Here is a 144,179-nt window from a genome sequence, read left to right on the forward strand (position 1 = left end):
GCTATACAATAAAGTACGCCCTGCTCGCCGCAGCTATGAGCATGCAGGGCAGGCACAAATGAAGGAGGCAGGGACTGGGGGCGGGGCCCACTGGAGGATTCTCCGGTGTCCCGGTGCCCCAGTCCAACGGTGTCTGCCAGCCTCTTTCTGCCAATCAAACTGTGTTGTTTAATATCAAAAAAAGAAAAAAGGATGAAGCGCACTCACCGGTAATGAATCCAAGTCTTTATTCCAAGTCTTTATTCGGACATAATTTAATGTGCTGCAGGGAGGGTGGTGAACACTCGGACGACAGCTGTTTCGTGCTTAATGCACTTCAACAGGTCCTATGACGGGAGGAAGGGAGGTGGGTCTTTTTACGTGTGAGATCTCAGTGACCCCTCCTTCTTTCTCACACGTCACTAACGGAAAACATGTGAAATAACAAGTGCAAAAATACATATAAAAAGATTAAAATCCATAGCACAATATAACCAAATATTTACAGATATTAAACATTTAAACTTATTACAAAAAAACGGACATATCAATTTTTTCGTTGAAACCAAGTGGACCTGACGCGTCCGCGCGCAGAATCCACTTGGCTTCTTGTCTCAGCAAGATACGATGAAGGTCTCCTCCCTGCTGGGGTAAGGAAACTTTTTCTAAACCTGCAAAACATAATACTTGTGAATTCCCTGCATGTTCTTCTTTTATATGTTTAATAAGGCGGGGTACCCCCTTACCCGTGCGTATTGAGTTAAAGTGTTCTCTAATACGCACGAATAATGGGCGAATTGTTTTCCCCACATAAAAGAATCCACATGGACAAAACATGACATAAACAACATGCGTAGTTCTACATGAAATAAACGAACGCACGGTGTGAACTATCGGACCTACTTTGATAATTTTACCTGTCAAGTGGAAACTGCAAAAATTGCAGTGTCCACACTTGTAGTTCCCATTAGGAATTCCAGACTCTAACCAATTATTGTGTGGGGATGTAATCCTATTACGTACCAGACAATCCCTAATGTTCTTACTACGGCGGCAAGCGAACAAAGGACCTCTTCCTGCTATCTGTCTTAAATCAGAATCTTGACCCAGAATCTGCCAGTTTTTTCTAATCGCGGTTCTTATTTGTCTGTCCATTGGACCAAATTTAAAACAAAAAACAAACTTTTTCTGTTCTTTTTCTTTTTTCTTTTTATGAACAGTAGTCTCTGTTGCTTTTTTTAAGGCTTCATTAAGAACCATTTGGGGATAGCCTCTCTTTTCGAACCTGCGATATAATTCCTCAGATTGTTTTTGAAAACCTGTCTCGCTATTATTTATTCTTTTGACCCTTAAAAACTGGCTATATGGTAAAGCCAGTTTTGTGTATGAAGGGTGAGCACTGTCAAAATGTAAAAGGGAGTTTGATGCAAATGGTTTTCGATAAACTTCAGTTTTTAATCCCTCTGGGCCAACCTTCAGACCTACATCCAAAAAGATCAATTCAGCTCCCCCGAAATTAGAAGTGAATTTCATGTTCATGTTATTCGATTGCCCCAAATATTCCACAAATTGTGTAAAGGACGTATGGTCACCATCCCATACCATGAACATATCCACAAAACGTACGTAAAATTTGATGTAACCTAAATATGGGTTACTGGAGGAGTAAATGTAACGTTTCTCAAATACAGACAGATAGAGGTTAGCCAGGGTACATGCGACTGGTGTACCCATGGCAGTACCCTCTATCTGTCTGTACCATGTGTTATCAAACTGAAATGCATTATTTTTCAAAATGAATGTTAAACCCTCCAGTATAAAAGAAATTGTACCTTTTTCTGTAGGGGTGTAGTACAACACCTCTTTTATACACTCTATACCTAGGTCTTGTGGAATCCTGGTATATAAGCTCTCAATATCTATTGAGGCAAGGGAAAAACTCTCCTGCCAGTCAAATCCTTTTAGGGTTTCCAGAAAATCATTCGTGTCTCTTATAAAAGAAGGGACATCTTTCAATAACGGGCGTAGAAGCCAGTCCGTGTAAGCAGACAAGGGTTCCGTAACAGAACCTACCCCGGACACAATAGGGCGTCCGGGGGGCTCTGTTAGGGATTTGTGCAACTTCGGAATATGATACCAGTGAGGCTTCCTAGGAAATTCTGGATATCATTTTTCCGCTTGTTTTTTGGACAAAATGCCCTTCTCAACGTAACCTCTTAATAAGGAACGTCATGACGTTTGGATCTTAAATGTAGGATCTCCTTTTAAAGCCTCATATGTATCAATATCCGATAATTGTCTTTTTGCCACCCTTGTCTGCTCCACGGACCACCACGTCCACACATTCCCGTATTTCTCTTAATGCTTTGGTTTCAGCAGGTTTTACATTTTTAGGTGATTTTTCATATAACAGAGCCTCCACATCTTTTCAGACCTGAGCCTCAAAGATATCAACTGGATTTCCTGGGGATACTGTAGGAACATATGTGGATTTGACCCCCCTCATAAATGGTGCTAAAGGTGTAGCACCCTTTACCGGCATCCGTGAAGAATTATCTGTAAGACTCATAAGTAGTTCTACATCTTTTTGTATATCGTCTACATCATCTTTTAATAACATAAAGCCCAAGGGACCTGCTTCACAAGGTTTTTCACCTGGATGATAGACTGGTCTATCTTGTTGTGTTGTTTTAGCACGTGTAGCTACCGCAAACGATTTAACTAGATGTATTTTATGTATTTTAGGTTTTAAAACCTGCTGAAACCAAAGCATTAAGAGAAATACGGGAACGTGTGGACGTGGTGGTCCGTGGAGCAGACAAGGGTGGTAATATTGTGTTACTTACAAGGGATTATTATATGAAAGAGGCAAAAAGACAATTATCGGATATTGATACATATGAGGCTTTAAAAGGAGATCCTACATTTAAGACCCAAACCTCATTACGTTCCTTATTAAGAGGTTACGTTGAGAAGGGCATTTTGTCCAAAAAACAAGCGGAAAAATTATTTCCAGAATTTCCTAGGAAGCCTCACTGGTATCATATTCCGAAGTTGCACAAATCCCTAACAGAGCCCCCCGGACGCCCTATTGTGTCCGGGGTAGGTTCTGTTACGGAACCCTTGTCTGCTTACACGGACTGGCTTCTACGCCCGTTATTGAAAGATGTCCCTTCTTTTATAAGAGACACTAATGATTTTCTGGAAACCCTAAAAGGATTTGACTGGCAGGAGAGTTTTTCCCTTGCCTCAATAGATATTGAGAGCTTATATACCAGGATTCCACAAGACCTAGGTATAGCGTGTATAAAAGAGGTGTTGAACTACACCCCTACAGAAAAAGGTACAATTTCTTTTATACTGGAGGGCAGAGGCGTAGCTAGGGTTTCAACTTAGGGGGGGCGAAACATCTGAGTGGGCCCCTAACCAGCTAACCCTGATTACAGCTACGGTTGCGCACTCTTATTGTGAAATATAGGGGAACCTCAGAATATGACCCTACTGTTATTGAAAATAAATCTATATACAAAAACGAACATTGACGTTACCGCCATATTGGACCATATGCACAATAATAATGTCCCCTAAGTTCCCCCATGTACTGCTCCATTATACACAGTATCGTGAGCTTAAAGTTTCCCTATACACAGTCTAAGGCCCCCACAGCTCCCCTATACACAGTATGATGATTCTATAACTCCCCGATACACCGTATGATGTTCCCACTGCTCCCCTCTACACAGTATGATACCACTGCTCCCCTATAGATAGTATGAGCCCAATGCTCCCCTATACACAGTATAATGCTGACAGAACTCCACTATAGAAAGTATAATGCCCCCCAGAGCTCCCCTATATACAGTGTAATGGGCCAACAGCTCCCATATGCACAATATGCCTTCACAGTTCCCTATACACAGTATGATGGACCCGCAGCTCCCTTATATACAGTATGATGGGCTCGCAGCTCCCTTATACACAGTATGATGGGCCCATAGCTCCCTTATTCACAGTATGATGGACCCGCAGCTCCCTTATATACAGTATGATGGGCCCGCAGCTCCCTTATACACTGTATGATGGGCCCGCAGCTCCCTTATACACAGTATGATGGGCCCGCAGCTCCCTTATACACAGTATGATGGGCTCGCAGCTCCCGTATACACAGTATGATGGGCCCGCAGCTTCCTTATACACAGTATGATGGGCCCGCAGCTCCCTTATACACAGTATGATGGGCTCGCAGCTCCCTTATACACAGTATGATGGGCCCGCAGCTCCCTTATACACAGTATGATGGGCCCGCAGCTCCCTTATACACAGTATGATGGGCCCGCAGCTCCCTTATACACAGTATGATGGGCCCATAGCTCCCTTATACACAGTATGATGGGCACATTATGATGGGCCCGCAGCTCCCTTATACACAGTATGATGGGCCCGCAGCTCCCTTATACACAGTATGATGGGCTCGCAGCTTCCTTATACACAGTATGATGGGCCCGCAGCTCCCTTATACACAGTATGATGGACCCGCAGCTCCCATATACACAGTATGATGGACCCGCAGCTCCCTTATATACAGTATGATGGGCCCGCAGCTCCCTTATACACTGTATGATGGGCCCGCAGCTCCCTTATACACAGTATGATGGGCCCGCAGCTCCCTTATACACAGTATGATGGGCTCGCAGCTCCCGTATACACAGTATGATGGGCCCGCAGCTTCCTTATACACAGTATGATGGGCCCGCAGCTCCCTTATACACAGTATGATGGGCTCGCAGCTCCCTTATACACAGTATGATGGGCCCGCAGCTCCCTTATACACAGTATGATGGGCCCACAGCTCCCTTATACACAGTATGATGGACCCGCAGCTCCCTTATACACAGTATGATGGGCCCGCAGCTCCCTTATACGCAGTATGATGGACTCACAGCTCCCTGTCATGATTTGGATGCCCCGGTCATTTACTCATCCTCCGGCGTATTCACTATTTTGTGGCACTGCTGCAGTGCCGCTGCTCAAACTTGTGAGCGCAGCTTCTGACAGGCCAGACGTTATAAGCTATGTCACAGGCGCTCAATGTAAGAATATGAGGCTATGTGCACTTGTTGCGGATTCGTGTGCGGATTTACGGCGGATTTCCTGCGTTTTTTGTGCTTTTTTCACCTGCGTTTTACCACCTGCGGATTCCTATACAGGAGCAGGTGCAAAACGCTGCAGAATCCGCACAAAATTGACATGCTGTGGAAAATACAACGCATCGTTTCCGCGCTATATTTTCTGCACCATGGGCACTGCGGATTTGGTTTTCCATAGGTTTACATGGCACTGTAAACCAGATGGAAAACTGATGCGAATCCGCAGGGGCCAATCTGCACCGTGTGCACACAGCCTGACAGTGAGAAAGAGGCCAGAACGAGGCTCCCATAGACTCACATTGATTAGTGACCTCTGCGCTGCTCCATGAAACACTGGAGCCTCGGACAGGCCACAAACTGCAGGAGACAGAGCCGAGCGGAGACAAAAACAGATGAAAACGCCAGAAGGTGAGTATCAGACAGGGGCAGGGGACGGGGAATTTCAGCACCGCTCCAGCAATGAAATAAAAAATAATGCTGCAGTGGTGCTGTAAATGTGATGCAGCTCTTGGTTACTGTATGGGGGCTCCTTATACTAATACTCATAAAAGACCCAGGTGGTACGTATCAAAAGCCCCCAACCCCCCCATCTCCAGCCTCCCCAGACAGCAAATATTACATGATGGAGCACATATAATATCATAACTAAACATTATAATATTCATCCCCCAGTGACCTGTCCCCCCTCCCCCACTTCAGCCCCAATACCCCCATCATCTCACATCCACCCCCCAGTACCCTGTCCCACCTCCAGCCCCCACAATACCCCCATCATCTCACATCCACCCCCCAGTACCCTGTCCCACCTCCAGCCCCCACAATACCCCCATCAGCTCACATCCACCCCCTCAGCGCCCTGTCCCACCTCCAGCCCCCACAATACCCCCATCAGCTCACATCCACCCCCTCAGCGCCCTGTCCCACCTCAGCCACCTTCTGCCCTCACAGCACCCCCAGGGTCTCACATTCACCCCCCAGTACCCTGTCCCACCTCCAGCCCCCACAATACCCCCATCAGCTCACATCCACCCCCTCAGCGCCCTGTCCCACCTCAGCCACCTTCTGCCCTCACAGCACCCCCAGGGTCTCACATTCACCCCCCAGTACCCTGTCCCCCCCTCACTCACTTTCAGCCCCCACAATACCCCAACGGTCTCACAGTGATATACCTCAATTTAATAAACCTAATAAGCTCCATCCCCACTGACTGGTAAAGTTTGCACTGCAGGCAGGACCAGGAAGTGTAAGTGAAATGCAAGGTGGGCACTAGGACCCAGCGTGCCTGAGCCAATCCCAGCGTGCACAGAGTGAAGAAAACTGCAGCTGGGAAAAGCTTCATTATCAGGTCAGAGGGGCGAAACCATTCACTGCAGGGGGGAGACTGCAGCCGGCCACTGTGATAATAGCGTGCAGAGTCGCCATCAGACGAGAGCAGACATTACACTGCTCTGCTCCTATGCGGTGTTCTGCCTCCTCACAGAAGTGGCCCTGGCTGCCAGTGGGCCCCTTCATGTGACAGGGCCCGGGGCGACGGCCCCCTCTGCCCCCCCAGTAGCTACGCTACTGCTGGAGGGTTTAACATTCATTTTGAAAAATAATGCATTTCAGTTTGATAACACATGGTACAGACAGATAGAGGGTACTGCCATGGGTACACCAGTCACATGTACCCTGGCTAACCTCTATCTGTCTGTATTTGAGAAACGTTACATTTACTCCTCCAGTAACCCATATTTAGGTTACATCAAATTTTACGTACGTTTTGTGGATATGTTCATGGTATGGGATGGTGACCATACGTCCTTTACACAATTTGTGGAATATTTGGGGCAATCGAATAACATGAACATGAAATTCACTTCTAATTTCGGGGGAGCTGAATTGATCTTTTTGGATGTAGGTCTGAAGGTTGGCCCAGAGGGATTAAAAACTGAAGTTTATCGAAAACCATTTGCATCAAACTCCCTTTTACATTTTGACAGTGCTCACCCTTCATACACAAAACTGGCTTTACCATATAGCCAGTTTTTAAGGGTCAAAAGAATAAATAATAGCGAGACAGGTTTTCAAAAACAATCTGAGGAATTATATCGCAGGTTCGAAAAGAGAGGCTATCCCCAAATGGTTCTTAATGAAGCCTTAAAAAAAGCAACAGAGACTACTGTTCATAAAAAGAAAAAAGAAAAAGAACAGAAAAAGTTTGTTTTTTGTTTTAAATTTGGTCCAATGGACAGACAAATAAGAACCGCGATTAGAAAAAACTGGCAGATTCTGGGTGAAGATTCTGATTTAAGAGAGATAGCAGGAAGAGGTCCTTTGTTCGCTTGCCGCCGTAGTAAGAACATTAGGGATTGTCTGGTACGTAATAGGATTACATCCCCACACAATAATTGGTTAGAGTCTGGAATTCCTAATGGGAACTACAAGTGTGGACACTGCAATTTTTGCAGTTTCCACTTGACAGGTAAAATTATCAAAGTAGGTCCGATAGTTCACACCGTGCATTCGTTTATTTCATGTAGAACTACGCATGTTGTTTATGTCATGTTTTGTCCATGTGGATTCTTTTATGTGGGGAAAACAATTCGCCCATTATTCGTGCGTATTAGAGAACACTTTAACTCAATACGCACGGGTAAGGGGGTACCCCGCCTTATTAAACATATAAAAGAAGAACATGCAGGGAATTCACAAGTATTATGTTTTGCAGGTTTAGAAAAAGTTTCCTTACCCCAGCAGGGAGGAGACCTTCATCGTATCTTGCTGAGACAAGAAGCCAAGTGGATTCTGCGCGCGGACGCGTCAGGTCCACTTGGTTTCAATGAAAAAATTGATATGTCCGTTTTTTTGTAATAAGTTTAAATGTTTAATATCTGTAAATATTTGGTTATATTGTGCTATGGATTTTAATCTTTTTATATGTATTTTTGCACTTGCTATTTCACATGTTTTCCGTTAGTGATGTGTGAGAAAGAAGGAGGGGTCACTGAGATCTCACACGTAAAAAGACCCACCTCCCTTCCTCCCGTCATAGGACCTGTTGAAGTGCATTAAGCACGAAACAGCTGTCGTCCGAGTGTTCACCACCCTCCCTGCAGCACATTAAATTATGTCCGAATAAAGACTTGGAATAAAGACTTGGATTCATTACCGGTGAGTGCGCTTCATCCTTTTTTCTTTTTTTGATATTATTCATGGACTATTATACAGCAGCACCCCGGTAAAGTTATTCCATTTTTTAGGCTAAAAAGCGGCAATAGGCAATATAATAGGGAGACTGAAGGGTCTAACTTACAACAGCAGTGCGGAGGTGTTTTTTCTTCTTTCAAACTGTGTTGTTGTGTATTACAGTGGCCCTGATTTTTCACTGCATTCTCCCACACATAAAGAGGGACATTTCTATTGCCAGTGTTTTTATCTGCGTCACTCCTGTTAGTGCCATATCTGCCAGCCTCTTTCTGCCAATCAAACAGTCTACTGTAATATAGTGGGCCTGATTTTTCACTGCATTCTCCCACACACAAAGAGGGACATTTCTATTGCCAGTGTTTTTATCTGCGTCACTCCTGTTAGTGCCATATCTGCCAGCCTCTTTCTGCCAATCAAACTGTCTAGTGTAATACAGTGGGCCTCATTTTTCACTGCATTCTCCCACACATAAAATAGGGAGATTTACATTCCAAACAAGTTCACGCACACCTTGTACCTGGTTTTACAGGACCACATAACGGTTGTTAGTTTGGTAACATTTTTCCAAGAATGAGGAAGTCTGTTGGAAGAGGTCGTGGCCGTGGGCGGTCATTGGCAGATGGTAATGATGGTAGTGGGGGTGGTCGTGGAGCATCAGGTGGTCGTGGGAAAAGCAGTATAGCCCCTAAGTCTCGAGTTGTTGAGCCAGCGTCCTCGTCTGGCTACACAAGGCCTCGAAGGCTCCCTTTTCTGGGAGTAGGAAAACCGCTTTTGAAGCCGGAGCAGCAGGAACAAGTATTGGCTTTCATTGCTGACTCTGCCTCTAGCTCTTTCGCCTCTGCAGCGCCCCAGAGTCCTGGTCGTTGCAGTACTGATGCTCCGCCGCTAAGGGGGGCTATGGTACGTCTGATGGCACTGAAGGAGTTCTTCTGACCAGGTATCACAGACACCAATACATTTCACAGTCTGGCCTCCAGGGGGAGCTAAGGGCACTATGCATTAGGCCACTCCTCACAGTCTGGTAAAACTGGGGGTTGGATAGGAAGTGAGATCAGAAAGCTGACTGGGTTGGAACCAGGCAACACCTTGTGGCAGAGGGTGTTGTAGGGGGAAGATTCAGAGGGGTCCCTGTCAGGGGTGGGATCCTGACAGAGGCCTAGCAACCAGAGAGAACGTTACAGGACCGCGCCTGCACTTGATCGCGGCAGTACCCTAAGAAAGGACAAGAAGTGAGGTATATTGTGCTGAGTGAGAAACGAGATCAACGCAACAAGGAGAAATACCAGTAGGAGTCGTGCTGTAAGATCGAGGCAACATCCTACTGAGGCGCGTAGCCGGTGGCCGGAACGCCGAGGAAGTATCAGGCTCCAAGCAATACTTCAAACCTACGGCAGGACAGTCAGCTATAGGTGGGCTGTCTCACACCAATCACCTATGAAGACATGGGGGGCATACTAGGAGAAGGGCGACACTAGGGTCCAGGAAGAGCTCTGAGCCTACCCGTGATACGGGTGCGTCCTAGCCATATCATCTGGGGGACGAAGAAGAACATCATAATACAGTTGTGAGGAAACACGAGAAACAGACACAACAGTTGTGGGGACTATCCCGTAAGCACAGCAGGGGAGGACCGCAACACACAAGCGCTAGAAGGTAGGCACAGATTTCCACCTGCAAAGGGAACTCTGGAAGTGCCATCGGACCGGCCGGACTTGCGCAGCCTGGTTAACCGTATTCCGGACTGAGGACCCTGAAGCCTTCAGTAAAGAGGTAAAGAGACTGCAACCTGGTGTCCTCGTTATTTACTGCGACCGGCACTGCACCGCACTACCACCATCATCCACATCTATTATTGGGCGCCCCTCAGCAGGGTCACGGACCGGGTCTAGCCACCATGACAATCCCAGAGCAGAGACTCAGAGGCCCGGTACCGGGTACCCCTCGGCCCTGCGGCAGTGGGGGCGCTGCAAACGAACAGGATCTACTTAAGCCTGAAGAATCAGGTCATGTGTGCCTTGGAACTGTGATTTATTATACTTGGACTGTGACTTTTTGCAAAGACTGTGGATTGCCATTTGCCGCCAAAACCAGCCGCCATTACAGAGCTGAGGAGAGCGCAGGAGAAGAAGAAGAGGGGCGTGGAAGTGGGTGTAAACCAGCTGAAGAGCGCAAAAGACGATGGCCGCCCAGTCTAAACATTTTTGCATCCTGAGGATGTGTCCGTCAACAGCCGAAGTCCGCCTTCTCATTCTCTTTGGAGGGTGGAGACCATGGAGACGGGGCCGCCCACGAAAGAGACCGCGGGAAGAAGACACTGGAGAGGAAGTAAAGATGGCGACACCAGGAGCACAGCGTGGGGACGACCCGACCCAGCATGAGGCTGCACCAACCGACACAGCCCCAGATGCACCATCGTTGCAGGGACTGGCCCTTACAGAGTTACCAATGGGCAGACCCAACTGGCCGCCGTCTGAGGAGTGTATGGCCGCAGTCAAGGCCCGGCAGATAGCACGTCGCCTTGAGGCCGACTCTCACGTGATTGCTCGACTGGGTCAGCCTACGGAGGTCCGCCTAACTCCGGTGTCCCCCGCTTCCTCCATCCCGGCCACGGCAGAGTGTGAGCTGCAGGCACAGGGCCTGAGGATCCTGCCGGAAGCAGAACACCTGCAGTGCCTGATGACAGCCTGGCGGAACAGACCCCAGCCTGCAGCCCAGGTCGATCTGACGAGCGTCGAAGAGACTCCGCTGTCACACTGGGGTGTAGTGGTGTCCTTCAACTCCCGGAAAGGAAGGGGAGTTATTCAAGAGATCGGGGAGCCACTACGGGTCCGTGTTGATCGAGAAGAAGTGGAGCCCTGCGGGGGAAGGTACGATTGCGACCTGGAGCCTGGCGATGCAGTGACCTATACCCGGTGGAGGAGGGAAACTGGCGAAACTGGCTGGATAGCTCGAGGCGTCCAACGGTGCGTCGCACTCCAGGCTGCTGCCGGAACATCGGAGGACGAGCCTCCTGCAGGGAAGGTGCCGGAGCCCGTCCCCGCGGAACCCCAGGGTATCCAGGCCCACCGTGTGGCTACGGGTCGTGCCCACCCACGAGCGAGGAGGGTGTCCCGACGAGGAATCCTGTCGTTGCTGAATCCAGGACCGGTCCTTGTCATGCCACCGCGACCCGTCGGCCTGGTGAGGCCCGGAAGGAGACCGCCCCCTGCGCAGCCAGAAACTGAGTAAGCAAGAATGCTTCATTGAATGTAGATAGTTAACTGTTTGTTTCCCTGCTCTTGCTGCTATGACCCGATCAGGGTTAACTCTTAAAGGGATCCCTTTGTTTACCCGGGATCCCTTCTTCTGTTTTTTGTTTTTGTTTCCTGTTTTATCATTATTGAAAGAACTGCTGGATCATGAACACTGCATGATTACAAACTTCTTGTAAATAGTTTGCACCTTCTTAAAGGTGCCCTCTACTGGTTTCACAAAAGAAAGGACTCTTTGCGAAGACACTGGTCTTGGAACCAGCACCGGAGTCCTTACTGCGAACAGACTTGCAGCTTGAGAGGTTGCACTACCTCATAGAGACTTGGTCCCCTCTTAAAGGGAATGTTCACATATTGCACTTATGAACAGTATTGCCTTAAGATGGTTAAATGGCAATAATGTCTTGAGAGAAGAAGTTAAATGTAGCTAACTAGTTGATTGTGAGAAATGTTTAATGATGTTGATAGAAGAATGAGGACAGAAAGTGAACCCGTACGGGGTTAGTCAGTGAGTCCTCCTAGGAGCCATATAGAGATGGCTCGGTAATCCTGAACTGAAAGATGGATGATAAGTTCTATACCGTGTATAGTAGCAGAAAGGCAGTAGGCCCGGGCAGAAAGGGGCGGTCCTGTAACAGAAAGGAGAGGCAGTAGGCCTGGAGCAGATAGGACAGGCGGTCCTGCAGATGTAAAGATGGAAAATGAAGAAAAAGTTGATTAGCCTTATAATGTTCTATAAGAAGGTCTTTAGTGGATTCAACGAGTACGTCCTTAAAGGCAAAGTTAAATTATTGTTCAAAAAATTTTGCACTTAGTAGAATACCCGGTTGGGTAAGAAAAGTTATTTATAGTATGTTATTTAAAATATTTAACCATGTTTGTAACGTTCAAGTGTCCTCACCTCCCATAAAGGGAATCTCTGTTAAAAAGTTTACTTGTACTTGCATTTTCAAAATTGTATGTCTTTTTGCTGACATGTATTGTTGATTTCTTCCCAGTCCAGGAGTACTGGATTTAACCGGGGGGGAGTGCAGCGCCCCAGAGTCCTGGTCGTTGCAGTACTGATGCTCCGCCGCTAAGGGGGGCTATGGTACGTCTGATGGCACTGAAGGAGTTCTTCTGACTAGGTATCACAGACACCAATACATTTCACAGTCTGGCCTCCAGGGGGAGCTAAGGGCACTATGCATTAGGCCACTCCTCACAGTCTGGTAAAACTGGGGGTTGGATAGGAAGTGAGATCAGAAAGCTGACTGGGTTGGAACCAGGCAACACCTTGTGGCAGAGGGTGTTGTAGGGGGAAGATTCAGAGGGGTCCCTGTCAGGGGTGGGATCCTGACAGAGGCCTAGCAACCAGAGAGAACATTACGGGACCGCGCCTGCACTTGATCACAGCGCTACCCTAAGAAAGGACAAGAAGCGAGGTATATTGTGCTGAGTGAGAAACGAGATCAACGCAACAAGGAGAAATACCAGTAGGAGTCATGCTGTAAGATCGAGGCAACATCCTACTGAGGCGCGTAGCCGGTGGCCAGAACGCCGAGGAAGTATAAGGCTCCAAGCAATACTTCAAACCTATGGCAGGACAGTCAGCTATAGGCGGGCTGTCTCACACCAATCACCTATGAAGACATGGGGGGCATACTAGGAGAAGGGCGACACTAGGGTCCAGGAAGAGCTCCGAGCCTACCCGTCATACGGGTGTGTCCTAGCCATATCATCTGGGGGACGAAGAAGAACATCATAATACAGTTGTGAGGGAACACGAGAAACAGACACAACAGTTGTGGGGACTATCCCGTAAGCACAGCAGGGGAGGACCGCAACACACAAGCGCTAGAAGGTAGGCACAGATTTCCACCTGCAAAGGGAACTCTGGAGGTGCCATCGGACCGGCCGGACTTGCGCAGCCTGGTTAACCATATTCCGGACTGAGGACCCTGAAGCCTTCAGTAAAGAGGTAAAGAGACTGCGACCTGGTGTCCTCGTTATTTACTGCGACCGGCACTGCACCGCACTACCACCATCATCCACATCTATTATTGGGCGCCCCTCAGCAGGGTCACGGACCGGGTCTAGCCACCGTGACAATCCCAGAGCAGAGACTCAGAGGCCCGGTACCGGGTACCCCTCGGCCCTGCGGCAGTGGGGGCGCTGCACCTCCTCCTCGGAAAGTGCCAAATGTGAGAGCAGTGCGTCGTCAGTGGATGCTCCCGGTCAGGAACAAGTCGCTTCCTTGTGTCCTTCACCCAGAACAACAGTGAAGGATGTGTCAGGCGACACAACTGGTTACTCCATGGAGCTCTTTACACATACCGTGCCTGGGTTAGAAAGGGAAATTGTTAACAGGCCATGCCCATTACAAAATGAATCGGACATGGAGTGCACAGATGCACAGCCACAGCCAGATTATTATGCTGTTCCTTTGACTCAGATCAGAACATTGCCCTCGCAGTGTACTGATCCAGAATCTGACCCCGATGAGACTATGGAGCCCCGTCACGAACGCTATAGCACCGGCTTACACGGTGACCCAGAGGAAGGTGCACAGAACATAGAAGAGGAGGTCATAGATGACCCAGTTGTTGACCCCGATTGGCAGCCATTGGGGGAACAGGGTGCAGGCCGCAGTAGCTCTGAAGCGGAGGAGGAGGAGCCGCAGCAGGCATCAACATCGCAACAGGTTCCATCTGGCAGGCCCGTATCTGGCCAAAAACGTGTGGCAAAAAGAAAACCAGTTGTAGGACAGCGTGGCCATCAGGTTAAAGTAGCCAGAATGTTAAAAATTTAAATACAAGTTGCATGCATAGACATTTAAACACCAGCACTTGCAAGCCTGGACAAACTACCAAACGTCCCTTAACATTGTAGCACCCTCTCACAATGAAGCTAGTCAGCAACGCGACATCCCTTCCCTCACTGTAAGCCCACCGTTTACCACACCACCTGCAGGTAATGTTGCGGTTTCATCACAAGGCCAAAGCAGTCAGGGAATCACCAGGTTCGTGGTCGGAAAAACTGTATGTAGGGCACCATCAAGAATACCATCACCAACCCTCTCTCAGTCACCCATGTCCACCTGCACCCCCGCTAGTTCCACCGTATGCAGCTCTCCAGTCCAGCTCACCCTACATGAGACTCTCGTTAGGAAAAGGAAGTACTCATCCTCGCATCCGCGTACACAGGGTTTGAACGCCCACATTGCTAGACTAATCTCCTTAGAGATGATGCCCTACCGGTTAGTTGAAACCGAAGCTTTCAAAGCCCTGATGGACTACGCTGTACCACGCTACGAGCTACCCAGTCGACACGTCTTTTCGAGAAAAGCCATCCCAGCCCTCCACCAGCATGTAAAAGACCGCATTGTCCATGCGCTCAGGCAATCTGTGAGTAGAAAGGTGCACCTGACAACAGATGCATGGACCAGTAGGCATGGCCAGGGGCGTTACGTCTCCATCACGGCACACTGGGTTAATGTGGTGGATGCAGGGTCCACAGGGGACAGTAATATTGGGACAGTTCTGCCTATCCCACGGTCTAGGAAACAGTTGGCTGTAGGCGTTCGTCCCCCCTCCTCCTCGTCCTCCAGTAGAAGCGAGAGCTCGTCCACAGACCGCAGTCGCACAACCACTCCATCCGCAGCTGCCACTGTTGCACACGAGGTGTCCAAATATGGAACAGCTAGTGGCAAGCGTCAGCAGGCTGTATTGGCAATGAAGTGTTTGGGCGACAACAGACACACCGCGGAAGTTCTGTCCGAGTTCTTGCAGCAAGAAACTCGGTCATGGCTGGGCACTGTTCATCTTGAGGCAGGCAAGGTAGTGAGTGATAACGGAAGGAATTTTATGGCTGCCATTGCCCTTTCACAACTGAAACACATTCCTTGCCTGGCTCACACCTTAAACCTGGTGGTGCAGTGCTTCCTGAAAAGTTATCCGGGGTTACTAGACCTGCTGCTGAAAGTGCGCAGACTTTGCTCTTACATCCGCCGTTCGCCCGTACACTGCAGCCGTATGCAGAACCATCAGCGGTCTTTGAACCTTCCCCAGCATCGCCTAATCATCGACGTTGCAACAAGGTGGAACTCCACACTGCACATGCTTCATAGACTGTGCGAACAGAGGCGTGCTCTTATGTATTTGTGGGAGGATACACATACACGGGCAGGCAGTTGGATGGCAGACATGGAGTTGTCAGCTGTGCAGTGGTCGAAGCTCCAAGACCTGTGTCAAGTCCTTCAGTGTTTTGAGGAATGCACACGGCTGGTTAATGAGAGCCTGGAGGTTGAAGCTCAGACAAGGAAACCTGGAGGAGAACACCAAAGAGGCACCAACAGACAACGCCGTAATAAGCACGAGCCTCCCCCTTAATGCGTCTGCTGATGCAAAGTTTGACGCACATAAAGGAACAGGCGTCTGCAGCCGAGGACGAGGGAAGCCTTGATGACAGTCAGCCATTGTCTGCTCAGGGAAGTCTACAGGACGAGGTGGCGGGTGAAGAGGAGGAGGACGAGGAGGAGGATGGGGATGACTATTTTTTGGATGAGGAAGCTTCTCAGGGGGCAATAGAAACTGCTGGCGGTGCAAGGCCGGGTTCAGGGTTTTTGAGGGAGACAAGTGACGTTGATTTGCCAGAAAGTGCTCCTCAACCCAGCATATGCACTGACTTGACAACTGGAACATTGGCCCACATGGCGGATTATGCCTTGCGTATCCTCAAAAGGGACCCACGCATTATAAAAATGATGACAGATGACGATTACTGGTTGGCCTGCCTCCTTGATCCTCGCTATAAAGGCAAATTGCAAAATATCATGCCACATGAGAACCTCGAACAGATATTGGCAACCAAACAAGCTACTCTTGTAGACCGTTTGATTCAGGCATTCCCAGCACACAGCGCCGGTGATGGTTCTCACCCGAGCTGCAGGGGGCAACAGGGCAGAGGTGTTAGAGGTGCACAGATCAGAAGTGGCGTAGGACAGAGGGGTTTTCTGACCAGGTTGTGGAGTGATTTCGCAATGACCGCAGACACGACAGGTACAGCTGCATCCTTTCAAAGTGACAGGAGACAACATTTGTCCAGTATGGTTACTAACTATTTTTCCTCCATTACCGATGTTCTCCCTCAACCGTCATTCCCCTTTGATTACTGGGCATCCAAAATAGACACCTGGCCTGAATTGGCTGAATATGCATTGCAGGAGCTTGCTTGCCCAGCAGCTAGTGTGCTATCAGAAAGAGTATTCAGTGCTGCTGGTTCAATACTGACCGAAAAAAGGACTCGTCTGACTACCCAAAATGTTGATGATGTAACCTTCATTAAAATGAACCACTCATGGATTTCAAATTATTTTGCCCCACCTTTCCCGGCTGACACCTAGCTTTCCTGTAAAAAAGGTCTTGCTTTTGGACTGGTGTTACTGACTGTTCCAATCTCTTAATTTGCAGCTGCTGTTTGTCCAGCATACGACATGTTTACACCTCCCTAAATGGCCTAACTCCCCCCACGGGGCCGTGGTCTCGCCACTTGTCGCAAGCACCCGTCAGAGTGCCGTTTGTCTGAAGAGGTGGGTGTGCCCACTTTTGGTCGACGGCACTGGCACTGGGTCCCTCATAGTACAATGAAGTGTCTCTGGCGGTGGTGGCGCGCACCCAACGTCAGACACACCGTTGTAACATGAGGAGCCCTGGGCTTGTACCGCCGGCCAGGAGAGAGTGTCCCCCCCTAAGGTCAAACAGTGCTCTACCACTTGCAAAATTATCTGTCGCTGCTCTACCACTGTTTAGTCTATGCGCTGAAATCCTTCCATGCCTGGCACAGACAATAACAATTTGTTGACATGTATGATGCTAGTTAAAATAGTCAGGGGCCCTGTCCTACATTTACACCAGTAAATACTTTGCGCCAAATTACAATGTCTGAAAGTCAGCATAGGAGCACACCCCTGTACCTAAGTATGCCACCCTTTTTTTTTTTTTTTGGTTTTGTTTTTGTTTGGGATACATTAACATCAATTTAGGTTTTGGGACTCGGAGTACTTACTGTGTCAGACACTCCTTCCAATTGTCCTCCGCTGACCACACCAATGCTGCCTGTGTACCCCTGCCACCTAATTGAAGCTGCATAGAGCCTATTTTATTATTTTAGGCCTAGGAATTCTGTCTGCGGTCCCTCCTTCCAATTGTTCTCCGCTAACCACACCAATGCTGCCTGTGTACCCCTGCCACCTAATGGAAGCTGCATAGAGCCTATTTTATTATATTAGGCCTAGGAAGTCTTTGTGCGGTCCCTCCTTCCAATTGTCCTCCACTGACCACACCAATGCTGCCTATGTACCCCTGCCACCTAATGGAAGCTGCATAGAGCCTATTTTATTATTTTAGGCCTAGGAATTCTGTCTGCGGTCCCTCCTTCCAATTGTCCTACGTTGACCACACCAATGCTGCCTGTGTATCCCTGCCACCTAATGGAAGCTGCATAGAGCCTATTTTATTATTTTAGGCCTAGGAATTCTGTCTGCAGTCCCTCCTTCCAATTGTCCTACGTTGACCACACCAATGCTGCCTGTGTACCCCTGCCACCTAATGGAAGCTGCATAGAGCCTATTTTATTATTTTAGGCCTAGGAATTCTGTCTGCGGTCCCTCCTTCCAATTGTCCTACGTTGACCACACCAATGCTGCCTGTGTACCCCTGCCACCTAATGGAAGCTGCATAGAGCCTATTTTATTATTTTAGGCCTAGGAAGTCTATGTGCGGTCCCTCCTTCCAATTGTCCTCCACTGACCACACCAATGCTGCCTGTTTACCCCTGCCACCTAATGGAAGCTGCATAGAGCCTATTTTATTATTTTAGGCCTAGGAATTCTGTCTGCGGTCCCTCCTTCCAATTGTCCTACGTTGACCACACCAATGCTGCCTGTGTACCCCTGCCACCTAATGGAAGCTGCATAGAGCCTATTTTATTATTTTAGGCCTAGGAAGTCTGTCTGCGGTCCCTCCTTACAATTGTCCTCCACTGACCACACCAATGCTGTCTGTGTACCCCTGAAACTAATTTAAAAATGCATAGAGCCAACTTTTTAAGTTAACACATACTACCTTTGTCTGTCTGCGGCACCACTCAATCACACTGTCCTCCACTGAAAAAGCTGAACTTCAACCTTCAGGCTCTCATTAAGTATTTTTTAATGTCACACTGCAGTTGGCCTACTACTTTGGTTGGGTCCTAGTAACGGTGTCTGCCGCTCCTTGGTGTTCTCCTCCTCCTTGCTGTTCTCCTCCAGGTTTCCTTGTCTGAGCTTCAACCTTCAGGCTCTCATTAAGTATTTTTTAATGTCACACTGCAGTTGGCCTACTACTTTGGTTGGGTCCTAGTAACGGTGTCTGCCGCTCCTTGGTGTTCTCCTCCTCTTTGGTGTTCTCCTCCAGGTTTCCTTGTCTGAGCTTCAACCTTCAGGCTCTCATTAAGTATTTTTTAATGTCACACTGCAGTTGGCCTACTACTTTGGTTGGGGCCTACTAACGGTGTGTGCGGCTCCCTGGTGTTGTCCTCCACTGTATAAAGCTGAGCTTCAGTCTTTAGGCTTTCTGCCTATAGTAGCAGATATTAAACTGCATTTGGCCTTCAACTTTGGTTGGGCCCTTCTAACGGTGTGTGCCGCTCCCTGGTGTTGTCCTCCACTGTATAAAGCTGAGCTTCAGTCTTTAGGCTTTCGGCCTATAGTAGCAGATATTAAACTGCATTTGGCCTTCAACTTTGGTTGGGCCCTACTAACGGTGTGTGCCGCTCCCTGGTGTTGTCCTCCACTGTATAAAGCTGAGCTTCAGTCTTTAGGCTTTCGGCCTATAGTAGTAGATATTAAACTGCATTTGGCCTTCAACTTTGGTTGGGCCCTACTAACGGTGTGTGCCGCTCACTGGTGTTGTCCTCCACTGTATAAAGCTGAGCTTCAGTCTTTAGGCTTTCGGCCTATAGTAGCAGATATTAAACTGCATTTGGCCTACTAGTGTGGTTGGGCCCTTAAAACGGTGTCTGCTGCTCCTGGGTTTGCTCCTCCACTGAACAAAGCAATGCTGCCTGTTTAGTCCTGTTACCAATTTTGAACTGCATTTAGCCTACTTTATTCTTTGGCCCTATATCTGTGTTTCCTCCTCATCCTGCCCATTGCCCAGCCACTGCTAGATGAGTCTGCTGGTACATTGACCCAGACCACTACATTCCCCTTGCACGCTACACAGCCACAATCTGACCCTGCTGAAAGTCAGGTTCCCCTTCCCGCATGCTATACCACCTTACACAGGGACAAAGAGGAAGGTGCAGATGAAAGTGCAGGTTCCTTCATCAGGTGGGGGGGGCATACTCGTTGGTGACGTCACAGGCACAGGGCCCCTCAGAGTACGCAGAAGTGTCGCTGCCGGTGGGAGGCGCCCCCGCCGTGCAAACACACCGCCGTACTTTGACGGGCCCTGTGCCAGTGCCAATGCGAACGAGTGGGCCCCCCCTGCTTGCTCAGGATCACAGCATTTTCAAAGTGGAAATACTTACCTCTCACTGCTCCACCGCCGTGACGTAGTCCACATTTCCTGGGCCCACTAAAAACTTGAACCAGCCCTACCCCCCCCCACAACTTTAGCCAAATGACCCCCAATTTCCAATGCCCAACTATTATTATAAAGTTAATTAAGATTGACAAGCTTCAGAAACAAGAATGGATGTTTTTGCCATTAAAATGGGCACTGTAGGTGTTTTCCTGGCCCCCACTCACTGCCGACTATGCTTCCCCATTGACTTGCATTGGGTTTCGTGCTTCAGTCGATCCCCGACTTTTCGCGATAATCGGCCGATTGCACTCAACTCGACTTTTGAGATAGTCGGGTTTCGCAAAACCCGACTCGACTCCAAAAAAGTAAAAGTCGCTCAACCCTAATGGTGACAGATCCGCTATAGTAAGCTTTATGACTATGTCCATAGAAACAGCTAATTTCAATAATTTCAATTACTCTATTTTAAAAAAAGCAGAAATATAACATACATAATGAAATCAGCAAAACTTTATGTACCTAAAATGATTTGGGGTTTTAAAGTAGATACTTATCTTAGGTAAGGGATATGTGACCAAGAAGGAGATTTGCTGACATCGTGAACTTGCAATTTCCCTACTTCTAAGTAATAAATGAAGCTTGTGAGTTATATTTTAATACCTTTCTCTTTCCACTGATTTCTCCTTTCCTTTGAAGTAAGGTACTCTGGCCTTGATTATTCCTTTTGTACTTGTTCTCAACAGGAGTAAATTGGTTAGTGTATTTACTTAAATTGCTTTACAAGTCATCAATTTTAGTACTGTGCCTTTTGTAAGACGCCTTCATTCCAGTCTACATGTTATATCGATGACATGAGCTAAATTCCCTCTGTTCTGCACAAGTTTATTATTGTTATTGTAAGAGGTAATATGATCACTACTCTCTGGGTTAATTGGAAAATGTGCCATAGATGTTGCATTGTTTGATATCACAAGATTGTTTTTAACTACCATTAATTGACCAATAAATTACACGTTCAGCACTTAACAGTCCTGTTATAACAAGTCTCACATTAAATACAGTTCCTTACAGTAACTGAAATGTCTATTGTCTGGCTTGGTATTTGTCATGAGAAATCAATATTTTCACAGAAATACTCATCAAAGATATACACTGACCATAGGAGAGGATGGCCCATGTGCAAGAATTGTGAATGCCCCTTCCTTAAAGAGGATCTTCCGTTTTCATTTTTTTTGTTCTTATCAATTTGAAGTAGGGAAAAAAATAATAAAATTAGAGTTCCTCATTTTCACCTGGTCCATTGATGTTTCTCTGATACTGCTTTGTCTATGCTTACAGGCTCCAGTGGTAATGTCAGGCATGACCACTTTAGCCAATCACAGGGCTCAGCAACCAGTGCCGGCTACCTTGGCATGACTGTTGAGCATATATACTTCTATATTCAACCAAAGGAGCAGACCAGTTCTCTGGTAAACGTCTGGTTTATTTGAATGGATGTGAGCTTGCCCAAGGCGGATGCACCTGTCTGTGATCGTACCCCCTGCTAAATTCATGTTCTGACAGTACACTTGCTGCAGGGCAAGCCAGCACCTCCAAGGCATAATGGGCAAGCTCAGGACATGTGTCCAATTTGGAGACCCAGAAGTTAAATGGGGAAAATCCATCACTCAGTACATGGAGATGTGTGGACACATATGAGTTTGTGACGCCACCTGTGGTACTCGGTGACCCCGTCGCTGCTTAAAGGGGTCCTCTGGGGGTGATGGTAAGGCAGCCAGATAGTATCGCTTCCCACAGGTGAAGCTGGGTCCCCAGGGCTCCTGGTGTGCTGGGCAGGGATGGTGTGATGCCGGAAATAAACGGAGGACACAGGGTTGTAACGTCTTTACCTGGTTTACTTGGTTGTAAGCAGCCTGTCATGTAGTGACTGTCCAAGCATGACACGACCCAACGGGTGGTCAGTCACAAAGCGGCGAGACTCACAAGGGAACACCGGGGACACTTTAGCAACGGTGAGCCCTGCGATAGGGAACAGGGAAATGGACACCTCCTGCACTCTCCTAAGGATGTGCCCTGATCTCCCTGACGTCCCTATACAGGTTTTTTCAACCTGTCGCCGAGCAGGATACCTAAGCCCTGGCTTGCACCTATCCCTATGTAGGGAATTGGCAGGTGAGAGCATTGGTCGTACCACTGCACTAATACAACACAGGGGAAGATAAAGACAACAAAGGGACAAAGAAACAAAAACACCACACTTAGCTTTCTTTGCTGCAATGCACTGCAAAGCAAAGTAAGGCACCAGATAAGAATTCAGCTGAAGAACCACAGTACTTAGCCAGCTCTTTCTCCACCCAGGTTGGTCTCCAAAAGAACCTGTATAACCAACAGTTAGCTGCTGATGCATCAGGTGACCTTAAGAAGGATAGTGGAAGTGGTTACCACCAACATCAGCTGACCCAGTAGCAATGCAGTGCAATAGCACCAGCGGCCACTGGGGGGAAAACTGTATTAACCCCCAAAGACCAGAAAGGAAATAAGGTTTTAATCAAAGGAAAACCAGATCTGACACAGACCCAAACATGGATCGTGACACAGCCACAGTCCAGGGTACCAGCAACAGGTGGTGATGTGGGCCGGCCGGCCTGGAGGCAATGGTGGATCCCTGTTGTGAACTCTATTTCTGGGCTCCCTCTTGTGGTCACAAGTGGTACTGTGTGAGTGCTGTCTTTCTGCAGGTTTGTGACTGGCATCAGCTGTCTCGTTATCTGTGGGCTGGTTTTCTATTTAAGCTCACTTGGACTCTCAGTCTATGCCTGCTGTCAATGTATTCAGTGCTATTCTGATTCCTTCTGACTACCTTGCTCCCAGTCTCTTCAAGAGAAGCTAAGTTTCCGTTTTGTTCATTTTTTGATCATCAGTGTTCTATATGTTTCTTGTCCAGCTTGCTAATATGTGATTTCCCAGCTTGCTGGTAGCTCTGGGGGGCTGAGTTTCTCCCCCCACACCGTTAGTTGGTGTGGGGGTTCTAGATTTCTCAGCGTGGATATTTTGGTAGGGTTTTTTACTGACCGCACAGTTCGCTATCTGTCTTCTGCTATCTAGTATTAGCGGGCCTCATTTGCTGAATCTGTTTTCATTCCTACGTGTGTCTTTTCTCCTTACCTCACCGTTATTATTTGTTGGGGGCTTCCTATATCTTTGGGGTTATTTCTCTTGAGGCAAGTGAGGTCTTGCTTTCTCTATAGGGGTAGTCAGTTTCTCAGGCTGCGTCGAGACATCCAGGATTTTAGGCACGTTCACCGGCTACCTTTAGTGTGTTTGGATAGGATCAGGTTTTGCGGTCAGTCCAGTTACCACCTCCCTAGAGCTCGTGTCTATGTTTAGTTACTTAGCTAGTATTTCCTGTGATCCCCAGCCACTGGGATCATAACAGATCCCTCTCCCAGGTGAGGTCCGTAAGCCTTCCTGCTTGCGCTCGTATGCGAGGTCCTTGCTGCCTGTGGCTTCCTGACAAAGTCCTCTCTCTCCTGTCCTGGGACAGTTACACATATGATGTTCAGTGCGAGCCTTTTTATAGGGTCTCTATCACGACCCGGGCTCTTCGTGTAATGCTGCACCTTCAGGTGTGGGTGCGGGCGAATTACTTAAAGTCCTTTACCCTCCGGTTCTGCTGTGCAACCTAGAGTTCAACACAACCTCGGGCTCCTGATGCCTGGTTCCTGCGCTTCGGCTCAGAGGGTGCCCTGTCACAGTTCCCCTCTAAGCCCTTTCCTTCTCCTTTGCTCCTTTCCTCAGATGCTCACTACATTCCATCCCTTCTGGTTATCTTCCTTTTCTGGAGCTGCAGCTCACACGTGACTGCAGGGCCCCACTCTCTGCTCTCCTCCTCTCTCCTCCACTGTCTCTGAACAACTGTCTTCAACTGACAAACTCCACCTCCAGACCAGAATACTTAAAGCTGGGGAAGCTCCCCTGAATCCGGGTTCAGAGCTCCCCCTTCTGGCCTGGAATCAGAATGTGTTGCATGCAGGTGCTTTACCTGATAAAGGGACTCCTCCTTGCCTCCAAGCATGATATTGCCCTCCCCGAAAGGAAGGCAACATCACTGTAACAACCGGTTACCTGGGGTGTTACACTCTTCCCCATTAACTCCGGTACTCCCAGACTGGGAAAAGAATAACAACAATACAGGTTAAAGATGTAAACATTTTTGGACATGCAGGTCAACAGGTTTAACTGGTCAAAACTTAGGCTTCCCTTTATGGGAGGTACTGTTCTTGAACGTTACAAAACTTATAATTACAAAATTATAGATAGATGAAAAATGCAAACATTTTATTATAAGGTGTCCTGGTGCACCAATAATAACAATGATGCGAAGGACCCGTCATAAACGACCTTGGGCGGGCTACAAGGCATATCATCCAGACCTGGTCTTCAGCCGTGCCAGACGGTTTTTCTTCGGTCTGTAAAACAACTGGGTGAGCAGGGGTTCCACACACGCTGCCGGCACGTGGTAAAACTAATAAGGGGCACCTTAAGAGGTGCTAACTATTTACAAGTGAACGTTCTTAGGTAAGCACTGTTCATTACCCTACTGTGTTTTTAAACTGTAAGAAACATCAAATAAACATAATCAAAACATAATCAACAATATTTTCAAGCAGGTAAATGCCTCCTTATTTTCTTTTCCAGGATAGATCCTGGTGTCCACTGTTTCCTGACTGGTGAAGTTCTTTGGTGTATGTTAGTGATGAGCGAGTGTACACGTTGCTCGGGTTTTCCCGAGCATGCTCGGGTGACTTCCGAGTATTTATGACTGTTCGGAGATTTAGTTTTCATCGCGGCAGCTGAATGATTTACAGCTACTAGCGAGCTTGACTACATGTGGGGATTCCCTAGCAACCAGGCAACCCCCACATGTACTCAGCCTGGGGAATAGCTGTAAATCATTCAGCTGCAGTGATGAAAACTAAGCGTGCTCGGGAAAACATACACTCGCTCATCACTAGTGTATGTCACAATAGGTGACTCCATAGGAAACAGTCCATCAATAGGGGTTTGGGTAGGCTGGTTATGCACTCCACTTTCAGTGGCTACACGGGTATTGGTACATTGTCCTGGGCACCTTTTAACATGTAGGGCATAATATCCCCTTTCACCATGGTGCCGGGTAAAGGTTACTTTGTCTCCTGGGTACAGGTCACGGTCAGGGTGTCCCTTTAAGAGGTGTGACTCCACGTTTCTGCGGTTTACAAACAGTTCTGTAGTTTCACCATGTTCTTTTATGAAACCCCATCCTCTGTCCAGGTTAAAGGTGACAAATGACAACAGTTCCAGGTTTACATTTGCGGGACTGGGCTTTAGCTAACATGCTTCTTTCTTCCATAGCCTCCCATTTAGCTATATGCTCCTTTTCTTCTGCGGCAAGTTTTAGTATTTGTTGTCTACAGTACTCTTCTTTTTCTATCATTTTTACACTATTGGCTGCTGCTTGGGCCTCTACTGGGAATCACATAAGGTCAGTTTTAGGATGCATCCAGCGTATGGTTTCTTTTTGTCTGCACGTTTTCAGGGACGAGGGTTCAAGCACCATCGGGTCAGTAAGTACACCCCCCAGGTCTGTCATGTGGTCCCAGGTTATGGCCATTGCTGCCTGGCCAGGCGTTAGGGCTGGCGGGGGAGCTAAGGGTCCCACCAGGGTTTCCTCAGCTACCGGGGCAGATTGCATACCTGTCTCTCCGGTGCCAGTGTCCTTTTCTGCCACCACTGGGGTCAGGTGCGCTGGTCGCAGGGCCTGGTGCTGCGGCGCTGTCATCTCCTCCAGCAGCGTCTCGCTTTCTGGCTCTGCTGGGGTCAAGGGTGCAGCCTCCAGGTCTTTCATTGATGCCGCCATCTTTTTCAGCAATGCCACTCTTTCTGGCTCCGCCAGGGTTGTGAGCGCTGGTGGTAAGTTTTGTTGCTGTGCGGCCATCATCCTCTGGATCAGGGACTCTTTCCATGCCACTACCGCTGTCATCTGGGTCCGTAGGAGTCGTTGGGCCAGCTCCTCCATCTCCACGCCGAGGAGCTCCGGATCCAAGGTGGTCATCAGGTCTGGGGTTTCTTGTGGCTGACCGAGGACATGCTCTCTGGTGTCGGCAGGTCCTGGCGGCTCTCCACTGCTGTCCACCATAGCTTTTACTGGGTAGCGTGCAGCCATGCTGCGGCCATGCTATCCCGCATCTTCCTCCTTCTTTTCACTTCGTGGGTGGTGTCTGCTCCACCTTCCCGCCATCTCCAGGGACAGATCTGTCCTCCTGACGGACGTGTTTGGTTTGCATTAAAGTCTCTGTAGTGGGCGGATCCAGCTTTCGCGCTGGTTCTTGAACTCCACCCATGGCAACACATCTTCCTCATTCTCTATCCGCCTCGTGGTGCAATAATGGCTGCCATAACACAGTCCAATACAATCCATGGTGCACAGGACCCATTCCAATAGGTCTGTCCATCCTGTTCATGACACCAAGTTGAGTCACCTGCCAGGGCCTGGGGATACTCGGTACTGGGTCTGGTACTTAAAGGGGATGTCACGTGGTTGTGACCCGGTCCATGGCCATGGGCGCCCAAGTAATGGGGATAGTTTTTAAAGGGAGTTGTAAAGCAATAAAAGTTTGTGATGCCACCAGTGGTACTCGGTCAGGGGCGACCAACGCTGCTTAAAGGGGTCCTCTGGGGGTGATGGTACGGCAGCAAGATGGTATCACTTCCCACAGGTGAAGCTGGGTCCCCAGGGCTCCCAGTGTGCTGGGCAGGGATGGTGTGGTGCCGGTAATAAACGGAGGACACAGGGTTGTAACGTCTTTATCTGGTTTACTTGGTTGTAAGCAGCCACAATCCAGGGTACCAGCAACAGGTGGTGATGTGGTCCGGCTGGCCTGGAGGCAATGGTGGATCCCTCTCCCAGGTGAGGTCCGTAAGCCTTCCTGCTCATGCTCATATGCGAGGTCCTTGCCTCCTGTGGTTTTCTGACAAAGTCCTCTCTCTCCTGTCCTGGGACAGTTACCCGTATGATGGGCAGTGCAAGCCTTTTTACAGGGTCTTTATCACAACCCGGGCTCTTCGTGTAATGCTGCACCTTCAGGTGTGGGTGCGGGGAATTACATAAAGTCCTCTGTCCTCCGGTTCTACTGTGCGACCTAGAGTTCAACACAAGTTCCTGCACTTCGGCTCAGAGGGTACCCAGTCACAGTTCCTCTCTAAGCCCTTTCCTTCTCCTTTGCTCCTTTTCCTCAGATGATCACTACATTCCAACCCTTCAGGTTATCTTCCTTTCCTGGAGCTGCAGCTCACACGTGTCTGCACAGTCCCACTCTCTGCTCTCCTCCTCTCTCCTCCACTGTCTCTGAACAACTGTCTTCAACTGACTAGCTCCTCCTCCAGACCAGACTACTTAAAGCTGGGGAAGCTCCTCTGAATCTGGGTTCAGAGCTCCCCCTTCTGGCCTGGATTCAGAATGTGTTGCATGTAGGTGCTTTACCTGATAAAAGGAATCCTTCTTGCCTCCAAACATGATATCGCCCTCCCCAAAAAGAAGGCAACATCACTGTAACCACCAGTTACCTGGGGTGTTACACATACTCTTCCACTTTGTTATTGAAACCCTGCCTCCTGCTGATGCGGACCATTTCAGATGGTGGTGCTGGTTGTTGTGGTGCGCTGAGGAAGGTTTTCCACATTTTGGTCAGGCTAGCCCTCCCTTCTGAAGGTTAGCCTGGCTGAAGCGGGGTTACTCTGCAAAACAGCCTCTGTGAGGGACTTTGCAAAACAGCCTCTGTGGGGGACTCTGAAAAACAGGCTCTGTGTGGGGGACTCTGCAAAACAGCCTTTGTGGGGGATTATCTACTGCAAAACAGCCTCTGTGGAGGGATTATTCAAAACAACCTCTGTGAGGGACTCTGCAAAACAGCCTCTATGGGTGACTCTGTAAAACAGCCTTTGTGGGGGGACTTTTCAAAACAGCCTTGTTGGGGTTACTTTGAAAACAGCCTCTGTGGGTGTACTCTGCAAAACAACCTCTGTGGGTGTTCTCTGCAAAAGAGCCTTGTTGGGGCTACTCTGAAAACAGCCTCTGTGGTGGTGCTGTATACAGGTGGTGTAATACTCTGCACTTTTTTAGGGTGTAAAGAATGAGGAGAGCATAAAATGGGGGATTTGGCCATGGTGTTGCTGGTGGTGGTGTAGCTGCTGCAGGGAGAGAACGTGGTCGATCTGTGCCTGCTACGTGCCCAAATGAAACACCTTCCTTTGGTGCACACATGCAACAGGACGTTCTGCATAATTTCGTAGGTCCGAGTACTGCTGAACAACTGGTGATTCCAGAACAAGTAGTGGTGGTTTTAGATTGGATGGCTGAGAGTGCTTCCAGTTCCTTCTCTTTGTCTTCCACCTGGTTTCACAGTACGTGGTTCCCAGTCACCACTACTTTTCCATGCAGGCCATCCCTGCCCTGCACGAACGTGTTGCTGAGAAAATCAGGTGTGCACTGCGCAACACCATTAGTGGCAAGGTCCACATAACCACTGATAAGTGGACCAGTAAGCACAGCTAGGGATGTTATATCTCCCTAACTGCCCACTGGTTAGATACAGCATATAGACCAAAAAATGTGGTAGTCAGTAATAGTTACTTTTTTAACCAAGCATAGGGATAAAATTATGGAATCACTCAATTCTGATGAAAAAATTATGGAATCATGAAAAACAAACAAAAAAACACTCCAAAACATCACTAGTATTTTGTTGCACCACCTCTGGCTTTTACAACAGCTTGCAGTCTCTGAGGCATGGACTTAATGAGTGTAAACAGTATTCTTCATCAATCTGGCTCCAACTTTCTCTGATTGCTGCTACCAGATCAGCTTTGCAGGTTGGAGCCTTGTCATGGACCATTTTCTTCAACTTCCACCAAAGATTTTCAATTGGATTGAAATCCGGACTATTTGCAGGCCATGACATTGACCTTATGTGTCTTTTTTCAAGGAATGTTTTCACAGTTCTTGCTCTGTGGCAGGATGCATTATCATCTTGAAAAATGATTTCATCATCCCCAAACATCCTTTCAATTGATGAGATAAGAAAAGTGTCCAAAATATCAACATAAACTTGTGCATTTATTGAAGATGTAATGACAGCCATCTCCCCAGTGCCTTTACCTGACATGCAGCCCCATATCATCAATGACTGTGGAAATTCTTTTCAGGCAGTCATCTTTATAAATGTCATTGGAACGGCACCAAACAAAAGTTCCAGCATCATCACCTTGCCCAATGCAGATTCGCGATTCATCACTGAATATGACTTTCGTCCAGTCATTGACAGTCCACGATTGCTTTTCCTTAGTCCATTGTAACCTTGTTTTTTTCTGTTTAGGCTACTTTCACACTAGCGTCGTGCACTGCACGTCGCTATGTGTCGTTTTGTAGAAAAAACGCATCCTGCAAAAGTGCTTGCAGGATGCGTTTTTTCTCCATTGACTTGCATTAGCGACGCAGTGCGACGCATTGCCACACGTCGCAACCGTCGTGCGATGGTTGCATCGTGTTGCGTTGGACCATCGCCACCAAAAAACGTTGCATGTAACGTTTTTCGGTGCGTCGTGTCCAGCATTTCCAACCGCGCATGCACGGCCGGAACTCCGCCCCCTCCTCCCCGCACCTCACAATGGGGCAGCGGATGCGTTGAAAAACAGCATCCGCTGCCCCCGTTGTGCGGCGCTTCCACAGTATACGTCGGTGCGCCGCAACGTCATATTGCGACGTGCAGTGCACGACGCTAATGTGAAAGTAGCCTTAGGTGTTTAGCTTTTCTGTATGTAAATCCCATTTCCTTTAGGCAGTTTCTTACAGTTCGGTCACAGATGTTGACTCCAGTTTCTACCCATTTGTTCCTTATTTGTTTTGTTGTGCATTTCCTGTTTTGGAGTCATATTGCTTTAAGTTTCCGGTCTTCACACTTTGATGTCTTCCTTGGTCTACCAGTATGTTTGCCTTTAACAACCTTCCCATGTTGTTTGTATTTGGTCCAGATTTTAGACACAGCAGACTGTGAACAACCAACATCTTTTGTAACATTGCGTGATGATTTACCCTCTTTTAAGAGTTTGATAATCCTGTCCTTTGTTTCAATTGACATCTCTCGTGTTGGAGCCATGATTCATGTCAGTCCACTTGGTGCAACAGCTCTCCAAGGTGTGATCACTCCTTTTTAGATGCAGACTAACAAGCAGATCTAATTTGATGCAGGTGTTATTTTTGGGTATGAAAATTTACAGGGTGATTCCATAATTTTTTCCTCAGAATTGAGTGAGTCCATAATTTTCCCCTATGCTTGGTTAAAAAAGTAACCATTACTGACTACCAAATTTTTTGTTCTTTATTTCTTTTAGTGTTTCTTAAAGCCAGAAAGTTGCCATTTGAAATGACTTTAGTTTTATGCCATGTCTGTGATCTGCTTTTTTTCTACAAAATTAAACAACTGAAAGAACATCCTCCAAGGCCTGTGATTCCATAATTTTTGCCAGGGGTTGTAGAAACAGAAAGTCTCTTTTCCCTGCAAAAGTCCCTGGCAGGGGGAAGAGAGAAGCAGTTCGGTCAGGAGTTGAAGAGAGGAATGATTCATGCAGGGAAAGAGACTTCCTATTTCTATGTAGAGTAGAGAAAAGAGAAGAATTAGCTGGGTTGAAGGGTAAAACGCATACTTTCCAACTTTTGAAGAAAGAGGGATAAATCATGTGGGGCGCATAGAGCATTGCGGCAAATTTTGGCCCCACCCCTGGCCATACAATAATCCATGCTAATTTACCATTTCTTTCTAACCTGGCAGTGAAAGAAATTCAGGCACTTGAAACTGCAGGGCGTAGACCCAAATCTGGGACTGTCCACTGTATCTGTAACAGTTGGGACTAGAGATGAGCAGATTGATTCACGGTTCTCTGGTCCAGCATCCAGGTCAGTGGTACCTGGCAGCTGGATGGGAGGTCCGCAAATCTCTTACCAACTGGCGTTCCTGGCTTTTGATCCGTCAGTGCTGGCACTACGTCATCAATGCATCATGCTCATCTTTAGTTGGGACCTATAGATTTATTTTTTGTTCATTTATTCATTCACAGTTGTAGCAGCTAAACTTTTTCACCTCCATCTACCTTCACTGTATGACATCTGGATTTTTTATGTCAGTAAGTCCGTGTTCACATGTTGTAAAACTACTGTGTTTTTGTTTTCTGCAGGTGTCCGCACCAAATTAAGCAATAACAATCTTCTCTTATTCTTGCATTGGTTGCTGCATTTCTTTATGCCTTTTCCCCCCATATTTGATGCATTTTAGGGCAGATGTACAGTTGGGTTTTTGAGTGCTTTTTATAGTACAGAAAAACTTTGATTCTGCACTTAAAAAAGTAACTGCGGTATTTACATGTGTTTTTTAGGCTCCACATAGAAACCTCCAGAAGAAAAAAAGCACCAAAACTGCTCAATCCAGCAGTCTGTTTAGTCGAACAGAGGGTGCAATTTTCACAAAATCGCATCCACTTTGCTTGGACAGTTAAACACACCAGAATTTCTGTGCAAAAAAAGCAGAGGGAAAAAATGCAGCATTTCAAAAGATCAAAGATTTTCTGCAGTATTAAAAAAAAGCATTAAAAATGTGGCTTCACATCTGCACCAAAAATGCATCAAATAGGGGGGAGCATGCATTGTTATTGCATCGTGTGGTGTGGACACCTGCAGAAAGCGTGCAGAAAAAAGCAGTAGAAAAATGGAGCATTTGAAGAGCCATAGAAAAAATGTAGCTCTTGTGAACATGGCCTCAGCATTATATTTTTATTACATTTTTTATGGGTTTAATAGAGAAAAAATATCAATAACACCATTTTTTTACACCATTTACCAATTCTCATAAACAGCCTGATCGCTATGTTGTGCGGGTCATTACCATTACAGGGGCAGCAAATATGTTCATGTTATATGCTGATTTGTGATGATTAATATTTTTTAAAAGGCAAAGTAAAAATGATATTTATGTGATTGTTTTTCATTAATTTTTAGTAATTTTAATTAATTTAATTTTTAATAAGAAAAAATAATCTTGTTTATTCTCCCTTTAGAATACAGAGACATACAAATACATTGCTATGTACAGATGTATCTCTATGGGCACAGGTGAAGACCCTAGAGGAGGTGGAAGAGCCAGAAGCAGTGGAGGAACTGTCAGATACAGAGGTTTGTCCCACAAGCCTTGGGGATTCAAAGACTTGTAGAGCTGCCCCTTGACTGCCTGCCCCCACAGCCACCAGAGTCACCCAGTGCCCAGTCAGTGAGATGTAACGCTCATGCCCATGTTTGCTCGTCCAGGTGTCAGTGGTGAAATGCATTCCGGCAGACACAGATTTTTTCAGGGAATGGGTGATGTTGTTGGCGACATGCTGGTGTACAGCAGCTTTTTTAGAGAAGTAATGGCAACTGGGCAACTGGTACTGGGGGACTATGATGGACATCAACTTTCTGAAACCGTCTGAATCCACCAGGTGGAAAGACAGCATTTCCGTGGCCAAAAGAATGGAGATGGCGGAGTTCAAGCTCTTAGCTTTGGCATGTGTAGGAGGAAACATTCTTTTATGTCACCACAACTACGGGACCAGGGGTTTGCTGCTGTGCTGAGAGGGTGAAGTACGGAGAACAGGACAAACTGCTGGACTGTGAGTGAGGTGCAGGCGAAGATATTATGGTGGATTGAGAAAGATGTGTTGTGCTAGGTGACACAAAAGTAGCAGTCCTGTCCACGTCCGTGACAGCTGACGGGCTCGCTCTCACTCACTACGACTGTAGGGGGTAAACAAGTGGAGTTTCTGCTTCCGCAGACCTGTGTGAGAAGACTTGGCATGGTAAAGGAGGAGGAAGAAGCAGCAGATGGGGTTGATGGGATGGCCGGTGGTTGGCGAGGCCTGCTAGTCCGCATTTTAGCGCACTGATATTCCCACACTAAGGCATGTTGATCGCACATGTGCCACTTCAAGCATATAATTGTTAAACTATTGCATTTTTTTGCCTGAACTGAGTTTTATTTTACATATTTGACAGACAACGAGTGTTGGGTCATCCTTTGCGGTTTAAAAAAACCCAGACTCGGCAACCTTTGCCGCCTCTGCAAATTGCATACCCACGACTTGTGCTGGCCACAGCCAGAGTTGGGGCTGAGGATGCAGTGCTTGTCATGGTTGCATCAGTTCGTGCTTGTTTGGAAAGATGCAACGTAATCTCCTCGTGTTCCTCCTCCACCCCTTCTGCTGAGGTACTCAGCTGTGTACCTCTGGGTTCACACCAACTGGGATCTGCAACCTCCCCATCAACCTCTCTGTTTTCACACCCCTCACCCTGAGAGTCACCCTCCTCCTTTTCCTGCCCTGACACCACAATACAGTCTGCTTGCGCCTCTGGTATCTCAGTCTCATCAGGATCATCTCCACCCTTGGTGGTTAACATCTGCTGACAAGGGACTGGACTCTGTTAGGATGCTACTTCATCCAGCCACGGATCCAGCATTAAATAATTTGGGGCATCAGTGCAGATGCTTTCCTCCTCTGGATTATGTGATTTTTTGGAGCAGACCTCTGATGCCCATGGAATAGAATGTGTGAGCAGCTCTGTACAATGGCCTATCTGTGGTTCCCCAGAGTGAGTTGGGAGTTTGGAAATTTTTGACTAGGGGGAAAACAAGGGTGATTGGGGTGCCACCTCTGAGGACTGTACTGTGTGAGATGTTAAAATGAAGGAAGAGGAGGAGCGGTCACTTGATGCAGTGCTTACCATCCACTGTAGCATATGCTCTTTCTGAGCCTCATCTACAAGGCCTACTGCTGTGTGGCTGCCAAAGAAAGGGAGTTGAGTAGCCCGTCCAGTAACAGATGCTATTCTTGGTCTTTGGATAGGACAAGACGGTGTTTGTACAGTTGAGCTTTCATTAACTCCTTTCTGACATCGGACGTACTATCCCGTCGAGGTGGGGTGGGCCCGTGTGACCACCGACGGGATAGTACGTCCAGCGCGATCAGCCACGCTCACGGGGGGGCGCGGCCGAGCGCGGCCAGTTGTCAGCTGACTATCGCAGCTGACATCCGGCACTATGTGCCAGGAGCGGTCGCGGACCGCCCCCGGCACATTAACCCCCGGCACACTGCGATCAAACATGATCGCAGTGTTCCGGCGGTATAGGGAAGCATCGCGCAGGGAGGGGGCTCCCTGCGTGCTTCCCTAAGACCCTCGGAGCAACGCGATGTGATCGCGTTGCTCCGAGCGTCTCTTACCTCCTATCCCTGCAGGCCCCGGATCAAAAATGGCCGCGGAGCTGCATCCGGGTCCTGCAGGGACTACTTCCGGGTCCAGAGCAGGCGCTGGTAAGCCTGCAGCGCTGTAAGTCAGATCACTGATCTGACAGAGTGCTGTACAAACTGTTATTCCCATAAATACATTTCTTTATCTAAATAAAAAAAAAACAATAAAAGTACACATATTTAGTATCGCCGCGTCCGTAACGACCCAACCTATAAAACTATCCCACTAGTTAACCCCTTCAGTGAACACCGTAAGAAAAAAAAAAAAAAAAAAAAAACGAGGCAAAAAACAACGCTTTATTATCATACCGCCGAACAAAAAGTGGAATAACACGCGATCAAAAAGATGGATATAAATAACCATGGTATCGCTGAAAACGACATCTTGTCCCGCAAAAAACGAGCTGCCATACAGCATCATAAGCAAAAAAAGAAAAAAGTTACAGTCCTCAGAATAAAGCGATGCCAAAATAATTATTTTTTCTATAAAATAGCTTTTATCGTATAAAAGCGCCAAAACATAAAAAAATGATATAAATGAGATATCGCTGTAATCGTACTGACCCGAAGAATATAACTGCTTTGTCAATTTTACCAAACGTGGAACGGTATAAACGCCTCCCCCAAAAGAAATTCATGAATTGCTGGTTTTTGGTCATTCTGCCTCACAAAAATCGGAATAAAAAGCGATCAAAAACTGTCATGTGTCCGAAAATGTTACCAATAAAAACGTCAACTCGTCCTGCAAAAAACAAGACCTCACATGACTCTGTGAACCAAAATATGGAAAAATTATAGCTCTCAAAATGTGGAGACGTAAAAACTTTTTTGCTATAAAAAGCATCTTTTAGTGTGTGACAGCTGCCAATCATAAAAATCCGCTATAAAAAACGCTATAAAAGTAAATCAAACCCCCCTTCATCACCCCCTTAGTTAGGGAAAAATAATAAAATAAAAAAAATGTATTTATTTCCATTTTCCCAATAGGGTTAGGGCTAGGGTTAGGGCTAGGGTTAGGGCTAGGGTTAGGGTTAGGCCTACGGTTAGGGCTAGGGTTAGGGCTAGGGTTAGGGTTGGGGGCTAGGGTTGGAGCTAAAGTTAGGGTTAGGGTTGGGGCTAAAGTTAGGGTTAGGGTTGGGGCTAAAGTTAGGGTTAGGGTTTGGATTACATTTATGGTTGGGATTAGGGTTGGGATTAGAGTTAGGGGTGTGTCAGGGTTAGGGTGTGGTTAGGGTTACCATTGGGATTAGGGTAAGGGGTGTGTTTGGATTAGGGTTTCAGGTAGAATTGGGGAGTTTCCACTGTTCAGGCACATCAGGGGCTCTCCAAATGCGACATGGCGTCCGATCTCAATTCCAGCCAATTCTGCATTGAAAAAGTAAAACAGTGCTCCTTCCCTTCCGAGCTCTCCCGTGCGCCCAAACAGGGGTTTACCCAACATATGGGGTATCAGCGTACTCGGGACAAATTGGACAACAACTTTTGGGGTCCAAGTTCTCTTGTGATCGTTGGGAAAATAAAAATTTGGGGGGCTAAAAATCATTTTTGTGGGAAAAAAAAGGATTTTTTTATTTTCACGGCTCTGCGTTGTAAACTGTAGTGAAACACTTGGGGGTTCAAAGTTCTCACAACACATCTAGATAAGTTCCTTGGGAGGTCTAGTTTCCAATATGGGGTCACTTGTGGGGGGTTTCTACTGTTTGGGTACATCACGGGCTCTGCAAATGCAACGTGACACCTGCAGACCAATCCAAGTCTGCATTCCAAATGGCGCTCCTTCCCTTCCGAGCTCTGCCATGCGCCCAAACAGTGGTTCCCCCCACATACGGGGTATCAGCGTACTCAGGACAAATTGGACAACAACTTTTGGGGTCCAATTTCTCCTGTTACCCTTGGGAAAATACAAAACTGGGGGCTAAAAAAATGATTTTTCTGAAAAACAATTTTTTTTTTATTTTCACGGCTCTGCCTTATAAACTGTAGTGAAACACTTGGGATTCAAAGTTCTCACAACACATCTAGATAAGTTCCTTGGGAGGTCTAGTTTCCAATATGGGGTCACTTGTGGGGGGGTTTCTACTGTTTGGGTACATCAGGGGCTCTGCAAATGCAACGTGACGCCTGCAGACCAATCCATCTAAGTCTGCATTCCAAATGGCGCTCCTTCCCTTCCGAGCTCTGCCATGCGCCCAAACAGTGGTTCCCCCCACATATGGGGTATCAGTGTACTCAGGACAAATTGGACAACAACTATTGGGGTCCAATTTATCCTGTTACCCTTGTGAAAATACAAAACTGGGGGCTAAAAAATCATTTTTGTGAAAAAAAAAAAATTTCACTGCTCTGCGTTATAAACTGTAGTGAAACACTTGGGGGTTCAAAGCTCTCAAAACACATCTAGATAAGTTCATTAGGGGGTCTACTTTCCAAAATGGTGTCACTTGTGGGGTTTTTTAATGTTTAGGCACATCAGGGGCTCTCCAAACGCGACATGGTGTCCCATCTCAATTCCAGTCAATTTTGCATTGAAAAGTCAAATGGCGCTCCTTCCCTTCCGAGCTCTGCCATGCGCCCAAACAGTCGTTTATCCCCACATATGGGGTATCAGCGTCCTCAGGACAAATTGCACAACAACTTTTGGGGTCCAGTTTCTTCTCTTACCCTTGGGAAAATAAAAAATTGGGGGTGAAAAGTTCATTTTTGTGAAAAAATATGATTTTTTATTTTTACGGCTCTGCATTATAAACTTCTGTGAAGCACTTGTTGGGTCAAAGTGCTCACCACACATCTAGATAAGTTCCTTAAGGGGTATACTTTCCAAAATGGTGTCACTTGTGGGGGGTTTCAATGTTTAGGCACATCAGGGGCTCTCCAAACGCAACATGGCGTCCTGTTATGATCCTGGTGGTAAGGAACACATGAACTGACCTGATGGGTAAACCAAAAATAAGGACAAGCTCTGGGAATGTGGGAACTTTACTGACCGCAATCCTGATCCTATCAACACACACTATAGGCAGCCGTGGAGCGTTCCTAACTCGGCCTAGATGCCTCGTTCACAGCCTGAGAAACTAGCTACCCCTAGAGAGAAACAAAGCCTCACTTGCCTCAGAGAAATTTTCCCCAAAGTGTAAGCAGCCCCCCACAAATAATAACGGTGAGTTTAAGGGGAAAACACAAACATAGAAATGAAAATAGGTTTTAGCAAATGAGGCCCGCTAATAACTAAATAGTCAGAAGATAGCAAGGAATCTGTGCGGTCAGTATAAAATACTACAAAAGTATCCACGCAGAGAATACAAAAAGACCCCCACACCGAATCACGATGTGAGGGGCGCAACTCCGCACCCCAGAGCTTCCAGCTAGCAATCAAATAGCATATAAGCAAGCTGGACTGAACTCATAACATACTGAGAAACATTTTGAAATAGCAATGAGCAAAAATGGACTAGCATGAACTTAGCTTCTCCACGAGGAGACAGGTCACAAGGGAAGTCCCAGAGAGATCTGAACCAGTACTGAATACAACGACAGCAGGCAACAAGTAAAGGTCCAGATGGAGTTAAATAGGCAGCAGGTCTAGCAGGAAACGAGGCAGCTGGAGTCCAGCTACAGACCAGCCGTAACACTAAAAGCCACCAGAGGGAGCCCATGAACAGAACTCACAAAGTACCACTCATGACCACAGGAGGGAGCCCGAGAACGGAATTCACAACAGCGTCCCATCTTAATTCCAGTCAATTTTGCATTGAAAAGTAAAATGGCGCTCCTTCCCTTCCGAGCTCTGCTATGCGCCCAAACAGTGGTTTACCCCCACATATGGGGTATCAGCGTACTCAGGACAAATTGTACAACAACTTTTGGGGTCAATTTTCTCCTGTTATCCTTGGTAAAATAAAACAAATTGGAGCTGAAATAAATTTTGTGTGAAAAAAAGTTAAATGTTCATTTTTATTTAAACATTCCAAAAATTCCTGTGAAACACCTGAAGGGTTAATAAACTTCTTGAATGTGATTTTCAGCACCTTGAGGGGTGCAGTTTTTAGAATGGTGTCACACTTGGGTATTTTCTATCATATAGACCCCTCAAAATGACTTCAAATGAGATGTGGTCCCTAAAAAAAAATGGTGTTGTAAAAATGAGAAATTTCTGGTCAACTTTTAACCCTTATAACTCCCTAACAAAAAAAAATTTTGGTTCCAAAATTGTGCTGATGTAAAGTAGACATGTGGGAAATGTAAATTATTAAGTATTTTGCGTGACATATCTCTGTGATTTAAGGGCATAAAAATTCAAATTTGGAAAATTGCGAAATTTTCAAAATTCTCGCCAAATTTCCATTTTTTTCACAAATAAACGCAGGTAATATCAAAGAAATTTTACCACTACCATGAAGTACAATATGTCACGAGAAAACAATGTCAGAATCACCGGGATCCGTTGAAGCGTTCCAGAGTTATAACCTCATAAAGGGACAGTGGTCAGAATTGTAAAAATTGGCCTGGTCATTAACGTGCAAACCACCCTTGGGGGTAAAGGGGTTAATATTAACACCTAACCCATGTACACGATGAAAGCCAAGCCTATTCCCCCTTCCACCTTACTTTTGCCCACTCATGTTGTAAGTTGCCTTCCCCTCTTGTTACCTGCTGTTTTGCAACCTTAGGCCGACAGCTGTCAGTCACCAGTCACTAAACGAACAATCAATATTTATTTCTTAGATAGTGTGCCTGAACAACACTGTTATATCTAACGATGTTTAAGTGTAAATCTGGCCTTCTGATTTGCCACTGAAACACAGTTTTATCACAAATGATTTAGAGTAGCTAATCGGGCCTCATGGCTGCAGCCCAATATTAGGCCTAATGATTTTTAATTGGAAATCTGGCCTTCTGATTTGTCACTGAAACACATTTTTATCACAAATGATTTGGAGTAGCTAAAAGGGGCTTCCGGAGACTGCAACACAGTTTTTGCAGATGCTCGAAGATCGATTTCATGCAGGACAGGATTCTATCTAGCTAACTGACAAGTTCACTTGCAGCACTATCAGGAGCGGCTTCTCTGCACTGTGTCACTGCGAAAATGGCACCAGCAAAACAAGATGTCCGCTTTTTATATGGCCAGGGACATGTGACTTTGGCAGCCAATCACAGAAGACTTTGTGTCATGGACATTGTGGATCGTTTCTGGGCCCTGATTGGCTGCTGAAATCAACACACAAAGTTAAGGGGGAAACAAAATAGCACTCCGCTCCTCTAACCTTTCCACACACCCTTCTAACCTCTACATACCCCTTTCCCTTATCAAACACGGCCCCCCGTTCCCACCGCTCATCATACAGCACCACTATCCTAGCCAAAGTCATACAAAAGCATTAGTGGAAAGGCAATGATTTACTGAACTGTGACCAAATTTTGCCGACTTTGAGTAAAAATATGCTACATTTGTGCCAAATTTGAGGTTGGCGAACGTTTTCCAAACACATTTGCTCATTTCTACTTACAAAGAGCTTATCAATAAGGGACAACCCATTTAAGATTCTCTACTGACTGTAAAGGTGAATTTTGTGTTATCTAGATGAATGTAGCATTTCTATAAAAATTGGATCCACAAGACTAATAAATAACAGGAAGCTGAGTTGTTATCTTTTTTATCGTTATCAAAAATTTGAGAGTATAGAAACCTGTCATTCATCGAGAAACAACAAATATTTATGTCTCACAATGTGTGTTCCTCATATAACCAGCAGAGGTCATGATCGCTCTGCAGTTCTAGACACTAGCATAATTGGCAGAAATGCCAACCATATTAATATGTGTTAGCCACCCACTGTATGTCTCTTCTAGTGCCCTGCTTATGAGCAGAACTAAAGCTTAATGCTTGGAAAAGTTGCATTTAAGAAAGCACAGACTGCCACTATATTTTACTGCTGTTTCTATGTGGATGCCTGGCATCAAGGCTACAAAATTAAAGGGCTTGTCCAGGTTTGGGATGAAAGCCTGCGGTCACTTTATGTGACTGCACATGTATAAATCCTCACAGCATGGCACATGACTGCAAGTATGTGATTAGCAACATGCGTTCACGTCCTGACTAGACGTGCTAAGCCTCACTCAATTCACTTGTATTGAGCAAAGACATGCACGACTAGTTGGAATGTGGTCAGAAATATGTACATTGCATACGTCCGGTTTCTTGACCGCCCGGAGAATCCTAACAGTGTGCGGTGCGCACACTATGTGGATTTAGACGTCTGCAGTCAAATTGGCTGCAGATTTTTATCCCAAACCTATCTAAGCCATTTTGAAATAAGCTGATAATCCAGGCCAGTAGCATAGGTGGTGAACATTTCCCATGCAAGAGATGAGATATAAATGTACTGTGTATATATAGACAGTTTCAATTAGTTTTGTGCACGCAGTTGTAGAAAGTTTATCCTCGTTGGTAAAGTATTCACACGTAATGAGCAGATTGGCACCAATCCTGCCTGAGACTTGGCAGATGTACACAGACATGGTAATACTTTGATGAAAAACTGACTATACAGGAGATAAAGCAGCAATACACATAGGATGAAAAGACTGGCAATGCCAACTGTGCAGGTGAGATGTCTGACAATAACGCAGTATGTGTTTCCAGTGGGCGATGGAGAGATATTTTTGCTGTGCAGTTTATGGTACTACCATCTACTCTTACAGAAGAGAAGTATTTAAAGGGGCAGCGTGGGCACATTTTAAACTGCTGAGCAGAGCCACAGCATTAAAATTAATGTAAGACGTTAAACCGGAAAAGTGAAAATGACCTTTTCTGCAAAGGGTTAAAATCGTGGACTAGGACAAATGCTAGTCTGCATTTTGTCAGTGAATGTAGGCACTCTACTCTGATGGCTGCTGTATGACATTCACAGGATACTTATCGGTTTGCCCCTTGTGCCCTTGTCGGCTGCTGATCTGTTACACAGTGATAATGCCTTTAAATGAAGGAGATTTATCACTGAGCACAGAAAGCAGAAGGAGATAAATAGGAGCAGACGGACAAGCAAAAGGCTGGGATGAAGGAGATGCAACAGGTGGGAAGTGGAAGAATAGAAAAAATGGATAAATTATGAGGACCGAATAGAATAGATGGAGGAGCCGTAAGAGCTCCTGTGTCCGCCAGCTAAAGATGAGGCATATGATGCCGCCGTATTTAATCTATAGAAGGATAATGAGGCGTATGTTCTATCGGGAGGAATGTCCATGTGGCATCAGTAGCACAAAGGTGACTGGAGGTTACTTGACGCCAAACACTGGAATCTGAGGGGGTCCATTAGCTCCTTTTGGTCCATAAGAGGAGACCTGCGCTATAAATGGTACATAGGGACTCATACATTTTGTATTTTAACCCAGAACAGAGCTTCAAATTATGTCTCGGCACAGTGCAAATAGAATATGCGGCTGTGCCAATGCCCCGTTACGGTGCCAAGGAGTTGTGCCCGCTGTGCCGAGACACGTTCCAATCCTAAAATCTGGACAGGGATAATGGCACAGGAGCCAATTTATAGTTGGAGACAAAAAATTGAATTGTTCTTTTCCCTGCTGCTCGGATGCAAAGACTAAATAACTATTCATTCTATGTAAGTTATGACATTTCTCATCAGCCCACCCTAATAAAACTGCGGCCCACGTCTATGAACCAAGCGGTGGACAAATGAGAGGCAGCCATGCCTAAATGCTGCCAATCCTATGTGCTATATGATAGAGAATGGCCCAGACAGTGGTGTGCAGCACAGACCAGATGATGCCCTGACAGCAGCGGGCTCAGGGGCTGGGATCCCTCCTGGCCCAAGGGTGACAGTGACAGATGGGCCAAGCAAGCAGAGCAGGGCGGGTGACTTATTGCAGCTGCCAGCCAGTGACACAAACCCATTTGGAGCAGGAAGTGATAAATGTCCCACTCGGTTTAAACACAGGGAAGTAAATTCCTCTCGACAGCCACAGCTTGGCGCATTTAACCCTGGTGTACCAGCCTTTCTCCGAACACTGATGCCCAAGGACTCTGAATGACAACGAGAGTCAGCTCTTGTGTCTAATGCGGGATCTGAGCATACAGGAAGAAGAAAAAAAGGACAAGCTAATTGCACAACTGACGAGGAGTGAGAGAAGGAAAGATTGGAGCGTGTAGGGAGAATGAAGGGTGAATGAAGGGAAGGAAAAAGCAATGACATTATAGAAATCTGAGAGGCGATAAAAGCTCAAGGCGCAAAACAGGAGGAGAGATTCGAAGCACGGAGAGAGGCGAGGGAGGAGAGATGCAGCAATGACACCTTCAATATAAGAGACTCACATCCCGGACCTCAATTAACCCCTGGCCCACACATAGCAATTACTTGGCAATCATGGAGAGAGACATCCCCATCACCATTATAGAAAGACGCTGAAATATACAGAGACATCCTGCTACAATCAACCACCATAAAGAGACCGCTGTACGGTTAGGGAATGCAGGAGAGAAATAATGAAGGGAAGAGTGTGAGTGTTGAGGGAGGAAGAGAGTAGCAGGGTCACCAAGGCCTTCAGGTTTTCTTGGGCTCCGGGCGAAAGAGTCCTAGTGGGCAATTTAAACACATACCTTAATCTATGATGCCCAGATACGGCAGAGAAATATAGGTATAGTACAATGCCAAAGATTTCACTTCTTACATTACATGAGTGATATCTATAGCTCAGAAACCGGACAGTATAGTCCTCTAACCAGTATTATGGGCACCACATGGTGCTCCATACAGAATAATGTGCTACATATATTGCTCCATACAGTATTATGGGCCCCATATAGTGCTCCATACAGAATAATAAGCCCCATATAATGCTCCATACAGAATAATGAGCCCCATATATTGCTCCATATAGTATTATGGGCCCCACATAGTGCTCCATACAAAATAATGAGCCCCATATAATGCTCCATACAGAATAATGTGACCCATATATTGCTCCATACAGTATTATGGGCCCCACATAGTGCTCCTTACAGAATAATGAGCCCCATATATTGCTCCACACAGAATAATGGACCTCATATAATGCTCCATACAGTATAATAAGCCTCATATAATGCTCCAAATAGTATAATGAGCCCCATATAGTGCTCCATACAGAAGAATGGACCTCATATAATGCACCATACAGAATAATGGACCCCATATATAGCTCCATACATAATGAGCCACATATAAGGCTCCATACATAATCGGCCCCATAAAAGGCTCCATAAATAATCGGCCCTATATAATGCTCCATACAGTATATGATGGGCCCCATATAATGCTCCGGTATATAATGGGCCCCATATAATGCTCCAACATATGACAGGCTCCTTATAATGCTCCAGTATATGATGGGCCCCATATGATGCCCCAGTATATGACAGGCCTCATATGATGCTGCAGTATATGATGAGCCCCATATGATGCTCCAGTATACGATGGGCCCCATATGATACTCAAGAACACGATGGGCCCCAAATGATGATTCATATACAATGTGCCCCACATAATGCTCCAGTATATGATGGGCCAAATAATGATGCTCCAGTATAATGGGACCCATATGATGCTCCAGTATATGCTGGACCCCATATATTGCTCCAGTTTATGATGGGATCCATATATAATGGGTGTCATATGATGCTCCAGTGTATGATGGGCCCCATATGATGCTTCATTATACGATGGGCCCCATATGATGCTTCATATATAATGGGCCCCATATAATGCTACAGTATATGATGGGCCAAATATGATGCTTCAGTATAATGGGCCCCATTTGATGCTTCAGTATATGATGGGCCTCATATGATGCTCCAGTTTATAGTGGGCCCCATATGATGCTCCAGCATATGATGGGCTCCATATATAATGGCCCCCATACGATGCTCCAGTATAAGATGGGCCCCATATATAATGGGCACCATATGATGCTCCAATATATGATGGGCCACATATATGCTTCAAACATAAAAAAAAAGAAACACTCACCTCTCCTCGCAGGCCGCTGCTCTGCACCGGACTCCTCAGCGCCGGTGTCTTCTGGTTCGCTGAACTGACTATTCAGTCAGAGCATGCACAGACATGATTTCATCATGCCCTCTGTTCTGAAACCTGAAATGTCAGCGTCAGAAGACGTGGAAGACGTTGCAGCGCAGGAGCGGGGAGAGGTAAGTATTGCATGTACTGGGGCCATAAGGAAGCAGTGGGGGCCCACTTGCAGGGGGCATTGGCACCGGGTCCCCATTGCGTGCCGGTATCCCTGATGGCGAGTGGGCCCCCGCCTGCTCAGGGCCCCGGCACTTGCCTAGGTGCTGACGCCGGCCCTGGTCACAACTTTTTTTTTAGCAATAAAGGAATATGACTGAAGCCCTAGCCAAGCTTACTTTTCTAATAGTGTCTCTGCTGGGAGGAGGAACAGGCAAGCGGCCTTATAGAAAAGCAGACAAACTGCTCCAAACAAGCATAGTAAGTCACTGCTAAATGAGATCTGTCAGTAAGATCAACCCCAAAAAACGCACATATGGATCCTAATAGAATCATAGAATGTTAGAGTTGGAAGGGACCTCCAGGGTCATCATGTCCAACCCTCTGCTCAATGCAGGATTCACTACACCATCTCAAAGAGATGTCTGTCCAGCCTCTGTTTGAAGACTTCCATTGAAGGAGAACTTGCCAACTCTCGTGGCAGCCTGATCCACTCATTGATCACCCTCACTGTAAAAAATATTTTCTGATATCTAATCTGTATCTTCTCCCTTTCAGTTTCATTCCATTGCTTTTCGTGTTTCCATATGCATATGACAGTAATGATGATCCTCTGCCTCCTGAAGTTATTTCCCACCCAGCACCAGCCTCTTTTGCTTGATTGATAGTGTGACACCCCAGGTTCTTGGTTGTCACAGTGGCATTGCTTTCCTCACGGGCAGAGTGATGTCACACTTGGAAGCGAGGAAGGATCTTCTTTATCAGGTAAACAGCCTGTGTGACATTAGGTTCCAAGAAAGGAAATCAGACAGTGAAATTTCAATCCAGCTAAAGATGCTGGTGCTGGGAGCGTAAACAACTTTGGGAGGCAAATAATTGTTAACAGTGCCCTTAACACATAATTTATATATGAATCAAAACATTAATTTCTTGGGAATGCATCAATAAATACAAGGAATAAAGATGTCAATGGATTTAGGGTATTTGCAAACGTTGCGGAAAGGTGTGCAGATTTTTCCGCAGTGATTTTGGTAAATCCGCAGGAAATCCGCATGTAAAATTTCTTAGATATAACTTGTGTTTAATTATGAAAAAACTGAAATTTGGCAAAAATTTAGAACATTTTGCAATTTTCAAACTTTTAATTTTTGTACCCTTAAATCAGAGAGTGGTGTCACACAAAATAGTTAATAAATAACATTTCCCACATGTCAACTTTATATCAGCACAATTTTGGAAACATAATTTTTTTTTGTTAGAACGTTATAAGGATTAAAAGTTTACCAGCGATTTCTCATTTTTCCAACAAAATTTACAAAACCATTTTTTTAGTGACCATCTCACATTGGAAATGAGTTTGAGGGGGTCAATGTAACAGAAAATACCCAAAAGTGACACCATTCTAAAAACTGCACCCCTCAAGGTGCGCAAAACCACATTCAAGAAGTTTATTAACCCTTCAGGTGCTTCACGAGAACTAAAGCAATGTGGAAGAAAAAAATGAACATTTTACTATTTTCACAAAAAAATTTACTTTGGAACCAATTTGGAACCAATCAGGAGAAAATGGATCACAAAATTTGTAGTGTAATTTCTCCTGAGTACGCCGATACCCCGTATGTGGGGGAAAGCCACTGTTTGGGTGCATGGCAGGACTCAGAAGGGAGGGAGCACCATTTGACTTTTTGAACTCAAAATTGGCTGGAATAAATGTGGCACAATGTCGCGTTTGGAGACCCCTTGATGTACCTAAACAGTGGAATCCCCAATTCTAACTCCAACCCTTACCCCAACACACCCCTAATCGCAACCCTAACCAGAACCCTATCCTCAACACACCCCTAACCCTAATCCCAACCCTAACCATAACCCTAACCACAAACCTAACCCTAACACACCACTAACCATAATCCCAACCCTAACCGTAATCCTAACCATAACCACAACACTGACCCTAGCCAAACCCTAACTTTAGCCCCAACCCTAACTTTAGCCCCAACCCTAACCCTAGCTCCAACCCTAATCCTAGGCCAACCCTAGCCCTAGCTTTAGCCCAATCCTAACCCTAGCTTTTGCCCAACCCTAACCCTAGCTTTAGCCCAACCCTAACCCTAGTTTTAGCCCAACCGTAACCCTAACTTTAGCCCAACTCCCTTTGGCCTAACTCACTTTAGCCTAACTCACTTTAGCCCAACTCTAACCCTAATGGAAAAGTGGAAATAAATATATTTTTTTATTTCATTATTTTTACCTAACTAAGGGGGTGATAAAGGGTAGTTTTATTTGCTATTTTTTTTAAATTTTAATCACTGTGATAGGGTCTATCACAGTGATCAAAATGAATGTAATATAATTAATATAATAATAATATAATAATTTCCTATTGTTGCCGGGTGCACTGCAACATCGAAGGTACTGGGGGGGATCGGGGGACCACATTTCTCTCTCCTCTGATGTGCGATCACATCAGAGGAGAGAGAAATTAAATGGGAAATCAGATTTTTTTTTGCGGTTGCCGCTATACCGTTAATAATGGCGATCGCAACACTGGAGTCGGTAAAAACAGACCCAAATCATGTTTTCTGGGGTCTCAGTTATCCTCGGTAGCCGAGACCCCAGGGAAATTCCGACTCTGAAGGGCGCTATACACATATTTCTCAGCGCCGTTAAAAAGCAGTGCTGAGGCATAAGTATCCTTAATTGCTGCCGTTAAAAGGTGTATCAGCGGTCATTAAGGGGATAAAAATTAGAAGCTTTAATTTTTATCAATTTACAAAATGCTAAGTAATTCATGTCAATATTTGGTGTTACCTTACCACCCTTTGCCTTCAAGACAGCATCAAAGCATCAATTCTAGTTACACTTGCAAACAGTTTTTGAAGGAACTCGGCAAGGAGGTTGTTCAGATGCCTCCCTGATGGTATTTAATAATCGATAATTATATTGCCTATATTTCTCAACATTGAGGAAAACAAGAAATGGGTAGTGGTGAGGACCATAAATAATAATAATAATAATAATAATAATAATAATAATTTTATTTATATAGCGCCAACATATTCCGCAGCGCTTTACAAATTATAGAGGGGACTTGTACAGACAATAGACATTACAGCATAACAGAAATCACAGTTCAAAATAGATACAAGAGTAATGAGGGCCCTGCTCGCAAGCTTACAAACTATGAGGAAAAGGGGAGACACGGGAGGTGGATGGTAACAATTGCTTTAGTTATTCAGACCAGCCATAGTGTAAGGCTCGGGTGTTCATGTAAAGCTGCATGAACCAGTTAACTGCCTAAGTATGTAGCAGTACAGACACAGAGGCTATTAACTGCATGAAGTGTATGAGAACATGATGCGAGGAACCTGATTATGTTTTTGTTTTTTTTTTGTTTTTTTTTTGTTTGAATGGGCCACACAGGAATAGTTAGGTTAATGCGTTGAGGCGGTAGGCCAATCTGAACAAATGAGTTTTTAGGCGCACTTAAAACTGTGGGGATTGGGGATTAATCGTATTAACCTAGGTAGTGCATTCCAAAGAGTCGGCGCAGCACGTGTAAAGTCTTGGAGACGGGAGTGGGAGGTTCTGATTATTGAGGATGCTATCCTGAGGTCATTTGCGGAGCGGAGGGCACAGGTAGGTTGGTAGACTGAGACCAGAGAGGAAATGTAGGGTGGTGCTGAGCCATGGAGTGCTTTGTGGATGAGGGTAGTAGTTTTGTACTGGATTCTGGAGTGGATGGGTAGCCAGTGTAATGACTGGTAGAGGCATCGGTGTAACGGTTGGTGAGGAATATGATCCTGGCAGCAGCATTCAGGACAGATTGGAGCGGGGAGAGTTTGGTAAGAGGGAGGCCGATTAGTAGAGAGTTACAATAGTCCAGACGAGAATGACTAAGTGAGACAGTAAGAGTTTTTGCAGAGTCGAAAGTAAGAAAAAGGCAAATTCTAGAAATGTTTTTGAGATACAGATAAGAGCAGCGAGCCAGTGATCGGATGTGGGGGGAGAATGAAATCTCCGAATCAAGTATGACCCCAAGGCAGCGGGCATGTTGCTTTGGAGTAATGGTGGAACCGCACACGGAGATGACAATGTCAGGCAAAGGTAGGTTAATAGAGGGAGAGAACACGAGGAGTTCAGTTTTTGACAGGTTCAGTTTCAGATAGAGGGAGAACATGATGTTAGAAACAGCGGTAAGACAATCACTGGTGTTTTCTAAAAAGGTCGGCGTGATAACAGGAGAAGAAGTGTATAATTGGGTGTCGTCAGCATAGAGATGGTACTGGAAACCAAATCTACTGATTGTTTGTCCAATAGGGGCAGTATACAAAGAGAAGAGGAGGGGGCCTAGGACTGATCCTTGAGGAACCCCAACAGTAAGGGGAAGGTGAGAGGAGGAGGAACCAGCAAAAGATACAGTGAAGGAGCGGTCAGAGAGATAGGAGGAGAACCAGGAGAGAACGGTGTCCTTGAGGCCGATGGAGCGGAGCATAGTGAGGAGGAGCTGATGATCCACAGTGTCGAATGCTGTGGATAGATCCAGGAGAATTAGCATGGAGTAGTGACCATTAGATTTAGCTGTTAGTAGGTCACAGACACAATGGTTGGCCAAGGAAACTTAGTGTAGAAGATGAAAGACACATCAGGCTCACATCCAGTAGCGTAGCTCCCGGGGGGGCAGAGGGGGCGACCACCCAGGGCCCTGCTCTCTGACGGGATCCACCCTGAGCTACGCTACTGTAACTGTATCAGCTAGCACATCACACCGATTCAGTTACATTCTGCGGCAGAGCAGGGAGAATCGATCTCTCGCTATGGGGGCCCGGTGCCAGCAGTGCCCCCGCCCGTCATCGCAGGTTCAGTTGTATCGGCTGTATACCAATACAGCTGACCACAGTGATGAGACAGGGAGCGCTATGCTCCCTCTCCCATCTCCCCCTGTCAGTGTCTGACATCACCGATGCAGACACTGACAGCAGGCACGATGATTTCAGTACTTGGCACCTGCAGTCAGAGATGAACGGGAGCAGGGAGCAGCGCAGGAACCAGGAGGAAGAGAGGTGAGTATTTACTTTGTGAGGCTACATTACACTACAGAGGGTGGCTATGGGGGTGCATTATAGTACAGAGGGTGGCTATGGGGCTGCTTTATACTACAAAGGGTGGCTATGGGGGTGCATTACACTACAGAGGTGCCTATGGGCCTGAATTATATTATAGAGGCTGGCTATGGAGGTGCATTACATTATAGAGGCTGCCTATGGGGGTGCATTACACTACAGAGGGTGCCTATGGGGGTGCATTATACTACAGAGGGTGGCTATAGGGCTGCATTACACTACAGAGGGTGGCTATGGGGGTGAATTATACTACAGAGGGTGCCTATGGGGGTGCATTACACTACAGAGAATGGCTATGGGGGTACATTATGCTACAGAGGGTGCCTATGGGGGTACATTATACTACAAAGGCTGCCTATGGGGGTGCATTACATCATAGAGGCTGTCTATGGGGTGCATTACACTATAGAGGATGCCTATGGGGGCGCATTACACTACAAAGGCTGCCTATGGGGGTGCATTACACTACAGAGGGTGCCTATGGGGGTGCATTACACTATAGAGGCTGCCTATGGGGGTGCATTACACTACAGAGCCTGCCTATGGGGGTGCATTACATTATAGAGGCTCCATATGGGTCTGCATTACGCTATAGAGTCTGCCTATGGGGGGAGTTCATTATACTATAGAGTCTGCTTATTGGGAGTGCATTATACTATATAGAGCCCTATGGGGAGTGAATTATACTTTATACAGAGTCTGCCTATAGGGAGTGCATTATACTATATAGAGACCTATGGGGCATGCATTATACTATATGGAGACCTATGGGGAGTGCATTATACTATATAGAGTCTGCCTATGGGGAATGCATTATACAATACAGAGTCTGCCTATGAGAAGTGCATTATACTATATTGAGGACTATCTGGTGTATTATGCTATATGGAGGCTTTGTAGGGGGCCGTCATACAGTGTGGAAATTAGTGAGGGGGCCATCATACACCATTGGAGCCATGAAACAGTTTGGGGGATATTAAGGGGTCAGTATATATACATTGAGGGGGCATTGTACTGTGTATAAGAGAGCATCATATTGTGTATAGAGGATCTGTACAGGGGGGAGACTCGGGACATTATTAAGTGTAAAGTGGGCACTTATTGTTATAGGGGAACTCAGGTTACTGTGACTGTCAAAGGGGGCACACAGGGCATTATTACTTTCTAGGGGGCAAAATGTGGGCACTGTTTTCTAGGGCACTTGCACCTGGCATTACTATTTTATAGAGGGTTGCTTTAGAATTTAGTAGTCACACAGAACCACACAATAGGTGAAGTATTAGGGACATGTATGGCAGCAGCGACTCAGCATTGGGGTATCAGCAGGATGAGGAGTTTGGGCAGGTTGGAATAGCCCCGTTTCGGACAATGCTGAAAATGTAATATGTGAAATGTGTCTTTCTTGTATTTTCTGTAGCAGAATCGTTGCTGGACAAAGTTGTCATGTCGGTCTGGGACAGATGGAAAAGGCGTGAAAAGTGAACGATTCCATCAGAAAGAACGTCAGCAGTAAATCATTATCTGTAAGTGTGCTGTGATCTCTTATATGTTCCGTAGGACTGGTATTTACCACTGATCACATGGCGGTAATATCAATATTGGTCTTTATATAGAAATTATTTTCAGCAACAGTGTGGTCATCTGCTGAGGTTCTCCACCACTATTAGGGTGCATCACCCAGTTATAATCAAGGTTACCTGGTTAGGGGCCCACACAGAAGTTTCGCCACCCCTGAACCAAAACCCTAGCTATGCCTCTGCTCACATCCCTTTGAAATGCTAAAGCTATGCATCAGATCAAAACTGTCAGCAACCAGTGGGACCAAGATCTATCCATCTATCATTGGAGTCTGCCCAGAACTATTTTTCATTGCGACCAAATACCCTCGACATGTAAAGAAGGCCAAGTGACTCAACTATGTATAAAAACATAGGAAATGGGATGCAGAAAAATGGCAGCAGGTTATCAGGACTGATAAATCAAATTGTAATAATATAACAAAAGGCAGTTTGTTCACCAAAGGGATGTAGTGCGTTACAATAATGGGTGTCTGCAGGCAACAGTGAAGAATGGTGGAGGTTTCTTGCAGGTATGTGGCTACATTTCAGCAAATATAGCTGGAAATTTGACCAAGATTAATGGTGCTCTCAATGCTGAGATATACAAGCAGATACTTTTCCATCATGTAACACCATCAGGGAAGCATCTGATTGACTTCAAATTTATTTTACAGCAGGACAACAACTCCAAACATATAGTCTCTGTCATTAAGATTTTGCATTTTCATAAGTGTAACAGGAGAAGTTGCCCTATATCATTTGTAGTGCAATTTCTCCTGAGTACGTCGATACCTCATATGAGGGAGAAAACTACTGTTTGGGTGCACAGCAGTGTTCGGAAGGGAAGGAGTGTCATTCAATTTTTGAATGTAAAATTTCCTGGAATCATTAGCAGACGCCACATCCCACTTGGAAAGCCCCAGATGTGCCTAAACAGTGAAAAAAACACAAGTAAACCCATTTACATTTCAAGGAATGTATTTAGATATGTGAACACCTTGAACCCCCAGGTGCTTCAAAGAAGTTTATAACGTTAAGCCATGAAAATAAGAAAATCACATTTTCCCCACAAAAATGTTATTTTAGCCCCACATTTTGCATTTTGATAAAGATAAGAGGAGAGTTTACATCATACAATTTGTTGTGCGATTTCACCTTAGTGAGCTGATACCCGATATGAGGGAGAAAACTACTCTTTGGGTGCACGGCAGGGCTTGGAAGGGAAGGAGCGTCATTTGACGTTTTGAATGTAAAATTTGCTGGAATCATTAGCGGATGCCAGGTCCCATTTGGCGAGCCCCTGATGTTCCTAAACAATGGAAACCCCCCACAAGTGGCCCCATTTTGAAAACTAGACCCCTCAAGGAATGTATTTAGATGTGTGGTGAGCACCTTGAACCCCCAGATGCTTCACAGAAGTTTATAATGTTGAGCTGTGCAAATAATAAAATCGCATTTTCCCAACAAAAATGTTATTTTAGCCCCAATTTTTTTATTTTCACATGGGTAACAGGAGAAATTGCACCATACAATTTTTTGTGCAATTTCTCCTGAGTACGCTGATACCCCATATGTGAAGGAATACTACTTTTGAGGCACAGTGCAAAGCTCATAAGGAAAGAGGCGCCATATTGGAGTTCATTTTTTGGACTGATAAATCAAATTGCAAAAATATAACAGAAGGCAGTTTGTTCACCAAAGGGATGTAGTGCGCTACAATAATGGGTGTCTAGGAACCAAACACCTAGAGCAGGGACAACAGTCCCAGAAAAAGGAAACCAGAGCGGGATATATGTATTAATATATATAAATCTTTATTAGTGGTAATGATACATAAAGTTAAAAAGTGCACATGTTGGATAAAATAATTAAAATAATATTTCCAGACAAATATACATAAGCCAATAGGCCTACGGTGTGCCAAAAGAGATTGAACAATAGAATAATAAATATATGTATATGTCTCCCCAATATGTAAAAAAAGAAAACGTGAAACTTTTATAATTAAAAGAAGTAACCCAAAAAAAACAGGGTTAGAAGGGAAAGTGCCAATTGTGCAAAGGTGCAATCGTGCAATATAAATTAGTGTAAATCACTCAAAAAAGCTATAAAGTGCCTTGCACACAAAAGACAATAAAGAAAGCTGTATGAAAATAAGGAGGACATATACCTTGTGGCGACACCGTATCCAACAAAACGCACCCCGACGCGCGTTTCGGATACACGATCCTTCGTCAGGGGGTGATGGATGTATGAACATAGGAGTTTATATACTATTGCTGATGACCGGAGCCATTGTGCAGGCGGCGCAGACGCCGACAGATAGACCGGAAGTTCCCGCCCACAGCGTCACGTGGTCGGACGCACAGGAAGAACCCGGCGTTGCCAAGACCACAATGATGCCTAGAGCAGAGACCGCGGGCCCCCGAAGGCGCATGCGCACCACTCCGGCGCCAGACGTGAGCAATAGAAAAAGAAGTAATGCCTGGGTAGATCAATTACACAGCCGATCGATAAAGAAAAACGAAGAAGAATAAGTGTGAAGCGCCCATAGTGTAAATATATAGCCGAAGAATGTTATGATAAGTGCCATATAGTTAGCTGAGTATAAAGTAAATAAATAACGATGCATTAATAAATATACATTAAATAGTGTTATATAATGGGACAAGTGTGGTGATAATTATTGATATCACAATAAATAATACACCATTAAAGAAAGAAAGAAAAAGAGGGGGACGGCATAAAAAACAAATATAGGACCTCAAATTATATATGTGATGGTGCAACAGGAGGATCAGGATGAACAAAAACTAAAAAGTGATACAGATAACAAAAATGTGCACCAAAAGTACAGTGGAGTAATATAAATCATACTCAGCAGGAATATATACAAGATTATGCTACATAAATCACTATAATACAATTCATATAGGCAAAAAAATAATATCAGATATAAGATAGCAAAAACCAAATCACCAATATTTTGATATTGTGCAATAGTCCTAGACAATCGTAATATTCTTAGAAAGGATGGAATAATATACACAGTGTAATAATAATAATCTTTTGTGTAGATAGAGAATCCGTCGACCATTCCTCGGGAACCACCGATCACATGGGAGGAATAAAGGACATAGTGATGAAAATTAGTGGACATCATGATGATAAGGTAAGTAGAATCTGAAAGACCGAATCAATAGAATTATGAGTAACATACAATAAAAACATAATTAAAGAATATATATACCAACTCCTAGATAAAAAGTAAAAATCCAAAACAGTTAAAAAATACACTAATACTGAAATATTATAAAAAGGTATTACGTAAAAACGCGTGATAAAAAGGTTAAAAAAGGTTTATAAAAAAGGGGCAAAGCTAAGATTTTCATTGAGACCAAGTGGGGAAACAGTATCCAAAGTCCATATCCACTTGGCCTCCATTTGAGCTAAAGGCATGCTGATTTTACCCCCACGTTCATTCGATTTGATCATATCGATGCCAATCACTTTCAAAAGTGAGGCATCACAATTATGGTGGACCCTAAAATGCTTAGGGATTGTTTTTAAGGTAGAAATATCTTCTACGTCTTTGGCCGCCAAGATACCCAGGACGTGTTCCCTCGTCCTAACTTTTAATTGTCTTGTTGTGAGTCCCACGTATATGAGGGAACAGGGACACGTGGCATAGTATATTACAGCCTTTGACATGCAATTAATAGTATGTTTTATTTGATATATGCTAGTCCCTTTTGAATTGGTAAATTCTTGGGCTCTTTGAATATTAGGGCAAGAAATACATTTCCCACAGGGTTTACATCCAGTCTGTAGCCTAGGACCAAAAGGAAGGGGAGGGAGAAGGGTATTGTTATGTGTATAATGACTCTGCACCAGATAGTCACCCAGATTTTTCGATCTTCTATAGGTGATATTGGGCCTATCTCCAATATATTTCTGTAGGATGGGATCAGATTGGAGAATTGGCCATGATTTGGCTATATATGATTTCATCAAATCAGCTTGTCCGTGATATTTTGTAATGAACCTTACCGGTTGATTAAGGGCAGACATTTTTTTAGAGTATAGGGCTTCATGTCTAGTTATATGTTTAGCTCTATTATAAGCTTTTTTTATAGAGCGCCTACTATAACCTCTTTCCAGGAACCGTATTTTAAGCTCTTCAGATTGTTTTTTAAAATCTGTCTCATCTGAACAAATCCTACATAAACGTAGGAATTGTCCCGTTGGTATTGCTCTTATAACTGCTGGAGGGTGTGCTGACGTAGCGTGAAGTAAAGAATTCACGGAAGTGATCTTGCGATATAAATCTGTACATAGACAACCATCCACCCTCCTCCGAACGGTAACATCAAGGAAATCAAGCATATCACGGTCAAATTTATAGGTCAAATGGATGTTATATTCATTCTGATTTAGGAGTGTCATGAACTCCTTAAGTGTGTCAGCCGACCCTTGCCAAATTAAGAAAATATCATCGATGTAGCGTGTCCACATAAGGACACGCTCCATCAATGGCATCTCACCCGACATAAAAAGGTCCCTCTCCCACAGCCCCAAGAATAAATTAGCGTAGGCCGGCGCAAAGGCCGCGCCCATTGCAGTGCCTTGGAGCTGCAGGTAGAGGGACCCCTTAAATAAAAAGAAATTATGCGATAAGGAAAAATCCAATAACTGAATCATAAATGCGTTCATTTGGGTAGATAAGGATGAAGTCTGCGCAAAGTATTGAACTGCTTTAATCCCGTCCACATGGCGAATATTAGTATAAAGGGATTCCACGTCGCAGGACACCAAGAATGTATCCTCCTCAATGCAGAGACTGGGTGTCTGCAGGCAACAGAGAAGCATGGTGGAGGTTTCTTGCAAGTATGGGACTACATTTCATCAAATAGAGCTGAGAATTTGAGCAGGATTAATGGTGTTCTCTATGCTGAGATATACAAGCAGATACTTACTGTTATGGATTGCGGGTTCCATGACCCTGAGTTGCCAGAACACCAGTACCCCCATAAGTGAACCAATTTTACAAACTAAACCTCTTACCAAATACATCTATGGGTGCAATAATCATATTGACACTACGGGTTTATCACAGAATTTTATACTATTGGGCAGTGAAGAAAAAGTAACTACATTTTTACTACCAAAATTTTATTTTAGCCCCAGAGTTTACATTTTCAAACAAGAAGTGGGTAAAAAAGGCACCATAATTTGTCCCACAATTTCTACTGAACGTGGCAATACCTCATATGTGGCTGTACAGGACTGCTTAGCCATATGGAGAGATTCGGGAGGGATGGAGCGCTATTTGCCTCCTGGAGCACAGGTTTTTATAGAATAGTTTGCGGACTCCATATACAGAGCCCCTAATTGCTAGAATCCCCCCTCCAGTGACCCCATTTTAGAAATTACACCCCTTTGGGAATTATATCTACAGAAGTAGTGTCAATTTTGCCTCCATGGGTGTTTTCCAAAAACGTTGCCGAGTGAAAATTGCAAAATGACACTGTAGTGACCAGTATGTTGTATTGACCAGGACGTTATGCCCAGCTCATGCTTCTGGAGACATGCACTCGTAAGTTAGGCGGACTCTCATCACTTCAGAAATGTCAAACATGTGGACGCTATATGTGGTTTAGGTACACTGTGGGGCTCAAAAGGGAGGGGGGCATTTGGATTTGAGAGCACAAAATTTGCTGATTTTCTTTTGAGGGGCGAGGAGCCATTTTGATTTTCAAGAGCCATTGTATACCGGTAACGTGGAAGCCCCCTATATCTCCATTAACAGATGACAGTCCTGAGTGGGGACTTGCTTTTTTTGTGGATTGATTTGAAGCTGTTATTGGGAACATTATACATAATGTTTGGGATCACATTTATCCAGTGCTCCATGCTGAGCACTTACTCTGGGGTTTCCATCTAAATCTCCGAGTGACGTGATTCAGATTAAGCCCCTGAGGGATCCATTGAGTATAATAAAGGAGCAGAATTACTCTTGACTCCGTCTCGCCTCTGTTCAGCAGTGTCCTTCTTTTCAGAAATGCACAAAACTGTGGCTGACGGCACTTTTATACAATCCTAAAAAAAATGGACACGCCGGATCACAGGTTCTTTGGCATCCATAGTGCCTCCATATGCCTCATTATAGGGAAGCTTCTGGGGGGGGGTTCTGTCTGGATCACGTATTTCAGAAATGTACACAGAAACCCCTGTGTAAGCACTCAGCGTAGATCGCAGGATAAATGTGCACCAAGCCTTACTGAGATCTTTGGGAGGAAGAATGAAAAAATCAATAGCAGGTGAAGAATTGGTTTTATATTTTTTTACGCCATTCCTCTTGCGGTATAAGTGAATAGACGGCTTTATTCTTTGGGTTGATGCGATTACAGCGATACCAAATTTATATGGTTTTTTTTGTTTGGCTGCTATCACACAGTAAAAGACACTTTTATTGCAAAAACTAGTTTTTGCATCACTATATTTTGAGAGCCATAATTTTTCCATATTTCAGCCCACAGAGTCATGTGAAAGCTTGCTTTTTGCAGGACAAGATGACGTTTTTAATACGAACCATTTTCAGACACTAAATTTTTTTAGTGCTTTCTATTCCGATTTTTGGGAGGCAGAATGAACAAAAAAAAGTAATTCAGAATTGTTTTTTGGGGGGGCGGTTTATGTTATTCCACCTGTGATAAAATTGATAAGGCAGCTTTATTCTTCGGGTCAGTACGATTACAGCGATACCACAGTTCTAGCTTTTTTATGTTTTGACGCTTTTACACAATAAAAACGATATAATAGTAAAAATAATTATTTTTGTATGCTTTATTCTAAGAGCTATAACTTTTTTTATTTTTCCACTGATGGAGCTGTATAATGGCATGCTTTTTGCGGGACAAGATGACCTTTTCAGTGGTACCATTTTTATTCATATTCATCTTTTTATCGCATTTTATTCCACTTTATGTTTGGCAGTATGATGATAAAGCATTGTTTTTTTCCCCTGTTTTTTTATGGTGTTCACAAAAGGGGTTACCTAGTGGGACAGTTTCATAGGTTGGGTTGTCCCTGGATGCGTCAATACCAAATATTTGTACTTTTATTCTTTTTTTTTTTTTCATAAAAATATTCATTAATGGGAACAATATATTTAGATTTTTTATTATTATTTTTTGAGTTTTTTATATATTTTTACAATTTTTCTTTAATTTCTTTTTAACTTTTTTAAACTTTTTTACTTTTTACCACTATGGGACTATCATTTTTTGCAGGCTGATTGCTTGTATAGCATATAGATGAAGGAGCATTCCTATGCTATGCAAACTGTCCGCGCTGCACTGACAGGGTAAGTTGCTGATCATGCTCTGAGCTAGCTCTGGTGACCCGGATGTCATCATGACAACATCAAGTCATCCAAGGGCAAAGGGACAGTCATCCCTCTGCATGCTCCCTAAATGCTGTGATCGAGTTCAATCGAGCATTTAGGGGGTTAAAGTGCCAGGAGCTGACATCCTGGCACGTACTGCAGGGTGTCCGCTGTCAGAATCAGCTGAAACCCGGTGGACCGTGTGCGCGCAAAATTGCCGGGATGTATCCATACGTCCCAGGTCAATAAGACCCATGTCACAGGGACGTGTGGATACATCTCAGGTGGGAAAGGGATTAAATGTAAAGTGAGCAGTGATGAATTTCCCACTGTGAGGAGACCTGCAGTGTAATATACATCTGTGTTCAGAACAACTTACTGTTGCAATCAGTTCATTACAAAACTTATCGCATGGAGTCTACGTTTTCTAGATCAACGCAAACCTAAGAATGCAGTTGAGAGCAGCATTATCATCACCACCGAACATCACAGCTGCACCAAAGTGAAGCAGCTCCAGCCATCACGTTAGGGGTGAGTTAATTAATTATTTCTTCAAGTATAGCAGGGTATTTTTCAAGTTGATAATTTTGTACTGCCTGCGATTGATGTTATAAAAATTCAAATGGCCCTTGGCAGAAGAAAGTCTCCCCACCCCTGCATAGAGGCTATAAGCTAGGGCAGGGGTGAGGAATCTTTTTTCTGCCAAGGGCCATTTGGATATTTATACCATCCTCCGGGGGCCTTACAAACTCCGCCCACAAAGTGCATCTTGACTTTGGCACTGGTGTTATGACGTAATCTTTCATTGCATGCCCTTCAGTGTTCAGTAGTGAACACTGCATGTGTGTGCTAACAGAGCAAGAAGAAATTAATGAGCTTGTGGCAATCAAAATACAGCTCCCTGCCCAAGAATGTTGTCTCTGAGAATCTGCTCGGGGGCCTGATAAAAGGTCATCGAGGGCCGTAAATGGCCCTAGGGCCTGAGGTTCCCCACCCCTGAGCTAGGGGAACAAGAGGTGAATTATAGACTTCTTCAAAAGTTATTTAGACAATTCAGATAAGTTGCAGTCATGGACAATACGGCATATCTAACCTAATGACATGAAATCAGAATAAACCTTTCCCATTTTAGGTCAATTAGGATTACCACATGTATTAATATTTGCTAAATGCCAGAATAATGAGAGAGAGTATTTAAGGCATTTTTATTACTTATTGCAAAGTCAAAAGTTTACATACACTAAGACTACTATGCCTTTAAGCAATTCTGGACTGCCCATATGATGATGTCATGTGTTTGGAAGCTTCTGATAGATTTTTTGGCAGGTAATTAGAGACACACCTGTGGATGTATTTTAATGCACACCTGAAACACACTGCTTCTTTCAGCAGCATCATGGGAAAGTCTAAAGAAATAAGCCAAGATATCAGGAAGATAATTGTGGACTTGCACAAGTCTGGCTCATCCTTGGGTGCAATTTCAAGATACCTGAAAGTGCCTTGTTCATCTGTACAAACAATTAGACGCAAGTACAAACAAGATGGAAATGTCCAGCCATCATAACGCTCAGGAAAGGGACGGGTTCTCTTTTCCAGAGATGAACGTGCTTTGGTCCGACATGTGCATATGTAGTGTGAAAATAAAAATGGCTATTTTGAGTCCATATTGAAATGTACAGAATGCATTCAGACCATTACGGAACAGGATATCTGGTCATACAGTTACAGACAGACAATGCTCGTAGTAACACAATCTTCAGAACTGTTTACTTATTGTCTGAAGCCCTTTCACCTCACAAACAGTTCTATGTTTCTGTTTGTTATTGTAAAACATTAAGGTTTATTTAACCTCTGTCTGTGGGGGTGTCAGGAAATATGACGTATTTGATTCTATATTATCAAGCACACTGAGCTCTGCTACAACCATAAGGTCTGTGTAAGACACGCTTCAGCTGTGGTTCCCCTCACAGCACCTCCTTCTCCCTGCATTAAATAGCTTTTCCCCTCACTCTGTCAGCTTGTGTAATCCTATACTCCTTCCCCCTCCCTCAGGAATGTGTGAGTGATCAGAAACCAGTGTGATAACAGCCTCGCTGGTTAGTTTTATGGTTCTGAACTGGTTGAAAGCAGCCTACAGCCTCATGGCCATCTCTGTCTAGTACAGTGTTCATTTTAAGACCAAATATAATGGCATCAATTAAGTGAGATAGGAGGGAATCTTACATTTTTGGAATGTGCATCAGTAGAGCTACACACCAGTGCGTTTTCTAATTTCCCGTACCAACAGAATCTGAGAAATGGATTACTACTTAACCGGGTCATACAGATATTTCATGTTTGGGCTCAAATTAACGCCCAGCTCATGCTTGGAAGAATGGTAGTTATATCTTTGCTATGAAGCGATGGCCGGGGGACCACCACGGTGCAGGAAGACTACTGTACACAAGATGAGGTGCAAAAAACAAAGGGTAGATTTATTGGGAGGCAAGGGATGAAGGGAATGAGAAAGATGCAAACAGGGGTTTACAATGGCAAAAGACAATTTACAAGAGTAGTAAACTTTATCTTTTTCGTAAAATAGCACGGTGCTCCAGCTATTACAGACTCAAAATATGTCTAACACGCAAATGTAAACAATAACCAAGTGATGATGCTACTGTATGTATAACCTCCCTGGCCTTTACTAAGCAGGCCACACGGCTCCCGTGTACTGACTATTGAAGCCTATACTAGGCCCTAACAGGTGCACCAAACAGGAACAAACTCACGGTGATGTTGGAGAATCAGATCCAGTCCCAGGGGGGCCCCCAGCAGTCTAATATGGTGGTGCGCACGGCTTTCTGTCAGCTCTGTGAAGCGGGGTCTTCTCCTTGCTTCTGGATCATAGGGATGCTCCTGGAAACTGTAAATCCCTTTCTCTGTATCATTGTGGCTCTCTTGCAGCCTCTTAAAGTGACAGCGTGTTCCTTACTGTCCATAACAGCACCACCCTCTTACAGCTATACAAGGTTCCATCCCAGAGCTACGACGGCTATGAGTTTTCAGTAAATGTTCGTCCCTCTGAGAAAAGAGGAGTGCATTTCATAACAGCCCACTCAGTGATGTCACAACCAGAGGGTATATCTTGAACCTGCTGAGTTATGAGTGAGTCTTTGCCCAGGAAGTCAGCTAACAAAAACTGTGCTATCTACTCTGATGCATTTGGATGTGTCGTCCGTCCCCCAGCCACATGGCCAGCCATGATATGAGAGAACTGTAAGGGTTTTTTTCAACTTTAATCCCTTTTATTTTGTAATCGTTCTGTACATACTATAATTGCCTCAACTTGTAATATAGTTTTTATACCTTTTGTAAATACTGCCTATTTCTTTTTGGAGTGAAAGTTATAATATTTACTAGCTATGTTTTCCTTGCTCTAAAACGTACCTCCAAAGTCCTCTGAAGTAAATTACGCTACTGATTGGGTTGGCTCCTGATCCGCTATTAATCAAAGGAATAGGAGCTGGTGGCAACAGAGCGTACTGAGCTTGTTGGGTACAGGTGGCAGTGACAGAAAGGGGTTTATTAGAGTATTGCTTGGCTGCAGCGGGGAATAGGTATCACCCTCACTACAGCTTTCCCAATAGCCAGTACATGACTGGGCAGCATTTCTGGCAAATAATTATCCTAGGTGCAGTTACCTGACTGACCTGAGGGTAAGGGGGAGCCAGAAAGCTGCAAGTTCCAAACCGGAACTGGGAAGTGGGATAAATAAATCACTAAAGAAAGAACCAAACACCTCCGGTTCGTGACATATTGGTGGCAGAGTGGTGAGATAATAGAGCATTAGTGATCTGGTTTGAGCAATCATTCCCCTCACTGAAAACTTGCACGGTTTTTGCGAGGACCCTGTGGAAAAAGTTTTGGAGAACGAACTTAGTGTTTAATAGTCCTGAGACAATAGTGTGTATAGGCGGTTACCCCTCCCTCTCTCTTTGTTTTTCCTATCCTATTTGGCAATGATTGCTACGCTTGGAGAAGGCTGGTATAAGCAGCATAACAAGGACACTCTTATTGCCCTTTGTGGGTTGAGACAGATTGACGCCACGGGCAAAAACAAAAGCCAACTGGTCACGGCTCTGTTGCAATGGGAAATCGCTCAGAGCCCAACGGATGCAGAAGCCAGCCCAAATGCAAATGGTGCTGCACCAGAGGTCCACCCACTAAATGCCGGCCCTACTTGCAACCAGGGCAGATTGGACCCCCATCTGCAGGTAGCATTGGAACAACTCCCTGCCGACGGTCGTGATGGGCGTCTGAGGCTGATCCAGCAATACCAAGCAGAGAGAGCCCAGCGAAAGGCGGAGAGAGCCCAAAGGGAGGCAGAGAGAGCTGAATGCCAAGCTGAGCAGAAGGCCTGAGCCGCCGAGGCCCAAGCTGAGTGCGAGGCCCGAGCCGCCGAGGCCCAAGCTGAGCGGAAGGCTGGGCCACCGAGGACCAAGCTCGGAGGGACCATGAACTGCAGATGGCCCAACTTGGGACAGTACCATCTACCATGTGGAACAGTGAGTCCAGCAACACTCCGTCCCCTAAACCCCGGCCAGAGCATTTTCCTGTGATGGAAAAGGACGGGTCTTGGACACTTTTCTGAGGGCCTTTGAGAAAGCCTGCAGACAGTACCGGCTGCCTGTTGGAGAATGGGCGCGATACCTAACCCCACGGCTCAAAGGCAAAGCTCTGGAGGTGTTTATTTCTCTCCCGCCAGACCAAGATGGAGACTATGAGGCCATCAAGCAACCCTGATAAAGAATTACTAGTTCACTCCTGAGGCTTACCGCAAAAAGTTCCAGAACCTCCAATGTGGCCCACACGACAGTTACAGGGATGTGTTGCATGGACTCAGGACCCACTTAGACCAGTGGACCCAAGGAATGACAACGATCACCTTTGAGCAGCTGTGAGACCTGATGATCAAACACCAGTTTCTACATCTTTGCCCAGCTGAGGTGCGACAGTTCGTGATGGACCGAGAGCCCAAAGATGCGGATAAAGCAGCGCAGATTTCCGACGCCAACCATAAACCGGAAGTGCGGAAGCCAGTCACCGCCAGCTGGAGAGGGGGTAAGTCTGCAACCAACCCCAGTGCCCCTGCCAGCCAACTTACTTGAGGCCCTGTCCCCTTTGCCAACAACACCAGGCCTACATCAGACCCTCGCAAATGTTTTTTCTGCAATAGGACTGGTCATATCAGTGCCACCTGTCCAGAAAAGCAGAAGAACCAAGTCCTCAGGGCCTAATGCAGCAGTTCTTTTTGTGGGTGGGGCGGTTGGGAGGGTCAGTGACAATGTGCAGCACATCACTGTGGGGGGCCATATCGCTACAGGCCTCAAGGACACCAGAGCTGAACGAACCCTCATCCAGCCCGAACTGGAGGCCCCTGAAGAGATTATTCCAGGGAAAACCCTGACTGTCACTGGGATTGGGGGCATCCACTGTCCCTTGCCAATGGCCCGGGTGTTTATAGATTGGGGTGCCAGGAGTGGGGTGAAGGAATTGGGGCTGTCCGATAACTTTCCCACTGATGTTTTATTGGCGACTGATTTAGGGAGAATGCTTGCATATTACGTCCCTGATCTCCCTACCCAACCTGATGCTAAGGGTGATGCTAATGCCGATGATAATGACAGGAAATTGCATGTGGTACCTGAGAGGGATTTATCTCATACTGATGATGATGATGATGATGATGATGATGATGATGATGAAAAGGTGCATGTTTTACCTGCTAACCATTTATCTCCTAAGGAAGATGTGTCTACAGGTGCAGGAGTGCTCAGCCACGTCACTCTGCGGGGTGAGATGTCTCGGAAACCCATAACAGGAGCAAGCGATGGTGCTAACGGAAATGGGGAGATGCATGGGAACCATGAGGAAGGTGATGCCGTGCAACTGACCAGTGCCACAGAGGAAGGTAACTGCCCCATATTTAGCACAGCTCTTGAGATGTTGGGGGTGGATGGGGAGGTAGAATCCTTAGCAGCGACGGCTGATGGGTCTGTGGAAATCCCTGGGGACACAGCCTAAGTAGCTGCTGTCACCTGTAGTCAGAGTGCCCGGAACGCAGATAACGTTCTGCCTTCTGGACCCTCCTCAGTCACAGGGGTGACTGAACCAGAGATGGACCCAGAGCAGGTCCCAGAGGGTTCCCGTGTGGAAGGGCCCTTGATGTCACTTCTGGCTGCCTCCAGCCAGGAGTTTCAGGCTGCTCTGCGCTCAGAGCCTGGAGAACTTGAGACACCTCGCCGAGATGCCCACCTCTGTGACTGATAAGGAGAGGGTGTTCTGCGAACGAGGGAGGTTATACAGGGAGACAGTTCCCTATCAATCCCAAAAGGAGTGGTTGAGGGAAAGACAGCTGGTCATCCCGTACCAATTCAGGGGTGAGTTGTTGTGGATTGCCCATGAGATCCCACTTGCTGGACACTTGGGGATCAGCAAAGCTAAGGCCCGGCTGTCTCAACACTTCTATTGGCCGAAGATGGGGACAGATGTGACAAACTACTGCCGCCCCTGTATCACCTGCCAAAGAGTGGGGAAGGCGGGGCCTGCTCTTAAGGCTCCCCTGATCCCTTTGCCAGTGATAGAGGAGCCTTTCCAGAGGATCGCGGTTGACAATGTGGGCCCGCTGGCCATCCCCAGCAGCTTTGGAAAACAATACGTCCTCACTGTGGTAGACTACGCTACCCGGTCCCCAGAGGCAGTGGCTTTGTCCTTATCTAGGGCAGATAAGGTGGTGGATGCACTGTTGGCTATCTTTTCACATGTAGGATTTCACAGGGAGATGCTTACCGATCAAGAGACCCAATTCATGTCTCACCTAATAGAGGATCTCTGTAAGAAAATGCAGGTGAAGCATCTGGTATCGAGTGCGTATCACCCCCAGATCAATGGTTTGAGTGGCCGCTTCAACGGTACCCTCAAACAGATGCTATGCATGCTGGTTGAGACCCAAGGACGCGACTGGGAGCGGTACCTCCCACACCTGCTATTCGCTTACCGAGAGGTTCCGCCGGCCTCGACAGAGTTCTCCCGCTTCGAGCTCCTGTATGGCAGGCGAGTCCTGGGACCCCCTGGTTTGGTAAGGGAATCCTGGGAAGAAGAACCAAACCCTTCAGAAGTGTCTATTGTGGAGTATGTCATGCGCTTCTGTGACAAAATGCAAACCTTGTAGAAAAGCCGTGGAGACACCATCACGTGTTTCTCAATGCAAGCAATGAATTGCCAGGTCTTTCACCGGGAAGGAACAACCACGGGAAGGGCAGCATCCAATAAAGGAAAACCACCTATGTGGTATCCATCCACAGACAGCTGTTTCGGGGTATTTGCCCCACATCAGTGTGGAGTAGGAAACTGGCTATTAGGAGCAGTGCCTAGTAAAAGGACTATAAACATAAGGATGAATGACCTTGGGGAGATCAAAACATCCAACACCGTGGAGACACCATCACGTGTTTCTCAACGCAGTGATCCAGAACACTGCCCCCATCCCTTAAGGGAAATATGCAAATGCATGTAGAAAAGCCGCGGAGACACCATCACGTGTTTCTCAACGCAAGCAATGAATAGCCAGGTCTTTCACCGGGAAGGAACAACCACGGGAAGGGCAGCATCCAATAAAGGAAAACCACCTATGCCAAAACATGGTATCCATCTACAGACAGCTGTTTTGGGGTAGTGTTCTGGATCACTGCATTGAGAATGTGCATCAGAGCTACACACCGGTGCGTTTTCTAATTTCCCGTACCAACAGAATCTGAGAAATGGATTACTACTTAACCGGGTCATACAGATACTTCATGTTTGGGCTCAAATTAACTCCCAGCTCATGCTTGCAAGAATGGTAGTTCCATCCTCACTATACGAGGTTCCATCCCAGAGCTACGACGTCTATGAGTTTTCAGTAAGTTTTTGTCCCTCTGAGAAAAGAGGAGTGCATTTCATAATTCAGCCCACTCAGTTATGTCACGACCAGAGGATATATCTTGAACCTGCTTAGTTATGAGTGAGTCTTTGCCCAGAAAGTCAGATAACAGAAACTGTGCTATCTGCTCTGATGCATTGGGATGTGTCGTCCTTCCCCCAGCCACATGGCCAGCCATGATATGAGAGAACTGTAAGGTTTTATTTCAACTTTAATCCCTTTTATTTTGTAATCGTTCTGTACATACTATAATTGTCTCATCTTGTAATATTGTTTTTATACCTTTTGTAAACACTGCCTATTTCTTTTTAGAGTAAAAGTTATAATATTTTACTTGCTTCATTTTCCTTGCTCTACAACGTACCTCCAACATCCTCTGAAGTAAATTACGCTACTGATTGGGTTGGCTCCTGTCCTGACCCGCTATTAATAATAGGAATAGGAGCTGGTGGCAGTAGAGTGTACTGAGCTTGTTGGGTATAGCTGGCGGTTGTTGTGAATTCTGTTCTTGGGCTCCCTCCGGTGGTTATAAGTGGTAGTGCTGCTGTCTGTCCTTCACAGCAGTTATCAGGTGTGTCCACTCTGGACTGGGCTATTTAGTCTGGCCTCACCCTTTAGTCAGTGCCAGTTGTCCATTGTATTCTGGAGGATTCACATCCCTTCATGGTTTCTCCTGCTTCCTGGTCTTTTCACCAAGATAAGTTCTGCTTGTTTGCAGCCCACATGTTGTGGGCCTCATTGTTCAGTGCATTTCATGTTTTTTCTTGTCCAGCTTAATCTGTGTAAGGATTTATGCAGTCAAGCTGAATCTCTGGAGAGGCAGATATACCCTCCATATCTTTAGTTAGATGTGGAGTTTTCTGTATTTTCTGTGGTGGATATTTCCTAGTATTTTAATACTGACCGCATAGTTCTCTGTCCTATCTTTCCTATTTAGCTAAATTGGCCTCCTTTGCTAAATCCTGTTTTCAGCCTGTGTATGTTTTTTCCTCTCCTCTCACAGTCAATATTTGTGGGGGGCTGCCTATCCTTTGGGAATTTTCTGTGAGGCAAGATAGTTTTCCCTTTTCTATCTATAGGGTTAATTAGTCCTCCGGCTGTGTCGAGGTGTCTAGGATCAGTAGGTACATCCCACGGCTACTTCTAGTTGCGGTGTTAAGTTCAGGGTCCGCGGTCAGTATAGATACCTGTTATGACCCCAATGGCAGAGGGTCTCAGAGGTTATTACCAAGTCTGCACACACAAAAAACCAGCTCATAGGGCAGTGGTAACTAGGCTAACCGTATACCTGATCCTAGCACAACAAATAGCAGTAGCCGGGGAACGTACCTACGTTGGTTCTAGACATCTCGCGCCAGCCGGAGAACTAACTAACCCTAGAAGGGAAACAATAGACCTTTCTTGCCTCCAGAGAAAAGACCCCAAAAGTTGGATACAAGCCCCCAACAAATAATAACGGTGAGGTAAGAAGAAAAGACAAACGTAAGAATGAACTAGGTTTTAGCAAAGAGAGGCCCACTGACTAATAGCAGAATATAGGAAGATGACTTATACGGTCAGCAAAAACACTATCAAAATTTCCACGCTGAATATTCAAGAACCCCCGAACCGTCTAACGGCACGGGGGGGGGGGAATATCAGCCCCCTAGAGCTTCCAGCAATATCAGGAATCACATTTAGTACAAGCTGGACAAAAATAAGAGCAATGCAAATAACCAAAAAATAAGGAAGCAGGACTAATTATTTTGCAAAGAACCAGGACCAGCAGACAGGAGCAAACAGAAAGGAACTGATTACAATGATGCCAGGCACCAGACTGAGAATCCAGGGAGTTTAAATAGCAACACCCCTGGACTAACGAACCAGGTGGGTACCAAGCTGGGGAAAGAAAATCAAAGTGTCATGTCGCTAGTGACCACAAGAGGGAGCCAAAAAGTTTAATTCACAACAGTACCCCCCCCTTAAGGAGGGGTCACCGAACCCTCACCAAGACCACCAGGGCGATCAGGATGAGCAGCGTGAAAGGCACGAACCAAATCGGCCGCATGAACATCAGAGGCGACCACCCAGGAATTATCCTCCTGACCATAGCCCTTCCACTTGACCAGATACTGAAGCCTCCATCTGGAGAGATGAGAATCCAAGATCTTCTCCACCACGTACTCCAACTCGCCCTCAACCAACACCGGAGCAGGAGGCTCAACAGAAGGAACCACCGGCACAACGTACCGCCGCAACAAAGACCTATGGAACACGTTGTGAATGGCAAACGACACCGGAAGATCCAAGCGAAAGGACACTGGATTAAGGATTTCCAAAATCTTATAAGGACCGATGAAGCGAGGCTTAAATTTAGGAGAGGAGACCTTCATAGGAACAAACCGAGAAGACAGCCACACCAAATCCCCAACGCGAAGTCGGGGACCCACACCGCGGCGGCGGTTGGCAAAACGCTGAGCCTTCTCCTGTGACAACTTTAAGTTGTCCACCACATGATTCCAAATCCGCTGCAACCTATCCACCACAGAATCTACCCCAGGACAGTCAGAGGGCTCAACATGTCCCGAGGAAAAACGAGGATGAAAACCAGAGTTGCAGAAAAATGGCGAAACCAAAGTAGCGGAACTAGCCCGATAATTAAGGGCAAACTCAGCCAATGGCAAGAAGGTCACCCAATCATCCTGATCTGCAGAAACAAAACACCTCAAATAAGCCTCTAGAGTCTGATTTGTTCGCTCAGTTTGGCCATTAGTCTGAGGATGAAAGGCAGATGAAAACGACAAATCAATGCCCATCTTAGCACAAAAGGATCGCCAGAACCTGGAAACAAACTGGGATCCTCTGTCAGACACGATATTCTCAGGAATGCCGTGCAAACGAACCACATTCTGAAAGAATAAAGGAACCAGATCGGAAGAGGAAGGCAGCTTAGGCAAGGACACCAAATGGACCATCTTGGAAAAACGATCACATACCACCCAGATGACAGACATGCCCTGAGACACAGGAAGATCTGAAATGAAATCCATGGAAATGTGTGTCCAAGGCTCTTCGGGACAGGCAAGGGCAAGAGCAACCCGCTGGCACGAGAACAGCAAGGCTAGCTCGAGCACAAGTCCCACAGGACTGCACAAACGACCGCACATCCCGTGACAAGGAAGGCCACCAAAAGGACCTAGCCACCAAATCTCTGGTGCCAAAAATCCCCAGATGCCCTGCCAACACCGAGGAATGAACCTCGGAAATGACTCTGCTGGTCCATTTATCAGGAACAAACAGTCTGTCAGGTGGACAAGAGTCAGGTCTACCAGCCTGAAATCTCTGCAACACACGTCGCAAGTCCGGAGAAATGGCCGACAAGATAACTCCCTCTTTAAGAATACCAGCTGGCTCTGAGACTCCAGGAGAGTCAGGCACAAAGCTCCTAGAAAGAGCATCAGCCTTCACATTCTTTGAACCCGGTAGGTACGAGACCACAAAGTCAAAACGGGAGAAAAACAATGACCAACGGGCCTGTCTAGGATTCAGGCGTTTAGCAGACTCGAGATACATCAGATTTTTGTGATCAGTCAAGACCACCACACGATGCTTAGCACCCTCGAGCCAATGACGCCACTCCTCAAATGCCCACTTCATGGCCAACAACTCCCGATTGCCAACATCATAGTTCCGCTCAGCAGGCGAAAACTTCCTAGAAAAAAAAGCACATGGTCTCATTATAGAGCAACCAGGGTCTCTCTGCGACAAAACGGCCCCTGCACCGATCTCAGAAGCATCCACTTCAACCTGGAAGGGAAGTGAGACATCAGGCTGACACAAAACAGGCGCCGAAGTAAACCGGCGCTTCAGCTCTTGGAAAGCTTCCACGGCTGCAGGAGCCCAGTTAGCAACATCAGAACCTTTCTTGGTCATATCCGTCAAAGGTTTAACAACGCTAGAAAAGTTAGCGATAAAACGATGGTAGAAGTTAGCAAAACCCAAGAACTTCTGAAGACTCTTAACTGACGTGGGTTGAGTCCAATCATGAATAGCTCGGACCTTGACTGGGTCCATCTCCACCGCAGAAGGGGAGAAAATAAAACCCAAAAAGGGAACCTTCTGCACTCCAAAGAGACACTTTGAGCCCTTGACAAACAAAGCATTCTCACGCAAAACCTGAAACACCATCCTGACCTGCTTTACATGGGAGTCCCAATCATCAGAAAAAACCAGAATATCATCCAGATAAACGATCATAAATTTATCCAGGTACTTCCGGAAAATATCATGCATAAAGGACTGAAACACTGAAGGGGCATTAGAGAGCCCAAAAGGCATCACCAAGTACTCAAAATGACCTTCGGGCGTATTAAATGCAGTTTTCCATTCATCTCCCTGCTTAATGCGCACAAGGTTGTACGCACCACGAAGATCTATCTTGGTGAACCACTTGGCACCCTTAATCCGGGCAAACAAGTCCGACAACAAAGGCAAAGGATACTGAAATTTAACAGTGATTTTATTCAGAAGCCGATAGTCTATACAAGGTCTCAAAGATCCGTCCTTCTTGGCCACAAAAAAGAATCCCGCACCAATAGGGGAAGAGGATGGACGAATATGCCCCTTCTCCAGAGACTCCTTGATATACGAACGCATTGCGGTATGCTCAGGTACAGACAGATTAAATAATCTTCCCTTAGGAAATTTACTACCCGGAATCAAATCTATAGCGCAGTCACAGTCCCTCTGAGGAGAAAGAGCACTGGACCTGGACTCGCTGAATACCGTATTTCGCGGACTATAAGACGCACCGGACCATAAGACGCACCCCAAATTTGGGGTGAAAATTGCAGAAAAAAAGATTTTTTATAAGATGGGGGTCCGTCTTATTGTCCGAATTTACAGTATCTTACCTGTGGGCTGGTGGTGGCAGAGCAGGGTCACAGGAGGCATGGTGTCGGCAGAGGTGGGGTGAGGCGGTACGGCGTGCACCTGAGCAGGGTCCCTTCCTGCTTAGGTGGGCGACGCCACGGCCTGGTGTCCATGGGAGGGTGGCAGCAGTGGTTACCGGCAGAGGTGTTGGGATGAGGAGGCACAGTGAGAGGTATGGCGTTAGAGGGGTCCCTTTCCCCGGTGAGGTGATGCAGCAGCCCGGTAATGCAGCAGAGCTGGGTGAATCCTGTTGTTACCGCGGTGGCAGAGGTGTGGAGACGAGGAGGCGCAGTGAGCGGGGTCCCTTTCCCTGGTGAGGTGATGCAGCAGCCCCGGTAATGCAGCAGAGCCGGGTGAATCCTGTTGTTACCGTGGTGGCAGAGGTGTGGAGATGAGGAGGCGCAGTGAGCGGGGTCCCTTTCCCTGGTGAGGTGATGCAGCAGCCCCGGTAATGCAGCAGGGCCGGGTGAATCCTGTTGTTATCGGTGCACGCGGCCATCTTCCTGAGGCCGCGCGTTCGCAGATGGAGCTCTGCTGCCCGGGGCTTCAGGAAAATGGCCGCCGCGATCCCCATCTGCGCACGCGCGGCATCCCGCGGCCATTTTCCTGAAGCCCTGGGCAGCAGAGCTCCATCTGCGAACGCGCGGCCTCAGGAAGATGGCCGCGCGCACCGATAACAACAGGATTCACCCGGCTCTGCTGCATTACCGGGGCTGCTGCATCACCTCACCGGGGAAAGGGACCCCGCTCACTGCGCCTCCTCATCTCCACACCTCTGCCGCCACACCTCTGCCGCCGCTCCTCTGCCGCCACAGTCCACGGTAAGCCTGCATTGCGAATATAAGACGCACCCCCCATTTTCCCCCCTTTTTTTGGGGGGAAAAAGTGCGTCTTATATGCCAAAAAATACGGTACATCCTGATAATCAGACAAATAGTCAGGAACTTCCGAAGGAGTAGAGGAAGCAATAGACACCGGCGGGGAATCGCCATGAATTCCCTGACAGCCCCAACTTGACACAGACATTGCCTTCCAATCCAAAACTGGATTATGGGTCTGTAACCATGGCAGACCCAAAACGACCAAATCATGCATTTTATGCAGAACCAGAAAACGAATCACCTCCCGATGTTCAGGAGTCATGCACATGGTTACCTGTGTCCAAAACTGCGGCTTATTTTCCGCCAATGGCGTAGCATCAATACCTCTAAGAGGGATAGGATTTACCAACGGCTCAAGAACAAAACCACAGCGTTTGGCAAATGAAAAATCCATAAGACTCAAGGCAGCACCTGAATCCACAAACGCCATAACAGGGTAGGAAGACAATGAGCAAATTAAAGTCACAGACAAAATAAATTTAGGTTGCAAATTACCAATGGCGACAGGACTAACCACCTTTGTTAAGCGTTTAGAGCATGCTGATATAACATGTGTAGGATCACCACAGTAAAAACACAACCCATTCTGACGTCTATGATTTTTCCGTTCATTTCTAGTCTGAATTCTACCACATTGCATTAAATCAGGTGTTTGTTCAGACAACACCACCAGAGGATTAGCGGCTTTGCGCTCCCGCAAACGCCGGTCAATTTGAATAGCCAGCGCCATGGAATCATTCAGACTTGTAGGAATGGAGAAACCCACCATCACATTCTTAATGGCTTCAGAAAGGCCATTTCTGAAATTTGCGGCCAGAGCACACTCATTCCACTGAGTAAGCACGGACCATTTCCGAAATTTTTGGCAATACACTTCAGCTTCATCCTGGCCCTGAGAGATAGCCAGCAAAGCTTTTTCTGCCTGAATTTCAAGATTGGGCTCCTTGTAAAGCAACCCGAGCGCCAGAAAAAACGCATCAATATTTGCCAATGCTGGATCTCCTGGCGCTAACGAGAAGGCCCAATCCTGAGGGTCGCCCCGCAAGAGAGAGATAACAATTTTTACTTGCTGAGCTGAGTCTCCAGACGAACGAGGTCTCAGAGATAGAAACAATTTACAATTATTCCTGAAATTCCTAAACTTAAATCGGTCTCCAGAGAACAGTTCAGGAATAGGTATTTTAGGTTCTGACATAGGACTACAAGTAACAAAATCTTGAATGCCCTGCACACGAGCAGCAAGCTGATCCACACTAGTAATCAAAGTCTGGACATTCATGTCTGCAGCAAGCTCAAGCCACTCAGAGATAAAGGGGAGGAAGAAAGAAAAAAAAAAAAAACTCAGAATTTCCTTTCTTATAATCCCACTTCTGCAATGCATTAAGTATTACTTTTGGCCTGGCATACTGTTATGACCCCAATGGCAAAGGGTCTCAGAGGTTATTACCAAGTCTGCACACACAAAAAACCAGCTCATAGGGCAGTGGTAACTAGGCTAACCGTATACCTGATCCTAGCACAACAAATAGCAGTAGCCGGGGAACGTACCTACGTTGGTTCTAGACGTCTCGCGCCAGCCGGAGAACTAACTAACCCTAGAAGGGAAACAATAGACCTTTCTTGCCTCCAGAGAAAAGACCCCAAAAGTTGGATACAAGCCCCCAACAAATAATAACGGTGAGGTAAGAAGAAAAGACAAACGTAAGAATGAACTAGGTTTTAGCAAAGAGAGGCCCACTGACTAATAGCAGAATATAGGAAGATGACTTATACGGTCAGCAAAAACACTATCAAAATTTCCACGCTGAATATTCAAGAACCCCCGAACCGTCTAACGGCACGGGGGGGGGGGGGGAATATCAACCCCTAGAGCTTCCAGCAATATCAGGAATCACATTTAGTACAAGCTGGACAAAAATAAGAGCAATGCAAATAACCAAAAAATAAGGAAGCAGGACTTAGCTTATTTTGCAAAGAACCAGGACCAGCAGACAGGAGCAAACAGAGAGGAACTGATTACAATGATGCCAGGCACCAGACTGAGAATCCAGGGAGTTTAAATAGCAACACCCCTGGACTAACGAACCAGGTGGGTACCAAGCTGGGGAAAGAAAATCAAAGTGTCATGTCGCTAGTGACCACAAGAGGGAGCCAAAAAGTTTAATTCACAACAGATACCACCTTCTCCAGAGTACGTCCAATGCTACTCCTGGGCCACCAGATCATAACAGTACAACTGGCCAACAATGAGTTAACCGCATCTCAGAAGAAGGGAAAGAAAGTGCTGAGCCATTTTTTTTTCTGTACTCTGTTGTGTTTTTTTTCCCTCTTTACATCTGGGTTGTTCAGGAGTTTGGCGCTGACATGGATGTTCAGGGACTTGCTTCTCGTGTGGATCAATTTGCTGCTAGATTACAGGGTATTTCTGATTATATCGTTCAGACTCCAGCTTTAGAGCCTAGAATTCCAACTCCTGATCTGTTTTTTGGGGACAGGTCTAAATTTCTTAGCTTTAAAAATAACTGTAAACTGTTTTTTGCTCTGAAGCCCTGTTCCTCTGGTGATCCCATCCAGCAGGTTAAAATTGTCATATCTCTGTTGCGTGGAGACCCCCAGGATTGGGCATTTGCCCTGGAACCTGGGAATCCGGCGTTGCTTAATGTAGACACCTTTTTTCAGGCGCTTGGGTTATTGTATGATGAATCTAACTCTGTAGAGCATGCTGAGAAAACCTTGTTGGCCCTGTGTCAGGGTCAAGAAGCGGCAGAATCATATTGCCAGAAATTTAGAAAATGGTCTGTGTTGACTAAATGGAATGAGGATGCTTTGGCGGCAATTTTCAGAAAGGGTCTTTCTGAATCCGTTAAAGATGTTATGGTGGGGTTCCCCACGCCTGCTGGTTTGAGTGATTCTATGTCTCTGGCCATTCAAATTGATCGGCGCTTGCGTGAGCGCAGAGTTGTGCACACTATGGCGTTGTCTTCCGAGCAGAGTCCTGAGTCTATGCAATGTGATAGGATTGTGTCTAGAGCTGAACGACAAGGATTCAGACGTCAGAATGGGTAGTGTTTTTACTGCGGCGATTCTGCTCATGTTATTTCTGATTGCCCTAAGCGTGTCAAGAGAATCGCTAGTTCTGTTACCATCAGTACTGTACAACCTAAATTTCTGTTATCTGTGACCCTGATCTGCTCATTATCGTCATTTTCTGTCATGGCATTTGTGGATTCAGGCACCGCTTTAAATTTAATGGACTTAGAATTTGCCAGACGTTGTGGTTTTCCCTTACAGCCTTTGCAGAGTCCTATTCCTTTGAGGGGCATTGATGCTACACCATTGGCTAAAAATAAACCTCAGTTTTGGACACAGTTAACCATGTGCATGGCGCCAGCCCATCAGGAAGATTGTCGTTTTCTGGTGTTGCATAATCTGCATGATGTTATTGTGCTGGGTTTCCCATGGTTACAGGTGCATAATCCGGTGTTGGATTGGAAATCTATGTCTGTGACTAGTTGGGGTTGTAAGGGGGTTCATGATGACGTTTCTTTGATGTCAATTTCCTCCTCCCCCTCTTCTGAAGTTTCTGAGTTTTTGTCAGATTTCCAGGATGTTTTTGATGAGCCCAAGTCCAGTTCCCTTCCACCGCATAGGGACTGTGATTGTGCTATTGACTTGATTCCAGGCTGTAAGTTCCCTAAGGGCCGACTTTTCAACCTGTCTGTGCCAGAACATGCCGCCATGCGGAGTTATGTTAAGGAGTCTTTGGAGAAGGGGCATATTCGGCCATCTTCTTCTCCATTGGGAGCAGGTTTCTTTTTTGTTGCCAAGAAGGATGGCTCCTTGAGACCCTGTATTGATTATCGCCTCTTGAATAAGATCACGGTCAAATTCCAATACCCTTTGCCTTTGCTCTCTGATTTGTTTGCCAGGATTAAGGGTGCTAGTTGGTTTACTAAGATTGACCTTCGAGGGGCATATAATCTTGTTCGTATTAAGCAGGGCGACGAATGGAAAACTGCGTTCAATACGCCCGAGGGCCATTTTGAATATCTTGTGATGCCATTCGGACTCTCTAACGCTCCATCTGTGTTTCAGTCCTTCATGCATGATATATTTCGGTATTATCTTGATAAATTCATGATTGTATATTTGGATGATATTTTGATTTTTTTCGGATGATTGGGAGTCTCATGTGAAACAAGTCAGGATGGTATTTCAGATCCTCCGTGATAATGCCTTGTTTGTGAAGGGGTCTAAGTGCCTCTTTGGAGTACAGAAGGTTTCTTTTTTGGGCTTCATTTTTTCTCCCTCATCTATAGATCCGGTTAAGGTTCAGGCCATTCATGATTGGATCCAGCCCACATCCGTGAAGAGCCTTCAGAAATTTTTGGGCTTTGCTAATTTTTATCGCCGTTTCATTGCCAACTTCTCCAGTGTGGTTAAACCCCTGACCGATTTGACGAAGAAAGGCGCTGATGTGACGAATTGGTCCTCTGCGGCCGTTTCTGCCTTTCAGGAGCTTAAACGCCGATTTACTTCTGCTCCTGTTGTTATGATCCAGTGGTAGGATCACAAAACTGACCTGATAGGTAAACCTGAATTGTAGGACAAGCTCCGGGAATGTGGGAACTATACCGACCGCAATCCTGATCCTATCCACACACACTAAAGGCAGCCGTGGAGCGTTACCTAAAAACCTAGACGCCTCTTCACAGCCTAAGAAACTGGCTACCCCTAGAGAGAAAGCAAAGCCTCACTTGCCTCAGAGAAATAACCCCAAAGTTTAGACAGCCCCCCACAAATAATAACGGTGAGTTAAGGGGAAAATACAAACATAGGAATGAAAAACAGGTTTAAGCAAATGAGGCCCGCTAACACTAAATAGACAGAAGAAAGCAAGGGATCTGTGCGGTCGGTACAAAAACTATCAAAAACTATCCACGCAGAAAGTACAAGAACCCCCACACCGACTCACGATGTGAGGGGCGCACTCTGCACCCCAGAGCTACCAGCAAGCGAAAAATCACATATAAGCAAGCTGGACTGAACACATCATATACTGAGAAACATATTCAAGGAAACAATGAGCAAAAAGAACTAGCAAGACTTAGCTTCTCAGAAAGAGACAGGTCACCAGGGAGATCCAGGAGAGGTCAGAACCAGTACTGAATACAACGACAGCAGGGAACAAGTAAAGGTCCAGGTGGAGTTAAATAGGAACCAGCATAGCAGGAAATGAGGCAACTGAGCCCAGCTCCAGACCCGCAGCATCGCTAAAGGCCACCAGAGGGAGCCCAGACGGAATTCACAACACCCTGTGTTGCGTCAGCCGGATGTTTCTCTTCCTTTTCAGGTTGAGGTTGACGCTTCTGAGATTGGGGCAGGGGCCGTTTTGTCTCAGAGGAATTCTGATGGTTCCTTGATGAAACCGTGTGCCTTCTTCTCTCAAAAATTTTTGCCTGCGGATTGCAATTATGATGTCGGTAATCGTGAGTTGTTGGCTATGAAGTGGGCATTTGAGGAGTGGCGACATTGGCTTGAGGGGGCTAAACATCGTATTGTGGTCTTGACCGATCATAAGAATCTGATTTACCTCGGAACTGCCAAACGGCTGAATCCTAGACAGGCCCGATGGTCCCTGTTTTTCTCCCGGTTTGATTTTGTTGTCTCGTATCTTCCGGGTTCTAAGAATGTTAAGGCTGATGCCCTCTCTAGGAGTTTTTTGCCTGATTCCCCTGGGGTCCTTGAGCCGGTCGGTATTCTGAAGGAAGGGGTGATTCTTTCTGCCTTCTCCCCTGATTTACGACGGGTTCTTCAGGAATTTCAGGCTGATAAACCTGCCGCTGTCCAGTGGGGAAACTGTTTGTTCCTGATAGATGGACTAGCAAAGTGATTTCTGTTCTGTGTTGGCTGGCCATCCTGGGATTTTTGGTACCAGAGATTTGGTTAGTAGGTCATATTGGTGGCCTTCTTTGTCACGGGATGTGCGCTCCTTTGTGCAGTCCTGTGGGACTTGTGCGCGGGCCAAACCTTGCTGCTCACGCGCCAGTGGGTTGCTTTTGCCTTTGCCGGTCCCTGAGAGGCCTTGGACGCATATTTCTATGGATTTTATTTCAGATCTTCCGGTTTCCCAGAGGATGTCGGTTATCTGGGTGGTTTGTGACCGGTTTTCTAAGATGGTTCATTTGGTACCTTTGCCTAAATTACCTTCCTCTTCTGAGTTGCTTCCGTTGTTTTTTCAGCATGTGGTTCGTTTGCATGGCATTCCGGAGAATATTGTATCCGATAGAGGTTCCCAGTTTGTTTCCAGGTTTTGGCGGGCCTTTTGTGCTAGGTTGGGCATTGATTTGTCTTTTTCTTCCGCATTTCATCCTCAGACAAATGGCCAAACCGAGCGAACTAACCAGACTTTGGAAACTTATTGGAGATGCTTTGTGTCTGCCGATCAGGATTATTGGGTTGCTTTCTTGCCATTGGCCGAGTTTGCCCTTAATAATCGGGCTAGTTCTGCTACCTTGGTTTCACCTTTTTTTTGTAATTCTGGGTTTCATCCTCGTTTTTCTTCGGGGCAGGTTGAGCCTTCTGATTGTCCTGGGGTGGACTCCGTGGTTGTCAGGTTGCAGCAAATTTGGGCTCATGTTGTGGACAATTTGGTCTTGTCTCAGGAGGAGGCTCAGCGTTTTGCTAACCGTCGGCGGCGTGTGGGTTCCCGGCTTCGGGTTGGGGATTTGGTCTGGTTGTCTTCCCGTCATGTTCCTATGAAGGTTTCTTCCCCTAAGTTCAAGCCTCGGTTTATTGGTCCTTATAGGATTTCTGAGATTATCAATCCAGTGTCTTTTTGTTTGGCCCTTCCAGCCTCTTTCCATCCACAATGTTTTTCATAGATCTTTGTTGCGGAAATATGTGCTACCCGTCGTTCCCTCTGTTGATCCTCCTGCCCCGGTATTGATTGATGGGGAGTTGGAGTATGTTGTTGAGAAGATCTTGGATTCTCGTTTTTCAAGGTGGAGGCTTCAGTATCTTGTTAAGTGGAAGGGTTACGGCCAGGAGGATAATTCCTGGGTTGTTGCCTCTGATGTTCATGCTGACGATTTGGTTCGTGCCTTCCATTTGGCTTGTCCTGATCGGCCTGGGGGCTCTGGTGAGGATTCGGTGACCCCTCCTCAAGGGGGGGGTACTGTTGTGAATTCTGTTCTTGGGCTCCCTCTGGTGGTTATAAGTGGTAGTGCTGCCGTCTGTCCTTCACAGCAGTTATCAGGTGTGTCCACTCTGGACTGGGCTATTTAGTCTGGCCTCACCCTTTAGTCAGTGCCAGTTGTCCATTGTATTCTGGAGGATTCACATCCCTTCATGGTTTCTCCTGCTTCCTGGTCTTTTCACCAAGATAAGTTCTGCTTGTTTGCAGCCCACATGTTGTGGGCCTCATTGTTCAGTGCATTTCATGTTTTTTCTTGTCCAGCTTAATCTGTGTAAGGATTTATGCAGTCAAGCTGGAATCTCTGGAGAGGCAGATATAGCCTCCATATCTTTAGTTAGATGTGGAGTTTTCTGTATTTTTTGTGGTGGATATTTCCTAGTATTTTAATACTGACCGCATAGTTCTGTGTCCTATCTTTCCTATTTAGCTAGATTGGCCTCCTTTGCTAAATCCTATTTTCAGCCTGTGTATGTTTTTTCCTCTCTCACAGTCAATATTTGTGGGGGGCTGCCTATCCTTTGGGAATTTTCTGTGAGGCGAGATGGTTTTCCCTTTTCTATCTATAGGGTAATTAGTCCTCCGGCTGTGTCGAGGTGTCTAGGATCAGTAGGTACATCCCACGGCTACTTCTAGTTGCGGTGTTAAGTTCAGGGTCCGCGGTCAGTATAGATACCACCTTCTCCAGAGTACGTCCAATGCTACTCCTGGACCACCAGATCATAACAGGCAGTGACGGAAAGAAGATTATAAGAGTATTGCCTGGCTGCGACAGGGGATAGGTATTTCACCCTTACTGCAGCGTGCCCAATAGCCAGTACACGCCCGGGCAGCCTTTCTGGCAACTAATTATCCTAGGTGCAGTTCCCTCACTGACCTGAGGGTAAGTGGGGCACCAAAGAGCTGCAAGTTCCAAACCACAACTGGGAAGTGGGATAAATAAATCCCTGAAGAAAGAACTGGGGCAACCAAACAACCCTTGTGGGCTTTTATGTATCTATGGGTTTATGGCCAATTGTCTGATGTATGACTGGTATCTCTGTTTCATTTATCTTGAAAGCTGGCCATTGGATCGGCAAGGTGTAACTAGAGTTACACAGTGTAAATCACTATATAAGGCCAGAGAAACATGACTAAGACAGAAGCATACACGTTGGTACCTGTACACGTGTACAGTGTTGTGATACCTGCATAATTGGGGACTCCCGTGCAGTGTTGTGAATTTCCCAGGGGTTCTCTGTCTTGGTGTTGCTTCTCTATTTTTACAGACGGATGAGATTTAAAAGCCCCTTGCTGATGATGTAAGTATATGTGGTTAATCTTTATATGTACTTAACCTTTGTATGTTAAAATATACAAAAGCGTTCGCAATCATACTAGTCAATCATAGTATTCCTTTAATTTTATACTTTGAAATAAAATTGCATTATATCGCAAGTAGTAGCCTTCTTTAAAGCTGTATCTGAACCTTAGTGTTAAAAAACTTGGCAATACAGCATATCAACCCAAGGACAAAAGCAAAAGACCTTGTGAGGATGATGGCGGAAGCTGGTAAGATTGTGTCAATATCCACAGTGAAACAATTACTGTATCAACATGGGCTGAAAGGCCACTCTACTATTAAGAAGCCATTACTCCAAAAGAAAATATAAAAGCCAGATTAATGTTTGCAAGTGCACACAGGAACAAATAGCTTAATTTTTCGCGACATGTCCTGTGGTCTGATGAAACTAAAACTGAACATTTTGGGCATAATGACCATCGTTACATTTGGAGGAAAAAGGGAGAAGCTTGGAAGCCTAAGAACACCATCCCAACTGTGAAACACGGGGGTGGCAGCATCATGTTTTGTGGTTGTTTTGCTGCATAAGGGACTGGTGCATTTCACAAAATAGATGGAATCATGAGAAAAGAAGATTACGTGGCAATACTGAAGCAACATCTCAAGACATCAGCAAGGAAGTTAAAGCTTGGGCAGAAATAGGTCTTCCAAATGGACAATGACATGAATCATACAGCCAAAATGGTAACAAAGTGGCTTAAGTATAACAAAGTCAATGTTTTGGAGTGGCCACCACAAAGCTCTGATCTGAACCCTTTTGAAAATTAATGGGCAATGCTGAAAAGACTGGTGCAAGCAAGGCGACCTACAAACCTGGATCGTAACTTTTCAGGAGGAATTGGCCCAAATTCTGACCAACTATTGTGAAAAGCTTGTGGAATGATATTCCAAACGTTTGACCCAAGGCATTCAGTTTAAGGGCAACGGTACCAAATACTAATGAAATGTATGTAAACTTTTGACATTGCAGTAAATAATAAAAATGCATTAAAACATTCTCTGTCTCTTATTATTCTGACATTAGGCAAATATTGGTAACTAGATGGTAGCCCGATTTTAATGCATCGGGTATTCTAGAATATGTATGTAGTTTATTTATGAAGATTTTAGAATAATACATTGAATACACAGGATTCAGTCGGCCGCGACCAATTAACGAAGCGTGTTTCAAATCCCGCGCCAATTAGCGGCCGGACTGCACCTGTCGCTGATTGTTCGTGGCCGGCCATGTAGTATATAACAGCCCACATAGTAAATAGCACAGCCACGTAGTATATTGCACAGCCATGTAGTATACTGCACAGCCACGTAGTATATAGCACAGCCACGTAGTATATAGCACAGCCCACAGAGTATATCGCACAGCCCATGGAGTATATAGCACAGCCACGTAGTATATAACACAGCCCACGTAGTATATAGCACAGCCACGTAGTATATAGTACAGCCCACGGAGTGTATAACAGCCCACATAGCATATAACACAGCCACGTAGTTTATAACAGCCCACGTAGCATATAACACAGCTCACGTAGTATATAACAGCCCACGCACACAGTATATAACACAGCCCACGTAGTGTATAACACAGGCCACGTAGTGTATAATACAGCCCACGTAGTATATAACACAGGCCACGTAGTATATAACACAGCCCACATAGTGTATAACACAGCCCATGTAGTGTATAACACAGCCCACATAGTGTATAACACAGGCCACGTAGTGTATAACACAGCCCACGTAGTGTATAACACAGCCCACGCAGTATATTGCACAGCCCACGTAGTACATTGCACAGCCCATGTAGTACATTGCACAGCCCACGTAGTATATTGCACAGCCCACGTAGTATATAGCAGCCCACATAGTATATTGCACAGCCCACGTAGTATATTGCACAGCCCACGTAGTATATTGCAAAGCCCACGCAGTATATAGCAGTGTGGGCATCATATCCCTGTTAAAAAAAAGAATTTAAATAAAAAATAGTTATATACTCACCTTCCATTGGCCCTGGATGCAGGCGAAGTGGTTACCGACGCTCCTCGCGCGCTCCGGTCCCAAAAGTGCATTGCTTTCTTGCGAGATGATGACGTAGCGGTCTCGCGAGACTGCTACGTCATCATCTCGCGAGACCGCAATGCATGGAGCAGTCACCAGAGCGTCGCGAGGAGCGGGAAAGGCCAGTTCTGGATCTGAGGGGCCGACGGACGGTGAGTATATAACGATTTTTTTATTATTTTTATTATTTTTAACATTAGATCTTTTAACTATTGATGCTGCATAGGTTTATAAAACAACTTGGCACAAATAAAGTCAAAGCATCCAAAAGCAGAACTGACTTAAAAAAATTAATGATGAAGAATTTCTGCTATGATTTCTGATTTATGTTATACATATCACAAAAACAGTTTTGACTTCTCATACAAATATTGTGTGGCATAGTGTGAGTTAAAGAGGTCACTTTTAGAAAAAAATAATTGAAAATGTTGTAAAAATCTCCAAGCTCCTCTGATTCAGCAAATCTTCTCTTTTGTGCTACATCACTCCATTGCAGGTATATATGAAGGAGCTGGGGCGCAGAGAAGCGCGATAAGGTCTTACCTAGAATACATTTTTATAAAATAATAGGTTATGCTCACCTGGGAGAGTTGTGATCACACAACATTGAAGGAGTATGTATAACCAGCTGCAGATCCACAGGTCATCCGACTGGTACAGAAGATTTGGTAAAAAGACTTAAATTTTTCTGCGTTGCCATTACTTGAAAATGAGGATCCAGAGTCAGAAACTGTATTCAAGTGCTTTAATTAATCGACTCCTTTAGAAGTACACACACTTCTTCCTCAGGATATATCTGCGAGAGAGAAGTGAAAGCATACTCAACAGAGAAGACTGAAGAAACGCACGGTTTGACAGCAAAGAAGAGGTTTCACATAATGCTCTCATAAATAACAAAAATGAATATATCTGCAATAGAGCAACAAACTACAAAAGAGGACGTTAACGGCCAAATCAGGGGAGTGCAGGGATTTTTACAAGGCATTTAACTAAAAATTTTTGAGCAAGTGACAGGCCCTCTATAGCAAATAAAAAGGGTGTTTGAGCAGGGGTGGACTGGTCATTGGACTCAGTCCTAAAGGGACAACCTTACCCCACAATAAAAAAAAAATGTAACAGATTCATACATTAAACTCCAAATCAGTGTATCATATTTTAAAATTATGTTTGTTGGCTCAGGGTCCATCATCATTACAGCCATAGGCTTAGAGTACTTCCCATCTGGCAATGGTTCTGTTTAATAGAGGTCTTCAAGAAGAGTTATGGATCCATAGATGCCAAGTTTTGCAAGGAAGTACATTTAAGACCTATCAAGTTGTTGCAAGATTTTACTGCTGGAAGCCTTATGATCTGATTTTATCTGCTTGGGAAGTTTTATGGAAATGCATTATAGACTTTCATTTATCATTCTTTTCAATTAATACTTTGACAATAGAGGTATAAAAATAAGATTTCAGCTTTAGCTAATATAGTGGGGTCTCAGATGGAGGACCCCTCTCTACTGCCTCATTACACCTAAAATTACAGCAGGCAGACCTTTTAAGACACCAAGTTATTTCATATTAGTCTTTTTATGTGGATGAACATTCATAGTTTCATATTCTCCTCTGCCTCTTTTAATAGTCTGCCCTAGCCTCCCCTTCTTCTTCATTTCCATCTATTTTTCAAATTTCCTTTTTCATTTGAATCGCCTCACCCCATCCTTTCCATAATCTTCTTCTCCTTTTATCTCTCATTCCCTCCCTCTCCTCCTTCTCTCGCTCTGTGTCAGGCAGTCCTGGTTGAGTTACTGACGCCTCTTGACGTGGAGTCTCAAATTTTTCTTAATCTAAATTGAAAACTGTTCAAGTAGAAAAATAATTTCACAGCTTCACCCAGGAAAAAAGCCTCGTCAGCTAGTTTGTGAGGGAAGACAACGCTACCAGTGCCCTCGCTCTACCTGTTATATATGATATAGCACTGTTAGACGGAGCCTGATATTGTATATATCCCTGGGTATCCGTGAAAGCAGGGTGCTGGCGTTTTAACACCTTTATGCTACATAATTTTCACCCGTGCTACAGTCAGACTGTAAAGTGTATGATTACTGGGATATTGCTCATCACCTAGAAGATTTCCATGCAAGTAGACATAAATCTATACAGTAAAATGGACAGCGACATTAGTCACAAGGTGAGGGGGATACAGGATTATTATTATTATTATAGCACCATTTATTCCATGGCGCTTTACATGTGAGGAGGGGTATAAATAATAAAAACAAGTACAATAATCTTGGACAATACAAGTCACAACTGGTACAGGAGGAGAGAGGACCCTGCCCGTGATGGCTCACAATCTACAAGGGATGGGTGAGGATAGAGTAGGTGAGGGTAGAGCTGGTCGTGCAGCGGTTTGGTCGATCAGTGGTTACTGCAGGTTGTAGGCTTGTCGGAAGAGATGGGTCTTCAGGTTCTTTTTGAAGGTTTCGATGGTAGGCGAGAGTCTGATGTGTTGTGTTAGAGAGTTCCAGAGTAGGGGTGATGTGCAAGAGAAATCTTGTATGCGATTGTGGGAAGAGGAGATAAGAGGGGAGTAGAGAAGGAGATCTTGTGAGGATCGGAGGTTGCGTGCAGGAAAGTACCGGGAGATGAGGTCACAGAAGTATGGAGGAGACAGGTTGTGGATGGCTTTGTATGTCATGGTTAGGCTTTTGTACTGGAATCTCTGGGTAATGGGGAGCCAGTGAAGGGATTGACAGAGGGGAGAGGCCGGGGAATAGCGGCGGGACAGGCGGATTAGTCGGGCAGCAGAGTTTAGAATAGATTGGAGGGGTGCGAGAGTGTTAGAGGGGAGGCCACAGAGCAGGAGGTTACAGTAGTCGAGGCGGGAGATGATGAGGGAATGGACTAGGGTTTTTACAGATTCTTAGTTTAGGAATGTACGGATCCATGAAATATTTTTGAGTTGAAGGTGGCAGGAAGTGGAAAGGGCTTGGATATGTGGTTTGAAGGAGAGATCAGTGTCAAGGATTACCCCGAGACAGCAAGCTTGGGGGACTGGGGAGAGTGGGCAGCCGTTTACTGTAATGGATAGGTTCGTTGGGGGGGGGGTCGCGTGAGATGGGGAAATGACGATGAATTCTGTTTTGTCCATGTTAAGTTTTAGAAATATAGCGGAGAAGGATGAAATAGCGGACAGACATTGAGGGATTCTGGTTAGTAGGGAGGTTATATCTGGTCCAGAGATGTAGATCTGTGTGTCGTCAGCATAGAGATGATGCTGAAAACTGTGAGATTTTATGAGCTTCTCCAGGCCAAAGGTGTAGATGGAAAAGAGCAGAGGCCCTAGAACTGAACCTTGTGGGACTCCGACAGATAGGGGCGAGGTGAGGAGGTGGTGTGTGAGTGGGAGACGCTGAATATCCGGTCAGTTAGGTATGACGAGATCCAGGATAGGACCAAGTCTGTGATGCCAAGGGATGAGAGGGTCTGCAGCAACAGGGAATGGTCCACTGTGTCAAAGGCAGAGGACAGGTCCAGGAGGAGGAGGAAAGAGTAGTGTCGCTTGATCTTGGTGGTTAATAGGTCATTGGTGACCTTATTTAAGGCAGTTTCAGTGGAGTGGTGTGACCGGAAGCCTGATTGTAAGCGGTCGAAGAGGGAGCAGGAAGAGGGATGGGAGGACAGTTCAAGATGGACGTGTTGTTCCAGTAGAAGGATTGTTCACAATTCACATTGAGAAAATTAGACATTGATTTAATCTGGATTATAAGTGGATGTGGGTCTTTTGGGTTTACGAACTGTTAATGGGAGAGGAAAATAGTGGCTACTTGTCTTGGCTACTTGCTTTTTACTTACCTATAGCATAAAGGTTTTCATTGAATTTTAATATACTGGCTGGCAATATTGATGAGGGCACCACTATGTTTTGTCAATTATTGACAACGTGGTTAACTCTTTGTATCAGGGCAATCTGTGGAGTACATTGTTTACAGGGAGCACCCCTTGGTTTACACTATTTTTGTAGACCCTCTCTGGGTGATGCTGTATAGAGGCGCAATCATTGTATGACACTTTAGGCATATATACGCTCTGCCTGACACTGTTTATGGAGGAAATGTGGCTGATAATCATAGGTATGTGGCTAGCATTTTAAAGGGGTTACCTCAACTTTGATCTTCAGGAGCGTAGCACTCCTCTGCCTATCAACTTTCTTTCCTTTGAGGGGCACTGAGTTCTGTCATGATGATTGAGGGTTCGGACCGAGTCTCTGGCCTGAAACGTGTGCTCCCCCAAGCTGCAAGCAGAAGCAGCTTTGGAGGAGCACAGGAGGAATGAAGTTCTTGGATACAGTGATCCGTTCAGTTTCAGAGAATCACTTACAAGCTCTAAAGTAAAGAGCTTGTAAGCATTGCAATCCTAGTCTAGGAGAATGGCCACCTCTGATGGACCGCCAAGCTGTGCAGTAACTTAGACAATGAGCAGTACACAATAATATTAAAAATCTTTCCGTTCATGAAAACAGAGCAGTTTTAATAAGATGTAAATTATATAGTTGCTTGTTTTTACAAGCACTCTGCAATTTTAGAATTTAGAATGGCTACGCCAAGCATTCCCAAGAGCAACTCTGCTGGAATCTGTACTAAGTCTTTAAACTTTCAATGCCCTCGGTAGTTGAAAACGTCAACGATTTATTTTACCAGTAAATTAACACAAACAACAAAAAAGCAACCAACACTTTCATATTTTGAGCTGGTTCAGCATGGCGCAGGAGCGCCACTGCCTACAACTTTACCCAAAGATCCTCAGCAGCAAGCTATGTGCATTGAGATACACATATGTCAATAGTTGCTTTATGGCACCACTGGGATCCTCATCCCTTCCCCCTTATTCGCTTCTCTTTCATCTGGAATAAGCGATTGTGAAAAAGGCTCCGGGGAGTCGAAACGTCCTATATATCGCATTCCTTGTATTTCTCACCTATTCTGTTATGCTCCCAGATTATGAAGTAATAAATCTGTATAAATTTGGCATGAGAATCCACAAGAGTGTGCGGTGAATTATATATTCTACTTGAGATTTTGGACCATCCGGTCCGTTACACCGACACCTCGTTTGTATTTCAACTGAGTGCACGCTAAAATTTTCTATATGTGACATGTGATGGCGCAGCTCCTACACGTTGCATGTTGGTGACAAGCTTTGTGTGTCAGCTTCGGATGGGTGATGGCCCTACTTTGTGCCTCAGCCATCCAGCTGGTGAAGGGCAGATTAGCAAGCTTTGCCATATGGATCACTATAAGGGTATCGTGTGAATACACATGAATGTGAGATGTTGACAGTCAGCTCCTGATAAATGTATCTTTCCATAAACTTGCAATTCCGGCCAGTTTAATTCTATGTTCACCGAAGTGGAACTCTTTGCACGTTACGCATGATGGCCGGTGCTGCTCTGCTAGCAAGAGGAGCTCCGACCAACGAAGCTGATTTCCCCTGAGCCATGAGACAGAAAATAGAGAGTGAGGAAAAGAGTAAATGAGAGTATGAGATGGAGAGACAGATGCTGAATGGCAAAGTGATGATAGAAGCAGAAGAGAGGATCAGTAGTTAGAGGCGCAGTATCTCAAGGATAATGGTTCTCTACATTTTCATAGACTTATTGTCTAAGCTCCCATTATTTTAATGGAACAAGTAAGAGAATATGTATCCATGGTGCGTACTACAGCATAAAGAAAATTACATTTATTTTTGTTCCTATATTTAGGGCAGTGTATGTTTTATAATTACAGTGCTACCTCATAAATATATTTACCCTATAAAGGCAAATGGTTATGGCTCATGAACATCCTATTACTGTATATACTTCAACTTCGTCCTTTACTTTATTGCATACATTAATTGGGCACATGAACACTGTTATACTTCTTACGTATAATGATCAACTGATGTGCAACGATGGGCAATATTATGATCTTTATGTAGTCTCTCAAGCTCATGCCATACATACAGTTTAATGAACCTTGGGAGAGAGGGGCAGAATGCTAATTGGGCGTATAAATTTATACACGTGAAGTTTTATACCCCCTACCTAGCCAATGGTGTATAGCAGGTGGTTGGATATGGGCCCTGTATATGTTTGGGCTCCTGACAGCAGTACAACCTGATATCGGCACTGTATACATCTGTGTTGTGTGCTTGGAGCCAGTTAAATGTCTCAATCTCAAATTGTAGAAAAACAAGGATCCGGCATTACTCCCATTCACAGCCTGCACAATCAAGCAGTAATAATTGTTGGTATCATATACGCAGTAAATGAATGCCTCAGTGTCACTCACCATTAAAGAGTCCAGCTGAAGATAAGATACAAACAGACTTGGGGCACTTACCACATTTGCGTTAAAACATCACTTTATTGTTGTTTCTTCTGAGCCACAGAGGAAGCTTGATTCCAATGCGAAACAGCTGTCAGTCACATATGTCTCCACATTGTCAGTTTCTGGAAATCACAATAAAGTGATGTTTTAATGCAAAGTGGTGAGTTCGCCAACATTTTTTGCATCTTATCTAAAGTGTGTTATTCTTACTCCCCTTTCACAGCATGGAATCTCACTCAAGAAATATAGCAGCAGCATACCCCTCCGTGGTTGGTCATCATAAAATAAAAAATGTACCTCCCTCACTGGCCATGATCATCATCACCAGGTCTACCGGGGTTTGCATGACACTGATATGCCATGTAAGCCCTGCAGCTATTGCATGACCGTTATTTGGCTCCTGCACTCTCACTTCCCTCGGAAGAATGTTGGGCAAATGGAAGAGGTGAAATTGCAGCAGTGCAATAGCTGCCACTGTTTGGCTTCAGAGCCCATTCTGCATAACAATGCCACCCAATCCCTGGCAGACTTGGTACCGATATTGCTGGAACGACTTCATTGCTGGTAAAGAAAGGTAAAACAGAGATATGGAGAAAGCAGTATACTACTAGATATATGCTATGATGGAATATATATTGGTAGACTCGGACATGTAAAATAATCATAGAAGTCATGGCTTATCAGACCGAAATCCCAGAGGGAAAGCTGATGCTATGGCTAAGGCACTGTGGCCTCTTGGAGTCCTCCTGGAAAATGTTCTGTCGCCCCATCCCTCAGAAATGCCCCCTGCTGGCTGCTTTTAATATTTATATTATCATAATTATATCATTATCAGTAATTGCATGGCAGGGATTTTTATTATCATGGAAATCTATATCACGCACAGTGTCCTAGCAGTAGTGCAAAACAGATATGACTACGAAGAAAAATGCTGGAGAAATATGATAAAGATGAATACAAGAAGAGAGAATGAATATTGGTACCAGGGGATTCACTACAGCTTTGGCTTGCACGAGCTGCAGTCAGTGAAGAGTTACTGAGCCTCTATTAACATTCAGGGAGAGGGGGAGATGAGTGCTCCTTACTGATTTAATTCTTGCCCTCTCTCTGCTGCTCTTTCCTGGCTAGTTACAATTATTGGATCGGAATTAGATCTCCAGACTGGAGGTGAAAAGTGAATTACAGCACAAATGAATGAGAATTTTCCACCTCTTCGGAATGCCTCAACCTTACCAGATATTCCAGCGTCGTATTACTCCTCTTTTCACTCATTCCTCAACTTCTGCTACTCCAAAAAGGTCCCCAGCATCTATTATCGTGTCACATTTTTCCCTCTACCTCTACAAAAAAAAAATCACCAGTAAATATAATATAACTTGAGTTGTTCTCCGCTGTCACATTGATTCTATTCTACAGTTATATCTGCTGCAAAGCAAGGTGACAGCCAATATGCCCTTTTCTACCGCTTCCCAGGATTTCTCTTAGCTCTTCAAATCTCCAGAAATACAATTGTATCTCGTAATTCAATGACAATTCTCCAAACACTGCATGACCAAGAAGTGTAGAAGATTTAGGCGAGAATGTAATAGTCACACTTTTTATTGTGGGTGGAAAAACATAGATGGGACCTTAAATAACGGATAACCTAAAGACTGCACATCAGAGTAAATCAGCCAAACCTGTCGATCTTGGTGTACCGGCCAACCACTGATTGTGTATAGGGGCCTTTGACTTGATCATGCGTGATCCTTTCCATCTCCTAGGAGAAAAGCTGCCACCAAAGTGATGTCCGGTTGTTGCTTACTTTCCTCTCCCCATGCATAACACACTCATGCTTAAGTGTGAGCAGGCATGTCTGTGGGGGGATGGGGAGTAGGGAGAGAGAACTGCGTTTGACTGCTAGTCATCTGATGTGTGTGGTTACATTTAGGCCCGTGTACACAATCTGCTATAGATCAATACGACCTCCAAGTTGTAAGGAAGTGTAATATACCGTTTTACTTTACATATTGGCATACAGAGGTAGTACAGTAATATAGTGGCCTGTTCTATCAGACAATGAATTATGATAATATTCTCCCTAGAATTAATGAACATATTGGAGAATAACCCAACAATGCATTGCATATTTCTCCCATGTGTGCATGAAGCCTAATATTGTTTAGTTTTTTAAAATATATTTTCTTTTGTCTCCCCACTTTTGTTTTATCCCCCCCTTAGAGAAGCCTTTTTAAAGCTGATATCCCCCATTGTTCAGAGATGTTTAATTTCTTCTGTTCATTTTCTGCCTCCCTTAATGTCCCATTTTCCTCTTGTCCTCCAGTTCTTGCCCCCACCCTGCCCTTTACCTCTCTCAGAGCCTGAACTATTATTCTCCAGCTCCCTGCCCTCCTTCCTTCTTCATTTCCCATTCTTCCCTCCTACTCTAATGTGCTCTAACAGCTGTAATTAGAAGTCCTGACATCTCTGTAAATGTTCAGTCCATTAAGTCCAAAGTGTAATATATAAAGCGCCCTCTGTGGGGGGTCTGTGTACCCAGCGCCTGTGAAATGGGTAGAAACATTAACCCATTCGGATGTAATTTTCATTGACTGTCGTTGTTAATGATACATAAAGAATCCTAGGCAGAATTAACCCTACTACCCAGTACCTCCAAATCAGTACACAGGACCACCCACTCTAGTACTTAGCATTAGTCTCTGTTCACATGTCCAGATGTCATCCATTTATAACAGATCCTTCATATAGATTTAAAAAAAACTGGATCTGTTACAAAACAGAGGAAAAATGGAGGTACAAGTTGATTTCCATTTGATATTATACTCAGTGATAAAAAATGGATCTCTCAATAGATGACATAACGGATGACTATCTAGTATGATTTATTTCCCATAGATTTCAATGTAACAATAAACGGATTTAGCGGATTACAGCTGGAGTGTAGTCAAACGGAAGACATTTTAGGACATTTCCATTCCCACTCAAATGAATGGATCCTGTACTGGATCATTTTATTTTCCTTTTTCTCATCCCAATACAGATCCAAAAATGAAAATAACTACTAAACCTGTGAATATAGTCTAATATATTACATAGTTTATTTAGAGGATATCAACCTAATAAATGGTTAAATGTTCTACATATTTGCCTGCATACTTACAAATCCTAGTCCCGCTCTGTAAGGACACATCTGTGATCAGTGAAGGTGGGTTGCAGTGAAGGTGGATTTTCATTAAAATCAACTTTGTGTCTCTTAGACATACAGTATGGGCCCATAGCAAGCTATGGATATAGATTAGTGATGAGCGAATGTGCTGGCGCCGGGACTCGAACATATTAATCGAGCACGTCCAAGATACTCGGATAACACCCGAGCATCCTTGGAAAACACAATAACCATGGAATCAGTGGCGCTATAGAAATGTATAATAATAATAATAATAATAACCAAGCACGCTTGCTCATGAGTAACATAAATCCATGACACCATTTGCTGAAAACCTAATAATTATACCATACATTTAGATGATTAAATTGGTTATATTTGTGTACAACTTGAGCTACAGATTACACAGTTTAGATAGATGGAACATTTCCTTATATAAAAAAATTTAAGGAGGACTTTTCACCAAATTTTTCATGTTGACCTGGATTCACTATATAATAGTGGCTGTGCAAGGTGGCCAGGGTGGTAGCCGTGGCAACGAGCTGTAGTGTTCCCACACCCTGACACCCCACAGATGAAATACAGTGTCCCTGCTGCTGCATGTGCAGTATGCAAAGCAGTACACTCACATTCATTATCAGAGTCCCATCGGCTTCTGTCACTCCAGCTTCGTATCCACAAGCTCCTCAAACCATCTCAGAGACAATGTCCTTTTTCAACAGTTCAACTTTATTTAACAGTAGGGTTTCCAACACAAATGCAGCACAGTGTACACAGAGTGGCATCTCTCATGCTTTCCCTGCCTTCCTGGCAACCTCTGTTCTTCCCGGCAGTCCCTGCCTCGCTTCTGGCAATCCCTGCCTCACTTTCAGCAATCCCTGCCTTGTTTCTGGACAATCTCTGTCCCTCTCCTGGACAATCTCTGTCCCATTCATGCCTTCAGCCCACCAGGTTCCTACCATCCCCTGGTCCGGCTTCAATAGGAAAAGGTGCCAGGCTCGCCATCTAACCTTCACCTGCCCCAGCCGTAGACCCTGGATCTTCTTCAGGTTGGTTTCTATTCACGCTGGTGACCGCCTGCACGATACTCAGCCTGGGGCCCCTTCCTGCCTTAGCAGCCTTATCCCCATGGCTAGCAGACTGTCTCCTTTCACTGCTGCATCCTGACTAACTCCAACCAGGAAGTGCCTGCCTATATCCCCCTGCTCTATGCTGCACTACTCTCTAGCCCCTCCCAACTGGAGAACCCCTATGCTAACTAAACTTAAACTAATACTCATATTCCCTATCTGTAATGTGCCCCACTAATCTAATCCCACTATTATCCTATGCTATCTTCTATTCTATCCCTACTTCTATACACAACACGCATCAAATACATCACATTACAATACATAAACAATACAGCGACATTACACTAACATTAGTGAACGACAAGGTGCCGCATGTAAGCATGTCAACAGTGTCCAAAGAAGGGGAGGCACGTGTCGACCCTGGTCACCCCCTTACAGTTACAGAGTGGAATAAAATGTTTTTTTTTCAACTCTCCGACGTATTAGAGCCTGGGAACCTGTCACAATATTTTTTCCCATATCACCTACGGCCACCACCTTTTAGCCCTGTGTTACAACATTGCGCAGTGCTATATATAAGTCTTAAAGCCGACCTGCAAAACAAAAAAAAAAAGATTTTTTTTCCTCTGGTCTTGGTCCTTTGCCTCCTCTCTTTTTGTGATCGTCATCCTCCTTCTCTGCTTTGTGTGGATGATGCATCCTACATCATCCACACAGCATCCCCCATCGCACTCCTGCGCAGGCATTCTTCTCTCTGCTGAGGGCAGAGCAAAGTACTGTAGTCGCTGAAGGAGATATTTTGCAGATATGTATTTATCCGAATGCGTTAGACGGGCTACGCTGCAGGAAATGAGGAGCCTTGGAGCTTCAGATAAGGGTTCTATTAGTACCAACGCGTTTTGGCGCTTTTCTCAAGATAAAAAAAAGAGCAACTACAAGCTTTATAAAGGGTAAAGGAGTGGCAATAGTAGAGAGAAATGCCCCTAAAAGGGGGAGGGTGGAAAGATGAGTAAAAAGGTGAAGATACCGAGGAGGTTTCATAGTCAATAAAGAGAGGAATAAAAAAATAGAAAGGAGGCAGGGAAAGAGAAAGATCAAATTATGGTTAAAGAAAAAGTGTGAACGGAGAGTTTATGGAGAGAATGAAAATCTAAAATGTAAGGAACAAAAGCGTGAACTATTGAAGTGTAAAATTAAACATGAACTTATTTCACACTTTTTTCTTTACATTTTATTTGTTTGCTTTAATTACAATGCACACCCCGCAACTCCATACAACTTTTAGATTTTTCATTCTCTCCAAAAACTCTCAATTCACACTTTTTCTTTAACCATTATCTGATTTTTCTCTTTCCCTGCCTCCTTTCTATTTTTTTTCTTCGCTTTATTGACTATCCAACCTCCTCGATATCTTCACTTTCTTTCTTGTCTTTCCACCATCCCCATCAGGGGCAATTATCTCTTACCCTTTATAAAGCTTGTAATTACTGTACTCTGTTCTTTTGTGGGGGGATTTTGTACCTCGAGAAAGGTGCCGGTCTGGTGCCAAAATGCGTTAATAATAATGTTATTTATATTGCGGCAACATATTCTGCAGCACTTTACAATTAAGCGGAGGCATGTACAGACAATAGAGACATTACAGACTAATATAGTTCAGTAGTTACAGGAGGAGTGAGGGCTATGCTCGAAGTTTACAATCTATAAGGAAACAGGGGGGCAATAGGTAGAATGTGCTGTTATGTACGGTCCAGTCATCGTTATTATAATAGGGGTTTTCCTATTAAGCTGCATGATCCAGTCATCAGCCAGGATATGTGTGAGTGCAGTTATCGTGTGCTATTAGGTGTATGGAGGATGTAGATACAGATGATTAGGAAGGAGCAGATTATGATTACATCTAGAAGGAGCAAAGAGGGGAAAGCTAGGTTAGATCAGTTGATAGATTTGTCTAAACAGATGGATTTTTTAAGCACACTTAAAGCCAAACATACGGGCTAGATATTAGTCAGATTGTTTGGGGTAGTACATTCCAGAAAACTGGCTCAGCACTAGAGGAGTTTTGGAGACTGAGGTGCAAGGTTCGGATTATGGAAGCTGTTAGTCTTACAGTAGGTATACAAAAAATGGCCAAACTAATATTATTTCACAATGTTGGATATTCAAATGTTTTAATAAAGCACAACTGCCAAATAAATAGCAGAACAAAACAATTTTACAATATTGGGGAAGATTTATTATGCTAGACATGAAAGAAATGTTGTGTAAATGGCCCCACAAACTGCGTTCATTGACTTGCGCAACATTTATTATATGTTTTAGGATCTTTATGCGTCTTGTCTGGTGAGGTGATGGGACTTCGCTGGAAAGTGGGTATAGTCTATTGGAAATTTGATAGTGTGTGCCAAAAATGTTATTATTAAGCCAAGGTAATTAAAACCTACAATAGACAGGCTATGAGAAAAATTTACCAAACAGCACGAAACACTGTGATAAATTTGGGAAATTTTGAAGACTGTCTAAGTTTGCACTAGGGTTGAGCGAAACGGATCGGACAAATTCAAAAATCGTCGACTTTCAGCAAAGTCGGGTTTCATGAAACCCGACCCGATCCTAGTGTGGGATCGACCAAGAGGTCGCCGATCTGCGAGCAAAAGTCACGTTTCATATGACGCTTTCAGCGCCATTTTTCAGCCAATGAAGGAGGACGCAGAGTGTGGGCAGCGTGATGACATAGGTCTCGGTCCCCACCATCTTAGAGAAGGGCATGACAGTGATTGGCTTGCTTTTTGCGGCGTCACAGGGGCTATAAAGGGGCATGCATGCCGACCGCCATCTTACTTCTGCCGATCTTAGCATAGGGAGAGGTTGGTGCAGCTTCATCAGAAGCAGGGATATAGTTAGGGAGGGAAGATTAACCCCCAAACTGCTTGTGCTGTAGCGATTTCCACTGTCCAACACCACCTTTTTTTTGCAGGGACAGTGGAGGCTACAGTTATATGAAAAAGTTTGGGCACCCCTATTAATCTTAAGCTTAATGTTTTATAAAAATTGTTTTTTTTGCAACAGCTATTTCAGTTTCATATATCTAATAACTGTTGGACACAGTAATGTTTCTGCCTTGAAATGAGGTTTATTGTACTAACAGAAAATGTGCAATCTGCATTCAAACAAAATTTGACAGGTGCATAAGTATGGGCACCCTTATCATTTTCTTGTTTTAACCCCCTAGTGACGGCGTCAAATTTTTGAAATCTGACCAGTGTCACTATATGTGGTAATAACTCTGAAACGCTTCAACAAATCCCAGTGATTTTGAGACTGTTTTTTTCGTGACACATTATACTTTATGATGATGATAAATGTAGGTGAATATGTTTTGTGTTTATTTATAAAAAATATCAGAAATTTGAGAAAAATGTTAAAAAATTAGCAATTTTCAAACTTTGAATGATTAGCTCTTTAATCCAGATAGATATACCATAGAAAAACATTAATAAATAACATTTCCCACATGTCTGCTTTACATCAGCACCATTTGTAAAAAGTTATTTTATTTTGTTAGCATTTTAGGAGGTTAAAAAATGTAGCAGTAATTTTTCATTTTTCAAAGAAATTTACAAATTTTATTTTTTTAGGGACCTATACAGGTTTGAAGTGCCCTTAGGGGTCCCATATATTGGGAAACCCCCAAAAGATAAAACCATTTTAAAAACAGAACCCCCTGACATATTGAAAACTGCAGTCAGGTAGTTTATTAACCCTTCAGGTGCTTTGCAGGAATTAATGCAAAGTGGCATGACAGAAATGAAAATGTGTATTTTTACCACCTAAATATCTCTAACTTCTGAACAGGTTACAACAGCCAGCAGACTCTAAGGCCGCTATTTGGCCGTGAATTGCCACGACAAACATTAGGACCACACAATCATGATCTGAGGGCACCAATTGGGATAAAGAGGAAGCCCCCACACTCTGTTAACCATTTATAATGATGTAGTCACTATTGACAGCAGCATCTAAGGGGTTAAACAGATTTGGACGGTGCAAACACTTATCATGCCTGATGCAGCAAGTTGTCAGCTATAGTGCACAACCGACAGCTGCTGGATTGTTACCTGTATGGGGAGGCTATTCTCTTATATCTCAGGTCAGTTAAAAGACGTATTGGCTGTCATTAAGGGGTTAAATACTCCTACCTACTTTTTACTGACTTACTAAAGCACTTTTTTCGGGCGGCAGGGACCAATTTGTTACCAGCACCCAGTTTTCTTCTATTTAGTAAGTATATCATGCCTTGATTTCTAGCTTGTTTTTCACACTCTTATGGTCTTTTTAGGCCTTTTATGCACTATGCACTTTGCATTCTATTAATTACGTGATCTTCTAGCTACAAAACAGTTGCACAGACAGTTTGTCTAGCCTGCTTTTCTATGCACTTTATAGGGCATTGATTAACTACTTATATTTCAATCATCATTATTGACTTGGTGTGCTGGTCATTTTGTGTCCTGTACATTGGTTTCAAGTGGTTCTTATTTTATTGTTTTTGTTATTTATTGCTCTTGATTTCTTGTAATAAAATTAACCTTTTAGGATTATACTCAGTTGTGGTTTGTTTCATATCCACCCATTGTTGTAAATATGCTATTTGGAGTTTTTGGTCCTTTCTACTGATGTCCGGGACATTTGTCTAGTGTTTATACTAAGTATGTCACCAGAGTCTGGTTGGTCCTCTCTACCAACCCTTTCGTCTCGGGATGGTATGCAGAGGAGAGTTTCAACTCTATGCTGAGTAAACGGCAGAGCTCTCTCCAAAACCGAGATGCGAACTGGGGACCCCGGTCACTGACAATTTTATCAGGCATTGCATGTAAACGGAAAATGTGCTTTATTAATAACGCGGCCAAAGGCCCGTGCAGAAGGTAACCATGGAAGCGGCACCAAGTGCACCATCTTAGAGAAATGATCGGTGACAACCCAGATAACGGTGCAGCTAAGCGACCTGGGTAAGCCCACCACGAAGTCCATCCCGATCATTTCCCAAGGCCTGTCTGCCACCGGTAGTGGTAAAGCATCCCAGCAGGCCGTTGCCGAGGAGACCGATTCTGGGTGCAGGAAACGCACGCCCGAATATAGTCCCCGACATCACGGACAATATGCAGCCACCAGTACGTTCTCGCCAAAAGCTCGGATGTCCTTTTGGTCCCAAAATGCCCACCCACTCTGGACGAGTGAGCCCAAGAGAGAACCTCCGGTCGCAAATTCGCTGGCACGAAAGTCTTGCCCGGGGGCACAGACTCTAGCGAAACCGGAGCTACAGTTCTCAGGCTCTCAGAAGGGACAATAAGCCGAGGCTCCTCCTCCTCAGATGACACTATGGAGCGGGAGAGAGCATGGGCGCAAATGTTCTTCTCCCCGGAGAGAAAATGAAGAGTAAAATGAAACCGGGAGAAGAACAGGGACCATCTAGCCTGGCGAGAATTCAGCCGCTGGGCCGTCTGTAGATATACCAAGTTTTTGTGGCCAGTGAAAACCTAGAAGGGAAAGCGAGCTCCCTCCAAGAGATGTCTTCACTCTGAGAAAGCCAACTTCATGGCTAGCAACTCCCTGTCCCCGATGGAATAATTCCTCTCCGCCGGTGTGAAGGTCTTGGAGAAGAAGAAGCATGGATGCTTCCGACCTTGAGCATCCTTTTGGAAAAGGACTGCTCCAGCACCAACGGATGAGGCATCCACCTCCATGATAAATGGCTTATCTACATCAGGGCGATGTAGAATGGGAGCGCTAGCGAAGTGTGACTTAACTGAGAGGAAGGCCTTGGAGACATCCTCTGACCACAACTTGGGATTTGCTCCCTTCTTGGTGAGGGCAACCAAGGGAGCTACCAAAGTTGAGAAGTGTGGGATGAACTGACGATAGTAATTAATGAACCCCATATAGCGCTGCACCGCTTTAAGAGAATGGGGTTCCTGCCAGTCCATCACAGCCTGTAGCTTGGCAGGATCCATAGCCAAACCCTGGGCAGAGATGATATAACCAAGGAAAGGCAAGGACTCCTGCTCAAACACACACTTCTCCAACTTGGCGTAGAGGGAGTTTGCCTGTAAGAGGTCGAAGACTTTGCGAACATCTCTCCGATGGGAGTCAATATCTGGAGAGTAGATGAGAATATCATCCAGATAGATTATGACCGAGGTGGTGAGCATATTCCGGAAGATGTCATTCACAAAGTCTTGGAAAACGGCTGGGGCATTACAGAGCCCGAAGGGCATCACCAGATATTCATAGTGCCCATCCCTGGTGTTAAAAGCCGTCTTCCATTCGTCCCCCTCACGGATGCGAATCAGGTTGTAAGCACCCCGCAGATCTAATTTTGTAAGTACTCTTGCTCCCCGTAGCCTAGCAAAAAGCTCAGATATCAGGGGTAATGGATACTTGTTCTTAACAGTGATGGCGTTAAGACCCCTGTAGTCTATGCATGGACGTAAGTCTCCACTCTTCTTCTGTACGAAGAAGAACCCAGCCCCTGCAGGTGACACTGACTTCCTAATGAATCCTCTTGCCAGATTCTCTTGGATGTACTGAGACATTGCCTCCATCTCTGGGAGAGATAACGGATAGACTCGACCCCGGGGAGGCTCAGCACCAGGCAAGAGGTCAATAGGGCAGTCATAGGGGCAGTGAGGCGGAAGGGTCTCCGCAGCCCTTTTGGAGAACACATCCGCATAGGGCCAATAGTGCTTGGGGAGAGAGGAAAGATCTGCGGGTACCTCTGTAGTAGCAATTTGAACGCACTCCCTCTGACATCTACCCTCACAGGATTTACTCCATCCCAAAATTCTCCCTGAGGACCACTCTATATGAGGAGAATGATAGCTTAGCCATGGTATCCCCAGCAGGACCTCATCAATTCCCTCAGGAATGACTAATAGGGAGATAATCTCCTGATGTGATGGAGACACAGAAAGAGTGAAAGGAATGGTTTGGTGGGTAATCTGTGAGGGTAGTGTCGACCCATTTACCACTCGAACGGTTACTGGCTTGGCGAGCATCACCAGGGGTATTGCGTGATGCTGGGCGAAAGCGGATGACATAAAATTACCCTCCGCCCCAGAGTCCACGCATAGCTCTACCATAAGAGTGGATGGGCCTATGGTAATTGTCCCCTTGAAGGACAACTTAGAAGCAAACGTCGCCGTGTCTAGTGTACCTCCTCCAACTGCCACTAGATTCTGATGTTTCCCCGACCACTGAGGACACTTGGAGGCAAGATGTCCTGACTGCTGGCAAACATGACAGACCTTAAGTGCACGAGCGGACTGGGACTTGGATCCCACTCGTGTCACCTCTATGGCCTCATGTGACTCGGACGCCTAGACTGGAGATTCCAAAGGTCTGGCGAAGGTGGGAGCCAGCCAAAACCTCTGCCTACACTGGGCTCGCTCCAACCTTTGCTCGTGAAAACGAAGGTCTATGCGAGTTGATACAGCTATGAGCTCCTCCAGTGTGGCGGGAATCTCCCTAGTGGCCAAAACGTCCTTCACATGGTCAGCCAGCCCCCTCCAAAATACGGGAATGAGGGTTTAATCCGGCCATTCCAACTCAGACGCTAATGTCCGGAAGTGAACGGCAAAATGGCTGACCATGGTTGAACCCTGAGTCAAAGCCAGCAATTGGAGCGCTGTATCATGGGTGACTTGAGGTCCTACCAAGACCTGTTTCAGAGTGTCCAGAAACCAAAGAACACTCCGCACCACATGATCGTTGCGCTCCCACAGCGGTGTAGCCCACTCCAACGCTCTGTCCGACAGGAGAGAGATTATGAATCCCACCTTTGCCAGCTCTGTGGGAAAACAGGCAGCCAGGAGCTCGAAGTGTATACCACACTGGCTCACGAAACCCCTACAGGACTTACTGTCCCCAGAGTATCTCTCAGGCAATGGGAGGTGAGATAAAGTCGGAACAGAGGTGGCAGTGGGTAAAGCTGCTGCAGCCACGCTAGCAGCCTGAACAGCTATTGCGGTAACATCCAACGCCGAGGATGCACGCTCAAGAGACGCCAACCGGCCCTCCAGCAGCTGGATGTACCCCTGCAATCGCTGTTCATCCACCATTACTTAGCCAGATCCTGGCACTAGTGTACTGTTAGGGTTGGCGGAACGCACCCAATATATTTATTAGATGGGATAGGTGCGTTCGCAACCCGGGATCCACCGTGCAGGAAAGAACCTGCTGCTAAGTAAGGTGGCAAAGCAAATTAGAATAAACTAACTCTGTTACTTCACAGAGCCCATAGTAAAGAGAACGCTGTGCCCCGTTTAGCTCACAGGGGACACAGCTACTGTGTAGAGCCGACAGTGCTCATGCAGTCCAATCAGCACGCAGCTCCTCTCCGGTGGAGCTGGAATTCTATCAGCTATTAGCCAGCCCTGAATTCACACAAACTCCTCGCCGGAGGTGCCAGCATTCTAGGGGCTTATTTCAGCCGGGTCCCTGACTGCATACACAAAACTCCTCGCTGGAGGTGCCAGCATTCTAGGGGCTTATTTCAGCTGGGTCCCTGACCACACACACACGACCACACTGGCGCTGAGCTCGTACATATTTGACACTAGCGCATGGCCGTGCGGTCATGATAACCTTATATAGCTGCAGCACCTACAGGACCTTCCAAGAAGGACCAATGGAAGGCTGCCACAGAACTTGATCAGGTACAGGACCTTCCTGGAGGACCAATGGAAGTTGCTGCAGTACCTGAGCATGTGACCCTTGATCTCCACTGAGAGATCTTACCCTGGTCATGCTCAGTGTGTGCAAAGCAGGACTTAGTCCCAGAAAAGCCTGCTCGCCACAGATCAGTGCAGGGTACAATAGCAGAGCCTGGAGAGACAGCAGTAACTCTTTGCACAGTATCAGACTCAGTGAGACGCTGGGACCAACGTCTCCGCTGAGCAGGTTCCACTGTGGCCGATGCAGAATGGGAGACCACAGCAAACACGGCTCAAGATTCCCCCTGTGCAGCAGCGGGAACTCGACTCCTAACATACATTGTGTTGTTTTTTACACTGGGCCTGAGTTTTGGTTCAGTCTCCAAAAAAAAAAAAAGTGAGATTCAAATTCTCACAAAGTGGATATACTTCAGTCCTGTTAGTTTGTCGTATGTCAGCCAGCCACTTTCTGCCACTTAGATTGCGTTGTTATATACACTGGGCCTGAGTTTTGGTTCAGTCTCCCCCCAAAAAAGGGAGATTTAAATTCTCAACAAGTTTATATACACCTTCCACTTTGTTTTACAGTACCATATAACGGTTGTTATTTTGGTTAGATTTTCCAAAAAACGAGGAAGTCTGGTGGAAGAGCCCGTGGGCGGTGGTTGCCAGCTGGTACTGATGGTGGTGGTGGAGCATCTGGTGGTAGTGGCAAAAGCACAATAGCACCTAACGCTGGAGGTGTGGCTACAGAAGGCCTCGAAGGCTCCCTTATCTGGGAGTAGGAAAACAGCTTTTAAAGCCGGAGCAGCAGGAAAAAGTTTTGGCTTTCCTTGCTGACTCAGCCTCTAGCTCTTTCACCTCCTCTTCAGAAAGTTCCAAATATAAAAGCAGCGAGTCATCAGTGGATGCTCCCGGTCAGGAACAAGACGTTTCCTTGTGTCCTACACCCAAACCAAAAGTGAAGGATGCATCAGGCGACACTACAGGTTACTCCATGGAGCTCTTTACACATACCGTGCCTGGGTTAGAAAGGGAAATTGTTAACTGCCCATTACAAGATGAATCGGACATGGAGTGCACTGATGCACAGCCACAGCTAGATTATTATGCTGGTCCATTGACTCAGATCACTACATTGCCCTCGCAGTGTACTGAGCCAGAATCTGACCCTGATGAGACTATGGTGCCCTGTCCCGAACGCTATAGCACCTTACACTGTGACACAGAGGAAGGTGCACATGACATTGAAGAGGAGGTGATAGATGACCCAGTTGTTGACCCAGATTGGCAGCCATTGGGGGAAGAGGGTGCCGCTGCCAGTAGCTCAGAAGCGGAGGAGGATGATCCGCAGCAGCCATCTACATCGCAACAGCTGTCATCTGGCAGGCCCGTATCAGGCCAAAAACGTTTGTCAAAAACAAAAACAGTTTTAGGACAGTGTGGCAATCTGGTGAAAGTAGCACATCGTGCAATGCCTGAAAAGGTATTCCATAGTAGGAAGAGTGTAGTGTGGCAATTTTTTAACCAAGATCTGAATGATCAGTCAAAAGTTATCTGTAAGAAATGGTCAAAGACCTTTAGCAGAGGGAAGAATCTTCAAAATTTAAATACAACGTGCATGCTTAGACATTTAACAAGCATGCATTTGCAAGCCTGGACTAACTACCAAACGTCCCATACCATTGGTGCACCTGCTCAGAATGAAAGTAGTCAGCAACGCTACATTGCTTCCCTCACTGTAATCCCACCGGTTAGGACACCACCAGCAGCAAATGTGGAGGTATCGTCGCAAGGCCAAAGCAGTCAGGGAATCACAAAGTTTTTGGTAGGAAACACTGTATGTAGGCCTACATCAAGAATACCATCACCAACCCTATCTCAATCCGCCATGTCCACCACCACCACCGCTAGTTCCACCATATGAAGCTCTCCAGTCCAGCTCACCCTACAAGAGACTCTCGTTAGGAAAAGAAAGTACTCATCCTCTTATCCGCGTACACAGGGTTTGAATGCCCACATTGCTGGACTAATCTCATTAGAGATGATGCCCTACCGGTTGGTTGAAAGCGAAGCTTTCAAAGACCTGATGGCCTACGCAGTACCACGCTATGACATACCCAGTCGACACTTCTTTGCGAGAAAATCCATCCCAGCCCTCCACCAGCATGTCAAAGACCGCATTGTCCATGCACTGAGGCAATCAGTCAGTGGAAAGGGGGTCATTGACAAAAAAGTTTTTGAGGGCCTCAGTGTCAAATTCCCAAAGATACCTACCTTTTACTTACTCCCAAAGGTGCACAAGGACGCCGTCAATCCTCCGGGACGTCCGATCGTGTCAGGAATAGGTGGTCTGTGTGACCCCATTTGTAAATTTGTTGATTATTACTTAAAAACAATTGTAGAGACCTTACCCTCTTATGTTAAGGACACGACGGATGTCCTCACGAGGGTTGACGGTGCCTTTGTGGGTCATGATATTATTCTAGTAACAGCAGATGTAGAAACCTTGTATACCTGCATTAACCATGATGATGGTATTCGGGCGGTCCGCTTCTTCCTCGGGACCTCCAACTTGGACGGCCCCCTGTGTGAGCTCATTCTTGAGCTGCTGCACTTTGTCCTCACGCACAACTTCTTCACCTTTAAAGATCAGTTTTATCAACAAAAGCGCGGCGCAGCCATGGGCGCGGCCTGTGCCCCGGCGTACGCTAACCTCTTTTTGGGTTTCTGGGAGAGGTTGGTTTTCGGTGACGCCGGGTCGGGGGCCGCGGACCATGTGCTGTGCTGGTTACGCTATATTGATGACATCTTGATGTTTTGGCGGGGGACAGTGCAGCAGCTGGAGGAATTCATGGCGGATCTGAATAGAAATGATTATAACATCAAGTTGACATACAAATATAACAGGACCAAAATTGACTTTCTGGACATTAGCCTGGAGGTGGACCACACATCCACAATCCAGACTGATGTCTTTCGCAAAGAAACGTCTGTCAACTCACTGATTCACGCCACGACTGCGCACAACCAGTCTACAGTAAGGGCCGTCCCGGTTGGACAGTTCCTGAGGATGCGGCGGATCTGCTCGACAGACCAGAGATTCGAAATGCAGGCTTCAGACTTGAGAGAACGGTTTCAACATCGAGGTTATAGTCGGAGGTGCATTAAGCACGGGTATAATAAGGCCAAGTCAGTGTCCCGCACCTCTCTGTTGTATCAAAAAAAGCATAAGAAAAAGGATGACAACATACGATTTATTTCGACATATAACCATGAGTGGGACAGCATGAGAGACATATTGACTAGATACTGGCCTGTGCTTGGGGCGGAATCCTCCCTGAGACCCTTTCTGTCAGACAGACCTCTTATGACTTCCCGACGCGCAAAAAATCTTGGAGACCTATTGGTCAGGAGCCACTATGTGGCCCCAATTAAAAAGTATTTTGGCAACACACAACCCAGAAAAGGATTTTTCAAATGTGGTCACTGTCTGGCATGCAGTAATACATGCCAAACGTCATCTTTTGCGTCAGTGGATCATAAAGAGTACAAAATAGGGGAGTATATCTCGTGTAGTACACAGAATGTAATTTACTACGCTACTTGTGGTTGCCCTCTTATATATATCGGGTTAACATCTAGGGAGTTAAGAGTACGCATTAGAGAGCACGTGCGTGACATTGAGGCTGCGGCAACAGTAGAAGATGTGTCATCCCTCAAAACAATACCGAGGCACTTCCGTATGGTACATAATTGCAATCCAAAAAATTTTTTTGTAAGAGGTATAGATGTCATACACGCTGGCATTAGAGGGGGGGATGTTAAAAAGCTGTTAGCGCAACGTGAATTGCGATGGATTGTAACATTGGGAACTATGAAACCGGCTGGGCTAAATGAATCCCTGAATTTCGCTGCATTTTTGTAGAATTATCTCCCCATCCAATATATTATTGTTTTTCCCCTTTACCATCTTGTATTTTATTTGTATGTGTTTTTGTGTCTGGTTTTAATCACACTTTTTTTATTTGTTCGTTGTTTCACATGATGCAGGTTTTTCCATAGTGAGCAGTGAATATAGCAATATGACTAACTTCCGCATATGCTACAAGCAGCATAAGATCTATATGGTCACTTGAGAACATAAGATTGGACAATACCATCATATTGGAGAACAATTGCAAAAGTCTGGACCCCCTGTCGCATGGGAGAGCCTTCACCGTACACTGATGTGCCACATATGGATACATTTTCTAGTTCTACATGATGCAGGTGTCTTCCATAGTGAGCAGTGAATACTGCAATATGACTTAGTCCCGTATATGCTACAAGCAGCAAAAGATCTATATGGTTATTTGGAACACAAGATCGGACAATACCAATATATTGGGAGAATTTTTGCAAAAGTTTGGACCCCCTGCTATATGGGAGAACCTCTATCGTTTATTTATGTGTCACACATGTATTTTTTAGTTTTTATCTAGCATATGGTCACCTTATATACACCCTGGCCGTGGTGCGCACTAACAGTGTTACTGGGGTCGGTCACCCGCTCTCGTCCGGCGGCGCCCATCTGCGCATGGGATCGGGACCTATCGGTGCCTGCTCCTATCTGTGGCTGGGCAGGTCCGGGCGGGGGCGGGGAGATGACTGCAGTGATGTGGGCGTGCGCCGTCCAACACGGCCGGGGGGTGGTTACCATCATATGATGGTCACATGACCGTTGTCAGGACGATATAAGGTCCTGAAAACCATTCTCAATCCACACTATTCCCCTTGATAAAGCAAGTACTTACAGGTAGCGAAACGTGCGTCGGGGTGCGTGCTGGAGCGTCCGCATACCAGGTGAGACCAGCCTCCCATGTGTTCAATATGATAACCGTTTTTTCAGGACCACTAGCGTTTCCAGGGTCCACAAGGTTTTTGTGTCTAGGACCTTAGGGTGCACATAACGCATGGTCTATAGCTCTTTCACTACTCGTGTCCATATGGCATAGGACACACAGAGGGTGATAGACATAGTATTTTATTCATGGTTACACATGGAGATTTTGGCTTGGTAGCACCTTAGTTATGGTCCACATTAAGAACATGTACAGCTAATGGTTTATGTGGTACGCTCCTCTATTAATCCTGGTGTCTTTCTTTACACTCTTGTGTTTTGTACACGGGTATTTACAGATAACGTGTTCATGTGTTTTTGTATCATGTCTATTTTATTGGTCTTTTTTGTATGAGTGTTTTTTGTAACTAATAAATTTATCGCTTTTATATATTTGAGAAAGCTTCCTTTGTTCTCTTCTATTAACTATGATCTATAAGGAGGATGTTTATGGTTTTTTGTGACATATGGGGGTCACAATGATGTTTCTGGAAAATTGGTTAATTAGATGCATGGACCAGTAGGCATGATCAGGGACGTGTCCATCACAGCGCACTGGGTTAATGTGGTGGATGCAGGGTCCACAGGGGATAGCCATAGTGGGACAGTTCTGCCTAGCCCACGGTCTAGGAAACAGTTGGCTGTAGGCGTTCGCCACCCCTCCTCCTCCTCCAGAAGCGAAAGCTCGTCCACAGAGCGCAGTCGCACGACCACTCCATCCGCAGCTGCCAGTGTTGCACACGAGGTGTCCCATTATCGAACAGCTAGTGGTATGCGTCAGCAGGCTGTGTTACAAATGAAGTGTTTGGGCGACAACAGACACCGCGGAAGTACTGGCAGAGTACTTGCAGCAAGAAACTCAGTCATGGCTGGGCAGTGTACATCTTGAGGCAGGCAAGGTAGCCAGTGATAACGGAAGGAATTTTATGGCTGCCATAGCCCTTTCAGAACTGAAACACATACCTTGCCTGGCTCACACCTTGAACCTGGTGGTGCAGTGCTTCCTCAAAAATTATCCGGAGTTACCAGCCCTGCTCCTGAAGGTGTGAAGACTTTGCTCGCACATCCGCCGGTCGCCCGTACACTCCAGCCATATGATAAACCATCAGCGATCGCTGAATCTTCCCCAGCACCGCCTAATAATTGACGTTGCAACAAGGTGGAACTCCACACTGCACATGGTTCAGAGGCTGTGCAAACAGAGGCGTGCTGTAATTAATTTGTAGGAGGATACACATACACGGGCAGGCACTTGGATGGCAGACATGGAGTTGTTTGATGTGCAGTGGTCGAAGCTACAAGACCTCTGTCAAGTCCTTCAGTGTTTTGAGGAATGCACACAGCTGGTAAGTGCAGACGACGCCATCATATGCATGAGCATCCCACTAATGCGTCTGCTGATGCAAAGTTTGACGCACATTAAGGAGCAGACGTCAGCAGCCGAGGAGGAGGGAAGCCTTGATGACAGTCAGCCATTGTCTGCTCAGGGAACTCTCCTGGACGAGGTGGCGGATGAAGAGGAGGAGGATGATGGGGATGAATATTTATGGGAAGAGGATGCTTCTCAGGGGGCAATAGAAACTGGTTGCATTGCAAGGTCAGGTACAGGGTTTTTGCAGGACACAAGTGATGTTGATTTGCAAGAAAGTGCTCCTCAACCCAGCACAAGCAGTGAATTGACACCTGGAACATTGGCCCACATGGCTGAGTATGCCTTGTGTATCCTAAAAAGGGACCCCCGCATTATCAAAATGATGACCGATGACGATTACTGGTTGGCCTGCTTCCTGGATCCAGCAAATATTGGCTACCAAACAAGCAACTCTTGTAGACCGTTTGGTTCAGGCATTCCCAGCACACAGCGGCGGTGATGGTTCTCACACGAGCCGTAGGGGGCAACATGGCAGAGGTGTTAGAGGTGCAAAAATCCGAAGTGGCGTTGGACAGAGGGGTTTTATGACCAGGTTGTGGAGTGATTTCGCAATGACCGCAGACACGACAGGTACTGCTGCATCAATTCAAAGTGACAGGAGACAGCATTTGTCCAGTATGGTTATGAACTACTTTTCCTCCCTTATTGATGTTCTCCCTCACAGGTCATTCCCCTTTGATTACTGGGCATCTAAAATAGACACCTGGCCTGAATTGGCAGAATATGCATTACAGGAGCTTGCTTGCTCTGCTGCTAGTGTGCTATCAGAAAGAGTATTCAGTGCTGCTGGTTCAATACTGACCGAAAAAAGGACTCGTCTGGCTACCCAAAATGTTGATGATCTAACCTTCATTAAAATGAACCAATCATGGATTTCAAATTATTTTGCCCCACCTTCCCCTGCTGACATGTAGCTTGCCTGAAAAATGCCTTGCTTTTGGCCTCCTCTTACTGACTTCTCCAATTCCTCCATTTGCAGCTGCTGAATGTCCACCATAGGCCATTTTTATACCTCCTTAAATGGGCTGACTCCCCCCACAGGGCCGTGGTCACCACCTGGCGCAAGCACCCATGCGAGTGCCGTTTGCCTGGACAGGTGAGTGGGCCCACTCTTGGGTGATGGCACTGGCACAGGATCCCTCATAGTACAATGAAGTGTCTCTGACGGTGGTGGTGCACAACCAACGTCAGACACACCGTCGTAATATGAGGGGCCCTGTGCCAGTACCGCCGCCCACGAGAGAGTGTTCCCCCCAGCTCGAACAGTGCTCTACCACTTGCAATACTTACCTCTCCCTGCTCCACCACTGTGTATTCTGTGCTGTTAAATCCTTCAATGGCACTGCCAATACAAATTTGTTGAAATGATAGATGATAGTTAAAATATACAGGGGCCCTGGCCTCCATTTAGACCAGTTAATACTTTGCGCCTACTACCACTGTCTGCTACTCAGCAGAGGAGCCCACCCCTGTACCTAGCTATGCCACCTGTTTATTTATGAACAATTTTTTGGCAGGCATTTAGCCCACTTTATTTTTTGGGCCTTCTAACTTAGTCTGCTACTCATTACAATTTTCCTCCACTGAACAAAGCAATGCCGCCTGTTTAGTCCTGTTACCACATTTGAACTGCATTTAGCCTACTTTATTATTTGGGCCTATATCTGTGTTTCCTCCTCATCCTGCCCAATGCCCAGCCACTGCTAGATGAGTCTGCTGGTACATTGACCCAGACCACTACACTCACCTTGCACTCTAAACAGCCAGAATCTGACCCTGCTGAAAGTCAGGTTCCCCTTCCCGCATACTATACCACCTTACACAGGGACAAAGAGGAAGGTGCAGATGAAAGTGAAGGTTCCTTCATCAGGTGGGGGGGGCATACTCGTCGGCGACGTCACTGGCACAGGGCCCCTCATAGTACGCAAAAGTGTCTCTGCCAGTGGGAGGCGCCACCCGCCGTCAAACACACCGCCGTCCTATGAGGGGCCCTGTGCCAGTGCCAACAAGTGGGCCCCCCTGCTTGCCCAGGATCACAGCACTTGCAAAGTTAAAATACTTACCTCTCCCTGCTCCACCACCGTGACGTATTCCGCGTTTCTTGAGCCAGCCCTACCCCCCACAACTTTAGCCAAATGAACCCCAGTTTTCAATGCCTAACTATTATTATAAAGTAAATTAAGATTGACAAGCTTAAGTAATAAGAATTGATGTTTTTGGCATTAAAATGGGCACTGTAGGTATTTTCCTGTCCTCCACTCACTGCCGACTTTGATTCCCCATTGACTTTGACAAAGTCGGGTTTCGCGAAACCTGACTCGATCCGAAAAAAGTAAAAGTCGCTCCACTCTAGTTTGCACCCCTTAAAAATTAACAGCATTAATAAATATGCTCCATTATCTCAGATATACCGTAGTTGGCTGCAGTGATCCTTTTGTTTTAATATGACTGATTTTTAGGTTTTGCTTATAGTATCTCCTACCTTGACAGAAATGTAAGTTATTATAACATGCTATTAAGAAGTGCAGCTAAATGTCCGGATGTTTATACCTAAAAATGCATCATGACCAGCTGGAAAAATCCCTGGCGGTGGCTCTCTTGGGTACCAAATGAAATCAGGGGGCCTACAAGTGCCCACGCCAGGGCTGGACTGGCCATCGGGCACTTCTGGCAAATGCCAGAAGGGCCGGTGCCAGTTGTGGGCCGCTCCTATCCGCCTCCCCCCGCCGCCGCTGACTCACCCCCCTGCCATCGCATTCAACTATACCGGCATCGCCGGTACAGTTGAATGCAATGATGGAGGAGGGAGTGTCTACAGATGCTCCCTCTCCCATCATTCCCCGCTCTGCCTCTGACACTGCGGGTGCGCGATGACGTCATATCATCGCGCACCTGCTGTGTCCCGGGCAGACTGCAGCCGCTGACACAGGAGCAGGAAGCAACGCGGGCAAGAGGAAAGGTGAGGAGAGTGGTTTTTTTTTTTTTACTGGACTGTGGGGAGATTCTTGGTGGGGGAGGAGGAGGAGGAGAGATGCGGGCTGTGCTGGATATACCACTGTGCGGGCTGTGCTGTATATACCACTGTGCGGGCTGTGCTGGATATACCACTGTGCGGGCTGTGCTGGATATACCACTGTGCGGGCTGTGCTGGATATACCACTGTGCGGGCTGTGCTGGATATACCACTGTGCGGGCTGTGCTGGATATACCACTGTGCGGGCTGTGCTGGATATACCACTGTGCGGGCTGTGCTGGATATACCACTGTGCGGGCTGTGCTGGATATACCCAGGGCCGGACTGGCCATCGGGCACTTCTGGCAAATGCCAGAAGGGCCGGTGCCAGTCGTGGGCCGCTCGATCTGCCTCCCCCCGCCGACTCACCCCCCTGCCGTCACATTCAACTATACCGGCGTCGCCGGTACAGTTGAATGCAATGATGGAGGAGAGAGCGTCTACAGACGCTCCCTCTCCCATCATTCCCCGCTCTGCCTCTGACACTGCGGGTGCGCGATGACGTCATATCATCGCGCACCTGCTGTGTCCCGGGTAGACGGCAGCCACTGAGACAGGAGCAGGAAGCAACGCGGGCAAGAGGAAAGGTGAGGAGAGTGTTTTTTTTGTTTTTTCTTACTGGACTGTGGGGACATTCTCGGGGGGGGGGGGGGAGGAGGAGGAGAGATGCGGGCTGTGCTGGATATACCATTGTGCGGGCTGTGCTGTATATACCACTGTGCGGGCTGTGCTAGATATACCACTGTGCGGGCTGTGCTGGATATACCACTGTGCGGGCTGTGCTGGATATACCACTGTGCGGGCTGTGCTGGATATACCACTGTGCGGGCTGTGCTGGATATACCACTGTGCGGGCTGTGCTGGATATACCACTGTGCGGGCTGTGCTGGATATACCACTGTGCGGGCTGTGCTGGATATACCACTGTGCGGGCTGTGCTGGATATACCACTGTGCGGGCTGTGCTGTATATACTACTGTGTGGGCTGTGCTGTATATACTACTGTGTGGGCTGTGCTGTATACTGCTGTGTGGGCTGTGTTATCTACTATGCGGGCTTTGCTATATACTATGGGGAGTATATTATCTTCTATGGGGAGGCCATGTTATGTACTATGTGGCTGTGGTATATACTATTGTGGGGGTATATTATATTCTATGGGGGAGATTGGGTTATATACTATGGGGGGCTGCATTATATTCTATGGGGGGCTACATTATATATTATGGGGAGGTGGGCTGTATTATAGTCTATGGGGTTACATTATACTCTGTGGGGTGGCTGCATTATACTCTGTGGGGTGGCTGCATTATACTGTGGGGTGGCTGCATTATACTCTGGTTGCCGCATTATATTCTGTAGGGTGGTGGCTACATTATACTATATGTGGGCTGCATTATACTGTATCGAGGGCTATGGGGAATACGTTATACTATATGAAGAACTATGGGGTGCATTATACTATGGGAAGTGAATTGTACTACATGGATGACTATGGCGGTGCATTATACTATATGGAGCACTATGAGGAGTGTATTATGCTATATGGAGGACTATGAGGAGTGTATTATACTATGTGGAGGACTGAGCAGTGTATTTTAATATATGGAGGACTATAGGGAGTGTATTATACTATATGGAGGACTGTGGAGCAGATTATAATATATGGAGGACTATGGGGTGTATTTTACTAAACAAGTAAAATGCTGCATATTCAGATTGTTTTTGCCGGAACAAAAATCATTGTTCTCAGCAGCACATCGCCGGTGTAAACTGTAGATGTGCTGCTGATAACATGATACTGTATGGTGATCTGTTAGGGATCTATTATTGATCGTTCTGTCCCATCATTCTTTCTCAGACGGTGGAAAGAGGCCGGGAAACAAGTGTTGAACAACTTCAGTATTGTCGATCAAACTCATTTAGCGGCCGGAACTCAGCGCTAGGGTTGAGCGACTTTCATTTTTTTAAGGTCGAGTCGGGTTTTGTGAAACCCGATTTTGTCCAGAGTCGAGTCGAGTGCAGTCGGCCGATTATCGCTGAAAGTCGGGAATCGACCGAAACACGAAACCCAATGCAAGTCAATGGGGAAGCATAGTCGGCAGTGAGTGGAAGCCAGGAAAACACCTACAGTGCCCATTTTAATGCCAAAAACATCCATTCTTGTTTCTGAAGCTTGTCAATCTTAATTAACTTTATAATAATAGTTGGGCATAGGAAATTGGGTGTCATTTGGCAAAAGTTGTGGGGGGAGTAGGGCTGGCTCAAGTTTTTCGTGGGCCCAGGAAACGCGGACTACGTCACGGCGGTGGAGCAGGGAGAGGTAAGTATTTCAACGTTGCAAGTGCTGTGATCCTGAGCAAGCAGGGGGGGCCCACTCGTTCACATTGGCACTGGCACAGGGCCCCTCAAAGTACGGCGGTGTGTTTGCATGGCGGGGGCGCCTCCCACCAGCAGCGACACTTTTGCGTACTCTGAGGGGCCCTGTGCCAGTGACGTCGCCAACGAGTATGCCCCCCCCCACCTGATGAAGGAACCTGCACTTTCATCTGCACCTTCCTCTTTGTCCCTGTGTAAGGTGGTATAACATGCGGGAAGGGGAACCTTACTTTCAGCAGGGTCAGATTCTGGCTGTGTAGAGTGCAAGGGGAATGTAGTGGTCTAGGTCAATGTACCAGCAGACTCATCTAGCAGTGGCTGGGCAATGGGCAGGATGAGGAGGAAACAGATATAGGGCCAAAGAATAAAGTAGGCTAAATGCAGTTCAAAATTGGTAACAGGACTAAACAGGCGGCATTGCTTTGTTCAGTGGAGTAGCAAACCCAAGAGCAGCAGACACTGTTTCAAGGGCCCAACCACACTAGTAGGCCAAATGCAGTTTAATATCTGATAGTATAGGCCGAAAGCCAGAAGGTAGAAGCTCAGCTTTATTCAGTTGAGGACAACACCAGGCAGGGGCAGACACCGTTAGTAGGCCCATAACCACCTATTTTTACAAACACAGCACTTAAAGAGAGCCAGAAGGTGGAAGCTCAGCTTTGTTCAGTTGAGGACAACACCAGGGAGGGGCAGACACCGTTAGTAGGCCGGAACCACCAATTTTTCTAAAAACAGCAGTTAATCAGAGCCAGAAGGTAGAAGCTCAGCTTTATTCAGTTGAGGACAACACCAGGCAGGGGCAGACACCGTTAGTAGGCCGGAACCACCAATTTTTTTAAAAACAGCAGTTAATCAGAGCCAGAAGGTAGAAGCTCAGCTTTATTCAGTTGAGGACAACACCAGGCAGGGGCAGACACCGTTAGTAGGCCCATAACCACCTATTTTTACAAACACAGCACTTAATGAGAGCCAGAAGGTGGAAGCTCAGATTTATTCATTTGAGGACAACTTGAATTAGGGACTGCAGACAGACTTACCAGGCTGTCCCCTGTGTGGACCATGCATCCAATACATTAACCCATTGCGCCACAAAGGACACGTAACCTTCCGTGGCCATGCCTACCGCTCCATGTGTCTGTTGTCAGGTGTACCTTTGGACTCACAGATTGACAGAATGAAAGGACAATGTGGTCTTTAACATGCTGGTGGAGGGGTGGGATGGCTTTTCTCGCAAAAGAATTGTCAACTGGGTAGCTCATAGCGTGGTACAGCGTAGTCCATCATGGCTTTATTAATATTAAATAAAATAAAAAAATAGGCTCTATGCACTGTAAAATAGGTTCCAGGGGTACACGGGCAGCAGTGGTCTGGTCAGTGGAGGCCTAGTGGAAGGAGGGACCGCAGACAGGCTTCGAAGGCCTAACATAATAAAATGGGCAGGCTGCAGCCACTGTAAAATAGGTTCCAGGGGTACACGGGCAGCAGTGGTCTGGTCAGTGGAGGCCTAGTGGAAGGAGGGACCGCAGACAGGCTTCGAAGGCCTAACATAATAAAATGTGCTGGCTGTAGGCACTTTATAATTGGTTCCAGGGGTACACGGGCAGCAGTGGTCTGGTCAGTGGAGGCCTAGTGGAAGGAGGGACCGCAGACAGGCTTCGAAGGCCTAACATAATAAAATGGGCTGGCTGTAGGCACTTTATAATTGGTTCCAGGGGTACACGGGCAGCAGTGGTCTGGTCAACGGAGGCCGATTGTAATGAGTGTCTGCCAGTTAGTAGTCCAAAACAACAAATAAATGTGAATGTCTCGCATTAAAACAAAACAAAAACACTAAAGGGTGCAATCATTAGGTTCAGGGGTGGGATCATCTGCGTTGTTTCAGACCTACTAATTTAGCGCAAAGTATTTACTGTGGTAAATAGAGGACACTGCCCCTGACTATGTTAAGTACCATCATACATGTCAACACAATGGTATTGTCAGTGGCAGGTATGGAAGGATGTCAGCGCATAGACTAAACATTGGTGGAAGTGTGAGAGATAACTGTGGAAGTGGTAGAGCAATGTTTGACCTGGGGGTGGGTGAACTCTCTTGTGGCCGGCGGTACAGGCCCAGGGCCCCTCATGTTACAACAGTGTGTCTGACGTTGGGTGCGCACCACCACCGCCAGAGACACTTTATTGTACTATGAGGGACCCAGTAGCAATGCCGTCGACCAAAAGCGAGCACACCCACTTCTTCAGACAAACAGCAGTCTCACGGGTGCTTGCGCCAAGTCGCGACGGCCCCGTGTGGGGAGTTTGGCCATTTAGGGAGGTGTAAACATGTCGTATGCTGGACAATCAGCTGCAGAAAATTAGACATTAGAAAAGTAATTAACAGTAGTCCACAGGCAAGAGCTTTTCATAGGAAAGCTAGGTGTCGGCCGGGCAAGGTGGGGCAAAAGATTTCGAAATCCAGTTGTGGTTCATTTTAATGAATGTTAGATCATCAACATTTTGGGTAGCCAGACGAGTCCTTTTTTCGGTTAATATTGAACCTGCAGCACTGAATACTCTTTCTGATAGGACACTAGCTGCCGGGCAAGCAAGATCCTGCAATGCATATTCTGCCAATTCTGGCCAGGTGTCTAATTTTGAGGCCCAGTAATCAAATGGGAATGACGGTTGAGGGAGAACATTGATAAGGGATGAAAAATAGTTAGTAACCATACTGGACAAATGTTGTCTCCTGTCACTTTCAATTGATGCAGCAGTACCTGTCCTGTCTGCGGTCATAGCAAAATCACTCCACAACCTGGTCAGAAAACCCCTCTGTCCAACGCCACTTCTGATGTGTGCACCCCTAACACTCCTAGTCTGCTGGCCCCTGGAGCTCGTGTGAGAACGATCACGTGCGCTGTGTGCTGGGAATGCCTGAAGCAAACGGTCAACAAGAGTTGATTGTTTGGTTGCTAATATTAGTTCCAAGTTCTCATGTGGCATAATATTTTGCAATTTGCCTTTATAGCGTGGATCAAGGAGGCAGGCCAACCAGTAATCGTCATCGTTCATCATTTTCGTAATGCGTGTGTCCCTTTTTAGGATACGTAAGGCATAATCCGCCATGTGGGCCAAAGTTCCAGTTGTCAAATCTCCGGTTGTGATTGGTTGAGGGGCAGTTTCAGGCAAATCTACGTCCCTTGTGTCCCTCAAAAAACCAGAACCCGGCCTTGCCACGCAACCAATTTCCAGTGCCCCCGGGAAAGCTTCCTCATTAAAAAAATACTCATCCCCATCATCCTCCTCTTCGCCCGCTACCTCGTCCTGTACACTGCCCTGACCAGACAATGGCTGACTGTCATCAATGCTTTCCTCTTCCTCTGGTGCAGACGCCTGATCCTTTATGTGCGTCAAACTTTGCATCAGCAGACACATTAGGGGAATGCTCATGCTTATTATGGCGTTGTCTGCACTAACCAGCCGTGTGCATTCCTCAAAACACTGAAGGACTTGACACATGTCTTGTATCTTCGACCACTGCACACCAGACAACTCCATGTCTGCCATCCTACTGCCTGCCCGTGTATGTGTATCCTCCCACAAAAACATAACAGCCCGCCTCTGTTGGCACAGTCTCTGAAGCATGTGCAGTGTTGAGTTCCACCTTGTTGCAACGTCTATGATTAGGCGATGCTGGGGAAGGTTCAAAGACCGCTGATAGGTCTGCATACGGCTGGAGTGTACAGGCGAACGTCGGATATGTGAGCAAAGTCCACGCACTTTGAGGAGCAGGTCGGAGAACCCAGGATAAGTTTTCAATAAGCACTGCACCACCAGGTTTAAGGTGTGAGCCAGGCAAGGAATGTGTTTCAGTTGGGAAAGGGAGATGGCAGCCATGAAATTCCTTCCGTTATCACTCACTACCTTGCCTGCCTCAAGATCTACTGTGCCCAGCCACGACTGCGTTTCTTGTTGCAAGAACTCGGACAGAACTTCCGCGGTGTGTCTGTTGTCGCCCAAACACTTCATAGCCAATACAGCCTGCTGACGCTTGCCAGTAGCTGGCCCATAATGGGACCACTGGTGTGCATCAGTGGAGTGGTTGGCCGACTGCGGTCTGTGGAAGAGCTGTCACTTCTGCAGGAGGACGAGGAGGAGGAGGAGGGGGTGCGAACGCCTACAGCCAACTGTTTCCTAGACCGTGGGCTAGGCACAACTGTCCCGAAATTGATGTCCCCTGTGGACCCTGCATCCACCACATTCACCCAGTGTGCCGTGATGGACACATAACGTCCCTGGCCATGCCTACTGGTCCATGCATCTGTAGTCAGGTGCACCTTTGTACTCACAGATTGCCTGAGTGCATGGACGATGCGCTGTTTAACATGCTGGTGCAGGGCTGGGATGGCTTTTCTGGCAAAAAGTGTCGACTGGGTAGCTCGTATCGGGGTTCAGCGTACTCCATCAGGGCTTTGAAAGCTTCGCTTTCAACTAACCGGTAGGGCATCATCTCTAACGAGATTAGTCTAGCTATGTGGGCGTTAAAACCCTGTGTACGCGGATGCGAGGATAAGTACTTCCTTTTTCTAACCAGAGTCTCATGTAGGGTGAGCTGGACTGGAGAGCTGGAGATCGTGGAACTTTCGGGTGTGCCGGTGGACATGGCAGACTGAGAGACGGTTGGAGACGGTATTGTTTCCGCCGGTGCCCTAGATGCAATATTTCCTCCTACAAAACTGGTGATTCCCTGACCCTGACTGCTTTTGGCTGGCAAAGAAACCTGCACAGATACTGCCGGTGGTGTGGAAAATGGTGGCCTTACAGTGACGGAAGGGATGTTGCGTTGCTGACTAGCTTCATTGGCCGAGGGTGCTACAACCTTAAGGGACGTTTGGTAGTTAGTCCAGGCTTGAAAATGCATGGTGGTTAAGTGTCTATGAATGCAACTAGTATTGAGACTTTTCAGATTCTGACCTCTGCTTAAGCTAGTTGAACATTTTTGACAGATGACTTTGCGCTGATCAATTGGATGTTGTTTAAAAAAATGCCAGACTGCACTCTTCCTAGCATCGGATCCCTTTTCAGGGATTGCAGACTGAGCTTTAACCGGATGGCCACGCTGTCCTCCAACAGGTTTTGGCTTTGACACGCGTTTTGGCCCAGATACGGGACCGGCAGATGGAAACTGTTGCGATGTTGATGCCTGCTGCGGCCCCTCCTCCACCTCCGCTTCTGAACTACTGCCGCCTGCACCCTGTTCCCCCAATGGCTGACAATCGGGGTCAACAACTGGGTCATCTATTACCTCCTCTTCGAGCTCGTGTGCAACTTCGTCTGTGTCACCGTGTCGGTCGGTGGTATAGCGTTCGTGGCGGGGCAACATAGTCTCATCAGGGTCTGATTGTGGATCAGTACCCTGAGAGGGCAATGTTGTGGTCTGAGTCAAAGGAGCAGCATAGTACTCTGGCTGTGGCTGTGCATCAGTGCACTCCATGTCAGAATCTACTTGTAATGGGCATGGCCTGTTAAGTGTTTCACTTTCTAAGCCAGGGACGGTATGTGTAAAGAGCTCCATTGAGTAACCCGTTGTGTTGCCTGCTGCATCCTTCTCTCTTGTTGTTGTTTTTGCTGAAGAGGACAAGGAAGCGATTTGTCCCTGACCGTGAACATCCACAAGCGACGCGCTGTTTTTACATTTACCAGTTTCAGAAGAGGAGGCAAAAGAGCTAGAGGCTGAGTCTGCAAGGTAAGCCAAAACTTGCTGTTGCTGCTCTGGCTTTAAAAGCGGTTTTCCTACTCCCAGAAAAGAGAGCATTCGAGGCCTTGTGTAGCCAGACGACGAACCTGTCTCCACAGCTCCAGACTTAGGTGTAATATTTTTATCCCCACGACCACCTGATGCTCCACTACCACTACCATCATTACCAGCTGACAATGAACGCCCACGGCCACGACCTCTTGCACCAGACTTCCTCATTGTTTTAAAAACTTAACCAAAGTAACTTTATTTGTTGCTGTCAAACAACTTACACGGTGAGCTATAACTTCAGTATGATTTCAATATCCCTTTACAGGTTGGTGAGACCACAAGGAAAATCAGGCCCAATGTTACACACTCTGTTTTCTGTGGCACCAAATCACAGAGATGCCACACACGCAGGACTGTCACTCAAGCACAACTGTCAATATTAATCTCCCACTGTTTTATTTTATTTATTTTTTTCAGGGAGACTTTAGAAACCAAATAAGATAAAATGATTTTTTCAGGGACAATTTAGAAATCAAATAATAATAAAAAAAAGGCTTTCTATGGCCCACTGAGTGAGAGATGGCACACACAGGAGTCAGGAGTGGCACACAAGCCCTGACTGAGGCCAATATTTTTCTCCCACTGATTGATGTAGTGATTTTTTTTCAGGTAGATTTTAGAACCCAAATCAAGCAAAAAAATTAATAGGCTTTCTATGGCCCACTGAGTGAGAGATGGCACACACAGGAGTCAGGAGTGGCACACAAGCCCTGACTGAGGCCAATATTTTTCTCCCACTGATTGATGTAGTGATTTTTTTTCAGGTAGATTTTAGAACCCAAATCAAGCCAAAACATTAATAGGCTTTCTATGGCCCACTGAGTGAGAGATGGCACACACAGGAGTCAGGAGTGGCACACAAGCCCTGACTGAGGCCAATATTTTTCTCCCACTGATTGATGTAGTGATTTTTTTTCAGGTAGATTTTAGAACCCAAATCAAGCAAAAAAATTAGTAGGCTTTCTATGGCCCACAATTTGAGAGAGAGAGATGGCACACACAGGAGTCAGGAGTGGCACACAAGCCCTGACTGAGGCCAATATTTTTCTCCCACTGATTGATGTAGTGATTTTTTTTAGGTAGATTTTAGTACCCAAATCAAGCAAAAAAATTAATAGGCTTTCTATGGCCCACTGAGTGAGAGATGGCACACACAGGGATGGCACTCTAGCAGAAATGCCAATCTTAATCTCCCACAAAAAAAAAAAAACAGGGACTGTCCTACAATTACTATCTCCCTGCAGTAATCTCAGCCAGGTATGGCAGGCAGCAATAAGGAGTGGACTGATGCACAAATTAAATAAAAAGTGTGGACAAACAAAAAAGATAGCTGTGCAGAAAGGAAGGAACAAGAGGATTTGTGCTTTGAAAAAAGCAGTTGGTTTGCACAGCGTCGTACACACACAGGCACAGCAACGCAGCTATCAGGGTCAGGGAGCCTTCTAGGGCAGCCCAATGAGCGACAGCGCTGAGGAAAAAAAAATGTAGCTTCCACTGTCCCTGCAAACAAAAGGTGGTGTTGGACAGTGGAAATCGCTACAGCACAAGCAGTTTGCAGCTTTATGTACCCTGCCTATCACTATCGCTGCTTCTGAAGAAGCGGCAGCAACCTCTCCCTACGCTCACATCAGCAGCAGTAAGATGGCGGTTGGCGGGAACGCCCCTTTATAGCCCCTGTGATGCTGCAGAAAGCAAGCCAATCACTGCAATGCCCTTCTCTAAGATGGTGGGGACCAGGACCTATGTCATCATGCTGCCCACACTCTGCGTTCACCTTCATTGGCTGAGAAATGGCGCTTTTCGCGTCATTGAAACGCGACTTTGGCGCGAAAGTCGCGTACCGCATGGCCGACCACGCACAGGGGTCGGATCGGGTTTCATGAAACTCGACTTTGCCAAAAGTCGGCGACTTTTGAAAATGAACGACCCGTTTCGCTCAACCCTACTCAGCGCTTGTAAATACAACCGAAATGCTTTTGGGTGATGTGCAATATGTTAGCATTTTGGGCCCCATTTTAAACTTTGCCTAAGCATAGGGCCCCACTTTGCCTTAAACCGGCCCTGCCTACAAGTGTACAAAGATATTATAAAGTCACCATGTGACAAGTGGGCCTGTGTAACTTCAAATGCCAGGGCTGAATTTTAGTCCCAGTCCGTCCCTGGCCCACGCACCCTTATTACCCCTATGAAATAGAAGGCTGCTTTCTAATATCTTCCATATATCGAAGATAACTCCAGATTTGAGACGCGTCTTGCATTTTAACAACTGACTTCATAACAACGAAGTCTAATTGTGAAATATGCCTTCAGGGGGCTAATGAAATACAATTACTTATTGATGAGGCCAACCGGGAAATCAAGTAGTATATCCAAGACGGGATTAACGTTCTGTATTTCTACATAATGAATCTGTGCACACAGTTGTGAAAAGACTATTTTTCAGGAGATTTAGATAATAGTAAATATGAGAAATTGATGGGCGTTAAGTTTTTACATATTTTTTTTCTCTTTGATTGCCAGAATTTCTTTGTAGGTGTCAGATCTGTTTTAGCGATAGACCTCCTAATCCTCAGCATTGACCTAAAGTTAAAAGCCGCTATTCTGCCTGCCTGCAGCCATCAGTAAGGCGAGCAGACTGCTTGCTGTGTTACTATTGAGCTCTCTGCATAAACAATATGCTGTAAACTCCTAAGGCCACATCCAAGGCACGGTCTTGTATAGGTTTAGTATGAAAGCCGGGAACGATTCCTACATACTCGTATACTAGAAATGTGTCCTTAGGGTTTCACTGTCAGAGGTTGCAATAACGTAGTCTGCTGTTATTTCATCCGAGTCCAGTAGAAAAACATAAATTACATGGTATATGTTCTTTTTTTTAACGTTATTTAAAATGGTAGTCTATGGATGTCATCCGTCACAGGCGTCCATTTAGTATATACGTCATCAGTTTGTAATGACATATCAGTTAAATAGATAAAAGTCCCTAATCATTCCAATTAGCATATACGTCAGGAACTTGACAAAAAGGCGCTCTCCCTGGAGCATTTTTAGTGCTATATCTATACAAGGGATTAGGAGGCTTTTTTTCAAATGTCAAGTTAGGGCATCCTGAGTTTATAAAGGGTGGTCCACTGCTGGTACACCCATAATGCCAAAGTTGGGAGTAACAGAAAAAAAGCTGCCAAATTCTGCATAACATTGAGGAATTATTAATTTACTAGATGGAGGCCCGATGCTATCGCATCGAGAGGGTGGCAATGTCACAATGGGGGCAGGTTTTGCAGCATTCAGAAACTCCCCCCATGAGCTCACCCACCTATCCACTCTCTCTTTCCCCATGTGCTCTGTTCTTTGACCTGTCTACCCCATGTGCTATTCCCCTTGTCTGCTGTCTCTCTCTCCTTCCTGTGCTGTGTTCTCCCCTAATGTGCTGTCCCATTTGAGCTGTCTCCCCCGTGCTCTGTCTCTCTCACCCTTGTGCACTTTCTCTCTCCCCCATCTGCTGTCTTCTCCTCTCATGTCATCTCTTCTTTGACCTGTGTACACCATGTGCTCTCCCCCTTGTCTGCTCTCTCTCTCCACCACTGTGCTGTCTTCTTCCCTCATGTGTTCTTCATTTTAAAAATTGTCTGTGTCTGACCATGTACTGAACACACCACAGCTCCTGGGCAGGGGAGGAAGCAAAAGACAATACGGACATTACAGCAGGAGATCGCAGAGGATACATTTTGTGAGGTAAAAATATTGTTTGAAAACAGTCAGTGAACTATTTTACCTGACAAAAGAAATCCTCTGTGATCCCCTGCTTTATTGTCATTATTGTCTTTTGCTTCCTCCCCTGCCCAGGAGATGTGGTATGCTCCGTACACGGTCAGACACAGACATTTTTTAAAATTAACTGTTGTTCGTGGGAGAACCCCTTTAATATGACCAGCTTCCTCTGCCTGTAGACACGTCACGCATCTGCCACCGGGATCACCCGAATGATTCATTGTGCCTGCGTGGAATTCATGCAGGTGCAGTATATCAGACCGCCGCCATCTTTGTGCAGACAGATAGCGGCGGTCACATTAAAACTGCACATGCGCTCCTCATGTACAAAAATGGCGGCAGTCAGTGAATCATTCTGCTGATCCCGGCGGCGGCGTGTTCGCAACGGTGATCCGCTGGTGGTACAATGCAAGAGGCTGCGTATGGCGTATATAGTGTGTGTGTGTGGTGCATACGGCATATACAGTGTGTGTGTGGTGCATACGGCATATACAGTGTGTGTGGTGCATACGGCGTATACAGCGTGTGTGTGTGTGTGTGTGTGGTGCGACGGTGTTCCGCTGGTGGCACCACGCAACAGGCTGGTACCACCAGCAGTTTTCATATTGAGACACCCATCACTTGGGTGTCCCAATATGGAGGTCGGTGAACTTCCGCCACTTGGAATTCTGGGATCGGACACAACTGGATAGAACAGGATTCGAAGACATTACAAGGTAAGTATATATTAAGACTACAGGGGAAACGATCAGATTATTTTCGTATCAACACGTCTCACTTTCTTGGATGCTTATATAACCCATTTCTACCCATTAGGAGGATTTAGCACTAGCAATGAGTACAGTTTTATATAAAATGGGTATGATCCAAACTTGACATCTGCCGACCTTAAAAATTGGGCTGCGCTCAATATATTGACTTTCCAGCTAAAGGGATTTGTTTATTCCTGCTTTAATCAGATTTCCTCAAAGCTGCTGGTGGTCTGCGGGAATATCATAAATGAAAGCCTGCTGGAAAATGTGATTATGACTTCTACCAGGATGAATGCACAAAGCTACAAAATAAAATGACACAAGAAGAATTATTGTACTCTGGCACGAAAAAGTCCTCCTAGCAAGGAAACAATACAGGGCCCATTTCCCTTTGGCTTAGAAAGACCATTCTAAATTTGGGAGGCAATCCTATAAATTGCAAATCTAGCGATTATAATAGAACTGCAGGGTGTATGTTCTCTGGTGTGTAATAAAGTGGTCCTGTTTGTTAGAAAATACCCTGTGCTAGTGACTTTGTTCCAAGGTGAGAGCGCTAATGATTTCTACATAGGAATATACAACATATACAGCGTGAGGTAGTTAGGATGTGGAGATATACCTTGTCCTGGCCAATGATTTAGAGTTGAGCGACTTTTACTTTTTTAGGATCGAGTCGGGTTTCGTGAAACCCGTCTTTGTCAAAAGTCGGGTCGGGTGAAATCGGCCGATTATTGCGAAAAGTCGGGGATCCGACTGAAACACGAAACCCAATGCAAGTCAATGGGGAAGCAAAGTCGGCAGTGAGTGGAGGACAGGAAAACACCTACAGTGCCCACTTTAATGCCAAAAACATCCATTCTTGTTACGTAAGCTTGTCAATATTAATTTACCTTATAATAATAGTTGGGCATTGAAAATTGGGGGTCATTTGACTAAAGTTGTGGGGGGGGTAGGGCTGGCTCAAGTTTTTCGTGGGCCCAGAAAACGCGGAGTATGTCACGAAGGTGGAGCAGGGAGAGGTAAGTACTTCAACTTTGCAAGTGCTGTGATCCTGAGCAAGCAGGGAGGGCACACTCGTTCGCATTGGCACTGGCACAGAGCCCCTCAAAGTATGGCGGTGTGTTTGACGGCGGGGGCGCCTCCCACTGGCAGAGACAATTTTGCGTACTATGAGGGGCTCTGTGCCAGAGACGTCGCCAACGAGTATGCCCCCCCACCTGATGAAGAAACCTGCACTTTCATCTGCACCTTCCTCTTTGTCCCTGTGTAAGGTGGTATAGTATGCGGGAAGGGGAACCTGACTTTCAGCAGGGTCAGATTCTGGCTGTGTAGAGTGCAAGGGGAATGTAGTGGTCTGGGTCAATGTACCAGTAGACTCATCTAGCAGTGGCTGGGCAATGGGCAGGATGAGGAGGAAACACAGTTAGTAGGCCCAAATAATAAAGTAGGCTAAATGCAGTTCAAAATTGGTAACAGGACTAAACAGGCAGCATTGCTTTGTTCAGCGGAGGACAACTGTAAGGAGTGGCAGACACAGTGAGTAGGCCCAAATAAGTAAGTAGGCTAAATTCAGTTCAAAATTGGAAACAGGACTAACCAGGCGGCATTGCTTTGTTCAGTGGAGGACAACTGTAATGAGAGGCTGACACCGTGAGTAGGCCCAAATAAGTAACTAGGCTAAATGCAGTTTAAAATTGGTAACAGGACTAACCAGGCGGCATTGCTTTGTTCAGTGGAGGACAACTGTAATGAGTGGCAGACACAGTTAGTAGGCCCAAATAATAAAGTGGGCTAAATGAAGTTCAAAATTGGTAACAGGAGTAAACAGGCGGCACTGCTTTGTTCAGTGGAGGAGAACACCAAGGAACGGCAGACACCGTTTGTAGGGCCCAACCAAACTAGTAGGCCAAATGCATTTTCATATTCAAAATATAGGCTGAAAGCCTGAAGATTGAAGCTCAGCTTTGTTCAGTGGAGGAGAACAGCAAGAAGCGGCAGACACCGTTAGTAGGGCCCAACCAAACTAGTAGGCCAAATGCATTTTCATATTCTAAATATAGGCCGAAAGCCTGAAGATTGAAGCTCAGCTTTGTTCAGTGGAGAACATCAAGGAGCGGCAGACACCATTAGTAGGACCAACCAAACAAGTAGGCCAAATGCATTTTCAAATTCTAAATATAGGCCGAAAGCCTGAAGATTGAAGCTCAACTTTGTTCAGTGGAGGAGAAAAGCAAGGAGCGGCAGACACCGTTAGTAGGGCCCAACCAAACTAGTAGGCCAAATGCATTTTCATATTCTAAATATAGGCCAAAAGCCTGAAGATTGAAGCTCAGCTTTGTTCAGTGGAGGAGAAAAGCAAGGAGCGGCAGACACCGTTAGTAGGGCCCAACCAAACTAGTAGGCCAAATGCATTTTCATATTCTAAATATAGGCCGAAAGCCTGAAGATTGAAGCTCAGCTTTCTTCAGTGGAGGAGAACACCAAGGAGCAGCAGACACCGTTATTAGGCCCAAAAAAAACAAGTAGGCCAAATGCATTTTCATATTCTAAATATAGGCTGAAAGCCTGAAGATTGAAGATCACCTTTGTTCAGTGGAGGACAGCTGTATTGAGTGACGCAGACAGACACAGGTAGTAGGCCTAAAATAAAAAAGTAGGCTCAATGCAGTTTAAAATGGGTTACAGGGGTACCCCAGAAGCATTGGTTTGGTCAGCGGAGGACGATTGCAAGGAGTGGCGCAGACAGACTTACTAGGCCTAAAATAAAAAAGTAGGCTCAATGCAGTTTAAAATAGCTTACAGGGGTACACAGGCAGCATTGGTTTGGTCAGCGGAGGACAAGTGCAAGGAGTTGCGCAGACTTACTAGGCCTAAAATAAAAAAGTAGGCTCAATGCAGTTTAAAATAGGTTACAGGGGTACACAGGCAGCATTAGTTTGGTCAGCGGAGGACAATTGCAAGGAGTGGCACAGACTTACTAGGCCTAAAATAAAAAAGTAGGCTCAATGCAGTTTAAAATGGGTTACAGGGGTACACAGGCAGCATTGGTTTGGTCAGCGGAGGACAATTGCAAGGTGTGGCACAGACTTACTAGGCCTAAAATAAAAAAGTAGGCTCTATGCTGTTCTAAACTGGTAACAGGAGTAAACTGGTGGCACTGCTTTGTTCGGTGGAGGACAAATGGAAGAAGTGGTTGCCAAAATAGTAAAGTGGGCTAAATGTCTGCAAAAAAAATGTTCCTAAATAAACAGGTGACAAAGCTAGGTACAGGGGTAGGTTCCTCTGCTGAGTAGCAGACAGTGGTAGTTTGCGCACAGTATTCACAGGTGTAAATGGAGGGCAGGGCACCTGTATATTTTTACTATCATCTATCATTTCAACAAATTTGTATTGGCAGTGCCATTGAAGGATTTAACAGCACAGACTAAACAGTGGTGGAGAAGTGAGAGGTAAGTTTTGCAAGTGGTAGAGCACTGTTTGAGCTGGGGCGGAACACTCTCTCGTGGGCGGCGGTACTGGCCCAGGGCCCTTCATATTACGACGGTGTGTCTGACATTGGGTGTGCACCACCACCGCCAGAGACACTTCATTGTGCTATGAGGGACCCTGTGCCAGTGCCGTCGGCCAAAAGTGGGCACACCCACCTGTCCAGGCAAATGGCACTCACGAGGGTGCTTGCGCCAAGTGGTGACCACGGCCCCATGGGGGGAGTCAGCCCATTTAGGGAGGTGTAAAAATGGCCTATGGTGGACATTCAGCAGCTGCAAATGGAGGAATTGGAGCAGTCAGTAACAGGAGTCTAAAAGCAAGACCTTTTTACAGGAAAGCTACGTGTCAGCAGGGGAAGGTGGGGCAAAATAATTAGAAATCCATGATTGGTTCATTGTAATGAAGGTTAGATCATCAACATTTTGGGTAGCCAGACGAGTCCTTTTTTCGGTCAGTATTGAACCAGCAGCACTGAATACTCTTTCTGATAGCACACTAGCAGCTGGGCAAGCGAGCTCCTGTAATGCATATTCTGCCAATTCAGGCCAGGTGTCTATTTTAGATGCCCAGTAATCAAAGGAGAATGACGTGTGAGGGAGAACATCGATAAGGGAGGAAAAATAGTTCGTAACCATACTGGACAAATGTTGTCTCCTGTCACTTTGAATTAATGCAGCAGTACCTGTCGTGTCTGCGGTCATTGCGAAATCACTCCACAACCTGGTCATAAAACCCCTCTGTCCAACGCCACTTCTGATTTGTGCACCTCTAACACCTCTGCCATGTTGCCCCCTGCAGCTCGTGTGAGAACCATCACCGCCGCTGTGTGCTGGTATTAGGGTTGAACAATTAATATAATGTTCAATTCTCTAGTTGCCTACTCCTGGCCTAATGGATATTGATCATGTGCACTAAAGAAATACACCAGACACAGTCAGCTGTAACTCTCCTTGATCAATGTGTGGCTCAGCTCCAAGAAAAGATTTATTAGTCAAACACAATGTTATATATCTCCTGTAAGGGGGCTCGGTTAGCTCTAAAATGGGAGTGATCGGATGTATTCCATTGGTTAGTGGGTTGGGCATGAGCAAGTCCATGGGCGGATCCATGAGGTCATCAAGGTGGGTTGGTCCGTGAGGTCATCAGGGTGGGCGTCGCTGTGGGTGGATCCATGAGGTCATCAGGATGGGCGTCATCTTGGATACCAGACCATGCGGCATGCTAAAACAGGAAATGGCGGCCATCTTCAGTGTCTTCATTGTTCATCTTGGATACCAGAGCACATGGCTCTGGTATAGGAGATGGCAGCCATCTTAAGTGTCTTACTTTGTCTGAGGAAAACTTATGTAAGGTTAAACAATACATGTTATAGGTTGCTTCCCTCAATTACCTTATGTGTTGAGGTTAATTAAGTATTTGATCTTATGGCTCTTGTTGTGAATTCGGTTTGTGGGCTCCCCCGGTGGTCTGTTATGGTAGTGCCTCTTATGTGCCTTCCTCCATCTCTGATTACCTGTCGCCACCCTCTAGGGGAGTTTCCTATTTAAGGCTGCTTGGCTGTTAGTCATATGCCGGCCAACAATGTGCTAGTAGCATTCTGTTGCATTCACCTGCCTCAAGTTCCAGTTCAGCTAAGTTGAATTTTGTTTCTTGTTTTTGCTATTTTTGTCCAGCTATCTGCAATGTGACTCTTCAGTGCTGGAAGCTCTTGTGGACAGAAAATTACTACTCCAGTGGCATGAGTTGTCACTGGAGTTTAAAGTAATTTCTGGATGGTGTTTTTGAATAGTGATTTTTAGGTCGACCGTGAAGTAACACTTTCCTGTCCTTCTGCTATCTAGTAAGCGGACCTCACTGTGCTAAATCTGCTGTTCATCCTACGTATGTCATTTCCTCTGAACTCACCGTCAATATCTGTGGGGGGCTACTATCACCTTTTGGGGTTCCTCACTGGAGGTAAGGCAGGCCTGAATATTCCTCTTATAGGGGTAGTTAGATCTCCGGCTGGCGCGTGGTGTCTAGGGCATCGTAGGTACATCCCCCGGCTACTGTAAGTGTTGGGTCAGGTTCAGGTCACGGTCGACCTTAGTTTCCATCACCCGAGAGCTAGTCCGTTTTGTATTTTTATTCCCCTGGTCATTGGGGTAACCATAACAGTTTGGCCGGCCTGTAAAAAATCTATGTGTTAAAATATGCACTGAAGCAGGAAGGAGGAGAAAAGGTTTTTTTTTTTTTTTTTTTTTTCTGTGTTTGAAAGTGCACCTTAGTTTGATCATTTGTATTCCTTGCTTAAACTGCAGTCTTCAGCCTTTTTTTTTTCTCCTCTCCTCTTAACCTCTGAATGCTTGGGTTACACCCATTTGAATATGGATCCACAGAGTTTAGTTGCAGGTTTGAATAACCTTGCGACAAAAGTACAGAACCTACAAGATTTTGTTATACGTGCTCCAATGTCTGAACCTAAGATTCCTCTGCCTGAATACTTTACCGGAGACAGATCCCGGTTTTTGAGTTTCAGAGAAAATTGCAAATTGTTTTTGTCTCTGAGATCTCACTCTGCTGGTGATCAGACTCAACAAGTTAAAATTGTTATCTCTCTACTGCGCGGCGACCCACAAAGTTGGGCATTTGCATTATCGCCAGGGGATCCTGCGTTGTTAAATGTAGATGCGTTTTTTCAGGCTTTGGGGTTGCTTTATGAAGAGCCTAATTTGGAGATTTTGGCTGAGAAAGCCTTGATAGCTCTTTCCCAAGGGCAAGATGAAGCTGAGATATACTGCCAGAAATTCCGTAAATGGTCGGTGCTTACTAGATGGAATGAGTGCGCTTTAGCAGCTAATTTCAGAGAAGGTCTCTCTGATGCCGTGAAGGATGTCATGGTGGGGTTCCCTGTGCCTGCAGGTCTGAATGATGCCATGAAATTGGCTATCCAGATTGATCGGCGTTTGCGGGAGCGCAAATCTGTGCACCATATGGCGGGGTCTTCTGAGGAAAAATCTGTGCACCATATGGCGGTATCTTCTGAGCAAAAACCTGTGCACCATATGGCGGTGTCTTCTGAGCAAAGACCTGTGCACCATTTGGCGGTGACCTCTGAAAAGGCATTAGAGCATATGCAATGCGATCGTGTTTTGTCTAGAGGCGAACGTCAAAATTACAGGCGCAAAAATGGATTGTGCTTCTACTGTGGAGATCCAGCTCATGTTATATCAGCATGCTCTAAACGTATAAATAAGGTTGATAAAAGGGTTGATAAATCTTTTTCTACAGGTACCTTGCAGTCAAAATTTCTTTTGTCCGTGACATTGATTTGTACCTTATCATCTGTGACTGTGAATGCTTATGTGGATTCTGGCGCCGCTCTGAGTCTCATGGATTGGTCCTTTGCCAAGCGTTGTGGGTTTGATTTGGAGCCGTTGGAAGTTTCTATTCCCCTGAAGGGTATTGATTCTACACCTTTGGCTAGCAATAAACCACAATATTGGACACAAGTGACTATGCGTCTTACCCCAGACCATCAGGAGATTATTCGTTTCCTTGTATTATATAACCTACATGATGTCTTAGTGCTTGGATTACCATGGTTACAGATTCATAATCCCGTATTGGACTGGAAATCTATGTCTGTGTTGAGCTGGGGATGTCGGGGTATTCATGGGGATGCACCTTTGGTTCCTATTTCTTCATCTACTCCCTCTGAGATCCCAGCATTTCTGTCAGATTTTTATGATGTCTTTCAAGAGCCTAAAGTTGATTCTCTCCCTCCCCACAGAGAGTGTGACTGCGCTATTGAATTGATCCCCGGTAGTAAGTTTCCTAAGGGTCGCTTGTTTAATTTGTCTGTGCCCGAACATACTGCTATGCGGGAGTATATCAGAGAATCCTTGGAAAAGGGTCATATTCGCCCCTCGTTGTCTCCACTAGGGGCAGGATTTTTCTTTGTAGGTAAAAAGGATGGTTCATTGAGACCTTGTATCGACTATCGACTTTTGAATAAGATTACAGTTAAATACCAGTACCCGTTACCCTTACTGACTGATCTGTTTGCCCGTATAAAGGGGGCTAAGTGGTTCACTAAGATCGATCTACGTGGTGCGTATAATTTGGTGCGGATTAAGCAGGGGGATGAGTGGAAGACCGCATTTAATACGCCTGAAGGCCATTTTGAGTATTTGGTAATGCCTTTTGGTCTCGCAAATGCCCCTTCCGTTTTTCAGTCCTTTATGCACGATATTTTCCGTGAATATCTGGATAAGTTTATGATTGTGTATTTGGATGATATTCTTGTTTTTTCGGAGGACTGGGAATCTCACGTTCAACAGGTCAGGAGAGTTTTTCAGGTTTTGCGAGCTAATTCTCTTTTTGTAAAGGGCTCAAAGTGTAGTTTTGGAGTTCAGAGAATTTCCTTTTTGGGATATATTTTTTCCCCTTCATCTATGGAGATGGACCCTGTCAAGGTCCAGGCCATTTGTGATTGGATGCAACCTACTTCTTTGAAGAGTCTGCAAAAGTTCTTGGGTTTTGCTAATTTCTATCGCCGATTTATAGCGGGTTTTTCTGCCATTGCTAAACCTTTGACTGATTTGACCAAAAAGGGTGCTGATGTTGCTAATTGGTCCTCTGCGGCTGTGGAGGCCTTTCAAGAGCTTAAGCGCCGCTTTTCTTCCGCTCCTGTGTTGCGCCAACCTGATGTGTTACTTCCGTTCCAGGTTGAGGTGGATGCTTCGGAGATCGGAGCAGGTGCAGTTTTGTCGCAGAAAGATCCTGACTGCTCAGTAATGAGACCATGTGCGTTTTTCTCCCGAAAGTTTTCGCCCGCTGAGCGAAATTATGATGTGGGAAATCGGGAACTTCTGGCCATGAAGTGGGCGTTTGAGGAGTGGCGTCATTGGCTTGAGGGTGCTAGACACCAGGTGGTGGTCCTCACTGACCACAAGAATCTAATTTATCTTGAGTCGGCCAGGCGTCTGAATCCTAGACAGGCGCGCTGGTCGTTGTTTTTCTCCCGATTTAACTTTGTGGTGTCATATCTGCCTGGGTCCAAGAATGTGAAGGCGGATGCCCTCTCTAGGAGTTTTGAGCCTGACTCGCCTGGTGATTCCGAACCTACCGGCATCCTGAAGGATGGGGTGATATTGTCAGCTGTCTCCCCAGACCTGCGGCGTTCTTTGCAGGAGTTTCAGGTGGATAGGCCTGATCGCTGTCCGCCTGGTAGACTGTTTGTCCCTGATGATTGGACCAGTAGAGTTATCTCGGAGGTTCATTCTTCCGCGTTGACAGGTCATCCTGGAATTTTTGGCACCAGGGATTTGGTGTCTAGGTCCTTCTGGTGGCCTTCTTTGTCTCGAGATGTGCGCATGTTTGTGCAGTCTTGTGATGTTTGTGCTCGGGCCAAGCCCTGCTGTTCTAGGGCCAGTGGGTTGTTGTTGCCCTTGCCTATTCCTAAGAGGCCTTGGACGCACATCTCTATGGACTTTATTTCTGACCTTCCGGTTTCTCGTAGGATGTCTGTCATCTGGGTGATTTGTGACCGTTTTTCCAAGATGGTTCATTTGGTACCTTTACCCAAATTGCCCTCCTCCTCTGAGTTGGTTCCTCTATTTTTTCAGAATGTGGTGCGTTTGCATGGTATTCCTGAGAATATAGTGTCTGACAGGGGTACTCAGTTTGTGTCTAGATTTTGGCGGACGTTCTGTGCCAGGATGGGTATCGATTTGTCTTTTTCGTCTGCATTCCATCCTCAGACTAATGGCCAGACTGAGCGTACTAATCAGACCTTGGAGACTTACTTGAGGTGTTTTGTGTCCGCTGATCAGGATGATTGGCTTGACTTTTTGCCATTGGCAGAGTTTGCCCTTAACAATCGGGCCAGTTCTGCCACTTTGGTTTCTCCATTTTTTTGTAATTCAGGGTTTCACCCTCGGTTTTCGTCCGGTCAATTGGAGTCTTCGGATTGTCCTGGAGTGGATGCTGTGGTTGATAGGATGCATCGGATTTGGGGACAGGTTGTGGACAATCTGAAGTTGTCCCAGGAGAAGACTCAACAGTTCACTAATCGTCATCGGCGTATTGGTCCTCGTCTTTGTGTTGGGGACCTGGTGTGGCTGTCTTCTCGATTTGTTCCTATGAAGGTCTCGTCTCCTAAGTTTAAGCCTCGGTTTATCGGCCCTTATAGGATTCTGGAGGTTCTTAATCCTGTGTCCTTTCGTTTGGACCTCCCAGCGTCTTTTAATATCCATAATGTTTTCCATCGGTCATTGTTGCGGAGGTATGAGGTACCGGTTGTTCCTTCTGCTGATCCACCTGCTCCTGTGTTGGTTGAGGGTGAATTGGAGTATGTGGTGGAAAAGATCTTGGACTCCCGTGTTTCCAGACGGAAACTTCAGTATCTGGTTAAGTGGAAAGGTTATGGCCAGGAGGATAATTCTTGGGTGACAGCATCCGATGTTCATGCTCCTGATTTGGTTCGTGCATTTCATAGTGCTCATCCAGATCGCCCTGGTGGTTCTGGTGAGGGTTCGGTGCCCCCTCCTTAAGGGGGGGGTACTGTTGTGAATTCGGTTTGTGGGCTCCCCCGGTGGTCTGTTATGGTAGTGCCTCTTATGTGCCTTCCTCCATCTCTGATTACCTGTCGCCACCCTCTAGGGGAGTTTCCTATTTAAGGCTGCTTGGCTGTTAGTCATATGCCGGCCAACAATGTGCTAGTAGCATTCTGTTGCATTCACCTGCCTCAAGTTCCAGTTCAGCTAAGTTGAATTTTGTTTCTTGTTTTTGCTATTTTTGTCCAGCTATCTGCAATGTGACTCTTCAGTGCTGGAAGCTCTTGTGGACAGAAAATTACTACTCCAGTGGCATGAGTTGTCACTGGAGTTTAAAGTAATTTCTGGATGGTGTTTTTGAATAGTGATTTTTAGGTCGACCGTGAAGTAACACTTTCCTGTCCTTCTGCTATCTAGTAAGCGGACCTCACTGTGCTAAATCTGCTGTTCATCCTACGTATGTCATTTCCTCTGAACTCACCGTCAATATCTGTGGGGGGCTACTATCACCTTTTGGGGTTCCTCACTGGAGGTAAGGCAGGCCTGAATATTCCTCTTATAGGGGTAGTTAGATCTCCGGCTGGCGCGTGGTGTCTAGGGCATCGTAGGTACATCCCCCGGCTACTGTAAGTGTTGGGTCAGGTTCAGGTCACGGTCGACCTTAGTTTCCATCACCCGAGAGCTAGTCCGTTTTGTATTTTTATTCCCCTGGTCATTGGGGTAACCATAACAGGCTCTCCTCAACATTCCCCCCTAAATACTTTATTAACCTTTTCTTTTATCTTGATCCCACCGTGGTTCCCTAACCCATCGATGTTAAGTGTTATTATGACATCAGAGGCTTCATGACAATATGGATGCTATAGACACCAGAGAATGTGTGACCAATTATGGGTATACTGAGGAGGTATATCGGAGCGTGTTACCAGTGTCCTCGGGACTTCCCTACCTGCTGGATCTATTACTCTCCAATCTCCCATCTCCATTGTTACTTACAGTAAAATACACATGTGACTAACCCTGATGTACACATCCTAGATCTGACCGTCTTGCCCGGGAGGGGGAATTGGAGTTTTCACCAGTTTGAGACAAGTTTTCCCTTGTGGAAAACCTCCCTTTGTAGCTGGACTTTGACAAGCAGGTCAGATCCTACTCTGTCCCTACCTGTCTAAGAAGTTTACAATGTGAGAGATGGATCCAGGAGGCGCTCAGCAATCCTGACCGAAGTAGGCACAACTTGCTTACAGCTGCTCTGACTGCCTAGTTGTGGACTGTAAAAGACCGAAGAGGGCCTAGCTGTTCTATGTCTGCAGAATAACTCACCTCCTGAGCTATGAAAATGGGCACTGATGTTTTTACTCCTCTTTCGATCATTTTCCTTACACAGGGAAGAACACAACAAACAATAATAGCTGCAATGATTAGGACGACGAGGATAACTACGCCTATCTGAGCTAGCCATCTCTGCCACCCTTTCATCCATGAAAAGTATTGGTCCCAGGGGTCTTCTACACCTGAATTTTTCTTTAATTCTTTTTGTAGGGAGTTCAGCTTTTTTATGGCTACTGTAACCTTCCCTGTGGGACCTGTATTATCTGGAATATAGGTACAGCATGCAGATTTCACCATTTTGCAAACACCTCCTTTTTCTGCCAATATCATGTCAAGGGCCATTCTGTTTTGAAAAGCCATTATTGATGTAGGGCCTAGTTGGTCTGCCAAACCTTGAAGAGCTTCTCTAGTGTAATTGACAAATCTCTGTTGATTATAATAGATGTAATTGATCCAGTCTACATTTTTATTTATAGTCACTAGGGGTAAGATACGATTCAAAACCTGCTTTGACTTGATCCCTGGCTTTAAATTCATCTGGTACCCCCCTTGGGACTCCTATAGCATCGATATAAATGTGGGGGTCAAAACTGCCTCTTGGTTCTAAATTCGTTTCCCGTTTTGTTCTGTGGAGATTTTCTGAAGTTAGGGCTTCCTCAGCTTCTGCTGCTATGTAGAAAGGCATTATAGCTTTGGCTAGTGTACATTCTCCTATCCACTCTCCTTCTAAATGAGTTCTGATCTTCATGTCTCCACATATCCAGAAAACATCAGAAATAGACTGGGTTTGGTTAATCAGGTCCCCCCTGCTTGCATTACTGTATCTGCTGCAATATCCCTTTGTGCAATTACCCAAAAATATGCTCCCTTCAGTATTAATGTAACAGGTGTACTTTCCTGGGTATATGGTGATGCCTTCACCTGGATTAGGTGTTTTTGTGACTATGGGATACTTCTTTTTCCAATTTTCGCAATTTGTTTCATCAAGGGATTTGTTAGTAAACAGACTCAGGAAACATTTTTCCACATCTGGGGGTAAATCTAGAGGGACAGATCCCAAGTGGGGTCTTGCTCCTGCACAGACAAAGCAATTAGATTTATTATATTGATTGGCTGTATATTTCATCCACTTCAACCATAAGTTGGTCTCAGTGTATCCTGTTTCAATGGCAAGAATATCTTCAAATGTGGGGTTTGCAATGGCTGTCACCTTGTTAAGAGGGTTTGAATGCTTATTTTTATCTTTTGGGGACATTTCTTTTATATCTGCTAATATGAATTGACCTAGATGGGCACAACTGGCATACACACCATTTACATATGTACCCAGCAGATAGGTGCCATTATCGCCAGGTTGAGGGTTCTCCAGGTTGAGGACTAAAGGGTTGCATTGGCCAATGGTATCACAGGGTTTGAGGACTTTTGTACGGGAGAGTGTCATCCTAGTGAGTAGGGATTTGCCCTGTGAGTCCTGTTTTCTTGAAGCTGTGTTTGGTCTATACCCCCAATCTTCACCGGTGTTCCACCCGACCGCCCTCCATGAACTACATGTTCGTCCCCATCCATCACCTGTAACACATATATATTGTTGTCCTGATCTCAGCTGTGCCGGTTGACTCATTGTGGAAGGTGAGGAAACCCACTTAGTGTCGCACTGTACTACATCACAATAATCAAATTTAAAAGAAGCAACGTGTGCAGTAGTATTGTACCAGAATGTGATCACCCCCCCAGTTTGGGTGATTGCGACCTGTTGTGCTCCTACAAAGGAGTATAGAATGGCACAACACACAAAGTAAAGGATATGCAACATTATGTAGAGGGTTCTGATGGTGGCACGAACTTCTTGCAGTGAGAGGCGTGTATCCACGTCGGTCTTCCTTCAAGTTTGACCGAAGTAGGAGTAGTCAGGAGCACTTGGTAGGGACCCTCAAATCTCAACTCCAGGGAAGTCTTTCTGACGAACTTCTTAACCAGCACGTAGTCACCGGGTTGGAAAGTATGGGTACCTTCAATGGAATCTGGATCTGGAATGGATGATAAAACTCGTGCATGTGTTACTGACAGTTCTTTAGTAAGGGCAATGACATATTTCACCAAAGTATCACTTCCTAAGGCTAGCTGTTGTGGAAAATATTGACCCAACCTTGGAGGCCCCCCAAAAAGAATCTCGTATGGTGTGAGTTTAGTGGGACCCCTTGGAGTGTTTCTGACTGAGTATAAGGCAATGGGCAAAATGTCTGTCCAAGGAAGTCTGACCTCCTGACTGGCTTTCAGTATTTTATTTTTCAAGGTGCCATTCAATCTTTCTACTTTCCCACTGCTCTGAGGGTGATATGGAGTATGTAAACCCAAATCCGCTCCCACCAGTGTCCATAGTTCCTTAGTCAGTGCTGCAGTGAACGCAGGACCTTGGTCACTCTCAATTACCTCTGGGACCCCATATCTGCAGACTACTTCAGTCATCAGTCTCTTAACAGTCACTCTGGCAGTCATGTTTGTTACTGGATAGGCTTCGGGCCATCCTGAGAACATGTCAGTCACTACCAGTACATACTCGTACTTCCCTACTTTTGGCATTTGAATGTGATCAATCTGAATCCTCTGAAAGGGATAAAGTGGTTTAGCCAAATGTTTCTGAGTAACTTTCTGAGGCGGTGCTGGATTGCATGTTGCACACACAAGGCAGGACTTGCAATATTTTTGGGTAACAGTAGAGATTCCAGGTGCCATATAAGTCTTCCAAATTAGGTCATTCATCTGATTCTTGCCTCTGTGGGTGATACCGTGTGCCCATTCTGTCACTGAAGGGTACAGATTGCGGGGTAGACAGACCTTTTTGTTCATCCTCCAGACTCCATCTTCATCCTTTTTAGCTCCTCCTTCTTGCCATGACTTCTTTTCATCATCTGATGTCTTGTCTTGATGTAGATGGATGATTCTCATAAGAGAGCCTTTAGTCCCTTCTTCAGTGTCTTGTGACACGTACACCGCTGCTTTTTCTTTCCCGAATGGATGCACAGCATAGGTTTTTGCTGTTTTGTAAGCAAAGAAATTCCCCCTTGCTTCTGGAGAATCCAATCTCCCGTGAGCTTTGATCTTGATTACTGCAACCTCCAAAGGTAGATCTAGAGCGGCCACAAGTTCTTGTATGATAGCAGCATGTTTTACAGGAGTTCCACTGGACGTTAGGTATCCTCTGGCTGCCCAGATACTGCCGAAGTCATGAGCCACTCCAAAAGCGTATCTTGAATCCGTGTAGATGTTGACCACCTTCTCCGTCGCTTCCTGACAAGCCAACGTCAAAGCTTTAAGTTCCGCTTCTTGTGCAGACATGTGCGGTGGTAGCGATCCAGCTGAGATGACCTGGTCATGTGTAACCACGGCATACCCCGTATGGAATCTTCCAGTTTCATCTGCAAATCTGGAACCATCAGTGAAGAACGTCAGGTCAGCATGTAGGAGTGGGTCTTCAGACACGTTTTTCTTGGAGGCTGCTTCTTCCTGCATTTGTTCGAGACAGTCATGATCCTCTGAGTGTGTAGAGGCATCTTCTCCGAGAGCATCAGTATCATCATCCACATCCCCCCTGGAAAGAGGAAGCAGCGTGGACGGGTTGAGGATGGTGCAGCGGACAAGAGTGACATTATCCGGAATCAAGAGGGAACATTGGAGTCTCATATGACGCTGTAGCGACAGGTGTTTAGGTTGAGTCTGGCCTAGAATAGCTTTTATGTCGTGTGGAGCCATTAAGAGAACCGGATGTCCTAAGATGATATCAGAAGTTTTGTCCAGAAGCATATGTGCAGCATGAACAGCTCTGAGGCAAGTCGGGGAAGCTTGAGACACAGAGTCCAGGCGGGCAGAGTAGTAGCCGATTGGTCTTGTTCTTCCCCCATGTTTTTGTGCTAGGACTCCGGAAGCATGTCCTGCTACTTCACTGACAAACAAGTAAAAAGGTAGTTGATAATTTGGGATTCCAAGAGCTGGTGCAGACTGTATGGCCTGTTTAAGAGCATAGAAGGCTTCAACAGATTTGGGACATAGTGGAAATGCTGACGTCTTAAGGTCATCGTACAACGGTTGCATCAGCTTGGAGGCGTCTGGAATCCATTGGCGACAATATGTGATAAGTCCCAAAAAAGCTTGTAACTGCTTAGGTCCTTTTGGTAGAGGAACGGTCTTAATAGCAAGCTTCCTTTCATCCGTTAGGTGTTTCAATTTCGGAGAGAGACAGTGGCCTAAAAACACGACTTTAGGCTGACACCACTGGACTTTGTTGAGGGACACCTTACAGTTTTGTTGTGCAAGATGAAGAAGAAGACTGAGACTTGACTCTTCAGCGGTCGCCTGAAGTAGGATAGTAGGAGATCATCCACATATTGAAGGAGAACAACTTGATGGTTAATCTCTCTCCATGGCTGTAGACAAGTGGCAAGGGCCTGAGAGAAATGACTTGGTGAGTTCTGTGCTCCTTGTGGTAAGACCGTCCAGGTATATTGTGATCCTCTGTAAGTGAAAGCAAACAGGTACCAATCTTCTGAATGCAGTGGTATGCTGAAGAAAGCATTGGCCAGGTCTATGACAGTGAAACGTTCTGCATCTGATGGTATTTCCGACAGCAATGTATGTGGATTGGGCACAATTGGACTTTCTAGTACAGTTGCTGCGTTAACAGCCCGGAGATCTTGAACCATACGATACTTTGGAGCTTCTCCTTTTAATGTCCTCTTCTTTACTGGAAACAAAGGTGTGTTACAGGGAGAGTTACATTTGACTAGTGCCCCGTTCTCCAAGAGAGTCTTAATTTGAGTGGCTAAAAACTCTTCTTGGACAGATTTGAGTGGATATTGGGGCACCCTTGGAAGCTGAGCTCCAGGTTTAAGAATGACCCGCACCGGGGGCACAGCAAGACGTCCAATATCTTCAGGGCCAGTAGACCATAGAGTAGATGGAACTTGTGACATTACTTCTGGCGGAACACTCGAGACTGTTTTAGCAGCTTCATCCATCATCATAAGCAGAGGTGCAGCTTGAAGTTGACACTCTTCGCTCGGATCGAGCGGGTCAGTGATGGTGATGGTGAGACCATCTGATGAATAAGCTATAGTTGCTCTCAGCTTTTGGAGAAGGTCTGCTCCCAGAAGGTTGGTAGGACAAGTGGGGGACACTACTAGACGCATAAACATATCTTCGTATGGTCCAACCTGTATCTTACGGGTGAGCTTGTTAGAAGTAGGCTTGCCATCCACTCCCACGCATGTCACGGCTTCAGAGGATATCAGATCGGGAAAAGGCAGGTCCTGTAATCTGATAACACTTCTGGCTGCACCTGTATCCACAAGAAACGGTAAGGGTTTGCCTTGAACGTTGATAGTTACTTTGGCTATAGGACCAGACATGGAAGCCAAAGTAGTGGACACGGGCTTGCCCTTGTCCTATTGGGTACTTAGATCCATCAGAGCTGCGGTGTGATTGACATCGGGATGCATCTGAGCTTGTAGTGGTTGTTCGTAGTATTGGTCATTGTAACGAGGATAGTTGAATCTGCGATTATCATCGTTGTGATTCCTGAATCTGCGTCTTGGGAAAGGGACTCTACAATCTCGTTTTCGGTGACCTGGGTTGCCACAATTGAAGCAGACGTCTTTGCTACGAGGTGATAGAAGTTGCTGGTTTTGATATTGTACATCAGTCCATAGAATATGGGTCTTTTTGTTTGAGGGTATCAATTTCTCAGGGAGTGTTTTTTTGAATCCCTTAGCTATTGTTAAAACATCCTTAGGATCCAATGTAGCATATTCAGGTCTGATTGCTTGAAATTGCTTCCTCAGGGCTTCTCGTAGGCCTTCAACAAAAGAGGAGACGAGCAGTGTCCGTTGAACTTTTATTTGGTTACTGAAGCCAAGGTCATTAAACATTTGGGCTAAACGAGCATGATATCTCTCCACTGATTCCCCTGGTTCCTGCGTGACATCCTTGAAAGATGTTGACTGATCCGCCAACTTATCCGAGGCCCATGTCTTAAGTTGTTGGCAAAACAAAATACCAGAGTCCCATGTGGTGTCACTGGCAAGTGAGGCATCATTGAATGCGGCCTCCATAACAGGCCAATATGCATCGCCCGCTTTAAGATTTGCCAGGGAAATGAGATCTTGCCACGTGGCTGAGTAATTCCTTTGTATTTGAAGCATGCTCCTGTAGAAAGGCATCGGCTGTTTTTCTGGATCTGGAAGCTGGTTCAACAGAGTAGCAGCTTGCTGGGGTGTAAACTTGACATAGAGGGTGGGCTCTTCAGACATGAGCATCGGCACTGTTGGTGGCGGCACCTGAGGCGGGAGTAGAGATGGCACCGCGAGTACAGATGTAATCCCTTGTTTATGAGGAGCAGGAGGAGGTAACAGTCCTGGAATGAGGGGCTCTATTTGGGCAGCTCCAGTATCATGGTGTGGGGTCCAGGTGATGCAGGCAGTCTTAAAAGCTTTAACAGTCCTGTCCTCATTACTAATTAACCTGATTTCAGAAAGGCAGCAAATGCTTGGGGGGCTACACTTGTTTATTATAATTTCAACGATTTCCCTTGTACATGCATGAACAGGGAAACCGAAAATGCCAACACCAATGGCGGGAATTGTCAAGGTCTCAATGTGCTCACTAATATTTGCATACTCTAAAATGCGAGTTATTGCTGCACGAAGTTGTTGAGCACTAACGTCTGGATGAATAGGGTCATAAGTAGGGGTCACAGCATGTATGATCATTCTACATGGAAGATTACCAGCTTTAGTCACCGCTATGTCCCCAACAGCTATCTGACCACGTGACTCAACAATGATATGACTGTCAGCTTGAATAGTCGCCCCTCCTGCTTCCACTATAGCTCTAGCTACACCTCCATTGTGCTCTAACCGAGAATTGGCAGCATTAACAATAGCGTCTGTCTCCATTGTTGTTATGTCACCCTTTCCCACCACTAACAAGGGTCCCTCAGGAAGTTCTTTTTCAAAAATAGGTTGCCAACATTCCCTCCCCTTTGTGCTTCCTGTGCTATTGGTATCCCCCTCCCACATTGAGCCCCCCCTTGATACAGTCGCCACCGTCCCATACAGGTGTGCGCTTGGCTGCGAGACAGCCCGTGAGGTACTGGGCATAGGGTTATGTAGGCTGCGTGAGAGTGCTGTTGTGGAAGCATTGGGAGGAGAGGCCGCTGCTTGGAGCATCTCATGTGGGTGTGCGGCTAAATTGGCAGTGGAAGTGACAGTAGAAAGGGTAGGTGCTGGGGACGATCCAGGTGGGAGGACTGCTGGATTCACAACAGGAGTGATAGGGGAAAGGGCTGGTGCTCCATTGGAAACAACTGAGACAGGAAACATGGGTAAAGCCTGTTCACTTCCCGAAGGAATATAGTATTGGCCGTTAGTGGTCATTACTGGGTAACAAGGATTTGGTGATGTGGCGTGTAGCCTTAATCTGAGATGTTCACCACCAGGAGCAGCACATTCGCCATCCACAACATGGCCGCCGTCAGAATTATATTTACCACCAACGAGATGGCCGCCATCAGAATTATATTTACCACCAACAAGATGGCCGCCGTCAGAATTACATTTACCACCAACAAGATGGCCGCCGTCAGAATTGTATTTACCACCAACAAGATGGCCGCCATCAGAATTGTATTTACCACCAACAAGATGGCCGCCATCAGAATTATATTTACCACCAACAAGATGGCCGCCATCAGAATTATATTTACCACCAACAAGATGGCCGCCATCAGAATTACATTTACCACCAACAAGATGGCCGCCATCAGAATTGTATTTACCACCAACAAGATGGCCGCCATCAGAATTATATTTACCACCAACAAGATGGCCGCCATCAGAATTATATTTACCACCAACAAGATGGCCGCCATCAGAATTATATTTACCACCAACAAGATGGCTGCCATCAGAATTATATTTACCACCAACAAGATGGCCGCCGTCAGAATTACATTTACCACCAACAAGATGGCCGCCATCAGAATTGTATTTACCACCAACAAGATGGCCGCCATCAGAATTATATTTACCACCAACAAGATGGCCGCCATCAGAATTATATTTACCACCAACAAGATGGCCGCCATCAGAATTATATTTACCACCAACAAGATGGCCGCCGTCAGAATTACATTTACCACCAACAAGATGGCCGCCATCAGAATTGTATTTACCACCAACAAGATGGCCGCCATCAGAATTGTATTTACCACCAACAAGATGGCCGCCATCAGAATTATATTTACCACCAACAAGATGGCCGCCATCAGAATTATATTTACCACCAACAAGATGGCCGCCATCAG

The 144,179-nt window shown here is 45.8% G+C and overlaps 2 long non-coding RNA genes across 2 annotated transcripts; one reads left to right on the top strand and one right to left on the bottom strand.

The window, feature by feature from the left end:
• The first annotated feature begins 32,254 nt into the window (after positions 1 to 32,254).
• LOC143769015 (uncharacterized) lies at positions 32,255 to 54,571 on the top strand. The gene is made up of 3 exons (XR_013214163.1): positions 32,255 to 32,371; positions 51,258 to 51,363; positions 54,477 to 54,571. It is a non-coding gene; the product is annotated as an uncharacterized LOC143769015 (long non-coding RNA).
• LOC143769014 (uncharacterized) lies at positions 54,346 to 93,391 on the bottom strand. The gene is made up of 5 exons (XR_013214162.1): positions 93,290 to 93,391; positions 90,728 to 90,834; positions 89,507 to 89,616; positions 83,721 to 83,935; positions 54,346 to 54,582 (listed from the first exon to the last, which is right to left on the bottom strand). It is a non-coding gene; the product is annotated as an uncharacterized LOC143769014 (long non-coding RNA).
• Positions 93,392 to 144,179: the final 50,788 nt, after the last annotated feature.

The sequence above is a fragment of the Ranitomeya variabilis genome, chromosome 4 (genome assembly GCF_051348905.1).
Source record: "Ranitomeya variabilis isolate aRanVar5 chromosome 4, aRanVar5.hap1, whole genome shotgun sequence".
NCBI classification, from domain to species: Eukaryota; Metazoa; Chordata; class Amphibia; order Anura; family Dendrobatidae; genus Ranitomeya; species Ranitomeya variabilis.